At 39.2% G+C, this 139,132-nt stretch overlaps 19 protein-coding genes and 1 long non-coding RNA gene across 37 annotated transcripts; 19 read left to right on the top strand and 1 right to left on the bottom strand.

The window, feature by feature from the left end:
- Positions 1-32,160: 32,160 nt before the first annotated feature.
- On the top strand, positions 32,161-32,847 carry LOC108134803 (cAMP-dependent protein kinase catalytic subunit 2-like; the record flags this gene model as incomplete). The annotated part of the gene is made up of 3 exons (XM_017255255.2): positions 32,161-32,363; positions 32,427-32,763; positions 32,830-32,847. Coding segments are annotated over 2 exons (525 nt in total), but the record flags the coding sequence as incomplete, so codon positions are not given.
- A 22,704-nt stretch (positions 32,848-55,551) lies between these two features.
- Positions 55,552-56,154, top strand: LOC121467947. Of its 2 annotated transcripts, none has more exons than XM_041710718.1 (2): positions 55,552-55,966; positions 56,034-56,154. In XM_041710718.1, the coding sequence occupies exons 1-2, from the start codon at positions 55,675-55,677 to the stop codon at positions 56,066-56,068; spliced, it is 327 nt and encodes a 108-aa protein (XP_041566652.1). In that variant the 5' UTR covers positions 55,552-55,674; the 3' UTR covers positions 56,069-56,154. The 2 variants fall into 2 exon arrangements, with proteins under 2 accessions (XP_041566652.1, XP_041566651.1); XM_041710717.1 differs by having other exon boundaries at positions 56,031-56,152.
- A 538-nt stretch (positions 56,155-56,692) lies between these two features.
- Positions 56,693-57,200, top strand: LOC121467946. Its single transcript, XM_041710716.1, has 2 exons — positions 56,693-57,033; positions 57,098-57,200. Exons 1-2 carry the CDS (start codon positions 56,700-56,702, stop codon positions 57,160-57,162), a joined length of 399 nt encoding a protein of 132 aa, XP_041566650.1. The 5' UTR covers positions 56,693-56,699; the 3' UTR covers positions 57,163-57,200.
- Positions 57,201-58,115: 915 nt separating this feature from the next.
- On the top strand, positions 58,116-58,623 carry LOC121467943. The gene is made up of 2 exons (XM_041710701.1): positions 58,116-58,456; positions 58,521-58,623. The coding sequence occupies exons 1-2, from the start codon at positions 58,123-58,125 to the stop codon at positions 58,583-58,585; spliced, it is 399 nt and encodes a 132-aa protein (XP_041566635.1). The 5' UTR covers positions 58,116-58,122; the 3' UTR covers positions 58,586-58,623.
- A 915-nt stretch (positions 58,624-59,538) lies between these two features.
- Positions 59,539-60,028, top strand: LOC121467950. Its single transcript, XM_041710729.1, has 2 exons — positions 59,539-59,879; positions 59,944-60,028. Exons 1-2 carry the CDS (start codon positions 59,546-59,548, stop codon positions 60,006-60,008), a joined length of 399 nt encoding a protein of 132 aa, XP_041566663.1. The 5' UTR covers positions 59,539-59,545; the 3' UTR covers positions 60,009-60,028.
- Positions 60,029-60,961: 933 nt separating this feature from the next.
- On the top strand, positions 60,962-61,419 carry LOC121466759. Of its 2 annotated transcripts, none has more exons than XM_041707087.1 (2): positions 60,962-61,302; positions 61,370-61,419. In XM_041707087.1, the coding sequence occupies exons 1-2, from the start codon at positions 60,969-60,971 to the stop codon at positions 61,402-61,404; spliced, it is 369 nt and encodes a 122-aa protein (XP_041563021.1). In that variant the 5' UTR covers positions 60,962-60,968; the 3' UTR covers positions 61,405-61,419. The 2 variants fall into 2 exon arrangements, with proteins under 2 accessions (XP_041563021.1, XP_041563020.1); XM_041707086.1 differs by having other exon boundaries at positions 61,367-61,419.
- Positions 61,420-62,128: 709 nt separating this feature from the next.
- Positions 62,129-64,111, top strand: LOC121466758. 5 transcript variants are annotated; one of them, XM_041707083.1, is made up of 3 exons: positions 62,129-62,246; positions 62,409-62,749; positions 63,897-64,111. In XM_041707083.1, the coding sequence occupies exons 2-3, from the start codon at positions 62,416-62,418 to the stop codon at positions 63,932-63,934; spliced, it is 372 nt and encodes a 123-aa protein (XP_041563017.1). In that variant the 5' UTR covers positions 62,129-62,246; positions 62,409-62,415; the 3' UTR covers positions 63,935-64,111. The 5 variants fall into 5 exon arrangements, with proteins under 5 accessions (XP_041563017.1, XP_041563015.1, XP_041563018.1 ...); XM_041707081.1 differs by having other exon boundaries at positions 62,130-62,749; XM_041707084.1 differs by lacking the exon at positions 63,897-64,111 and adding an exon at positions 62,814-62,965 and having other exon boundaries at positions 62,130-62,749.
- Positions 64,112-66,717: 2,606 nt separating this feature from the next.
- LOC121466757 lies at positions 66,718-70,497 on the top strand. Of its 3 annotated transcripts, none has more exons than XM_041707079.1 (2): positions 66,718-67,075; positions 70,391-70,443. In XM_041707079.1, the coding sequence occupies exons 1-2, from the start codon at positions 66,742-66,744 to the stop codon at positions 70,426-70,428; spliced, it is 372 nt and encodes a 123-aa protein (XP_041563013.1). In that variant the 5' UTR covers positions 66,718-66,741; the 3' UTR covers positions 70,429-70,443. The 3 variants fall into 3 exon arrangements, with proteins under 3 accessions (XP_041563013.1, XP_041563011.1, XP_041563014.1); XM_041707077.1 differs by lacking the exon at positions 66,718-67,075 and adding an exon at positions 69,978-70,326 and having other exon boundaries at positions 70,391-70,497; XM_041707080.1 differs by lacking the exon at positions 66,718-67,075 and adding an exon at positions 69,978-70,326 and having other exon boundaries at positions 70,394-70,443.
- Positions 67,803-68,308, top strand: LOC121466756. Its single transcript, XM_041707076.1, has 2 exons — positions 67,803-68,161; positions 68,226-68,308. Exons 1-2 carry the CDS (start codon positions 67,828-67,830, stop codon positions 68,261-68,263), a joined length of 372 nt encoding a protein of 123 aa, XP_041563010.1. The 5' UTR covers positions 67,803-67,827; the 3' UTR covers positions 68,264-68,308.
- A 574-nt stretch (positions 70,498-71,071) lies between the features above and the next one.
- LOC121467963 lies at positions 71,072-71,586 on the top strand. 2 transcript variants are annotated; one of them, XM_041710749.1, is made up of 2 exons: positions 71,072-71,410; positions 71,475-71,586. In XM_041710749.1, the coding sequence occupies exons 1-2, from the start codon at positions 71,077-71,079 to the stop codon at positions 71,510-71,512; spliced, it is 372 nt and encodes a 123-aa protein (XP_041566683.1). In that variant the 5' UTR covers positions 71,072-71,076; the 3' UTR covers positions 71,513-71,586. The 2 variants fall into 2 exon arrangements, with proteins under 2 accessions (XP_041566683.1, XP_041566684.1); XM_041710750.1 differs by having other exon boundaries at positions 71,478-71,527.
- A 558-nt stretch (positions 71,587-72,144) lies between these two features.
- On the top strand, positions 72,145-72,671 carry LOC121467955. Of its 2 annotated transcripts, none has more exons than XM_041710736.1 (2): positions 72,145-72,493; positions 72,558-72,671. In XM_041710736.1, exons 1-2 carry the CDS (start codon positions 72,160-72,162, stop codon positions 72,593-72,595), a joined length of 372 nt encoding a protein of 123 aa, XP_041566670.1. In that variant the 5' UTR covers positions 72,145-72,159; the 3' UTR covers positions 72,596-72,671. The 2 variants fall into 2 exon arrangements, with proteins under 2 accessions (XP_041566670.1, XP_041566671.1); XM_041710737.1 differs by having other exon boundaries at positions 72,561-72,610.
- Positions 72,672-73,235: 564 nt separating this feature from the next.
- On the top strand, positions 73,236-73,751 carry LOC121467948. 2 transcript variants are annotated; one of them, XM_041710721.1, is made up of 2 exons: positions 73,236-73,576; positions 73,641-73,751. In XM_041710721.1, exons 1-2 carry the CDS (start codon positions 73,243-73,245, stop codon positions 73,676-73,678), a joined length of 372 nt encoding a protein of 123 aa, XP_041566655.1. In that variant the 5' UTR covers positions 73,236-73,242; the 3' UTR covers positions 73,679-73,751. The 2 variants fall into 2 exon arrangements, with proteins under 2 accessions (XP_041566655.1, XP_041566656.1); XM_041710722.1 differs by having other exon boundaries at positions 73,644-73,693.
- A 547-nt stretch (positions 73,752-74,298) lies between these two features.
- Positions 74,299-75,568, top strand: LOC108136176. Of its 2 annotated transcripts, none has more exons than XM_041710872.1 (3): positions 74,299-74,639; positions 74,707-75,219; positions 75,384-75,568. In XM_041710872.1, the coding sequence occupies exons 1-2, from the start codon at positions 74,306-74,308 to the stop codon at positions 74,739-74,741; spliced, it is 369 nt and encodes a 122-aa protein (XP_041566806.1). In that variant the 5' UTR covers positions 74,299-74,305; the 3' UTR covers positions 74,742-75,219; positions 75,384-75,568. The 2 variants fall into 2 exon arrangements, with proteins under 2 accessions (XP_041566806.1, XP_041566805.1); XM_041710871.1 differs by having other exon boundaries at positions 74,704-75,219.
- Positions 75,391-75,841, top strand: LOC121467994. 2 transcript variants are annotated; one of them, XM_041710874.1, is made up of 2 exons: positions 75,391-75,724; positions 75,792-75,841. In XM_041710874.1, exons 1-2 carry the CDS (start codon positions 75,391-75,393, stop codon positions 75,824-75,826), a joined length of 369 nt encoding a protein of 122 aa, XP_041566808.1. In that variant the 3' UTR covers positions 75,827-75,841. The 2 variants fall into 2 exon arrangements, with proteins under 2 accessions (XP_041566808.1, XP_041566807.1); XM_041710873.1 differs by having other exon boundaries at positions 75,789-75,841.
- A 612-nt stretch (positions 75,842-76,453) lies between these two features.
- LOC108139473 lies at positions 76,454-76,911 on the top strand. The gene is made up of 2 exons (XM_017262202.2): positions 76,454-76,794; positions 76,859-76,911. The coding sequence occupies exons 1-2, from the start codon at positions 76,461-76,463 to the stop codon at positions 76,894-76,896; spliced, it is 372 nt and encodes a 123-aa protein (XP_017117691.2). The 5' UTR covers positions 76,454-76,460; the 3' UTR covers positions 76,897-76,911.
- A 627-nt stretch (positions 76,912-77,538) lies between these two features.
- Positions 77,539-77,995, top strand: LOC108139427. Its single transcript, XM_017262153.2, has 2 exons — positions 77,539-77,879; positions 77,943-77,995. Exons 1-2 carry the CDS (start codon positions 77,546-77,548, stop codon positions 77,978-77,980), a joined length of 372 nt encoding a protein of 123 aa, XP_017117642.1. The 5' UTR covers positions 77,539-77,545; the 3' UTR covers positions 77,981-77,995.
- Positions 77,996-78,620: 625 nt separating this feature from the next.
- LOC108139437 lies at positions 78,621-79,078 on the top strand. Its single transcript, XM_017262163.2, has 2 exons — positions 78,621-78,961; positions 79,026-79,078. Exons 1-2 carry the CDS (start codon positions 78,628-78,630, stop codon positions 79,061-79,063), a joined length of 372 nt encoding a protein of 123 aa, XP_017117652.2. The 5' UTR covers positions 78,621-78,627; the 3' UTR covers positions 79,064-79,078.
- An 8,159-nt stretch (positions 79,079-87,237) lies between these two features.
- On the top strand, positions 87,238-89,134 carry LOC108139418 (leukocyte elastase inhibitor-like). Its single transcript, XM_041709407.1, has 4 exons — positions 87,238-87,253; positions 87,314-87,628; positions 87,795-88,367; positions 88,426-89,134. Exons 1-4 carry the CDS (start codon positions 87,238-87,240, stop codon positions 88,557-88,559), a joined length of 1,038 nt encoding a protein of 345 aa, XP_041565341.1. The 3' UTR covers positions 88,560-89,134.
- A 1,550-nt stretch (positions 89,135-90,684) lies between these two features.
- On the top strand, positions 90,685-94,820 carry LOC108139448. 5 transcript variants are annotated; one of them, XM_017262174.2, is made up of 7 exons: positions 90,685-90,727; positions 90,950-90,988; positions 92,656-92,822; positions 92,876-93,163; positions 93,230-93,948; positions 94,025-94,396; positions 94,470-94,820. In XM_017262174.2, the coding sequence occupies exons 3-7, from the start codon at positions 92,664-92,666 to the stop codon at positions 94,795-94,797; spliced, it is 1,866 nt and encodes a 621-aa protein (XP_017117663.1). In that variant the 5' UTR covers positions 90,685-90,727; positions 90,950-90,988; positions 92,656-92,663; the 3' UTR covers positions 94,798-94,820. The 5 variants fall into 5 exon arrangements, with proteins under 5 accessions (XP_017117663.1, XP_017117681.1, XP_017117677.1 ...); XM_041707073.1 differs by lacking the exons at positions 90,685-90,727; positions 90,950-90,988 and having other exon boundaries at positions 92,766-92,822; positions 92,881-92,994; positions 93,051-93,163; XM_041707072.1 differs by lacking the exons at positions 90,685-90,727; positions 90,950-90,988 and having other exon boundaries at positions 92,765-92,822; positions 92,881-93,163.
- Positions 94,821-123,627: 28,807 nt separating this feature from the next.
- LOC121466753 lies at positions 123,628-124,627 on the bottom strand. Its single transcript, XR_005976944.1, has 3 exons — positions 124,613-124,627; positions 124,250-124,271; positions 123,628-124,148 (listed from the first exon to the last, which is right to left on the bottom strand). It is a non-coding gene; the product is annotated as an uncharacterized LOC121466753 (long non-coding RNA).
- Between the last annotated feature and the right edge of the window lie 14,505 nt (positions 124,628-139,132).

Below are 139,132 nucleotides of genomic sequence, written 5' to 3'. Positions count from 1 at the left end.
ATAAGCTTTAGCATTATTTTTGTAATATCATTGAAAAAGTAATGCTAATTGAAATTATGAAAAAATTAATAATACAAAAAAATTGTATGATTTCGTGATGATTTCGTAATAATTTTGTGAAGATTTCGTGTACCGGAAAATCAATTTCACATCTGGAGAATTTTATAAAAGAGAATATGAAAAGAAAGAAAAAAACATTTTTATCTTAAATAAAGAAACTTATGCTTCATAGGTATATGTGGAAGGAAACAAACGGTTTTTGCCAATTAAATTAACTTAGCCCACTGTGCAGAGCACCGGCCATTTTGGTAATGCATAGTAACACCATCTCTCCACAAAGAAAATGAATTTAGTCATAGAGTCATAGAGTAAGAACTATCTAAAGGCACCATTAGCTCTGCCGCTCTTTCTAGTGACTTTTCCAGTGATACCACCTAAACTAAAAAAGGGGAAAATTTTAGTCTCTCACGGTTCGATTCGAACCTTTAATTCGGTCCCGCGGTGAGTTTCTGCATCTGAACTGCTCGCTCTCATTGCCAAGGGCGGGTGCGAGCAGTGCAGTTGCAAGTTCGCTTTGGGACCGAATTGCAAGTTCGATCCAAAAACTGAAAAGTGGAGTGGGAAATCAATGTTAGCTTCGAACATGGCTCTCAGCAGAGCTTGGGCAGAGGTCCGGACAGAGCAAATGGTGCCTCTATATATTTCTTACTCTATGTTTTTACTCTATGGCACGGGGGGCCTCCCGCGATCCGTTTTTTGTGTCCAAATGCGTTGTATGAAATGGCCTATATGTTGTATGGTTAGTGGCCTTATATACGACTTTGAATTGTTTACAGTATATACATGTATTGGAAAGGTAATAAATATACGAATAAATATACAAAACGCATACTCCATAAATACTTGAGTGGACCGCAATTCTTAATTGCAGAGGCATAATGGACCATGAAATAATATGAAATTATTTTATTACATTTTTAGCTGAAGAAATAACTTACCTCTGCCTTCCTTTTTTCGAAACCTCAGGCGGGGTCCCAGCGGAGGCACTGCTTCCCTTAAATTTTCTTTTGTTATGATATATTTTAAATCATTATATCTTATTTGAGCATCTAAAAATTTAAAATTAATTTTGAAATTGCTTATAATTATATAATTTAATAATTTTATTTATTAAAAACGCATTTGCTTACTCATATACACAGGTAAAAAACGAAATATTGAACTAAATATGTGAATATTAAATTGACACATTTAATATAAAAATATTTAAATTAAATATTAAATCATAATATCAAATACAAAGAATATTAAATTGCATGACTTAGCATGTTTATAGTTAAGTTAGTGTGAAAAATTTCAAATATAAAGGGGTTGATGTTTAAGTTTAATATGGCTTACAATTAAATAAAATTTTCACATATTCACGCAGAAAAATGGTTAGAAAGAGCATCCAATTTTTATTGGGTGAGAAAAAATTGGATGTTATATCTATTTAAAATGAAAGATCAAATAACGGTGATGGTTCTTTTAGCAATTTAAAAATGATACCTCCGATTGGTTTTTATATCCTTTGAATTTGATAAGACTGCCAACTTTGTTGGAAATGATAACTTATACTGGAATTCGAATTTCGATCAATGAGTCAACTTTTTTGAAAGGCAGAAAAGAACTTGATTAATCGTAGTTGAAAATCGTATTCGACTGACTTTATTCAATCCTCGAAAATTCTGTTGAATTTATAGGTTAAGAGTTACATTTTTTATGAAAATAAATTTTTTCAATTCGAGAAAATTCATCATCAATACTTAAATATACCAAAATAATATCACAAAAGTACATAAAAACGATTATTTAATGCGTATACGTGAAAAAAAACTAACGGTAATTAATCATTCAAATAAAGTGTTCAATTTTTGTCAATTTTTAAGCCTACAAAAATCGATAACATTCTCGATTGATTCTCGACTATCATTGGCTTTGCATTTTTCATCCCTACTCTATTCTGTTCTTTTCGGCTGCTCGCCACTGTAGGATTCGAAGAAATATTACACGCGTATGAAGTCACATCGACTGGGAAAGCCAAATAAAAAGGTGTATATTGCTTTTAGGTACGCTGTATGATGTAATTAATTTCTTCCTAAAACATTTTCTCTGTATATATTTTTACTTTCTAGATCAATATGATACCGATTATTATAAGATTAATATACTTCAAAGAATACTCCATTTTTAATATTTGTTAACAAGAAATAAAAATAAATTATGTTCAGAATTTATATTTGTGTACGAACTAATTACATCCCTCAAACCTTTTGTATATATGATCTCAAAAATTTATGAACTTATTGATTATCTTTTTCATAAACGTAAATCAAAAATATAAAAAAAATAAAAAACTTATTGAAAATAATGAAAAAAGTTGGATCAAGCAAACAAGCGCTTGTTTTGTCGCACTCTCTCAGTTGGTGAATATATCAATTCCTGTGGATCCAAGAAAACTAGATAAACCAACCAACAAATCGGATCGCTCCCCAGCACCTTTTTAAAATAGTTGTATTATCCAATACACAGGTCTATATTTCCAACTATTTTCCTGCGTGTTGAAATCAATATTTTCATATTTAAAATAACTAAAACCTAATTAGTTTAATATGTATTGTAGTTAATATTATGATTTAATATGAAATACGTCAATATCTGAGTAACATATTAAAATAAAAAATTTAAGTTTTTTATCTGTGTACATTTATACGTATGTATACATGTATATGTATGTGTGAAATACTATGTGTGCACATAATTAGTGCACGTGTACGAGCAATCAAGAATAATTTGCAGATCTTTTAAAAAAAATGTGTATATAAGTTAACACGGTTTCACAGCAACACGGAAGTTCATAAGCTGATCATGCATAACCGAATTAAATAATGCAAGACCAGCGACACCTGCGGATGTTGCACAACGACGTTGCCAAATTCCCAAGCTTTGGTCAGCGCAATCAGCGGGCAATGCACTCCGATGCAACGGTGGCTACCTAACACCATGAATGGGCAGCCGGGTCAGCACATCTAGGGCATAGGGCTAGCTTTCGTTATAAGAATTAATGTACTTAGAAGTTGGTTGAATTTTGGAAATAAATCGTGACGGTCAAACCTCGCAATTACGAAGTCTTCTCATTCGTACAGTATAGTGCGTCTTAAAATAAATCCTTAAACAGGACTTATAATTAAGTTATACAAACAAACATAAATACGTACAGAACACATAGGAATGCATGTTAAAATAGTAAGAAAACCAACTTAAAAGTGATCGTACACATTAAACGTAATAAAATGAGCGGTACGTAGCTTGTTCAAGGAAAAAAATGGGTTGAAACTTTTTATACAAGCTACGTACCGCTCTTTTTTTTACGTTTTGTATGTATGATCACTTTTAAGTTGGTTTTCTTACTATTGTCTAAGCGTTTTTTTTAAAGCAACCGATTTCAACGCATTATTTATTTTTTTAGGATTGCAGGTGCATTAGGTTAGGTTCTTTAAGCCGGTCGCGCACACACGTTCTTTTAAGTATATAAATAAGCAGTACATAATAGCCTAATTCCATTGCCGCATTAGTGCGGCATGTGCCTGATTCCATTGGCGCATTAGCATTTAGCTAATGCTACTCCGACATGTGAGTGGCACGAACAGCTGATCTGGGTTTGTTTACTTTTGAATTTTGGCAAATCGATATTTATATGTTGTAAACATTATTTAATTTTTATTACTTGTACACCAAGTAGAAAACCGCCGTTTCCACTGGATGGCGCCACCTTTGGAAATCGGTGAGGGAATTCCGATCAGAAGCATCACATGGGAATCTTAGGTATCGGTCAACAACTCCACATCATCTCGCTCGTCTGTTCTCATTGTCCATTTTTTTTTTGGTGCGTTCGCGCAAATTTGAACCGAATAAGCGTCATTTGCGGGAGATTTTGCTTTTCGCGTTTCATTCGAAAAAATCTGCTGCTGAAGCGCGTCGAATGATTGTAGCAACATATAGTGAGTCGTGTATCAGTGAAAGAACGTGCCGAGAATGGTTCGTGAAATTCAAAAATGGCGATTATGACGTGGAAGACAAGGATCGGCCGGGTCCCGTGAAAAAGTTTGAAGATGCAGCTTTGGAGACTCTGTTGGATGAAGATTCTTGTCAGACACAACAAGAATCCATCACAGGAGCTCTCTATTTTGAATAATCAGTATGTAGCTATTTTTACGCAATAAGGCCTCAAACTATGAAAAAAACGGCGGTTTTCTACTTGTACACCTAATAATATATGAAAGGGTATATATGCTTCGGCTGTACTTCCGAAAAGACCCAACGTCCGATCAATTTTAAATTTGTGGAATCTAGGTATTTTGGGGTACTGATTACAAATATATATCGGTCGAAATGTGCGACTAGACCGACCGACGGTAAACCCCGTTTTTATACTTTTGCAGAGGGTAATATAATTTTAGTCAGAAGTATGCAACGCAGCAAAGGAGACATTTCTGGCCCTATAAAGAATTTATATTCTTGATCAGCATCCGAAGGAGATTCGATCTAGCCATGTCCGTCTGTCCATCTTTCAGCTTTTATGCAAACTAGTCACTTAGTTTTAAAGCTATCTCCATAAAACTTTGCCAAAAGATGTCGTTCTATTGCAGGTAGTACATAAATTGGAATAAGCGGAATCGGACGACTATAGCATATAGCTCCCATAAGAACAATCGGCACAAAAATTATAACTTTGCTGTTTTTATACCCTTTTAGCTTTCTTCACATTTCTTGTTCGTTTTGGAACTTCCACCGCGTTCGATGTGCTTTATTGCTCATCTTTTTATACCCTTGCAGAGGGTATTATAATTTTAGTCAGAAGTTTGAAACGTAGTGAAGGAGACATTTCCGACCGTATAAAATATATATATTATTGATCAGCATGACTAGGAGAGTCGATCTTGCTATCTGCACAAAACTTTCACAAAAGTTGTCTTTCTTTTGCAGGTGGTATATAAGTCGGAACGAGCAGGATCGGACGACTATAGCATATAGCTCCCATAGAAACAATAGGAAAAATAAATTAAAAAAATTATAACTTTGCAGTTTTTAATTTTATTAGTTTAAATATTTCAGAATAACGGTTTTAATTTCAATATCGGAAGACTATAACATAAAGCTCCCATGGAAACAATAATAATTAAAAAAAAATTTTTTAAAACATGTAACTTTTCTATTTTTTAGTTGTTTTTTAAATTCTTTTTGACTTATTAATAATTTGACAGTTCAGAATTACGCTTTTAACTTTATTATAATCGGAAAACGATATAATATAGCTGTCATAGGAACTATCGCATAATTGAGCTTCAAATTATCATAGATTCAATTTTTTTAAACACATACGCAAGTAAATGATAATTTTAATGTTTTCTAGAATATTTAATTTTTGTAATAGCTGCAAGGGTATATAAACTTCGGCTTGCCGAAGCAACCTCTGGTCTTCCTCAAGGCAGTTCTCTTGGTCCTTTGCTTTTCATAATTTTCATTAATGATATTTGTTTCTGCATTCAATCTGCCAAGTATCTTCTTTATGCGGATGACCTTAAAATATACATGCCAGTGAATTCCTTAAATGACAGTTATTTGCTTCAATCGGACTTGTACAAAATCAGTTTATGGTGTATTCAAAACAATTTACCTCTTAACCTAAATAAATGTTATGTTGTTCGCTATAGTAAATGTATCTTAAATATTCTTTCTACATATGTTATTAATAACCATTCACTCTCTGCACTTTCTGAGATTATGGATCTTGGGGTCCTCTTCGACAGTAAATTTTTGTTTTTTAACCATCTGCCGAAGGCATATGCAATGACGTCTGATAGTGTTCTCAGCATTTTTGCGTTCAAGAGTGGAATATGCTTCCTTTATTTGGAACCCCTCAGGTGTTGTTCATATCAATAGAATTGAGAGGCTGCAGAAAAAATACCTAAAATTTGCACTTCAGCCGTTAAACTTTTCGGAACCTTTGCCAGCTTACTCTAGCCATTGTTGCCTACTGCATACCTGCAGTCTAGTAGATCGGCGTTCGATAGCGAGCTTGCTCTTTATCAATGATGTTATAGTTGGTAATATAGTTAGTCCATTCATATTAAGCTCAATTAAATACAATATCCCTGCCAGGAGTCTCCGTACCGTCATCCCATTTTTTGAAAGTGCTGCGAGGACTAACTATGCGCGGAATGAGCCAATCTTAAGAACTTTAAGACTTTTTAACTCTTTGCCGCTAAGTATTCGATTGGTTTTGGGATCCAAGAAAGATGTGCTTAGGCAAGTAATTGAATATTTTTTAATTAATACTTAGTTTTAAATTTAAGTTAGCTGATAGCCAGATAAGGATTTATCCATTGGCGAATAAATAAATAAATAAATGTCTCCTTCACTGCGTTACAAACTTTTGACTGAAATTATAATACCCTCTGCAAGGGTATAAAAACTATAAAAATAGTAATGGTTCAATAATTCAAAACTACGCTTTTAATTTTATTAGCATCAGAAAACGATATCATATAGCTGTATAGGAATGATCGAATAATTGAGCTGAAAATCATCTTAATATCAATAATTTTAAGCATATACACTTATAAACCGTTTTTTAGATGTTGCACGTGCACATGCACGTTTTTTTATGTATATACATATGTTTATATATTTGAGATAAGCTACAGTGAATTAAAATTAATATATGTTAGCAGAACATCTAACTAAATTTTTCTTTATTTTATTTATTTTTTTGTTTATTCGTAAATAATTCGTGAAAGAAAAAAATTTGCCGCTCCTGTTTTACGGATTTTTTTTTTTAAAACATAGTTTTTCTGCTAACTTGATATCAAGTAAGCAGAACATCTTACTAAACTTTAAATTTTCCAAAATGATTTTTAACGAGAATTTATTCGTGAAAAAAAATTTGCCGCTCCTGTTTTAAGGATTTTTTTAACTTAAAAAAAAAGTTGATTTTTAATAGCAGTTTTTGTCCTAACACCCCCACAGTAAGCAAAAACAAATTTTAGGCTTAACATTTTTAATTGTTATTTAAAACACACAGGCGGACCAACAAAATCGATGATGCCTATTAAAGTAAAGTTAACTTGCGTTTTGGGACTCTGAAAGATATCAGGAATGGTGGAGAGTAGCATTGGGTGGTCTATGTCAACACCAATCAGCACAATGTCACCTAGAAATTATATAAATATATTTTTAATCATTTAGTTAAAGTTAAACAATTAAAGTTGTTACCTATCTCATGAATTGTGTTTCTATTTATTTTGGTGCAGATATCTTGGCGACATCTATTTCCGTCTAGGGCTACATGCTGCTGTATAGCACTCTCTAGACTTCTGCGTAACTCCTGTGCAGTTACGGTTATTGATGGCAACTCAGTGATGCAGGCTTTGCATACAGAAGGACAAACGGAAATTTCCTTAAACGAGGGAGTGCCTTTAAATATAAAATTGGCCAGGCTCACAACATTGTAGGTGCAATCAACACTTTGGATACAATTAATTGGTTGCTTTTTAAAAAAACTGAACATAATTTGTGCACGTTTTTTAGATGACTGAGCATCGATCTTATTTTCTATAACACTCAAAACTGTGTCAAACATAGCGTTCTCTTTTTTTTTCGACATACGAGGTGTATTTAAAAGGTAAGGTGGCTTTTCGAATTTCGCAACATATTTTCGATTATAGATTTTTTTGTTTTGTTATGTTGGTACACTCTTCCCTAACATCTGTACCAAGTTTCAAGTGAATTCCTATTTTTGTTTGGTTGTGAGAGGCGTGAAGGTTACAAGTTGTTTTGCGTGCTCGGCGTGTTGTTTGACGTTTGCGACTTTTGATACGGTTGAAGCCTATGCAGATGCTTGCATGTCTAATAATATGCCGAGGTCTTACCTCCGCATTGATGTCGCACACTATATAAAAAATTGGGCCGATTTTTTTAAACCGAAAGAAGGCTTGTAAAGCGCTTTTATTTGTTCGGAATTGGTCAGCTTATTTTGTCGACAAGTCCAAAAGACTCCCGAAGAATTATTAAGGCGTTGTTAATAATTTCTTTGTGTAAAAGAGGTAGAGAAGGAGCAACGATTTTAAAAGAATCGGTAAAAAAAATCGAGAGCCAAGCGAAGCAAGAATGTGAGATAAATGCTCTTGTTGACGCGACTGAACTAACAACAAATGTCGATACCTTAAGTAAAATATATCATACATTTAGTTTTTAAGGTAATTATTTGTAAGCAGGTAAGTTGGTTTTACACTATTTGTATGTCGTTAACGTATAACATTTAAAAACCGAATTAATACAGCAAATTATATATGAATATTTATATATTATCCGAGTCGAGTCTGTTTATTTGTTCTATAGATCGGACTGAAACCACCTTCGAGGATGAGTATCCGGGTAGCACGACAGGATACCTTGCTCATTAGGCTTTATCCATAAAACAAGAAGTCGACGAAATTGTGGAGACCGAGAAAGGACGACCTCAACCCGCGTGAGTGTGCGCAATTTGGTAAACGCCTACTGAAGCTCCTCAGGACTATTCCGTTGTGGTCTAGTATTGTCCGAAACACTTTTGGATTTGGAAGCATTCCAGTCAGTAGCGCTCCAGTAGAGATTGAATTCAAGTCAATCAATAAATTCAGTTCTAAAATCCCGTGTGGACGTAGCAATTGGCAAACTCGTCACATAAATATTTTAACGGAAGCACCAAATTAAAAGACTGCTCCACAAAAGTAAAAAATTACGTTAACCTTGAAGATGTAGAGGGTTGTCACAAAGCTGTTAATAGTGAAATAGCTCAAACTGTTCCAAGTTTCCAAGACATCAGCAATATAAGCAATGTGTCCTTAATGAGTGCAACAGAAACTTCAGAAACTTGCTATATGCAAGAAATTGGTCAGGGGCGGACGAATTCCGGATGATGATGGCAGTAGTATCTAAATTTGCGAAGACTGTTTCGAGTCGTCCCACAACTCACAATTCAGTGGCGTTGAATGGGGTAGAGAACTGGAGAGGCTTGGGAGATAAAGTTTCCTCCTCTGCTCTCCTATTATTAGGTTTAAGTAGAGTTAGTTAGTTACAATTACGAAGGCTAAAAGTAAAGTTCATTATTGTGATCGTAATATGAAATATAAGTTGAAAGTAAATTAAACCAGCGAGTCGCCATTTACTACCAGCAAATTCTACGGTCACAAAACCGCGACTCCACTGTTTTTTCCATTTCCATTTTTTTGTACATAACTACAGACATACGTACATTTCCAAAGCCATATTCACATACATACATTTCCAAAGCCAAACATAGCGTCAAACATTGCATTCCAAATCCACACACACAATATTTACATCCCAGCCGTTTATGTGTGTTGACAAATAAACGCATAGTAATCATATTTCATCTACCATATGTTAGCAGCTGCCGGTACCTTGGCATCACAGTCAGCGAGCGCATGAGTTTTCTCAAGCACATCGTAATGCTAAAGAAGCGAATGACTGGAGTCGTTGGAGCATTGACGCGTGTGCTTCGAGCTGACTGGGGATTCAGTCATCGAGCCAGGCGGACTATATATGCCGGACTCATGGCGCCATGCGCGCTTTTGGTGCCTCGGTATGGTACGCCACGGCAAGGCAAGTAGTCGCAAAAATGCGGCTAAATGCCTGCCAAAGGCTGATCCTAGTTGGAAGCCTTCCGGTATGCCGAACAGTGTCAACCCTGGCACTGCAGGTGCTTGCTGGAGCTCCCCCGTTTGACTTGGCTGCTATGAAAATAGCAGTCAAATACAAACTTGCACGTGGATACCCGCTGGAGGAGTACGACTGGACCTACGGCGAAGACCTCACAGGTCTAAGCTGGAAGGAAAGAATGGTGCGGATAGACGATTGCCTACTGCTGGACTGGCAGGACAGATGGGACGATGTTGATCCACCAGGACGGGTGACCAACAGATTCGTACCGGATGTCAGGCTCATCTATCGGAACCCAAATTTTGGGTTCTCGATGCATACGGGATTCTTTCTTACAGGGCACGGATCGTTTAATGCATTTCTGCATAGGAGAGCCCTCAGTGATACTGCCGCATGCTCATGTGGCGATCCAAATGAGGACTGGGAGCACATTTTATGTGATTGTTCATTAAATGCAGACTTGCGCGAGGTGCGGGTGCTGTGACCCATAGAGCAGTAGAGATTTTAGATGATCTCGCACCTCAGCAGGGGGGAGTGTTTGCCCGACAATAAACACTCGAATTGACATTGGGGTGGTTGCTATGTACATAGCTATAGCTTCTAGTCCGGGGCGTTGGTCTGGCGCTTAATCTAGACACATGCACTATTTACTCACTTGCGGGTGTGTTATGTACTCACTTGTGGGTGCATGATGTATCAACTTATGGGTATATTAGAGTGCCGTGGTTGTAATCTCTTCAATGTGGAACACCCCACGTAAAATAAGTATCGGAGAGATCTGATTTATACACACATGTCCCTATCTACTCGTCGGACTTGGAAAGTTTTGGTGAGCGGACGTGTTTTTCGTGCGCTCCTGCGTGTTTTTTTGTTTTAGGCAATATCGATTGACTAAAGTACGCGGAATTTAATTCTGAAAAGTGTTCAGTCACAAAGTGCTCATTAAAGTCAGTATTTGGTGCGTTTTTCGCGTTTGTGCGTTAAGTATTTGCGCGGAAAATCGCATTTTTCTGCTGCAAATTTTTCATTGCGCCACATGCGTTTTGGAAAAAGTGAGCGCGTCACTCTCTGAGAGAGAGCAGTGCTGCGCAGAGTCAGCTGTTGAGCAGCTGTTCAGCGGGTGTGTCTGGAGTTGCCACCTCGTCGACGGGAGCGTGTATCGGTTTTGGTGAGTAGTTGATTCAAAAACCTTAATCGGAAACTAGCTCCGCCAGATGGCGTCGGCTATCTCGAAAGGGGGCGCCACAGTGAGCCAGTCGGAGAGCGAGATGTCGGCCAGCAGTCGGTCGAGCAGCACGACGAGGGATGCTGGCAGAGGTCGCCGTAAAGGCAAGCGCGGCAAGGGTACGCCGCGTGATGCCTCGCAGGCTTAAGTTGCTGCTGTGCATGGAGCAACTGGCTGCCCGGAGCCGATGCTTGAGGAGACGCTCTCCTCATTGGAGGGGCAGGGGATGTCGCTTGCGGTCATGAAAACTGCTGAGATCGCTGCCGCGAAGCCTGCCGCGTCAACCGCCGCGAAGACTGCTGAGGATGCTGCAGCTGGGAGTGCCGCAAGGAGCGCCATGATTGCCGCGAGGAGCGCCGCCATTATGGCCGAGGCCAGCTTGGCGTCTGCTGCCTTGTCGCAAGCAAGGGAAGCCCGCGTCGTTTCGGTAACGACGGCCGCCAATGCGACCGAAGTGCCGAAATCGAGCGCCACGAGTGTAGTCGCCGCCGGACACGCTGTCGTCCTACATGAGCTTTCCACAGCTCAGAAAATGGCAAGGCGTGGCATGCTCTCGATGAGCAGCGAGCAAGCAAGCTGGATGACGGAGGCGATAAGTAGTAAAAGGGAAGCACCTTGCGTTAAAAATCGTCCCATTTACACACCAAATTGTGGACTTTGTTTGGGTAAAGCTGTTTAAAATCTATATTTACCTGTATGGTATAAATAAAAGAATGAGGACTGGGAGCACATTTTATGTGATTGTCCATTATATGCAGACTTGCGCGACCTCGATGGACTTGGTGTGCGGCGCGTTGGCGAAAACTGGACATTCGAAGGAATTGTGGAGAACGAGGATAGGATGCAGCGATTGACGGAGTTTGCCAAGAGGATGTTCGACCGCAGGCGGGGCCCTTAGCCCAACCTCCTTGCTGTGTGGTTAGCGGCGAAGAATACTGCCAGAGCTTGTCATTGCTTGTCGTAGGAGGCGACTAATATGGCACAGGGGCACCCTATCCGGGCTAGTCGGAGCCAAAGGGGGAGGGCCTACCGAGCCCTTAATTTCGGTACCACGGGTTGGGCAGCTCCAAGGCTGCCCATTGAGGTCGGCCCCCTTGTGGGAGTATCGTGGTGGCTGTGGTTGACACCCATATCGCGGGTAGAACTGTCAGGTTCGACGTGGAGTTGCGTTATACAACTCGGGTGCTGTAACCCATAGAGCAGTAGAGATTTTAGATGATCTCGCCCCTCAGAAAGGGGGAGTGTTTGCCCGACAAGGAAACACTCGAATTGACACCGGGGTGGTTGCTATGTACATAGCTATAGCTTCTAGTCCGGGGCGTTGGTCTGGCGCTTTATCTAGACACATGCACTATATACTCACTTGTGGGTGTGTTATGTACTCACTTGTGGGTGCATGATGTATCAACTTGTGGGTATATTAGAGTGCCGTGGTTGTAATCCCTTCAGTGTGGAACACGCCACGTAAAATAAGTGTCGGAGAGATCTGATTTACACACCTGTCCCTATCTACTAAAGTCGGTCTTGGAAAGTTTCGGTGAGCGGACGTGTTTTTCGTGCGCTCCTGCGTGTTTTTCGATATCGGCCTAAGTACGTGGAATTTAATTCCAAAAACTGTTCAGTTCGCAAGTGCTCTCAAAAGTAAGAATACGGTGCGTTTTTACGTTTTGTATTTGCGCGGAAAATCGCAGTTTTCTGCTGGAAATTTTCCATTGCGCCACGTGCGTTTTGGAAAAAGTGAGCGCGTCGCGCTCTGAGAGAGAGCAGTGCTGTTCCAAATCAGCTGTTAAACAGCTGTTTGGCGGGTGTGTGTCCCGGCTAACTGCGGAGTTGCCACCTCGTTGACGGGAGTGTGTAACGACTTTGGTGAGTAGTGCATACAAAAACCGAAATCGTTAAATAGCTCCGCCAGATGGCGTCGGCTATCCCAAAAGGGGTCGCCAGCATGAGCGCTTCAGAAAGCGAGATGTCGGCGTCTAGCCGATCAAGCAGCGCATCGAGGGATGCAGGCAGAGGTCGCCGTAAAGGTAAGCGCGGCAAGGGTACGCCGCGTGATGCCTCGCAGGCAAAAGTTGCTGCTGTGCATGGAGCAACTGGCTGCCCGGAGCCGATGCTTGAGGAGACGCTCTCCTCATTGGAGGGGCAAGGGATGCCGCTTGCAGCCATGGAGGCTGCTGAGATTGCTGCCGCGAAGCGTGCCACGAAGCCTGCCGCGTCAACCGCCGCGAAGACTGCTGAGGATGTTGCAGCTGGGATTGCCGCGAGGAGCGCCGCCATTTTGGCTGAGGCCAGCTTGGCGTCTGCTGCCTTGTCGCAAGCTAGGGAAGCCCGCGTCGTTTCGGTAACGACTGCCGCCCATGCGACCGAAGTGCCGAAATCGAGCGCCACGAGTGTAGTCGCCGCCGGACACGCTGCCGTGCTACATGAGCTTTCCACAGCTCAGAAGATGGCTAGGCGTGGCATGCTCTTGATGAGCCAGGAGCAAGCTAGCTGGATGTCTGAGGCCTTAAGTCGCTACGACGAACTAGTCGTGGCACTTATGTTGCGCTGCGGAGCACTGGAGTCCCGCCTGGCTATGCCGCCACCGGCTGCCCCCACGGTTGCCACATATGCAGCCACCGCTGCTTTGGGCACGCACCTTGTTACCCCGCGTGCGGTCCCAGTCGCCCCCGTTGCTGCCCCACAACTAGCGAAAATTCGCGAAACGTGGTCGGCAGTAGTGGCCTGCGACGACCCGGCGCTGTCAGGTAGACAGATTGCGGATAAAGTCCGTAAGGAAGTTGCTCCAGCCCTTGGAGTAAGGGTGCACGAGGTGCGCGAGCTCAAGCGAGGAGGTGCGATAATTCGCACGCCATCGCAGGTGGAGCTAACCATCGCCATCGCAGGTGGAGCTAACCAAAGTGGTTGCCTCCACTAAGTTCGCCGAGGTGGGCCTTAAAGTGGCGAAGAACCCCGCGGAGAAAGCGAGGGTAACGGTGTTTGACGTAAACACGTCAGTGGGTCCTGAGGAGTTTATGTTGGAGCTTAAGGAGAAGAATTTTGAGGACCTACCTCTAAAGGATTTTCAAAAGGCAGTGCACCTGGCGATGAAGCCCTGGTCTGCAGCCGACGGTGCCACAGTCAATGTGGCACTGGAAGTGAACGACGAGGCGCTGGCAGTGCTTGATGTAGGCAGAGTCTACATCAAGTGGTTTTCGTACCGATGCCGATCGCTGGTCCGCACCTATGCTTGCCATAGGTGTGTTGGATTCGACCACAAGGTGCAGAACTGCCGGTTCAAGGAGAACGTCTGCCGTCAGTGCGGAGAGAGCGGCCACACCGCAGCGAAGTGCACCAAATCGGTGGACTGCCGGAACTGCCGCCATAAAGGGCTGCCCTCGGGGCATTATATGCTCTCGGGTGCATGCCCGATATACGGCGCGGTGCTAGCGAGGGTACAGGCTAGACACTAATATGTTTAGCCTCATCCAAGCGAATTGTGGTCGAAGCCGTGAGGCGGTCCCCGATCTGTCAGTTCGGATGAGAGAATCGGGGCATCTCTTTGCGCTGATCCAGGAGCCCTACGTGGACTACAGAGGAGAAATCGTCGGATTTCCTGCTGACATGCGTGTCTTTAAGGACACCAACAGCAAGGCTGCCATCGCTGTTGACGACCCAGATGCCATCTGCATGCCGATTGCACAACTGACAACGACGCTCGGAGTATGCGTGAGAGTCACGGGAAGATATGGCACAATCTTCTTGTGCTCCGTATACTGCCGTTTTGGAGCGGACATCAATCCCTACATCGGATACCTGGATGCGGTTCTGCTGCTGGCCAGCAGAAACCCAACTATCCTCGGCCTAGATGCGAACGCAGTATCCCCTATGTGGTTCAGCAAAATCCCAGATAACACTGGGACTAGCGAGAATCGCAGAAGGGGTCAGCTGCTAGCAGAGTGGGTACTTGGAAATCGAGCCGGAGTGCTCAACGTTGCCAGCCAGGAGTACACGTTTGATAACTACACTGAGTCCAGGCGCCAGAGTGATATCGACGTGACCTTCGTCAATGATGCAGCCTGTACATGGGCTACGTACGACTGGAGAGTGATCCCGTGGGAATCGAGTGATCACAACATTATCAATGTTGAGATTACACCCGACCCAAGCAGTGCAATTGAGAACTTAGTTCTTGTACCGCATTGGAAACTCTCCAGGGCGAATTAGCGAAGATTCGGAATAGGAATCAGGAGTGCAATCGAGGGAATACAGGACTTGGAATCGCCGTTGGACGACCGGATTTCTGCCCTACGCACTATTGTACAGGAAGTGTGCGATAGAGTGTTAGGACGCAGAAGACCGCGAGCTAGGGGAAAGGTAATATGGTGGACACCTGAACTGAATACCAAGCGCCAAGAGGTCAGGAGACTGAGGCGAAGGCTACAGGGGGGGGCACCGGTGACGCTGGGCAACTTGCTGCTGAACTGAGGCTTGCCTCAGGACAGTACAAGAAGCTCATCCTGGCGGTCAAGGAGAAATACTGGCGAGACTTCGTGGGACAGAACAGAGATGACCCATGGGGCACGTCTACCGTATCTGCCGAGGTCGCAAGAAGACAACCGAAATTGGGTGCCTTCGCTCGGGTGGTGAGCTTGTCATAACATGGCACGACAGCGCAAGTGTGCTTCTTCGTAACTTTTTCCCAGTTGCGGAGATGATAGCACCTATCGCCATCCCGGACGTTGCCCCACCGGCCCTCGAAGAATTCGAGGTTGATGCATGCGTCGCCAGGCTGAAGAGCAGACGCTCTCCCGGCATGGACGGCATCACGGTCGGGATTGTCAAAGAGGAATGGCGTGCTATCCCTCAGTACCTAACGGAGCTGTACTCTCGCTGCCTTTCGGAAGGACACTTTCCTACCGAGTGGAAGCATCCGAGAGTGATACCATTGGTGAAGGCGCCTGATAAAGACAGGAGTGATCCTGCCTCTTATCGAGGCATTTGCCTTTTACCAGTGTTTGGAAAGGTGCTCGAGGGAATCATGGTGAATCGGGTAAAGGACTTAGTACCGGATAGATGCAGATGGCAATTTGGGTTTACCCCTGGACGCTGCGTGGAGGACGCTTGGAGACACGTAACGAGTACAGTGGCTGCCAGTACGGCGAAACATGTTCTCGGAATCTTCGTGGACTTTAAAGGTGCCTTTGACCATGTGGAATGGAGCGCAGTGCTCGATCGACTCGCTGGCGTTGGCTGTCGAGAAATTCGCTTGTGGAACAGCTTTTTCTCCGGTCGACGCGCAAGCATCGTTAGCAGATATGAAGTAGCCACAGTCCCTGTCACACGGGGCTGCCGACAAGAGTCTATTAGTGGTCCATCCATATGGAACCTACTGATGGATGTGCTGCTTCAGCGCTTGGAGACACATTGTGGCTTAAGTGCATATGCGGACGACTTACTCCTCCTTGTTGAAGGGAGGAGTCGTGATGACATCGAGCGGAAGGGGACGGAGATGATGGAAATCGTCGAAGCTGAAGTTGGAGTGAGTGTGTCGACCAGCAAAACGGCAATTATGTTGCTCAAAGGCAAATAAGACCTGAGGAGACCCCCTACGGTACGGCTAGCTGGAGCCAGCCTGCCGTACGTACAGGAATACCGGTACCTTGGTATCACAATTGGCGAACGATTGAGTTTCCTACCTCACATAGAGGTTTTGCGAGACCGACTGGCGGGTGTCACGGCAGCACTGGCACGTGTACTGCGGGTGGACTGGGGACTCAGCCCCCGCGCGAAGCGTGTTATCTACGCCGGTCTAATGACACCTTGCGTGCTATTTGGTGCCTCGGTTTGGTACAACAAGGTAAGTCGCGGCAAAGGCCGAGACCGTCTTTTATCGTGCCAAAGGTTAATCCTTTTAGGATGCCTACCGGTTTGCCGCACGGTGTCCACAGTGGCACTGCAGGTGCTTGCTGGTGCTCCTCCAATGGATTTGGATGTGTCTCTAAGTGACAGCGACTGGCTTTCCGGACAGGACCTTTCTGAATTGGACTGGAACAGCAAAAAGGCGTTGTTAGACGAACGTCTGCTAAATGAGTGGCAGCTCAGATGGGATGGTGCGATACACGGTCGTGTGACGCACAAATTCTTCCCAGAGGCAGCGTTTGTTTACAATAGGAAAGACTTTGGTTTTACCCTAAGAGCCGGATTTTTGCTGACAGGACATGGGTCGCTGAACGCATTTCTGATGGGGAGAAGTCTCAGCAACACACCAGCATGCTCATGCGGTGGGGAGCTGGAAGACTGGCTGCACATCTTATGTGTTTGCCCCCTTTACGCGGACTTGCGTCACTTGGAGGCTCTAGGCGTAGTGCAGGAACATGGCAGCTGGAACGTGACGGGAATAGTTGAGACCCCTGAAAGGATGCGTCTCCTAGGAACGTTCGCACAGGCAGTCTTCGAGAGACGAAGGATCGATCCACCGAGGGAATAACCCCGGGAACACTGGACAGGACCATTTTTGCGGATGACGCGTTGCGGAGGAGGGGCTTTTAGCCTGTGGTGCCGTGTGGTTAGCGGCGAAGAATACTGCCACAGCTTGTCATTGCTTGTCGTAGGAGGCGACTAATATGGCACTGGGGCACCCTATCCGGGTTTGTCGGAGCCAAAGGGGAGGGTCTACCGAGCCCTTAATTTCGGTACCACGGGTTGGGCAGTTCCAAGGCTGCCCATTGAGGTCGGCCCCCTTGTGGGAGTATCGTGGTGGCTGTGGTTGACACCCATATCACGGGTAGAACTCTCGGGTTCGACGTGGAGTTGCGTTATACAACTCGGGTGCTGTGACCATAGAGCAGTAGAGATTTTAGATGATCTCGCCCCTCAGCAAGGGGGAGTGTTTGCCCGACAAGTTTGCCCCCGAATTGACACCGGGGTGGTTGCTATGTACATAGCTATAGCTCCTAGTCCGGGGCGTTGGTCTGGCGCTTAATCTAGACACATGCACTATATACTCACTTGTGGGTGTGTTATGTACTCACTTGTTGGTGCATGATATATCAACTTGTGGGTATATTAGAGTGCCGTGGTTGTAATCCCTTCAGTGTGGAACACGCCACGTAAAATAAGTGTCGGAGAGATCTGATTTACACACATGTCCCTATCTACTACAGTCGGTCTTGGAAAGTTTCGGTGAGCGGACGTGTTTTTCGTGCGCTCCTGCGTGTTTTTCGATATCGGCCTAAGTACGTGGAATTTAATTCCAAAAACTGTTCAGTTCGCAAGTGCTCTCAAAAGTAAGAATACGGTGCGTTTTTCGCGTTTGTGCGTTTTGTATTTGCGCGGAAAATCGCAGTTTTCTGCTGGAAATTTTCCATTGCGCCACGTGCGTTTTGGAAAAAGTGAGCGCGTCGCTCTCTGAGAGAGAGCAGTGCTGTGTGTCCCGGCTAACTGCGGAGTTGCCACCTCGTTGACGGGAGTGTGTAACGACTTTGGTGAGTAGTGCATACAAAAACCGAAATCGTTAAATAGCTCCGCCAGATGGCGTCGGCTATCCCGAAAGGGGTTGCCAGCATGAGCGCTTCAGAAAGCGAGATGTTGGCGTCTAGCCGATCAAAGAGCGCAATGAGGGATGCAGGCAGAGGTCGCCGTAAAGGCAAGCGCGGCAAGGGTACGCCGCGTGATGCCTCGCAGGCAAAAGTTGCTGCTGTGCATGGAGCAACTGGCTGCCCGGAGCCGATGCTTGAGGAGACGCTCTCCTCATTGGAGGGGCAAGGGATGCCGCTTGCAGCCATGGAGGCTGCTGAGATTGCTGCCGCGAAGCCTGCCACGAAGCCTGCCGCGTCAACCGCCGCGAAGACTGCTGAGGATGTTGCAGCTGGGATTGCCGCGAGGAGCGCCGCCATTTTGGCTGAGGCCAGCTTGGCGTCTGCTGCCTTGTCGCAAGCTAGGGAAGCCCGCGTCGTTTCGGTAACGACGGCCGCCCATGCGACCGAAGTGCCGAAATCGAGCGCCACGAGTGTAGTCGCCGCCGGACACGCTGCCGTGCTACATGAGCTTTCCACAGCTCAGAAGATGGCTAGGCGTGGCATGCTCTTGATGAGCCAGGAGCAAACTAGCTGGATGTCTGAGGCCTTAAGTCGCTACGACGAACTAGTCGTGGCACTTATGTTGCGCTGCGGAGCACTGGAGTCCCGCCTGGCTATGCCGCCACCGGCTGCCCCCACGGTTGCCACATATGCAGCCACCGCTGCTTTGGGCACGCACCTTGTTACCCCGCGTGCGGTCCCAGTCGCCCCCGTTGCTGCCCCTAGACTAGCGAAAATTCGCGAAACGTGGTCGGCAGTAGTGGCCTGCGACGACCCGGCGCTGTCAGGTAGACAGATTGCGGATAAAGTCCGTAAGGAAGTTGCTCCAGCCCTTGGAGTAAGGGTGCACGAGGTGCACGAGCTGAAGCGAGGAGGTGCGATAATTCGCACACCGAGGTGGGCCTTAAAGTGGCGAAGAACCCCGCGGAGAAAGCGAGGGTAACGGTGTTTGACGAAGACACGTCAGTGGGTCCTGAGGAGTTTATGTTGGAGCTTAAGGAGAAGAATTTTGAGGACCTACCTCTAAAGGATTTTCAAAAGGCAGTGCACCTGGCGACGAATCCCTGGTCTGCAGCCGACGGTGCCACAGTCAATGTGAGAGAACGTCTGCCGTCAGTGCGGAGAGAGCGGCCACACCGCAGCGAATAGCACCAAACCGGTGGACTGCCGGAACTGCCGCCATAAAGGGCTGCCCTCGGGGCATTATATGCTCTCGGGTGCATGCCCGATATACGGCGCGGTGCTAGCGAGGGTGCAGGCTAGACACTAATATGTTTAGCCTCATCCAATCGAATTGTGGTCGAAGCCGTGAGGCGGTCCCCGATCTGTCAGTTCGGATGAGAGAATCGGGGCATCTCTTTGTGCTGATCCAGGAGCCCTACGTGGACTACAGAGGAGAAATCGTCGGATTTCCTGCTGACATGCGTGTCTTTAAGGACAACAACAGCAAGGCTGCCATCGCTGTTGACGACCCAGATGCCATCTGCATGCCGATTGCACAACTGACAACGACGCTCGGAGTATGCGTGAGAGTCACGGGAAGATATGGCACAATCTTCTTGTGCTCCGTATACTGCCGTTTTGGAGCGGACATCAATCCCTACATCGGATACCTGGATGCGGTTCTGCTGCTGGCCAGCAGAAACCCAACTATCCTCGGCCTAGATGCGAACGCAGTTTCCCTATGTGGTTCAGCAAAATCCCAGATAACACTGGGACTAGCGAGAATCGCAGAAGGGGTCAGCTGCTAGCAGAGTGGGTACTTGGAAATCGAGCCGGAGTGCTCAACGTTGCCAGCCAGGAGTACACGTTTGATAACTACACTGAGTCCAGGCGCCAGAGTGATATCGACGTGACCTTCGTCAATGATGCAGCCTGTACATGGGCTACGTACGACTGGAGAGTGATCCCGTGGGAATCGAGTGATCACAACATTATCAATGTTGAGATTACACCCGACCCAAGCAGTGCAATTGAGAACTTAGTTCTTGTACCGCATTGGAAACTCTCCAGGGCGAATTAGCGAAGATTCGGAATAGGAATCAGGAGTGCAATCGAGGGAATACAGGACTTGGAATCGCCGTTGGACGACCGGATTTCTGCCCTACGCACTATTGTACAGGAAGTGTGCGATAGAGTGTTAGGACGCAGAAGACCGCGAGCTAGGGGAAAGGTAATATGGTGGACACCTGAACTGAATACCAAGCGCCAAGAGGTCAGGAGACTGAGGCGAAGGCTACAGGGGGGGCACCGGTGACGCTGGGCAACTTGCTGCTGAACTGAGGCTTGCCTCAGGACAGTACAAGAAGCTCATCCTGGCGGTCAAGGAGAAATACTGGCGAGACTTCGTGGGACAGAACAGAGATGACCCATGGGGCACGTCTACCGTATCTGCCGAGGTCGCAAGAAGACAACCGAAATTGGGTGCCTTCGCTCGGGTGGTGAGCTTGTCATAACATGGCACGACAGCGCAAGTGTGCTTCTTCGTAACTTTTTCCCAGTTGCGGAGATGATAGCACCTATCGCCATCCCGGACGTTGCCCCACCGGCCCTCGAAGAATTCGAGGTTGATGCATGCGTCGCCAGGCTGAAGAGCAGACGCTCTCCCGGCATGGACGGCATCACGGGCGGGATTGTCAAAGAGGAATGGCGTGCTATCCCTCAGTACCTAACGGAGCTGTACTCTCGCTGCCTTTCGGAAGGACACTTTCCTACCGAGTGGAAGCATCCGAGAGTGATACCATTGGTGAAGGCGCCTGATAAAGACAGGAGTGATCCTGCCTCTTATCGAGGCATTTGCCTTTTACCAGTGTTTGGAAAGGTGCTCGAGGGAATCATGGTGAATCGGGTAAAGGACTTAGTACCGGATAGATGCAGATGGCAATTTGGGTTTACCCCTGGACGCTGCGTGGAGGAATCTTCGTGGACTTTAAAGGTGCCTTTGACCATGTGGAATGGAGCGCAGTGCTCGATCGACTCGCTGGCGTTGGCTGTCGAGAAATTCGCTTGTGGAACAGCTTTTTCTCCGGTCGACGCGCAAGCATCGTTAGCAGATATGAAGTAGCCACAGTCCCTGTCACACGGGGCTGCCGACAAGGGTCTATTAGTGGTCCATCCATATGGAACCTACTGATGGATGTGCTGCTTCAGCGCTTGGAGACACATTGTGGCTTAAGTGCATATGCGGACGACTTACTCCTCCTTGTTGAAGGGAGGAGTCGTGATGACATCGAGCGGAAGGGGACGGAGATGATGGAAATCGTCGAAGCTGAAGTTGGAGTGAGTGTGTCGACCAGCAAAACGGCAATTATGTTGCTCAAAGGCAAATAAGACCTGAGGAGACCCCCTACGGTACGGCTAGCTGGAGCCAGCCTGCCGTACGTACAGGAATACCGGTACCTTGGTATCACAATTGGCGAACGATTGAGTTTCCTACCTCACATAGAGGTTTTGCGAGACCGACTGGCGGGTGTCACGGCAGCACTGGCACGTGTACTGCGGGTGGACTGGGGACTCAGCCCCCGCGCGAAGCGTGTTATCTACGCCGGTCTAATGACACCTTGCGTGCTATTTGGTGCCTCGGTTTGGTACAACAAGGTAAGTCGCGGCAAAGGCCGAGACCGTCTTTTATCGTGCCTAAGGTTAATCCTTTTAGGATGCCTACCGGTTTGCCGCACGGTGTCCACAGTGGCACTGCAGGTGCTTGCTGGTGCTCCTCCAATGGATTTGGATGTGTCTCTAAGTGACAGCGACTGGCTTTCCGGACAGGACCTTTCTGAATTGGACTGGAACAGCAAAAAGGCGTTGTTAGACGAACGTCTGCTAAATGAGTGGCAGCTCAGATGGGATGGTGCGATACACGGTCGTGTGACGCACAAATTCTTCCCAGAGGCAGCGTTTGTTTACAATAGGAAAGACTTTGGTTTTACCCTAAGAGCCGGATTTTTGCTGACAGGACATGGGTCGCTGAACGCATTTCTGATGGGGAGAAGTCTCAGCAACACACCAGCATGCTCATGCGGTGGGGAGCTGGAAGACTGGCTGCACATCTTATGTGACTTGCGTCACTTGGAGGCTCTAGGCGTAGTGCAGGAACATGGCAGCTGGAACGTGACGGGAATAGTTGAGACCCCTGAAAGGATGCGTCTCCTAGGAACGTTCGCACAGGCAGTCTTCGAGAGACGAAGGATCGATCCACCGAGGGAATAACCCCGGGAACACTGGACAGGACCATTTTTGCGGATGACGCGTTGCGGAGGAGGGGCTTTTAGCCTGTGGTGCCGTGTGGTTAGCGGCGAAGAATACTGCCACAGCTTGTCATTGCTTGTCGTAGGAGGCGACTAATATGGCACTGGGGCACCCTATCCGGGTTTGTCGGAGCCAAAGGGGAGGGTCTACCGAGCCCTTAATTTCGGTACCACGGGTTGGGCAGTTCCAAGGCTGCCCATTGAGGTCGGCCCCCTTGTGGGAGTATCGTGGTGGCTGTGGTTGACACCCATATCACGGGTAGAACTCTCGGGTTCGACGTGGAGTTGCGTTATACAACTCGGGTGCTGTGACCATAGAGCAGTAGAGATTTTAGATGATCTCGCCCCTCAGCAAGGGGGAGTGTTTGCCCGACAAGTTTGCCCCCGAATTGACACCGGGGTGGTTGCTATGTACATAGCTATAGCTCCTAGTCCGGGGCGTTGGTCTGGCGCTTAATCTAGACACATGCACTATATACTCACTTGTGGGTGTGTTATGTACTCACTTGTTGGTGCATGATATATCAACTTGTGGGTATATTAGAGTGCCGTGGTTGTAATCCCTTCAGTGTGGAACACGCCACGTAAAATAAGTGTCGGAGAGATCTGATTTACACACATGTCCCTATCTACTACAGTCGGTCTTGGAAAGTTTCGGTGAGCGGACGTGTTTTTCGTGCGCTCCTGCGTGTTTTTCGATATCGGCCTAAGTACGTGGAATTTAATTCCAAAAACTGTTCAGTTCGCAAGTGCTCTCAAAAGTAAGAATACGGTGCGTTTTTCGCGTTTGTGCGTTTTGTATTTGCGCGGAAAATCGCAGTTTTCTGCTGGAAATTTTCCATTGCGCCACGTGCGTTTTGGAAAAAGTGAGCGCGTCGCTCTCTGAGAGAGAGCAGTGCTGTGTGTCCCGGCTAACTGCGGAGTTGCCACCTCGTTGACGGGAGTGTGTAACGACTTTGGTGAGTAGTGCATACAAAAACCGAAATCGTTAAATAGCTCCGCCAGATGGCGTCGGCTATCCCGAAAGGGGTTGCCAGCATGAGCGCTTCAGAAAGCGAGATGTTGGCGTCTAGCCGATCAAGCAGCGCAATGAGGGATGCAGGCAGAGGTCGCCGTAAAGGCAAGCGCGGCAAGGGTACGCCGCGTGATGCCTCGCAGGCAAAAGTTGCTGCTGTGCATGGAGCAACTGGCTGCCCGGAGCCGATGCTTGAGGAGACGCTCTCCTCATTGGAGGGGCAAGGGATGCCGCTTGCAGCCATGGAGGCTGCTGAGATTGCTGCCGCGAAGCCTGCCACGAAGCCTGCCGCGTCAACCGCCGCGAAGACTGCTGAGGATGTTGCAGCTGGGATTGCCGCGAGGAGCGCCGCCATTTTGGCTGAGGCCAGCTTGGCGTCTGCTGCCTTGTCGCAAGCTAGGGAAGCCGAAGTGCCGAAATCGAGCGCCACGAGTGTAATCGCCGCCGGACACGCTGCCGTGCTACATGAGCTTTCCACAGCTCAGAAGATGGCTAGGCGTGGCAAGCTCTTGATGAGCCAAAAGCAAGCTAGCTGGATGTCTGAGGGCTTAAGTCGCTACGACGAACTAGTCGTGGCACTTATGTTGCGCTGCGGAGCACTGGAGTCCCGCCTGGCTATGCCGCCACCGGCTGCCCCCACGGTTGCCACATATGCAGCCACCGCTGCTTTGGGCACGCACCTTGTTACCCCGCGTGCGGTCCCAGTCGCCCCCGTTGCTGCCCCTAGACTAGCGAAAATTCGCGAAACGTGGTCGGCAGTAGTGGCCTGCGACGACCCGGCGCTGTCAGGTAGACAGATTGCGGATAAAGTCCGTAAGGAAGTTGCTCCAGCCCTTGGAGTAAGGGTGCACGAGGTGCACGAGCTGAAGCGAGGAGGTGCGATAATTCGCACACCGAGGTGGGCCTTAAAGTGGCGAAGAACCCCGCGGAGAAAGCGAGGGTAACGGTGTTTGACGAAGACACGTCAGTGGGTCCTGAGGAGTTTATGTTGGAGCTTAAGGAGAAGAATTTTGAGGACCTACCTCTAAAGGATTTTCAAAAGGCAGTGCACCTGGCGACGAATCCCTGGTCTGCAGCCGACGGTGCCACAGTCAATGTGAGAGAACGTCTGCCGTCAGTGCGGAGAGAGCGGCCACACCGCAGCGAATAGCACCAAACCGGTGGACTGCCGGAACTGCCGCCATAAAGGGCTGCCCTCGGGGCATTATATGCTCTCGGGTGCATGCCCGATATACGGCGCGGTGCTAGCGAGGGTGCAGGCTAGACACTAATATGTTTAGCCTCATCCAAGCGAATTGTGGTCGAAGCCGTGAGGCGGTCCCCGATCTGTCAGTTCGGATGAGAGAATCGGGGCATCTCTTTGTGCTGATCCAGGAGCCCTACGTGGACTACAGAGGAGAAATCGTCGGATTTCCTGCTGACATGCGTGTCTTTAAGGACAACAACAGCAAGGCTGCCATCGCTGTTGACGACCCAGATGCCATCTGCATGCCGATTGCACAACTGACAACGACGCTCGGAGTATGCGTGAGAATCACGGGAAGATATGGCACAATCTTCTTGTGCTCCGTATACTGCCGTTTTGGAGCGGACATCAATCCCTACATCGGATACCTGGATGCGGTTCTGCTGCTGGCCAGCAGAAACCCAACTATCCTCGGCCTAGATGCGAACGCAGTTTCCCCTATGTGGTTCAGCAAAATCCCAGATAACACTGGGACTAGCGAGAATCGCAGAAGGGGTCAGCTGCTAGCAGAGTGGGTACTTGGAAATCGAACCGGAGTGCACAACGTTGCCAGCCAGGAGTACACGTTTGATAACTACACTGAGCCCAGGCGCCAGAGTGATATCGACGTGACCTTCGTCAATGATGCAGCCTGTACATGGGCTACGTACGACTGGAGAGTGATCCCGTGGGAATCGAGTGATCACAACATTATCAATGTTGAGATTACACCCGACCCAAGCAGTGCAATTGAGAACTTAGTTCTTGCACCGCATTGGAAACTCTCCAGGGCGAATTGGCGAAGATTCGGAATAGGAATCAGGAGTGCAATCGAGGGAATACAGGACTTGGAATCGCCGTTGGACGACCGGATTTCTGCCCTACGCACTATTGTACAGGAAGTGTGCGATAGAGTGTTAGGTCGCAGAAGACCGCGAGCTAGGGGAAAGGTAATATGGTGGACACCTGAACTGATTACTAAGCGCCAAGAGGTCAGGAGACTGAGGCGAAGGCTACAGGGGGGGGCACCGGTGACGCTGGGCAACTTGCTGCTGAACTGAGGCTTGCCTCAGGACAGTACAAGAAGCTCATCCTGGCGGTCAAGGAGAAATACTGGCGAGACTTCGTGGGACAGAACAGAGATGACCCATGGGGCACGTCTACCGTATCTGCCGAGGTCGCAAGAAGACAACCGAAATTGGGTGCCTTCGCTCGGGTGGTGAGCTTGTCATAACATGGCACGACAGCGCAAGTGTGCTTCTTCGTAACTTTTTCCCAGTTGCGGAGATGATAGCACCTATCGCCATCCCGGACGTTGCCCCACCGGCCCTCGAAGAATTCGAGGTTGATGCATGCGTCGCCAGGCTGAAGAGCAGACGCTCTCCCGGCATGGACGGCATCACGGGCGGGATTGTCAAAGAGGAATGGCGTGCTATCCCTCAGTACCTAACGGAGCTGTACTCTCGCTGCCTTTCGGAAGGACACTTTCCTACCGAGTGGAAGCATCCTCACTCTCGGATCACCATTGGTGAAGGCGCCTGATAAAGACAGGAGTGATCCTGCCTCTTATCGAGGCATTTGCCTTTTACCAGTGTTTGGAAAGGTGCTCGAGGGAATCATGGTGAATCGGGTAACGGACTTAGTACCGGATAGATGCAGATGGCAATTTGGGTTTACCCCTGGACGCTGCGTGGAGGACGCTTGGAGACACGTAACGAATACAGTGGCTGCCAGTACGGCGAAACATGTTCTCGGAATCTTCGTGGACTTTAAAGGTGCCTTTGACCATGTGGAATGGAGCGCAGTGCTCGATCGACTCGCTGGCGTTGGCTGTCGAGAAATTCGCTTGTGGAACAGCTTTTTCTCCGGTCGACGCGCAAGCATCGTTAGCAGATATGAAGTAGCCACAGTCCCTGTCACACGGGGCTGCCCACAAGGGTCTATTAGTGGTCCATCCATATGGAACCTACTGATGGATGTGCTGCTTCAGCGCTTGGAGACACATTGTGGCTTAAGTGCATATGCGGACGACTTACTTCTCCTTGTTGAAGGGAGGAGTCTTGATGACATCGAGCGGAAGGGGACGGAGATGATGGAAATCGTCGAAGCCTGGGGAGCTGAAGTTGGAGTGAGTGTGTCGACCAGCAAAACGGCAATCATGTTGCTCAAAGGCAAATTAGACCCGAGGAGACCCCCTATGGCACGGCTAGCTGGAGCCAGCCTGCCGTACGTACAGGAATACCGGTACCTTGGTATCACAATTGGCGAACGGTTGAGTTTCCTACCTCACATAGAGGTTTTGCGAGACCGACTGGCGGGTGTCACGGCAGCACTGGCACGTGTACTGCGGGTGGACTGGGGACTCAGCCCCCGCGCGAAGCGTGTTATCTACGCCGGTCTAATGACACCTTGCGTGCTATTTGGTGCCTCGGTTTGGTACAACAAGGTAAGTCGCGGCAAAGGCCGAGACCGTCTTTTATCGTGCCAAAGGTTAATCCTTTTAGGATGCCTACCGGTTTGCCGCACGGTGTCCACAGTGGCACTGCAGGTGCTTGCTGGTGCTCCTCCAATGGATTTGGATGCACACCGAAGTGCAATTAAATTCAAGCTCAGGAAAGGAGTGTCTCTAAGTGACAGCGACTGGCTTTCCGGACAGGACCTTTCTGAATTGGACTGGAACAGCAAAAAGGCGTTGTTAGACGAACGTCTGCTAAATGAGTGGCAGCTCAGATGGGATGGTGCGATACACGGTCGTGTGACGCACAAATTCTTCCCAGAGGCAGCGTTTGTTTACAATAGGAAAGACTTTGGTTTTACCCTAAGAGCCGGATTTTTGCTGACAGGACATGGGTCGCTGAACGCATTTCTGATGGGGAGAAGTCTCAGCAACACACCAGCATGCTCATGCGGTGGGGAGCTGGAAGACTGGCTGCACATCTTATGTGTTTGCCCCCTTTACGCGGACTTGCGTCACTTGGAGGCTCTAGGCGTAGTGCAGGAACATGGCAGCTGGAACGTGACGGGAATAGTTGAGACCCCTGAAAGGATGCGTCTCCTAGGAACGTTTGCACAGGCAGTCTTCGAGAGACGAAGGATCGATCCACCGAGGGAATAACCCCGGGAACACTGGACAGGACCATTTTTGCGGATGACGCGTTGCGGAGGAGGGGCTTTTAGCCTGTGGTGCCGTGTGGTTAGCGGCGAAGAATACTGCCACAGCTTGTCATTGCTTGTCGTAGGAGGCGACTAATATGGCACTGGGGCACCCTATCCGGGCTTGTCGGAGCCAAAGGGGAGGGTCTACCGAGCCCTTAATTTCGGTACCACGGGTTGGGCAGTTCCAAGGCTGCCCATTGAGGTCGGCCCCCTTGTGGGAGTATCGTGGTGGCTGTGGTTGACACCCATATCGCGGGTAGAACTCTCGGGTTCGACGTGGAGTTGCGTTATACAACTCGGGTGCTGTGACCCATAGAGCAGTAGAGATTTTAGATGATCTCGCCCCTCAGCAAGGGGGAGTGTTTGCCCGACAAGTAAACACTCGAATTGACACCGGGGTGGTTGCTATGTACATAGCTATAGCTTCTAGTCCGGGGCGTTGGTCTGGCGCTTAATCTAGACACATGCACTATATAATCACTTGTGGGTGTGTTATGTACTCACTTGTGGGTGCATGATATATCAACTTGTGGGTATATTAGAGTGCCGTGGTTGTAATCCCTTCAGTGTGGAACACGCCACGTAAAATAAGTGTCGGAGAGATCTGATTTACACCTGTCCCTATCTACTCACAGTCGGTCTTGGAAAGTTTCGGTGAGCGGACGTGTTTTTCGTGCGCTCCTGCGTGTTTTTCGATATCGGCCTAAGTACGCGGAATTTAATTCCAAAAACTGTTCAGTTCGCAAGTGCTCTCAAAAGTAAGAACAAGGTTCGTTTTTCGCGTTTGTGCGTTTTGTATTTGCGCGGAAAATTGCAGTTTTCTGCTGGAAATTTTCCATTGCACCACGTGCGTTTTGGAAAAAGTGAGCGCGTCGCGCTCTGAGAGAGAGCAGTGCTGTGCTAAACAGCTGTGTTAAACAGCTGTTTAGCGGGTGTGTGTCCCGGCTAACTGCGGAGTTGCCACCTCGTTGACGGGAGTGTGTTACGACATTGGTGAGTAGTGCATACAAAAACCGAAATCGTTAAATAGCTCCGCCAGATGGCGTCGGCTATCCCGAAAGGGGTCGCCAGCATGAGCGCTTCAGAAAGCGAGATGTCGGCGTCTAGCCGATCAAGCAGCGCAACGAGGGATGCAGGCAGAGGTCGCCGTAAAGGCAAGCGCGGCAAGGGTACGCCGCGTGATGCCTCGCAGGCAAAAGTTGCTGCTGTGCATGGAGCAACTGGCTGCCCGGAGCCGATGCTTGAGGAGACGCTCTCCTCATTGGAGGGGCAAGGGATGCCACTTGCAGAAATGGAGGCTGCTGAGATTGCTGCCGCGAAGCCTGCCAGCTGAGGCCAGCTTGGCGTCTGCTGCCTTGTCGCAAGCTAGGGAAGCCCGCGTCGTTTCGGTAACGACGGCCGCCCATGCGACCGAAGTGCCGAAATCGAGCGCCACGAGTGTAGTCGCCGCCGGACACGCTGCCGTGCTACATGAGCTTTCCACAGCTCAGAAGATGGCTAGGCGTGGCATGCTCTTGATGAGCCAGGAGCAAGCTAGCTGGATGTCTGAGGCCTTAAGTCGCTACGACGAACTAGTCGTGGCACTTATGTTGCGCTGCGGAGCACTGGAGTCCCGCCTGGCTATGCCGCCACCGGCTGCCCCCACGGTTGCCACATATGCAGCCTCCGCTGCTTTGGGCACGCACCTTGTTACCCCGCGTGCGGTCCCAGTCGCCCCCGTTGCTGCCCCACGACTAGCGAAAATTCGCGAACGTGGTCGGCAGTAGTGGCCTGCGACAACCCGGCGCTGTCAGGTAGACAGATTGCGGATAAAGTCCGTAAGGAAGTTAATCCAGCCCTTGGAGTAAGGGTGCACGAGGTGAACGGCTGAAGCGAGGAGGTGCGATAATTCGCACGCCATCGCAGGTGGAGCTAACCAAAGTGGTTGCCTCCACTAAATTCGCCGAGGTGGGCCTTAAAGTGGCCAAGAACCCCGCGGAGAAGGCGAGGGTGACGGTGTTCGATGTGAAAACGTCCGTAGGACCCGAGGAGTTCATGATGGAGCTTAAGGAGAAGAACTTTGAGGACCTGCCTCTTAAGGATTTTCAAAAGGCAGTGCACCTAGCGACAAAGCCCTGGTCTGCAGCCGACGGTGCCACAGTCAATGTGGCGCTGGAAGTGAACGACGAGGCGCTGGCAGTGCTTGATGTAGGCAGAGTCTACATCAAGTGGTTTTCGTACCGATACCGATCGCTGGTCCGCACCTATGCTTGCCATAGGTGTGTTGGATTTGACTACAAAGTGCAGAACTGCCGGTTCAAGGAGAACGTCTGTCGTCAGTGCGGAGACAGCGGTCACACCGCAGCGAAGTGCACCAAACCGGTGGACTGCCGGAACTGCCGCCATAAAGGGCTGCCCTCGGGGCATTACATGCTCTCCGGTGCATGCCCGATATACGGCGCGGTGCTAGCGAGGGTGCAGGCTAGACACTAATATGTTTAATCTCATGCAGGCGAATTGTGGTCGTCGCCGTGAAGCGATCCCCGATCTGTCTGTACTGATGAGAGAATCGAGGCATGTCTTCGCTCTATTTCAGGAGCCCTACGTGCACAAGAGAGGAGAAATTGTCGGATTTCCTGCCGACATGCGTGTCTTTAAGGACACCAACAGCAAGGCTGCCATCGCTGTTGACGACCCAGATGCCATCTGCATGCCCATTGCACAACTCACGACGACGCTCGGAGTATGCGTGAGAGTCACGGGAAGATATGGCACAATCTTCTTGTGCTCCGTATACTGCCGTTTTGGAGCGGATATCAATCCCTTAATCGGATACCTGAATGAGGTTCTGCTGCCATAGAGTAATAATGTATAGAGTCGCCATTTGCTCTGCCGCTCTCTCCAGTGACTTTTTCAGTGATGCCACCTAGACTACAAAGGGGAAAATTTCAGTCTCTCACGGTTCGATTCGAACTTGTAATTTAGCCCCTTGGTGAATTTCTGCAGCTGACCTGCTCGCTCTTATTGTTCTGTTTTTAGCTTATGGAAAATGCGGCAGAGAGAGTGAAATGACCAAATGATTTTGGTTTTGTTGACAAAAACGTTGTTCTTGTTTTCCCATAGAAAGCGAGTGGGACCGAATTCAACATCCACATGGGACTGAATTCAATGTCCACATAGGCATTGAGTAAGAAAGCAAAGTCTTTTACTTTTTGACTCAATGTGCACATGGGACTGAATTCAATGTCCACATAGGACCGAATCATGTCTGAGTTAAATTCAAATTGTACTGAATTTAATTAATTTGTAATATAAGGATAAGTTAATTTTAAATATTTTGTTAGCAAAACGTATTGTGTTTTGATAATAAGAATTATGTTAATTATAACTATTAATAGACTAGATGAATATATAATATAATTATTCATTTGTATTTGCATTTTCAATGTTTCTAATAAAAGCAAATCAAAAAAAAATCCGTTTTATAATTTATTATGGTGGAATTAAGTTTGTTGCAAAGATATATTGTTATTTTTGTATTTTATTATATTTGTTTTTTTATTTTACATTTTTTAAATATTTGACATTTTCAAGTAGAAGCTAGTATTTTTTGGCTTAATACTGAATTTTTTCGCTACCTTAAACTTTTTATTTTATCGCTCACGTGCGGCCATTCGTAAGGCGAAAGAAGCCAAGGAGAGGACCACGTTGAAGACTGCGATAGTGGACGCAGTGAAAGAGGCGTTGAAGGGCGAGCATTTAATCAGCGAGCCAATGGAGAAATTAACTATATAAATGTGTTAATAAAACCACATTTAAAATCCAGAAATTGTTCCCGTTTTGAATGGGGGAAAATGTTAGGAAGGTAAGTTGTCTGGGCGGCGAACTTTGGAGGATTCTGCGGGATAAAGTCCTCAAAGTTGACAGCACCACCACAGAACCACAGGTAAGATTTCTTTTAAAATAATATAAAAATCAATCTTATTTGTTGAACAACACCACCAGCAGCAGCAGCATCATCTCGAGCGTCGGACCAGCCACTGCATCCATGGAGACACGTGGCCCACGTCCACAACCAGAAGCACGTGCTGAATGCCGCCCGCTTCCCATTCCTCATTCACCTGGCGGACTCCACCAACCTCTACTTGATCCTGCCCCTAATCAATGGCGGCGAGCTGTTCAGCTACCAATGCAGGTGAGTATTTCTGATTCCATTTGTTCGCAGACTGAGGTTTAATGGATCTTCCCAAAAAAAAAGGGTTCGCAAGTTCAACAAGAAGCAGGCCCGCTTCTATGCCTCTCAGGTGGAATTAGCCCTCATGTACTGGGACCTGAAGCCAGAGAACATCCTGCTCGACCAGCGAGGCTATATCAAACTCACGGACATTGGTTTTACAAAGAACTTCCCTATGAATACACTAATTTTAAAACCTCAGAGAGTGGACGGCCGAACTTCGACCATGTGTGAAATGCCGGAATATTTGGCCCCAGAGATTGTGGAACTCCGGCCGTATAACAAATCGGTGGACTGGTGTGCCTTCGGAATTTTTGTGTACGAGTTTGTGGCGGGTTGTGGTTGAAATCATAATACAAGGGTATAAAAAACTAAAAATATTTATTTTCTTAAGCTACAACCTAATCTAGTTTTATTACTTTTCTAGCCTGCAGACAGCCCAAGGGATCTGGTTTGTTGTGAGACAACAGAAAGATCGGAAAATTTAGGATTTATTGGCCTTTGAGGAGTGTTGCAGAACCTGCATGAAACGACTGCGCTACTGGAAATCCTCTTTATCTATGCTAAGCTATAATATTATTATTGTTAAAACAAAATGTGAAGTAATTTATTAGGCTCGTGAGACTCATAAGATCTATTTGGCTTTTTGCAAAGTTTCTTTTTAGCCGATATACTTGAGTATTTGCTGCAAAAATAATAGAGATAATAGAATTAATCCTAATAGCTCTGATAAACTGATAAAGAATAGTATAATTAAATATGTTACCATAAACATTAAATAATTATATTAAATATAATTAATTAAAATATTAATAAATAAATAATATTAATAAGAACAAATATTATATTTCTGGTTTAAATGCATTATACAAATGCGCTTTGATAAAAAATGCCTGTGTTAGCAAAAAAAATTAAATATTTTGCGAAAGCAGACCAAGGAAGCACATTTCTAAAAGTATATTTACCAAATCGACTGTTTAGTCATTTTTCGTCATAAAATTTGAATCGGATCTATGTACCTGCTAAATAAGAATTTTTAATTATTTCAAAAACTGTTTCGGAAGACACCACTCCCCCTCATCAGCGATCTTTTCTTTTCATTGTTTTGTAAATAAATTTGAAAAGGCGGTAGATCGGACAGCTTTTGAAAACTGCCCAAAAATACATAACAATAGTTAATAAGAACATTAATAACTGATATAATTAAATTTAAATAATATAATATTACGTGGAAGAGGATACATAACAATAGTTAATAAGAACATTAATAACTAATGTAATTAAATTTAACTATTATAATATTACATAGAAGAGGATACCTATATGTGTTTTAAATTGTTGAGTTTTTTTTTTTTTTGACAGTGCTTATTGTTTTGAATTTAATCAAATTCGACTGTGTCGGAGAATCTCTTCTTATTTTCTTTTATTTCTCTTCTTATTCTTCCTGCTTTCTGAGTTGCGTCCCATTTCTCGTGGTACCACTTGCTGTGCTTGTATAATAGAACCTTTAAAAAATGTTTTAAAATAGTTTGTCTGTGCTGAGCGCACGGATCAGTAGAAGCAAACCAATAAGGATACTGTTTATTTGTTTCTTCTATGCATTTTTTAACAAAGTACTCACAAAAATTTCGCCGTTGCGGACGTTTCTTAAATTCGTGGTCGAATATGTATAAATGCTGCAATGTTATTTCAAACATGGCATCAGAAAGAATTTTTAAATATAGTTCATAAGAACTGTAATTTTTTGCCTTGATGAACTGTTCAATTTTTGATTTCGTTTCATCAAGGCAAGTCAGGGATTTTGTGCAATTAGAGCAATTGTCAGTATTTAATTTTTTTTTTTAATAACGTAGTCCAAGAAATATCCGCATTACGTTCTCCTAACTTTTCGTCATGGCAAGCACTTTCTTTACGTTCAAAAACTATTTGAGATGGAAATTCTGATTTTTCCGCACAACTTTCCAATTGTATTCTGCTTTTGTCAATATCCTCCATCATTCCTGGCTCATAAGACCAGTCTAAGGAAATGTCGCTATCAGGAATACAATATGTGTTTTTCGTTGTTTTCTCGTTTATTATTTTTGTCGCCCACAAATTTTTTAGTGCGTACAGTATTGCTGTGCTGTTAGGTTTGTGAAATTACCAAATTTGGATCTTAACAACCCAAACAAGTTTTCTAATGGATCTTGGCAGAACCTATTTAAACGTATAAATTCGACGTTTTCGGTTTGCAAGAGTTATTCACATACGTTAATAATTCTTTGGCAGATGTCTTTTAGCTTTGCTACGCAAGTTGCACTTTACGGTTTTCCCGTATTGCGGAACTCTAGAAACTTTATTTTATCTAAAAACTGCATGAAATTTTCCAACTTATATTTCATGATGTTATCTGAGCGATAAGTGCCTTCATTTAAAAGGTCAAACCCATCATTCATTTGTTAAAGGAATTCTGAAGTTGCCAATGCATTGACAGAACTTTGTAAATTTCCAGCATTTCTCAATACATTGATTTCGTGGCTTACAGTGTTCGAAAATACCTGAGTCGCCAATTTTACATTCTTTTTTTGATAATTATTTGGATCAATGTGCTTATCTGATAGTCAATGCTATAGAACTCTTGAATAACCCAAGACGCGACACTTTTATTTGAAATTTCATCAAATTTAAGTGGGTCCAAAGGCTATTTAACATCTCTGTTCAGGGAATTATTTCGAATAAATGCATTCTTTCCTCGTAAAAATTTGATGTTTTGCTCTTTATAGATTTTAATATTTCTCTTTAAGACGCTTATAATAGGTCTCAAATGTCTTTTCAAGAAAGTGCTGGGATATGTGCCAGAAGAGCTCAATCTGTTTGGAGAGCTCGATACCTGGGCTTTTACTAGGAGAGCTCAATCCATGTGGAAAACTCAATCCTTCTTCTACAATTTTAAGATCATTTGGAGAGCTTAATCCTTTTGAATCAAAACGTCCAGCAGAGCTCAATCCTTGCGTTATACATTTTATATCCTTATTTCTATTAGGAGAGCTCGATACCTGGGCTTGATAGGGAAAGCTCAATCCACTTAAAATAATTGTATCATTGCGTTGCGTTGAATATTTGCCTTTATCAATTTTATTTTTCAATTCAATCTGGTGCAGTATGCACTAAAAACAGTCACCTATAACTATATTGACTTCCTTAAACAATTTAATAAGGGTCTCAATAGGCATCATTGTTTTTTTCAAACCTTCAACGCAACGACAATTTTTTATGCAACACAGTGCAATATTTTTTTTTTGCCAAGAGCTGAACTGTGGTTCATGTACTGGCACAAAACTTAAATAATAAAAAAATAAAAAAAAAAGTAAAATTAATTAAATTATATAAGTATTAATACATATTTTGAAAGTGCAAGTAATTTTTAAGAATTTTTAAAGGCATCATATGACTTTAAAAACCCTAAATAATTACTTGAACCTTCAACAAATAAAGTTACTTCTGTGGGCAAACAAATTTATTTTATTTTTTGTCCACAGTAGTACAAAAACTAAGAACTATTGCTTACCCAACATTTCGCTCGGAACACTTCCTTTCCTTAATGCCGACCCCGAGAAGCACTCCGGCCTAAAGTGTGTTTGGCACACCTGGTCTCGCTTGTGCGCTGATTGAATTTTGGGGTTTTCAAACCATTTCATCTTATTTTTCTTTTTGGGAAAATAATAAGCCACAATGTGGCCCGCACAATTGGGCACGACGCATTTTTTTATTCTGAAATTTGTATTTAAATTTAAATTAAATTTTAAGTGGCTTAAGATTTATCAACTTTTAAATGTGTCATATTTTAGGGCTCTAGCTGCCAATATTAGTAAAATAAAAATAATAAACTGGGGCCTGCTGGCCCAGTGTGCAGTGCTTTACTTACTGTTTTGCGTCTGACATTTTATTTCGCTTTTGAATACGTATCTGTAAAATAAGAATGCAAATATTAGAGCTTAAAGATTATAAATGTTAATTGTCACATTTGTTTGTCTAACTAATATGATATTGCCATCTTAATTTAATTAAAACAATGCTTACCTATATTTTATTTCACTTTGTTTTCTTTTTCATTCTTTTTTTGAATTGGCAACGCCTACCGAGAGAGGAAAGAGAGATAGGTGGTCACACCAAAGCATGCATAAAATACCGAATCTCTACCTGAGTAAAATACTTATAAATGTAAAATTCATACTTTTAAATACGGAACAATTATTTATTTTTATTCGCAAAGTTTTAGTAGGTATTATTTTAGACAAAAGCTACTAAATACATATATATCAATAAAACGTATAATAAAAAAAATAACGGCAATTCAATAATTTTTTATTAAGGCCACATTTATTTATTAATATAAAATGTACATAATTTATTTAAAATGTATTGTGACTTATATATCTTAACAGTGGAACTTACTTAAAATCTTCATAAAACATAACGTAATAAATGATCATTTGGGTAAAAACATTAAAACGAAGCAATAGTGATTAATATTTATTTTTTTAATATTAAATGTTTTTTTTACTTAATATTTTTAATACAAATTGTATTATACAAAATAAATATTTTTTAAATACTTTTAAGCAATTTAGTTTTGCCTATCTTAAAAACCGAAATTCTGGTTTCATTTTCAAATCGAACTCAAAAAAGCAAATCAAACCAATAAAATATCTCAAACCAGCATAACAGCTCAAAACCGAAACATGAGTTTTACTGAGCCTGTTGTATGAATAACAGAGAATATTTTATTGATACTGAGTAGAAAATATATTTGAGCTCACACAGTTGAGAATAGGTGTGAGAAATGATTGTATTGATGGACGTCGAGCATTGAGAAGATGCTTCAGGTTCGACATGACGTCACGTCAAACAGCAAAACCAATTGGACTTTGCTGGGAATCTGCTTGGATGTTCGAAGTTTGGTGAAATGATACAAAGTAAATAAAATGGTATTTTGCAGCGAAATCACTAAAAGAATGAAGAAATCGAATTACCATCGGCTTAAAGACAATTACCCTGAACTTTTTGTTTAAAAACCTGAAATTTATGTGTTTTAAGTCATAAAGAATCGCTTTTTTGGACTTTTATTGACATGTCAACGGTGTTAAGTCGTATGTAGTTCCTGTAAAGGCAAAAAAAGTAAAAGAGAAGTCATTTCTTTTTACAAAATAGCGCAAAAACTCGTTCAATGTTTTGAATTTAGCGCTAACTAGCTGAACTCTTCTTTCGCATGCAGCTCTTACGGCAGTTGCATCCTGTTGCTGGTCGCTCGCACTTGTTCGACCAGCTAATATCTTCACCACACTGTTCAAACACCGGAGTCACGCAAGCGTCAATAAATTTGCGGGCAGAGCAAATGGTGCCTCTATATAGTTTCCTACTCTATGCTGCTGCTGGCCAGCAGAAACCCAACTATCCTCGGCCTAGATGCGAACGCAGTATCTCCTATGTGCTGCTTCAGAGGTCGCCGTCGAGGCAAGCGTGGCAAGGCTACGCAGCGTGATGCCTCGCAGGCCAAGGTTGCTGCAGGGCATGGCGCATCTGGTTGCCCGGAGCCTATGTTGGAGGAGACGCTCTCCTCATTGGAGACACTAGGAGCCATAGGAGATGCGGAGATTGCTGCCCCGAAGCCTGCCGCGTCAACCGCCGAGAAGACTCCTGTGGATGTTGCAGTTGGGATTGCCGCGAGGAGCGCCGCCATTATGGCCGAGGCCAGCTTGGCGCCTGCTGCCTTGTCGCAAGCTAGGGAAGCCCGCGGCGTTTTGGTAACGACGGCCGCCATGCGACCGAAGTGCCGAAATCGAGCGCCACGAGTGTAGTTGCCGCCGGACACGCTGCCGTCCTACATGAGCTTTCCACAGCTCAGAAAATGGCAAGGCGTGGCGCATGCTCTCGATGAGCAGTGAGCAAGCAAGCTGGTTGACGGAGGCGATAAGTCGTAAAAGGGAAGCAACTTGCGTTAAAAATCGTCCCATTTACACACCAAATTGTGGACTTTGTCTGGGTAAAGCTGTTTAAAATCTATATTTACCTGTATGGTATAAATAAAAGAAAACTACAATTACCAAAAATGGTTAAATAAAGTTCAACTATTCGGCTTTCCAAATATATTTTAAAAAGATTTTAACATTTTTTAACAGAAAGTAAGTGGCTACCATTAACTTCCAAATTTGTATAGAACCATAATTCCGCTTAAAAAAAGTTCTACAACTTTAAGACAAAATTAAAAGAAAGCCATACAGTTGAGCATGATTATTATTGCTCAAAGTCAAGCAAACCGAAAATGTTTTAAAAATATATTTCATTGTTTCAAAAAGATATTTAGTCTTTTTGGGTATTCCTTAAACGAATGAATCTCTGAATCTCATAATGAATAACTTATTTTAAATGTTTTATTACACATAAAGAATAACTTACTAATTCGGGTGCTTGAGCATGACCAAGTCTTGACCAAGCCTTAACAAAATCAGCAGCACTTAATTGGTTCAGGTCCTTTTGACGAGTATGAAAAGTTTGTTACCACTTCTCGCAAACGACTTTCCAATCTCAACAGTCTCTCTTTAAAATTGCTTTTAAAGATTTGGCAACTCCTTCTTCAACTTCTGTACCATTCACTTTCGTTGTCAGTTCTGCTATCGCCTACTCTTGCGTTCCTTTTCCTCCTTGTCTCGGAGGAATTCTCTTTGTTAAGTTGATGTCGCTTTTTATTGTACTTCGAGTACAGCTTTCCTCTCGGTTTTGTAACGGGTAGCTTCATTATAAATTATCACAGGCGAGATGTTGAAGGTGAAACACAAGCGCACGCGGAATAGTTGTCCGGCTGGCGGCTCGTCGGCTAAGGCTGTGGTGGTCTTGCTTGTGTTCACTCTTGCCTATCAATATTGATACCTTAATATCGCGTGCAACGACAACAAACCGGAACGATAGAGACACACATGTAACTATTACTGCTGGAAAAGAAAAATAACCCTAATGCTGCTGAATTCCCCTTTTTGCCCCCTCAGATGTTGTGGAGGTCCAGTCTAGCCCACCCTTCCTTTGGTCGCTCCATCCACCTGCTCAATAGCCTGAGCGACCCCTTCTCTTAAGCGCTACCCTACATCTGCATTTCGCTAGCTGCGGCCAATCTCAAATTTTCTTAGAACATTATAAAAAATTTATTACCAGCTAAAAACATTATTAACACTAAACATAATCATAGATTTACTTATGGACATGTATAAATACGACATATAATTTAGTAATATCCCAATTAGAGTGTGTAAACATTAAATGTGAGAAATGAGTAAATTGACTTGTAATATTTCTTTCTTTTTCTTAATAAAAATCAACATTTAGGCCAATGGGAAGGGGAAATTCAATCCGCGTAAAATAGAAATTAAATTAGAGACGAATAAAAAATTGCAGCTGCCGAACAATCATCCCGTGCGATTGAGTCGGAACCAAAATTGAGTTTTTTTTTTCTCTACTTTAGAGTGATTTGGATTTCACTCATTTTTCCTTTGCTCCTTCTCTACCGTCGTTTGAGGTTATAACATTATACTTTTACTTTTTATTTTTTCCTTTCGAACCCGATCATATATTTTTTTTTGTACGAAATGAGATTCAAATTGGGTTTTCTCACTCACCGATAATTAATCCAATCCATCGACGAAAGCGCTTTCCTCGGGATGTGATGAGCTATGGGGTTAAGATTTCAAATACAAAACAAAAAGGAACAGAAAAAAAACCAAATTTAGCTGCCGCACCTCATCACACCGTACTGCACTTTTTTTCTTTACACAATTTTGGGGTTTTCTAGATCGACATTCGCCTTGCCACTGCCATAATTAACAATTAACGAAAAGAACTTAATTAACTAATAAATTAACCTACAAAAAAAAATCATCACTTAATTTCTGGATGACACTTATCCGGGCTAGGTCAACACTTTTCCCTCTTGGGTCGTTTTCGCGGCCAAACTTTCCAGGTGATATTACAGCATCACTTGGCCCAAACGCGGTGCCAATTTTAGGTTTATCTGCCTCTTCTTAGAGCAGATCGCGCGCCGCCGTCATACGCGAATTAGAGGAGAAACGTAACTAAATCTGCGCTCGATCGAACATCTCCCTTTAACAGTCGAACTTAAGACATCGGTAGTTTTGACCTGATTTGCTTTGTGCGTTTTCGGTGTGGGTGTTTGATTGCTTTTACATACGAGCGCCGCTCGGCCCGCCCGCAAGAGATGAAGTTAGGACCGTATGCCCGCTTAACACAACTTTTACACAACTAAATGCCCGTAATTTCCAATTTTAAATCGGCTGCGCTGGCTCGACGGTTGCTCTAGGTTCGATGTGCGCTTGAGATGCTGGTTGCGCCTGCGCCGACTGCCGGTTTTGTTCGCCTTGCCTTCGCTTCTTGGGCCTTGGCATTCTCGCCCCAACGCTCGCCTGATTTAACAAAAAAACCACTGAGGAACTGCTAGGATTTCCCCTTAATTCTTTAAAAAACTCACCCCAGACCGCTGCACAAACGTCCGGGAATCCAAAATTTTCCCTTGGCGTTGGAACTTCTACACTCGCAATTACTTTCTTTAGACGAGTTGCACCTTTTAAACTTAACACTTCGGCCGCCAAAATAGGAAAGACCGAATCCCACGCCGGAAAGTTGGCGGTAACCTATGGAACGATCTGTGGTGAATTATAGGGAAAGTTGACACATGCCACTGTTGCTCTCCTTTCGACTTTTCACCCCTGCCAAGCCCTCCTACGGCCGAGCTCTAGATGGCGCTAATAGTACCTAAAATTCCATTCCTAGATAGAGCCATACACGTATCTTTTCCTTTCTTGTTTTTTTTTTCCCAGAGCAAGCGCTACAGAAATTACCCCCCCATCAAAAGCAGACTTGGGGTTTGACACTCCAAGGATGATAAATCCCGCGCTTGCGAAACTACTGCTTAATATCCTTAGCATGGAACCTACCCACACATCGTCCTTGTAGATCCTCCAGATCGTAACAAACTTGACCCACCTTCTTCCTTACCCTCGCTTTTACAAAGACTGGGCCCAACTTCGCATTGTATCCAGCTGCGAAATTGCTTTGCTTAAAGTTTCTTCGGTAGACTTCTTGACCTTCGCTAAAAGATACTTCTCTTGACCTCAAATTATACCTCTTTTCATTCTTCTCGAACTGGTTTTGCATTACCGCTAACGCTTTGCTGCGCACAAGTTCTAGAGAATCCTCTTTGGAAAATGCCAATGTTCTATCATCCAGCAAGCTTAGAGCTCTTAATAACTTGTATGTAGCACCGGACGAGATGAAGTGCTGCCCAAAAACCATATAGTATGGGGTCGTACCTAAACTAGAGTGAACAGCTGACCTAAGTGCACAACAAATACTGCTCAATTGTTCGTCCCAATCCTTTTGGTCACTTCGCACATACGACCGTATGGCAGAAATCACCGAACGATTAACCCGCTCTGACGCATTAGCTTGCGCCGAATGAAAAGCGGTAAAAGTATGAGATACTCCTTCAGAAACCTCTGGAAAGCTTCTGACTTGAATTGAGACCCATTATCGGATACTATGCTTTCTGGAACGCCGAATGTGTGAAAGAGCTCCTGCTGCATGTACTTAATTATCACATCCGCTGTGAGTTTCTTAACAGCCTTCAGAAATACGAATTTGCTATAGTGATCTAGTATGATAAATATCCCAATGTTTCCACTCCTCGATCGGGGATACGGGCCTAAAAAATCTATATAAAGTTTTTGAAAAGGTCTTGCCGATTCTGGAGCCACCCCCATGGGCGGTCTCAATGCACAATTCGGCGGCTTAGTCATCTTGCAGATATCACACGCTTGAATGTACTCCTTCACATCCTTCACTAGTCTTGGCCAATAATAATACCTTCTTAACCTCTCCAAAGTTTTGTGAACTCCTCCATGCGAAGCTAAAGGATCGTCGTGAGCATTTTTGAGAACTTCGCCCACCAAGCCCTTAGGGATCCATAACTTCCAGCAGAAATTGTCATGCATCGCTTCCCCAGATGTATGCTCCATTTTACGATATACAAAACCATCGGCTTCTTTTAGATCTGGAAGTCTGCCAGAGTTGGCTTTAACATTTTCGATCAATTCAAGGTATTCGGGATCCTTAAACTATACAAACTCTAAGTCAACGAGCAAACCATGGCTGGCGTCTATAGCTGCCATTTCCTCCTCATTAACCCGAGATAAAGCATCCGGGACTACATTTAGCTTACCGCTGCGATGCTCGATCCTAAAACTAAAACTTTGCAGTTTCAATGCCCACCTAGCAAGCCTAGAATGCAGATCCGTCTGCGACATTAACCATTTAAGCGACGCGTGGTCAGTGATAATGGTAAATTTGTGACCCTCGACATAGGCTCTAAATCTCTTTACACATATAATGGCAGCCAGACACTCTTTTTCGCTTACCGTATATGACTTTTGGGCTTTATTTAGCTTCTTTGAAACGAAAGCTATTGGACACTCCTCGCCACTAGAAGATTTTTGTACTAACACGCCGCCTACACCGGTATTGCTAGCATCACAGTGAATATAAAAAGGCTGACTAAAATCTAGGCTGCGTAGCACTGGCGCAGAGCAAAGCATCTCTTTTAATTTTTCAAATGCTCGCTCGCCTTCTGGTGTCATTACAAATTTTTGTCTGGGCTTTAAGAGATCCGTTAGAGGTGCTGCTACAGATGCGAAATTGCTGATAAATTTCCGGTACCAGCCGACCATACCGAGAAACCTCCTCATGGCTTTTAATGATCTGGGCAATGGAAAATTTGTCATTGCTGATATTTTATCCGGATCAGTTCGCACTACTCCTTCTCCAACTATGTGGCCCAAATATTTGACAATTTTCATACAAAATTTGCTCTTCTCTACATTCAGTGTTAAACCCGCAGAACGAATGCGACTCGCCACAGAACTTAAAACTTTTAAATGACTATCAAAACTATCGGATACAATGAGTAAATCGTCGAGGTATACAAAAACTTCGTTCCTCAGCTCAGCTGGTATGACTCTATCCATCAACCTAGTCATTGTCTGCGAGGCATTCGATAGCCCGAAAGGCATTACTTTATATTGGTATAATGGCTTTCCAGGAATTGTAAACGCCGTTTTGTCGCGCGACTGAGGATCTAAAGGAATTTGCCAATAGGCATCTTTAAGATCCAGGCTGGAAATGAAATTAGCTTTGGGAAGACGACTAAGAATCCCATCAATCTGGGGCAAAGGATATGCATCTTTCTTCGTCACGGCATTTACCTTTCGGCTATCCAGGCACAGACGCACTTTTCCTGGCTTCTGAACTAAAACAACTGGCGAAGACCAGGGACTTTCTGACTCTTCAATAACCCCAAGCTTGAGCATACGGTCGACTTCTGCGTAAAGCAACTTTTCTACCGCTGGCGAAACCGGAAAATGTCTTTGTTTTACGGGTTTTGCTTCTCCCACATCAATCGTATGAGAAAGCAGACTAGTTTTTCCCAAACCCGAGACAGCAAAGGACGGAAAATGATTTATAACTACTTGCAACTTGGCTTGCTGAGCCTCAGATAACAAGTGAGCATCACTAGTCAACTCCGCTATGCTCAAAGTGGAGGGCAAAAGATCAAATGCAGACCAAAAGTCAATTCCTAAATACAAATCCTGGCTCAGTGAGGGGATGATATACATTTCTATTTCTCTTATTTTTTCTTCATGCTGAACTGTTGTTTTGAAACGCCCTACCACTTCCTGTTTTTGCCCATCAGCTGTTTTTGCTGTAGTTGCCACTCTCTTAAACGGAATTCTTTGCCTTATGACCATATCGGCCAACTTTCCACCTATCGCACTCATGGATGCACCTGTGTCTAAAAGACCGAGTACTACCCTATCTAAAAGGCGAACTTCCGCGTACGGACGCCTATCTGGGTTCTTGTATCTTATCGCGTTTATGTTTTTCGCCGCCCGCCAAAAATCTCTCATTCTTTTTGCGTTGCGAGAGTCTGATCTTGCCAATTTAGTTTTTAAAGCTGGCAGCGTATTTGGTGAATTTTTATGACAATTGATTATATCGGACTTTTTATATGTATTTGGTGGGCTTTAAGGAATTATTGGCTGACATCTTGGTTGGCTGGCTTCCGAGGAACACACGGCTGATGTCGGGGTCGTGTGTTCTGCTTGCCGTTTTTTTGGCATTTAATACACGGTGTGCCACAGCCATAGCAAAATATCTTCCTTTTCTCCTCACAATCGTGATAACGATGCCCCTCTCTCCTACAATTCCAGCAAACCAAGGCAATTGCATCTATTTCTGCCCCCAAATCTGCATCCGAAAACTCCGAAGCATCATCCGAAAGATACTCTGGTACCAATTCCGATACCTGTTTGCGATATGGAACTGCCTTCTGGTACCCATAGCTACGCCTCACGTCTTCCAAGAAACTTTCCCTACGTCGACAGATATCTCGTAGCTTTTGAACAGAATCTATGCTAACGTTTAGGAGTTCGTGTCTGATTTCCGGTCGTAAGTTCCTACGAAGCGTTTCTATTAAATCTTTTTCTGGCATGGGTACTTCCAAGCAGTCAGTAATCTGCACGATCGCATCATAAAAGGCATCGAAATTTTCCCTCTCTTTTTGCTTTCTATCCCTAATAGATTCTCTTAGGTCGACGTCTGTTCGGGTATCCCGAAACTGTTTGCGCAAAGCCTCGGTGAGCAAATCCCATCTGGTACTATCGGATGTCTTATGGAAACGCCAATAAAATTCGCGGGCCTTCCCATCGAACAAAACACTAGCATTGCTGCAAACCAGATCGAACCTCGACTTGAGCGTTTGGTGTGTTAATGCCTCAACTCGATATAGGAATTTATCCACACTCAATCCATCTTGTCCCCCATTAAACCTCAATTTCCAGCTGCTGATTATTTGACCAACTTTATCGGGACGGGTGGCCAAATCGGAATTAGAAAAGGCTGAAATTGGCCTGGCCTCTATCTCGATTTCTCCGACTTCTGAAGGAACTCTGGAGTTAGGAAGAGATCCTACCGGTCTAGGCAACGCTTGAAACTCCGCTGCTATATTAGCTTGAATTTAGCGGGCCATCTGATCGGACAGCTGCGACAGTAAATCATGTTGCAAGCTTTTTAATTGCTGGGACACAATGTTGCCGATCGCCTCAGCATCGGCGGTGCTAGTGGCCGGTTTTCCCGCCGCGCTTCCAGGGACTTTGGGCTTTGCGCCTTCTCCCTTGGGCCTACAAAGTGGGCAGTTTCCCTTGGCTTTAGCATGGCTTTCCAAGCACTCCTTGTGGAACTCGTGTCCACATTTTGCACGTCCTACTTGGTCTGACGACAAGGTTTTGTCGCAGAGCACGCATTTGTATGACCCAGAAGCCTCGGTGTCCATGACCTCTTAATACACCCTTATGTTCCTATGAAAAAATTAATTTCCCAAAACCAATACCAGCAGCCAATACAAATACAAATATAGCTTGTTGTGAGCCGCACCAAACACTAAATAAACGTAACCAAAAACTAAAAAAAATAAAATACAACCTAAATTACCTAAAATTAAAATTTAAAAATACAAATTTATGTTTCTATAGATACTTTTTATCCAAGTTCCAATCCTAAAGTTTGCTGTTTGAATTATTGTATGCTATCAACAAGTTCGATCGAGCCGGCTGTTCAAACTTCGAACTTGAGAATTAAAATGTTGGCTTATTTATAAACTTTATTAAATGTAAATAAGGGATTGTAAATATATAAGAGGATTGTATTATAAAAATTGTTTAAAATGTAAAAATATAACAAGAACAATAAACGCAAACCAAATCAAAAATCAATATCAAAATACTGGCCAGCAAGCATAGCTAAATGCCTGCAGAATAAATCGCTTAATTGCAAGCAAAAGGTTTCAAACAGCGCAAAAGAGAATTGAAAAAAAAAAGTTGAGTGCGCTGCTTATCGCTTATTAGCGATAACAACAACGACACGTGTTTGCCGTGGTCAGCTGCTATGCAAAAACCTTCGCCGTCTGTTCTCCAGCCGACAAACACTTGCACTCTCTACTTGAATGTTGGGCATATGCCTTTACCTGTTAATCGTGGCCTGAGAGTATCTTCTAAAATATTTTGCCTCAGTAAATCCTATGCGAAATGATAAAAGCCTATGTCCAACTAGGGAATTGTTGTGCACCTCTGCCATGCCAATCATCCGTGGTCGAATGCCTCGCTTCTGAAAGCGATTGTACTCGCTAGTCCTATGCGACTGATCTGCACTAGCTCGGGCTGCACTGTGTAGAGTATACACAAGTCGACTTGCTTTAACTCAGCCGCTGTCTGTAGTGGCCGGCTTGACAGTTTTAAACGATTGTCTTTGCTATCCGTCTTCCTGTACTTCCGAGCAAACCTGAGTTAAATCAAACCTATTATTTTTTCCTTTTTTCTTTTTTTTTAAAACCGGAGCAACAGTAGCTATGTGACTTAAATGTACCCACAAATTTGTCATAGCCCACTCCTTGATTATTAAAATTTATACAGCTAATTTACATGTGTGTGTGAGTCACATATAAATGCATATGTGGCCCCACGTTGGGCGCCAATCAATTTATCATTATTATTAGGATTTAATAATTTATAAATGTAACGGGTAGCTTCATTATAAATTATCACAGGCGAGATGTTGAAGGTGAAACACAAGCGCACGCGGAATAGTTGTCCGGCTGGCGGCTCGTCGGCTAAGGCTGTGGTGGTCTTGCTTGTGTTCACTCTTGCCTATCAATATTGATACCTTAATATCGCGTGCAACGACAACAAACCGGAACGATAGAGACACACATGTAACTATTACTGCTGGAAAAGAAAAATAACCCTAATGCTGCTGAATTCCCCTTTTTGCCCCCTCAGATGTTGTGGAGGTCCAGTCTAGCCCACCCTTCCTTTGGTCGCTCCATCCAATAGCCTGAGCGACCCCTTCTCTTAAGCGCTACCCTACATCTGCATTTCGCTAGCTGCGGCCAATCTCAAATTTTCTTAGAACATTATAAAAAATTTATTACCAGCTAAAAACATTATTAACACTAAACATAATCATAGATTTACTTATGGACATGTATAAATACGACATATAATTTAGTAATATCCCAATTAGAGTGTGTAAACATTAAATGTGAGAAATGCGTAAATTGACTTGTAATATTTCTTTCTTTTTCTTAATAAAAATCAACATTTAGGCCAATGGGAAGGGGAAATTCAATCCGCGTAAAATAGAAATTAAATTAGAGACGAATAAAAAATTGCAGCTGCCGAACAATCATCCCGTGCGATTGAGTCGGAACCAAAATTGAGTTTTTTTTATTTCTCTACTTTAGAGTGATTTCGCTTTCACTCATTTTTTCCTTTGCTCCTTCTCTACCGTCGTTTGAGGTTATAACATTATACTTTTACTTTTTATTTTTTCCTTTCGAACCCGATCATATATTTTTTTTGTACGAAATGAGATTCAAATTGGGTTTTCTCACTCACCGATAATTAATCCAATCCATCGACGAAAGCGCTTTCCTCGGGATGTGATGAGCTATGGGGTTAAGATTTCAAATACAAAACAAAAAGGAACAGAAAAAAAACCAAATTTAGCTGCCGCACCTCATCACACCGCACAGCACTTTTTTTCTTTACACAATTTTGGGGTTTTCTAGATCGACATTCGCCTTGCCACTGCCATAATTAACAATTAACGAAAAGAACTTAATTAACTAATAAATTAACCTACAAAAAAAATCATCACTTAATTTCTGGATGACACTTATCCGGGCTAGGTCAACACTTTTCCCTCTTGGGTCGTTTTCGCGGCCAAACTTTCCAGGTGATATTACAGCATCACTTGGCCCAAACGCGGTGCCAATTTTAGGTTTATCTGCCTCTTCTTAGAGCAGATCGCGCGCCGCCGTCATACGCGAATTAGAGGAGAAACGTAACTAAATCTGCGCTCGATCGAACATCTCCCTTTAAAAGTCGAACTTAAGACATCGGTAGTTTTGACCTGATTTGCTTTGTGCGTTTTCGGTGTGGGTGTTTGATTGCTTTTACATACGAGCGCCGCTCGGCCCGCCCGCAAGAGATGAAGTTAGGGCCGTATGCCCGCTTAACACAACTTTTACACAACTAAATGCCCGTAATTTCCAATTTTAAATCGGCTGCGCTGGCTCGACGGTTGCTCTAGGTTCGATGTGCGCTTGAGATGCTGGTTGCGCCTGCGCCGACTGCCGGTTTTGTTCGCCTTGCCTTCGCTTCTTGGGCCTTGGTATTCTCGCCCCTGCGCTCGCCTGATTTAACAAAAAAACCACTGAGGAACTGCTAGGATTTCCCCTTAATTCTTTAAAAAACTCACCCCAGACCGCTGCACAAACGTCCGGGAATCCAAAATTTTCCCTTGGCGTTGGAACTTCTACACTCGCGATTACTTTCTTTAGACGAGTTGCACCTTTTAAACTTAACACTTCGGCCGCCAAAATAGGAAAGACCGAATCCCACGCCGGAAAGTTGGCGGTAACCTATGGAACGATCTATGGTGAATTATAGGGAAAGTTGACACATGCCACTGTTGCTCTCCTTTCGACTTTTCACCCCTGCCAAGCCCTCCTACGGCCGAGCTCTAGATGGCGCTAATAGTACCTAAAATTCCATTCCTAGATGGAGCCATACACGTATCTTTTCCTTTCTTTTTTTTTCCCAGAGCAAGCGCTACAGTTTCTTGTACTTTTCACGTTCGATAAAATAAAAGTCCTTTAAATAAACAACAATTACTTAATTATTAACATGTCTTAGTACTACAAACAGACTTTTAAAAATAATACTTAAAAATACTGAGATCGGTCGACTAAAGCATAAGCTTTCATGGAAACAATAAGAATTATTTTGGAAGTAAAGGAAGTAAACTTCGGCAAGCCGAATTTTATATACCCTTGCAGCTTTTGCAAAAATCAGTTTTTATTCGTTCAAGCTTTCGTTGGAAAAATTTAAACATTTCACCAACAAGTTTGGGAAAGTCGTCGACTTTTATGGCAATGTAGTTGTTGATGGCTTCCTCAACTATTGCGTTGATCAGCCAGATTCTATCCACCTCAACAAGATTCCCTTTATTAATTAACGTTTTTCCATGCTCCTTCGCCTCTATAATCGAACGAATGCTATGCAACAAAAAAAATTGTTCATTTTATATGTATATACAAAATTAAAAAAAAATTATAATTTATAAAAAATAATTACCTTGTGGAGCACAAAATTGGTCTCGTTTTCGTTTTGGCGTTCGCTGACCTTGGTAATTTTCTAAATAAAAAAACTTTTCTAAAAACTGTTAAAAAGTACTCTAAAAAATGCCTATAATTAAACTTACATTTTTTTCTCTCCAAATTGTAAGCTTCCGCTTGAACAGTTTACGCAGTCCCAATTGGGGAACTGCTTCCTTTAGCTCCTCCTCTGTCACACATTCTAATAGTGACAAAGTCACTCCAGCTTCTGTATGAAATAAATATAAAAATAATTAAAATGATTTTTCTAAGAAGCAAGTACCAATTCGCGAACTAAAAAAAACAGTAACAAACAGCATGTGTGCACGCGAATTTACAGTTCTTTTTGACTCGTCTTTTTTACTAAAAAAAAAGAAACGGTACAGCACTGAGTTCCGAAAAATAGGAACAGAAAACAAAATGGAACGGTAAAGAGCTCGTTCACATATATGTATATATGTGCCCTTGTAAAAATTTCCGTCAGCCTTTTTATTTATTTTTTATAAACTCTGAACCAAATCAAATTTTTACTAGTTTTTATTGAAAAAACAAGCGATGGAACAAGAATGTTTTGCATTGTTATGTGTGCGTGCGAACGTTTTACCGTTGCTTTTTTCTTTCCATTTCACTTTGTCTTTTTCGGAATCAGGAAAGGCGGCACATAAACACATGAATGAAAACGTAATTCGCGCAAATTTGAATTTTATTTACGACTACTCCATTTTATTGTAAATTTTAATATTTGTTTGTTATTACTTTAATTCGTAAGGTAACGAATTAATTTTAATTTTATTGACGACATCGCTTCTCCTTTATGTTACCACATTTGCTTATAGTTTGTTGTTTCACATTAATGCTCTATTACTTACCCTGCAGGTACGGCAGCACACCCTGCATTCCCATTTCTTCCAAAGCGTCCTCCAGCCTTTTGGGCGATTCTCTTTCCATTGTTTTTACGCTGCGACGCGGATCTCTTACTTGCACTTCACGTTTTCAAAGAAAGGCAGCTATGCAATCGACTAGCCGAAAAGAAGATATCGACCGATAACACTGATGTGTATCGATATACAAAAATGTGCTCGGTTGTACAAAAATAACGTGTAATCGTATGACTGTGAAACAACGCTTAATTTATGGATTTAAATGTTTTTTTTTTATAATTCTGTTGTTTTTATAGACATTAAAATCAGAATTAAAGCTATAAAATATATTTTCTCTGTGTATTAAAAAAAAACTTTTAAGTATTATTATCAAGTAGGAGCCGTACTTATTCTGCACACATTCGTCCTAAAAATATTAAGGATTATTCGGCCGATTTTCAAGTACGTCCGTACTAAAATTATTCGTGTTACTTTTTTCTGGGTGCAATCGTGTTATGTTGGATAAATGCGAAAGCATCGAATTTTCATACATTCGTTGCAAATATGTTGTCGAAAATACAAGAAACAACCTGTGCGAAACAATGGAGACATGTGTCATCAAATCTCAACGCCGCAGATGTACTATCTAGAGGGATTCCCGCATCCCAATCAAGCCCTATTTAAAGCTCCAAAGGATAACACTAATTCTTTGGAACGGAAAATTAAAATTGCCACATTGGCAACATGTTCACTAGGAGAAAAAATATATCGAATTAAACATGGAAACTCGTTTAATCGCTTGCACCGTATAATTGCATAAATGTTACGATTTTGTTATCTTAAAAATAGAAAACAAAACCGAGTTTGATGAATTGGAACAAGCTAGGCGGATAATTATACGTTGTATACAACAGGATGACTTCACAAATGAATTTAATCCCCTAAGACGTCATCCCTAACGACCATTACTTAATACCAAAAAGGTCGCTTCTCTTCATCTTCATTTGGACTAAATCTCTATCATAAGAGTAGGAACAATGGTGGAAAATGCCCGAATTTCTCGGGATGCAATGAATCCCTACTTAATACCATATAATGACGAGATCGTCAAACAGCGGCTACATAAACTTCATTGTACGACAACCGTATCACATTATCAAAATCACTTCCATAGTTAGAAACGTTATCATGAAATGCGTGCCATGTACCAGGTTTCGTCCGAAATTGCTTTTTCTAAGGAGAAAATAAACCGTTTTTAAATACCGGAGTCGATTATTGCGGACCCTTCTGGATACACCACAAGGTCCGAAGTTCGAACTTCTTTTTTGTTGTTTATATCGAAGTAATTCGGAGCAGCGCACACTGGTCCCAAAGTCCAAAATTTGTGCAGTAATTAGAAAAATGGAGATATACGCTTGAAACTTGGTACAGTTAATGGTTGTTGGATATAAAAAGCCTGCGCAAAAATGGTTTGCGATCGGGCCACGCCTTCCTTACCTCCCCTTATAAACAACAAAATTACTCATACGTCCGTTTGTCAATTGATATTGCTTTCAGTTTTACATGGCTTAGATTTTAGTTTCTTATCAGAAAATAAATATTTTAAATGAAAAAATAACTAAAATAGAAAATGAGGAAAGTTTTCGGCTAATTTTATTTATTTTTTTTATCACATATATTTATTAAATTAATCATTTTCTACATCTAAATCAAAAGAATAGTCATTAGTAAATTCAGTTGTGTCCAAGTCATCTCCATCATCATGTGCATCATCTGTATTAATATTATTATTTAAGAAATTGACATTTGGCCTGCACTTATCTTTTGCAGCGATAATTTTTTTGTAGCTCGGATAAATGTCGCAATTCCTGCATTTACTTTGCAGCCTTATGCTCATATACTGTTTTTTTGTAAAGCCGTTTTCAATTAAAAAGTCTAAGGCTTCTTCTGGAGTGAAAGGTACAGGCTCTGCTTTGGAAGATACTTCCTCAACGGTCAATCGCGCCTTTTTTGCAGCCAAGTTTGCTGCATGAGCAAGAAGATTAACGTCGTTATTATTTTTAGATGAAAGATCGGCAGCTAATCTTTGCTTTAATCGGCAACTTCCTGCATCATAGTTTAGTCGTGGGCGTCCTGCATTTTTGGGGACCTCTTCCATAAAATCAGATGGTAATAATTTGATTTTGAAACGTAATGCGAGCCAATTTTCATGCTTCTTCTTAAGTCTTGAAACATCCCGGTAACAATTGTTTAACCGTGTTTTTAATGCAGCAACAAAGTTTGCTATTTTCTTGTCTATTGAGTTCTTTATATGTTCCTTTAATGTTTTAATAATATGCTGCAGCACAAAATCATAAATACTTTTATTTTCACGACCATTTGCCAGCCAAACCTCTACCATTTCAGCATAGCTCAAATCGATGTTGTCTGTCAAAAAACAATATTTCATGGAATCGGGCAAAAACGGGCAAAAAAAATTAGTGTAATCAAAAAATATATATGTTAAAGATAACATCTGTATCAATAGTTTCTTAAATACGATTAAATACTATATACCTTTATTCCACGGAAGACGACAAAAGCTAGGTTAGAATTGCTAAAACACATAACATCACAAAAACACATATTAATAAAGAAATTACACATATAACAAATATTGCAATATTACATAATATTTCACATACCTGCACAATTATCATCCATTTTTAATTATTGCAATCGAGATATTAGATTTTACACAATTTGTTTTCAAACTTTGCATTAATTTCACGAGAAAGCAATGCCAAAGTTTGCGGTAAACGATCAGCTGATTTCCAGGACTGCCAGCGATCGCAGGGAGTCCTGAATATTACTCTATCGCAATAAAATATTGTTTTTGCCCAACTCTTAAAAAAAAATTGGATTCTTGCATAAATTTTGGACTTTGGGACCAGTGTGCAGCGGCTGAAAACGGGAAAGGGGTGGGCGGAGAGGAAACGGAGAAAAAAAATCAAAAAATTCAAAATGTCAAGAACAAAAAGTACTGTGTAGACTTTTGAATACCTTTTTTTAGAAGCGCTAGTATATTTATTAATTTTTTAGTTGATATATAAATGATTTTTATTGATTTAATGTAATAACATTTTGGAAGTCATTATAAAGTTGCAATAGGCAACGCCAAAATGTTTATGTTTGATTATCTGCCTAATGTGATTTTAACTATAAGGCATTGTTATGGCACGCGTCAGGCAGAAATTTCGGTTTCCCCTTCCCTTTGCACTTGAATTTGACTGCAATAGAGTAAGGAAGTGTCTTTAAAAGGGAAAACTTTAAGCGATATTTAATTAATAAATAAATAATAGATAAACAAATATATTTCCTCATTTGAACTATGGTGTCTAAGCGTGGCAAAAGCGTAAATCGCGGTAAAATAAAGTTGTTAAATAACTGGCTGCCACGGAATCCATTTGTGCAAATGAATTTATTTTTGGTGATAAAAGTTTATGTAAAAGTGCTGTTATTGTGAAATTTATACGCGTCTCAAAAGTTTGGTTAGGTCAGATTGAAAAGTTTCAAAAACCAATTATCAAGAGTAAAATTTCACGGTGTTTAAAAAAAACTAAAAACATTAGATAAAATAATAATAATAAACAAAAGCAAACACAAATAAAAATAATAAATAACAAATAAAATCTGTGTTTTTTCTACAGATTAAAACCATCACCGCAATCCTGAAGCGGAACAACTTGCCGAAGGCTTAAAAGGAGTTTTAGCAGAGCCTATTCTTTGCGGGCTTAACATACACGGCGTCAACGTAAAAAAATTAATAGCAGCAGATAAAATAATAATAATAAATAAAATTAATAAAATAAAATAATTAAAATAAATAAAATAATTATATTAAATAAAATAAATATATTAATAATAATAAATAAAATAAATATAATAAATAAATATAAGATTATTTATATATTTATTTTTTTTTACATTTTTTTTGTATATTTTATTTTTCCTAAGCACTGTAAAGTTTTTATTCGTGATAAAAATTTCACACAAACTGTTTTTTTATCATAATATTTTTTGCAAATATTTTTTATTTATACACTTTTTTCCCCGTATTTTTACATGTTCCCTTATAAATAATTACAAACAAATAAATAATAACACAATAAAATACGTTAATAAGAAGTCATTCAATTGTCCAAATTAAAATAAGCAAAGGGAGAAAATGGTTGGCTCAAGGCATATTAATAAATTAGCTGCAAAAGAAAGGAAGGCTTTATTGAGGCGATGTGCTCTACGAAGTCAAAATGAAATAAAAAGCGAGAGCGTAGATGTAGGTGCAGGGCCTAGCACATCAGTGAATAGGGGATCTTTGGATCCACTTTTGGGGGAAGATGAAATAGGAGTTAGTGCTATTGACGAAGTTAGCTTAGTTTCACATGCACGAGATGACTGTGATTTGAATACACAATTAAAAAATTGGTATTTAAAACATAAGCCAACACGGGAATGTGCCATGGAACTAATTGAGATTTTAAATGCTCATAAGTTGAAAATAAAGCCCTTTTATAAATTTAATTGTTTCGAAAAACCCGATATAAGTAAAGTAGAGGGCGGCTCCTATTTACATATTGGATTATCGAAACAATTAAATAAATTATCAGTGTTTCCCAAATTGCCGGTTGTACTGAGCATCGATTTAAACATTGACGGACTTCCAATTTTTAAAATTTCCAGGCCACAGTTATGGCCCGTTCTAGTAAGAATAAATAATATCAATGCTCGCCCAGTTTTGCCCATTAGAGTTTTTATTGGCCATGATAAGCCATTTAATTGCGACGAGTTTTTGACGAAATTTACGTCCGAGATGTCCGAAATAATTAAAAACGGTTTAACCATTAATAAAAAAAAAATTGGTTTGGAAATAAGAGCCATCGTTTGCGATGCACCTCGATCATTTATTACTGGCACGCCTGGACATACGTCTCTCCGCAACTCGTGGGACCCCATGAAAAAGAACAAAAGTATAAAAATCCCGCAGGATATCCCCTTCTGGTTCCGGCCTCCGGTTCCTCGCTGATTAAGTAACTTTTCGACAGGACACAACTCTGCGGTCTCTGACATGAGTGACAGATCGGTGGTAAAGAATGGATTTTTTAATTATTTGCGCAACTTCTGTCAACGCAATAGTGCCCTGAGCTGGCCGGAAATCGCAAGGGAGGGGCCCCGGTCCTGGAAACACCTGAGCGAGGAGAAAAAGAGTCGCTACCAAATCATGTCCAGCACTGACACGAACATCGTTGCCTTGCAAATGAACAATAAAATGTGCAACCATCCAATGGGCAGAATGGGCGGCGGCATGATAAATAAAATTCGGCCCAATAAAATTCAAAAGCTCATTTTCTCCTTGGATGGTAAGTAAACAAAATAAAATCCAACTAATTCAATTTTTATATTAATACAATTTGTATTTCTTAGAAGACGACTTTGTGATGGAAACGACACGGCCAATCTGACAATTACACGTCCTCGTGTACTGTAATCTTAATATTTCAAATGACTTATAAATCCCAGATTATAGCTTGTGTTTTCTTTAACTCATCAATTTCAAATACCATTTATTTATTCGATAAAATTTTTCTCTTATTTCATAATCTTTCATTATTTTACATTCTACACAACATTATACACAAATTTCAATTCTTATTCTCATTGCATAATCGAATTCATTTTAACATTTAATTCATTGCATTTGCTTCTCAGCTATTGAATAACCCTATTCTATTATCAAAAAAAACATAACACAACACTGAATTTAGTATTTTGATCAGACCTATAGTCTGGTCACATTTGAATTTGCCTCTTTCCTTTTTTTGAAAAAGAACAAAAGTATAAAAATCCCGCAGGATATCCCCTTCTGGTTCCGGCCTCCGGTTCCTCGCTGATTAAGTAACTTTTCGACAGGACACAACTCTGCGGTCTCTGGGGCAGGCACTCACTACATCAGTTTCCCTTCATGCAGGACAAACTAATTTTATTGCACTTAATAGTGGGCATAGTGGACAAAAATGGGCAGTTGAGAGGGGAGCGCCAATAACAATCTACTTTTATATATATATCTCTTTATTTTTCATACTCAGCTTGAATATGTCCTTTAGCAAGTCAGAAGAAGTGGACGGAAGCCATAACATGAGTGACAGATCGTTGGTAAAGAATGGATTTTTTAATTATTTGCGCGACTTCTGTCAACGCAATAGTGCCCTGAGCTGGCCGGAAATCGCAAGGGAGGGGGCCCGGTCCTGGAAACACCTGAGCGAGGAGGAAAAGAGTCGCTACCAAATCATGTCCAGCACTGACACGAACATTGTTGCCTTGCAAATGAACAATAAAATGTGCAACCATCCAATGGGCAGAATGGGCGGCGGCATGATAAATAAAATTCGGCCCAATAAAATTCAAAAGCTCATTTTCTCCTTGGATGGTAAGTAAACAAAATAAAATCTAACTAATTAAATTTTTATATTAATACAATTTGTATTTCTTAGAAGACGACTTTGTGATGGAAACGACACGGCCAATCTGTTATCTTAATATTTCAAATGACTTATAAATCCCAGATTATAGCTTGTGTTTTCTTTAACTCAACAATTTCAAATACCATTTATTTATTCGATATATTAGCTTACGCTTAAAATTTTTCTCTTATTTCATAATCTTTCATTATTTTACATTCTACACAACATTATACACAAATCTCAATTCTTATTCTCATTGCAAAATCGAATTCATTTTAACATTTAATTCATTCCATTTGCTTCTCAGCTATTGAATAACCCTTTTCTATTATCAAAAAAAACATAACACAACACTGAATTTAGTATTTTTATCAGACCTATAGTCTGGTCACATTTGAATTTGCCTCTTTCCTTTTTTTGAAAAAGAACAAAAGTATAAAAATCCCGCAGGATATCCCCTTCTGGTTCCGGCCTCCGGTTCCTCGCTGATTAAGTGACTTTTCGACAGGACACAACTCTGCGGTCTCTGGGGCAGGCACTCACTACATCAGTTTCCCTTCATGCAGGACAAACTAATTTTATTGCACTTAATAGTGGGCATAGTGGACAAAAATGGGCATTGCATAATCGAATTCATTTTAACATTTAATTCATTCCATTTGCTTCTCAGCTATTGAATAACCCTATTCTATTATCAAAATAAAACATAACACAACACTGAATTTAGTATTTTGATCAGACCTATAGTCTGGTCACATTTGAATTTGCCTCTTTCCTTTTTTTGAAAAAGAACAAAAGTATAAAAATCCCGCAGGATATCCCCTTCTGGTTCCGGCCTCCGGTTCCTCGCTGATTAAGTGACTTTTCGACAGGACACAACTCTGCGGTTTCTGGGGCAGGCAGTCACTACATCAGTTTCCCTTCATGCAGGACAAACTAATTTTATTGCACTTAATAGTGGGCATAGTGGACAAAAATGGGCAGTTGAGAGGGGAGCGCCAATAACAATCTACTTATATATATATATCTCTTTATTTTTCATACTCAGATTGAATATGTCCTTTAGCAAGTCAGAAGAAGTGGACGGAAGCCATAACATGAGTGACAGATCGTTGGTAAAGAATGGATTTTTTAATTATTTGCGCGACTTCTGTCAACGCAATAGTGCCCTGAGCTGGCCGGAAATCGCAAGGGAGGGGGCCCGGTCCTGGAAACACCTGAGCGAGGAGGAAAAGAGTCGCTACCAAATCATGTCCAGCACTGACACGGACATCGTTGCCTTGCAAATGAACAATAAAATGTGCAACCATCCAATGGGCAGAATGGGCGGCGGCATGATAAATAAAATTCGGCCCAATAAAATTCAAAAGCTCATTTTCTCCTTGGATGGTAAGTAAACAAAATAAAATCGAACTAATTCAATTTTTATATTAATACAATTTGTATTTCTTAGAAGACGACTTTGTGATGGAAACGACACGGCCAATCTGTTATCTTAATATTTCAAATGACTTATAAATCCCAGATTATAGCTTGTGTTTTCTTTAACTCAACAATTTCAAATACCATTTATTTATTCGATATATTAGCTTACGCTTAAAATTTTTCTCTTATTTCATAATCTTTCATTATTTTACATTCTACACAACATTATACACAAATCTCAATTCTTATTCTCATTGCAAAATCGAATTCATTTTAACATTTAATTCATTCCATTTGCTTCTCAGCTATTGAATAACCCTTTTCTATTATCAAAAAAAACATAACACAACACTGAATTTAGTATTTTTATCAGACCTATAGTCTGGTCACATTTGAATTTGCCTCTTTCCTTTTTTTGAAAAAGAACAAAAGTATAAAAATCCCGCAGGATATCCCCTTCTGGTTCCGGCCTCCGGTTCCTCGCTGATTAAGTGACTTTTCGACAGGACACAACTCTGCGGTCTCTGGGGCAGGCACTCACTACATCAGTTTCCCTTCATGCAGGACAAACTAATTTTATTGCACTTAATAGTGGGCATAGTGGACAAAAATGGGCATTGCATAATCGAATTCATTTTAACATTTAATTCATTCCATTTGCTTCTCAGCTATTGAATAACCCTATTCTATTATCAAAATAAAACATAACACAACACTGAATTTAGTATTTTGATCAGACCTATAGTCTGGTCACATTTGAATTTGCCTCTTTCCTTTTTTTGAAAAAGAACAAAAGTATAAAAATCCCGCAGGATATCCCCTTCTGGTTCCGGCCTCCGGTTCCTCGCTGATTAAGTGACTTTTCGACAGGACACAACTCTGCGGTTTCTGGGGCAGGCAGTCACTACATCAGTTTCCCTTCATGCAGGACAAACTAATTTTATTGCACTTAATAGTGGGCATAGTGGACAAAAATGGGCAGTTGAGAGGGGAGCGCCAATAACAATCTACTTATATATATATATCTCTTTATTTTTCATACTCAGATTGAATATGTCCTTTAGCAAGTCAGAAGAAGTGGACGGAAGCCATAACATGAGTGACAGATCGTTGGTAAAGAATGGATTTTTTAATTATTTGCGCGACTTCTGTCAACGCAATAGTGCCCTGAGCTGGCCGGAAATCGCAAGGGAGGGGGCCCGGTCCTGGAAACACCTGAGCGAGGAGGAAAAGAGTCGCTACCAAATCATGTCCAGCACTGACACGAACATTGTTGCCTTGCAAATGAACAATAAAATGTGCAACCATCCAATGGGCAGAATGGGCGGCGGCATGATAAATAAAATTCGGCCCAATAAAATTCAAAAGCTCATTTTCTCCTTGGATGGTAAGTAAACAAAATAAAATCTAACTAATTAAATTTTTATATTAATACAATTTGTATTTCTTAGAAGACGACTTTGTGATGGAAACGACACGGCCAATCTGTTATCTTAATATTTCAAATGACTTATAAATCCCAGATTATAGCTTGTGTTTTCTTTAACTCATCAATTTCAAATACCATTTATTTATTCGATATATTAGCTTACGCTTAAAATTTTTCTCTTATTTCATAATCTTTCATTATTTTGCATTCTACACAACATTATACACAAATCTCAATTCTTATTCTCATTGCAAAATCGAATTCATTTTAACATTTAATTCATTCCATTTGCTTCTCAGCTATTGAATAACCCTATTCTATTATCAAAAAAAACATAACACAACACTGAATTTAGTATTTTTATCAGACCTATAGTCTGGTCACATTTGAATTTGCCTCTTTCCTTTTTTTGAAAAAGAACAAAAGTATAAAAATCCCGCAGGATATCCCCTTCTGGTTCCGGCCTCCGGTTCCTCGCTGATTAAGTGACTTTTCGACAGGACACAACTCTGCGGTCTCTGGGGCAGGCACTCACTACATCAGTTTCCCTTCATGCAGGACAAACTAATTTTATTGCACTTAATAGTGGGCATAGTGGACAAAAATGGGCATTGCATAATCGAATTCATTTTAACATTTAATTCATTCCATTTGCTTCTCAGCTATTGAATAACCCTATTCTATTATCAAAATAAAACATAACACAACACTGAATTTAGTATTTTGATCAGACCTATAGTCTGGTCACATTTGAATTTGCCTCTTTCCTTTTTTTGAAAAAGAACAAAAGTATAAAAATCCCGCAGGATATCCCCTTCTGGTTCCGGCCTCCGGTTCCTCGCTGATTAAGTGACTTTTCGACAGGACACAACTCTGCGGTTTCTGGGGCAGGCAGTCACTACATCAGTTTCCCTTCATGCAGGACAAACTAATTTTATTGCACTTAATAGTGGGCATAGTGGACAAAAATGGGCAGTTGAGAGGGGAGCGCCAATAACAATCTACTTATATATATATATCTCTTTATTTTTCATACTCAGATTGAATATGTCCTTTAGCAAGTCAGAAGAAGTGGACGGAAGCCATAACATGAGTGACAGATCGTTGGTAAAGAATGGATTTTTTAATTATTTGCGCGACTTCTGTCAACGCAATAGTGCCCTGAGCTGGCCGGAAATCGCAAGGGAGGGGGCCCGGTCCTGGAAACACCTGAGCGAGGAGGAAAAGAGTCGCTACCAAATCATGTCCAGCACTGACACGGACATCGTTGCCTTGCAAATGAACAATAAAATGTGCAACCATCCAATGGGCAGAATGGGCGGCGGCATGATAAATAAAATTCGGCCCAATAAAATTCAAAAGCTCATTTTCTCCTTGGATGGTAAGTAAACAAAATAAAATCGAACTAATTCAATTTTTATATTAATACAATTTGTATTTCTTAGAAGACGACTTTGTGATGGAAACGACACGGCCAATCTGACAATTACACGTCCTCGTGTACTGTAATCTTAATATTTCAAATGACTTATAAATCCCAGATTATAGCTTGTGTTTTCTTTAACTCATCAATTTCAAATACCATTTATTTATTCGATATATTATCTTACGCTTAAAATTTTTCTCTTATTTCATAATCTTTCATTATTTTACATTCTACACAACATTATACACAAATTTCAATTCTTATTCTCATTGCAAAATCGAATTCATTTTAACATTTAATTCATTCCATTTGCTTCTCAGCTATTGAATAACCCTATTCTATTATCAAAAAAAACATAACACAACACTGAATTTAGTATTTTTATCAGACCTATAGTCTGGTCACATTTAAATTTGCCTCTTTCCTTTTTTTGAAAAAGAACAAAAGTATAAAAATCCCGCAGGATATCCCCTTCTGGTTCCGGCCTCCGGTTCCTCGCTGATTAAGTGACTTTTCAACAGGACACAACTCTGCGGTCTCTGGGGCAGGCACTCACTACATCAGTTTCCCTTCATGCAGGACAAACTAATTTTATTGCACTTAATAGTGTTCATAGTGGACAAAAATGGGCATTGCATAATCGAATTCATTTTAACATTTAATTCATTCCATTTGCTTCTCAGCTATTGAATAACCCTATTCTATTATCAAAATAAAACATAACACAACACTGAATTTAGTATTTTGATCAGACCTATAGTCTGGTCACATTTGAATTTGCCTCTTTCCTTTTTTTGAAAAAGAACAAAAGTATAAAAATCCCGCAGGATATCCCCTTCTGGTTCCGGCCTCCGGTTCCTCGCTGATTAAGTGACTTTTCGACAGGACACAACTCTGCGGTCTCTGGGGCAGGCAGTCACTACATCAGTTTCCCTTCATGCAGGACAAACTAATTTTATTGCACTTAATAGTGGGCATAGTGGACAAAAATGGGCAGTTGAGAGGGGAGCGCCAATAACAATCTACTTATATATATATATCTCTTTATTTTTCATACTCAGATTGAATATGTCCTTTAGCAAGTCAGAAGAAGTGGACGGAAGCCATAACATGAGTGACAGATCGTCGGTAAAGAATGGATTTTTTAATTATTTGCGCGACTTCTGTCAACGCAATAGTGCCCTGAGCTGGCCGGAAATCGCAAGGGAGGGGGCCCGGTCGTGGAAACACCTGAGCGAGGAGGAAAAGAGTCGCTACCAAATCATGTCCAGCACTGACACGGACATCGTTGCCTTGCAAATGAACAATAAAATGTGCAACCATCCAACGGGCAGAATGGGCGACGGCATGATAAATAAAATTCGGCCCAATAAAACTCAAAAGCTCATTTTCTCCTTGGATGGTAAGTAAACAAAATAAAATCGAACTAATTCAATTTTTATATTAATACAATTTGTATTTCTTAGAAGACGACTTTGTGATGGAAACGACACGGCCAATCTGACAATTACACGTCCTCGTGTACTGTAATCTTAATATTTCAAATGACTTATAAATCCCAGATTATAGCTTGTGTTTTCTTTAACTCATCAATTTCAAATACCATTTATTTATTCGATATATTATCTTACGCTTAAAATTTTTCTCTTATTTCATAATCTTTCATTATTTTACATTCTACACAACATTATACACAAATTTCAATTCTTATTCTCATTGCAAAATCGAATTCATTTTAACATTTAATTCATTCCATTTGCTTCTCAGCTATTGAATAACCCTATTCTATTATCAAAAAAAACATAACACAACACTGAATTTAGTATTTTTATCAGACCTATAGTCTGGTCACATTTAAATTTGCCTCTCTCCTTTTTTTGAAAAAGAACAAAAGTATAAAAATCCCGCAGGATATCCCCTTCTGGTTCCGGCCTCCGGTTCCTCGCTGATTAAGTGACTTTTCGACAGGACACAACTCTGCGGTCTCTGGGGCAGGCACTCACTACATCAGTTTCCCTTCATGCAGGACAAACTAATTTTATTGCACTTAATAGTGGGCATAGTGGACAAAAATGGGCAGTTGAGAGGGGAGCGCCAATAACAATCTACTTTTATATATATATCTCTTTATTTTTCATACTCAGATTGAATATGTCCTTTAGCAAGTCAGAAGAAGTGGACGGAAGCCATAACATGAGTGACAGATCGTTGGTAAAGAATGGATTTTTTAATTATTTGCGCGACTTCTGTCAACGCAATAGTGCCCTGAGCTGGCCGGAAATCGCAAGGGAGGGGGCCCGGTCCTGGAAACACCTGAGCGAGGAGGAAAAGAGTCGCTACCAAATCATGTCCAGCACTGACACGGACATCGTTGCCTTGCAAATGAACAATAAAATGTGCAACCATCCAATGGGCAGAATGGGCGGCGGCATGATAAATAAAATTCGGCCCAATAAAATTCAAAAGCTCATTTTCTCCTTGGATGGTAAGTAAACAAAATAAAATCGAACTAATTCAATTTTTATATTAATACAATTTGTATTTCTTAGAAGACGACTTTGTGATGGAAACGACACAGCCAATCTGACAATTTCACGTCCTCGTGTACTGTAATCTTAATATTTCAAATGACTTATAAATCCCAGATTATAGCTTGTGTTTTCTTTAACTCATCAATTTCAAATACCATTTATTTATTCGATATATTATCTTACGCTTAAAATGTTTCTCTTATTTCATAATCTTTCATTATTTTACATTCTAAACAACATTATACACAAATTTCAATTCTTATTCTCATTGCATAATCGAATTCATTTTAACATTTAATTCATTCCATTTGCTTCTCACCTATTGAATAACCCTATTCTATTATCAAACAAGAAAGAAAGCAAACTTCGGCAAGCCGAAGTTCATATACCCTTGCAGCTATTGCAAGAATTAAACATTTTTGAAAACATTAAAATTATGATTTACTTTCGTATATGTTTAAAAACATTGAAGCTATGATGATTTGCAGCTCAATTATTTGATAGTTATTTTATATATTTTTATTATTTCTTAGGGAGCTATATGATATAGAGTCCGATTTTGATAAAATTTAAACCATAATTCTGAAATATTTAACCATTGCTATATGTCGAAGAACTAAACAAAAAATTAAAAAACAGAAAAGTTAAAATTTTTTTCATTTATTTTTCCGATTGTTCCTATGAGAGCTATATGATATAGTCGTCCGACTTTGATGAAATTTAAACCGTAAATCGGAAATATTTAACCATTACTAAATGTCGAAGAACAAAACAAAAAAATAAAAAACAGAAAAGTTATAATTTTTTTTCATTTATTTTTCCGATTGTTCCTATGGGAGCTATATGCTATAGTCGTCCGATTTTGATGAAATTTAAACCGTAAATCGGAAATATTTAACCATTACTAAATGTCGAAGAACTAAACAAAAAATTGAAAAACAGCAAAGTTATAATTTTTTCATTTCTTTTTCCGATTGTTCCTATGGGAGCTATATGCTATAGTCGTCCGATTTTGATGAAATTTAAACCGTAAATCGGAAAAATTTAACCATTACTAAATGTCGAAGAACTAAACAAAAAATTAAAAAACAGCAAAGTTATAATTTTTTTCATTTATTTTTCCGTTTGTTCCTATGGGAGCTATATGCTATAGTCGTCCGATCCGGCTCGTTCCGACTTATATACTACCTGCAATAGAAAGACAACTTTTGGGAAAGTTTCATGCAGATAGCTTTAAAACTGAGAGACTAGTTTGCATATAAACGGACGGACAGACGGACAGGCGGACGGACAGACGGACATGGCTAGATCGACTCGCCTAGTGATGCTGATCAAGAATATATATACTTTATAGGGTCGGAGATGTCTCCTTCACTGCGTTGCAAACTTCTGACTGAAATTATAATACCCTCTGCAAGGGTATAAAAAAACATAACACAACACTGAATTTAGTATTTTGATCAGACCTATAGTCTGGTCACATTTGAATTTGCCTCTTTCCTTTTTTTGAAAAAGAACAAAAGTATAAAAATACCGCAGGATATCCCCTTCTGGTTCCGGCCTCCGGTTCCTCGCTTATTAAGTGACTTTTCGACAGGACACAACTCTGCGGTCTCTGGGGCAGGCAGTCACTACATCAGTTTCCCTTCATGCAGGACAAACTAATTTTATTGCACTTAATAGTGGGCATAGTGGACAAAAATGGGCAGTTGAGAGGGGAGCGCCAATAACAATCTACTTATATATATATATCTCTTTATTTTTCATACTCAGATTGAATATGTCCTTTAGCAAGTCAGAAGAAGTGGACGGAAGCCATAACATGAGTGACAGATCGTTGGTAAAGAATGGATTTTTTAATTATTTGCGCGACTTCTGTCAACGCGATAGTGCCCTGAGCTGGCCGGAAATCGCAAGGGAGGGGGCCCGGTCCTGGAAACACCTGAGCGAGGAGGAAAAGAGTCGCTACCAAATCATGTCCAGCACTGACACGGACATCGTTGCCTTGCAAATGAACAATAAAATGTGCAACCATCCAATGGGCAGAATGGGCGGCGGCATGATAAATAAAATTCGGCCCAATAAAATTCAAAAGCTCATTTTCTTCTTGGATGGTAAGTAAACAAAATAAAATCGAACTAATTCAATTTTTATATTAATACAATTTGTATTTCTTAGAATACGACTTTGTGATGGAAACGACACAGCCAATCTGACAATTTCACGTCCTCGTGTACTGTAATCTTAATATTTCAAATGACTTATAAATCCCAGATTATAGCTTGTGTTTTCTTTAACTCATCAATTTCAAATACCATTTATTTATTCGATATATTATCTTACGCTTAAAATTTTTCTCTTATTTCATAATCTTTCATTATTTTACATTCTAAACAACATTATACACAAATTTCAATTCTTATTCTCATTGCATAATCGAATTCATTTTAACATTTAATTCATTCCATTTGCTTCTCAGCTATTGAATAATCCTATTCTATTATCAAAAAAAACATAACACAACACTGAATTTAGTATTTTGATCAGACCTATAGTCTGGTCACATTTGAATTTGCCTCTTTCCTTTTTTTGAAAAAGAACAAAAGTATAAAAATCCCGCAGGATATCCCCTTCTGGTTCCGGCCTCCGGTTCCTCGCTGATTAAGTGACTTTTCGACAGGACACAACTCTGCGGTCTCTGGGGCAGGCACTCACTACATCAGTTTCCCTTCATGCAGGACAAACTAATTTTATTGCACTTAATAGTGGGCATAGTGGACAAAAATGGGCAGTTGAGAGGGGAGCGCCAATAACAATCTACTTATATATATATATCTCTTTATTTTTCATACTCAGATTGAATATGTCCTTTAGCAAGTCAGAAGAAGTGGACGGAAGCCATAACATGAGTGACAGATCGTTGGTAAAGAATGGATTTTTTAATTATTTGCGCGACTTCTGTCAACGCGATAGTGCCCTGAGCTGGCCGGAAATCGCAAGGGAGGGGGCCCGGTCCTGGAAACACCTGAGCGAGGAGGAAAAGAGTCGCTACCAAATCATGTCCAGCACTGACACGGACATCGTTGCCTTGCAAATGAACAATAAAATGTGCAACCATCCAATGGGCAGAATGGGCGGCGGCATGATAAATAAAATTCGGCCCAATAAAATTCAAAAGCTCATTTTCTCCTTGGATGGTAAGTAAACAAAATAAAATCAAACTAATTCAATGTTTATATTAATACAATTTGTATTTCTTAGAAGACGACTTTGTGATGGAAACGACACGGCCAATCTGACAATTACACGTCCTCGTGTATTGTAATCTTAATATTTCAAATGACTTATAAATCCCAGATTATAGCTTGTGTTTTCTTTAACTCATCAATTTCAAATACCATTTATTTATTCAATATATTATCTTACGCTTAACATTTTTCTCTTATTTCATAATCTTTCATTATTTTACATTCTAAACAACATTATACACAAATTTCAATTCTTATTCTCATTGCATAATCGAATTCATTTTAACATTTAATTCATTCCATTTGCTTCTCAGCTATTGAATAATCCTATTCTATTATCAAAAAAAAACATAACACAACACTGAATTTAGTATTTTGATCAGACCTATAGTCTGGTCACATTTGAATTTGCCTCTTTCCTTTTTTTGAAAAAGAACAAAAGTATAAAAATCCCGCAGGATATCCCCTTCTGGTTCCGGCCTCCGGTTCCTCGCTGATTAAGTGACTTTTCGACAGGACACAACTCTGCGGTCTCTGGGGCAGGCACTCACTACATCAGTTTCCCTTCATGCAGGACAAACTAATTTTATTGCACTTAATAGTGGGCATAGTGGACAAAAATGGGCAGTTGAGAGGGGAGCGCCAATAACAATCTACTTTTATATATATATATCTCTTTATTTTTCATACTCAGATTGAATATGTCCTTTAGCAAGTCAGAAGAAGTGGACGGAAGCCATAACATGAGTGACAGATCGTTGGTAAAGAATGGATTTTTTAATTATTTGCGCGACTTCTGTCAACGCGATAGTGCCCTGAGCTGGCCGGAAATCGCAAGGGAGGGGGCCCGGTCCTGGAAACACCTGAGCGAGGAGGAAAAGAGTCGCTACCAAATCATGTCCAGCACTGACACGGACATCGTTGCCTTGCAAATGAACAATAAAATGTGCAACCATCCAATGGGCAGAATGGGCGGCGGCATGATAAATAAAATTCGGCCCAATAAAATTCAAAAGCTCATTTTCTCCTTGGATGGTAAGTAAACAAAATAAAATCAAACTAATTCAATGTTTATATTAATACAATTTGTATTTCTTAGAAGACGACTTTGTGATGGAAACGACACGGCCAATCTGACAATTACACGTCCTCCTGTATTGTAATCTTAATATTTCAAATGACTTATAAATCCCAGATTATAGCTTGTGTTTTCTTTAACTCATCAATTTCAAATACCATTTATTTATTCAATATATTATCTTACGCTTAACATTTTTCTCTTATTTCATAATCTTTCATTATTTTACATTCTACACAACATTATACACAAATTTCAATTCTTATTCTCATTGCAAAATCGAATTCATTTTAACATTTAATTCATTCCATTTGCTTCCCAGCTATTGAATAACCCTATTCTATTATCAAAAAAAACATAACACAACACTGAATTTAGTATTTTTATCAGACCTATAGTCTGGTCACATTTAAATTTGCCTCTTTCCTTTTTTTGAAAAAGAACAAAAGTATAAAAATCCCGCAGGATATCCCCTTCTGGTTCCGGCCTCCGGTTCCTCGCTGATTAAGTGACTTTTCGACAGGACACAACTCTGCGGTCTCTGGGGCAGGCACTCACTACATCAGTTTCCTTTCATGCAGGACAAACTAATTTTATTGCACTTAATAGTGGGCATAGTGGACAAAAATGGGCAGTTGAGAGGGGAGCGCCAATAACAATCTACTTTTATATATATATCTCTTTATTTTTCATACTCAGATTGAATATGTCCTTTAGCAAGTCAGAAGAAGTGGACGGAAGCCATAACATGAGTGACAGATCGTTGGTAAAGAATGGATTTTTTAATTATTTGCGCGTCTTCTGTCAACGCGATAGTGCCCTGAGCTGGCCGGAAATCGCAAGGGAGGGGCCCGGTCCTGGAAACACCTGAGCGAGGAGGAAAAGAGTCGCTACCAAATCATGTCCAGCACTGACACGGACATCGTTGCCTTGCAAATGAACAATAAAATGTGCAACCATCCAATGGGCAGAATGGGCGGCGGCATGATAAATAAAATTCGGCCCAATAAAATTCAAAAGCTCATTTTCTCCTTGGATGGTAAGTAAACAAAATAAAATCGAACTAATTCAATTTTTATATTAATACAATTTGTATTTCTTAGAAGACGACTTTGTGATGGAAACGACACGGCCAATCTGACAATTACACGTCCTCGTGTACTGTAATCTTAATATTTCAAATGACTTATAAATCCCAGATTATAGCTTGTGTTTTCTTTAACTCATCAATTTCAAATACCATTTATTTATTCGATATATTATCTTACGCTTAAAATTTTTCTCTTATTTCATAATCTTTCATTATTTTACATTCTACACAACATTATACACAAATTTCAATTCTTATTCTCATTGCAAAATCGAATTCATTTTAACATTTAATTCATTCCATTTGCTTCTCAGCTATTGAATAACCCTATTCTATTATCAAAAAAAACATAACACAACACTGAATTTAGTATTTTTATCAGACCTATAGTCTGGTCACATTTAAATTTGCCTCTTTCCTTTTTTTGAAAAAGAACAAAAGTATAAAAATCCCGCAGGATATCCCCTTCTGGTTCCGGCCTCCGGTTCCTCGCTGATTAAGTGACTTTTCGACAGGACACAACTCTGCGGTCTCTGGGGCAGGCACTCAGTACATCAGTTTCCCTTCATGCAGGACAAACTAATTTTATTGCACTTAATAGTGGGCATAGTGGACAAAAATGGGCAGTTGAGAGGGGAGCGCCAATAACAATCTACTTTTATATATATATCTCTTTATTTTTCATACTCAGATTAAATATGTCCTTTAGCAAGTCAGAAGAAGTGGACGGAAGCCATAACATGAGTGACAGATCGTTGGTAAAGAATGGATTTTTTAATTATTTGCGCGACTTCTGTCAACGCGATAGTGCCCTGAGCTGGCCGGAAATCGCAAGGGAGGGGGCCCGGTCCTGGAAACACCTGAGCGAGGAGGAAAAGAGTCGCTACCAAATCATGTCCAGCACTGACACGGACATCGTTGCCTTGCAAATGAACAATAAAATGTGCAACCATCCAATGGGCAGAATGGGCGGCGGCATGATAAATAAAATTCGGCCCAATAAAATTCAAAAGCTCATTTTCTCCTTGGATGGTAAGTAAACAAAATAAAATCGAACTAATTCAATTTTTATATTAATACAATTTGTTTTTCTTAGAAGACGACTTTGTGATGGAAACGACACAGCCAATCTGACAATTTCACGTCCTCGTGTACTGTAATCTTAATATTTCAAATGACTTATAAATCCCAGATTATAGCTTGTGTTTTCTTTAACTCATCAATTTCAAATACCATTTATTTATTCGATATATTATCTTACGCTTAACATTTTTCTCTTATTTCATAATCTTTCATTATTTTACATTCTACACAACATTATACACAAATTTCAATTCTTATTCTCATTGCATAATCGAATTCATTTTAACATTTAATTCATTCCATTTGCTTCTCAGCTATTGAATAACCCTATTCTATTATCAAAAAAACATAACACAACACTGAATTTAGTATTTTTATCAGACCTATAGTCTGGTCACATTTAAATTTGCCTCTTTCCTTTTTTTGAAAAAGAACAAAAGTATAAAAATCCCGCAGGATATCCCCTTCTGGTTCCGGCCTCCGGTTCCTCGCTGATTAAGTGACTTTTCGACAGGACACAACTCTGCGGTCTCTGGGGCAGGCACTCAGTACATCAGTTTCCTTTCATGCAGGACAAACTAATTTTATTGCACTTAATAGTGGGCATAGTGGACAAAAATGGGCAGTTGAGAGGGGAGCGCCAATAACAATCTACTTTTATATATATATATCTCTTTATTTTTCATACTCAGATTAAATATGTCCTTTAGCAAGTCAGAAGAAGTGGACGGAAGCCATAACATGAGTGACAGATCGTTGGTAAAGAATGGATTTTTTAATTATTTGCGCGACTTCTGTCAACGCGATAGTGCCCTGAGCTGGCCGGAAATCGCAAGGGAGGGGGCCCGGTCCTGGAAACACCTGAGCGAGGAGGAAAAGAGTCGCTACCAAATCATGTCCAGCACTGACACGGACATCGTTGCCTTGCAAATGAACAATAAAATGTGCAACCATCCAATGGGCAGAATGGGCGGCGGCATGATAAATAAAATTCGGCCCAATAAAATTCAAAAGCTCATTTTCTCCTTGGATGGTAAGTAAACAAAATAAAATCGAACTAATTCAATTTTTATATTAATACAATTTGTATTTCTTAGAAGACGACTTTGTGATGGAAACGACACAGCCAATCTGACAATTTCACGTCCTCGTGTACTGTAATCTTAATATTTCAAATGACTTATAAATCCCAGATTATAGCTTGTGTTTTCTTTAACTCATCAATTTCAAATACCATTTATTTATTCGATATATTATCTTACGCTTAACATTTTTCTCTTATTTCATAATCTTTCATTATTTTACATTCTAAACAACATTATACACAAATTTCAATTCTTATTCTCATTGCAAAATCGAATTCATTTTAACATTTAATTCATTCCATTTGCTTCTCAGCTATTGAATAACCCTATTCTATTATCAAAAAAAACATAACACAACACTGAATTTAGTATTTTGATCAGACCTATAGTCTGGTCACATTTGAATTTGCCTCTTTCCTTTTTTTGAAAAAGAACAAAAGTATAAAAATCCCGCAGGATATCCCCTTCTGGTTCCGGCCTCCGGTTCCTCGCTGATTAAGTGACTTTTCGACAGGACACAACTCTGCGGTCTCTGGGGCAGGCACTCACTACATCAGTTTCCTTTCATGCAGGACATACTAATTTTATTGCACTTAATAGTGGGCATAGTGGACAAAAATGGGCAGTTGAGAGGGGAGCGCCAATAACAATCTACTTTTATATATATATCTCTTTATTTTTCATACTCAGATTGAATATGTCCTTTAACAAGTCAGAAGAAGTGGACGGAAGCCATAACATGAGTGACAGATCGTTGGTAAAGAATGGATTTTTTAATTATTTGCGCGACTTCTGTCAACGCGATAGTGCCCTGAGCTGGCCGGAAATCGCAAGGGAGGGGGCCCGGTCCTGGAAACACCTGAGCGAGGAGGAAAAGAGTCGCTACCAAATCATGTCCAGCACTGACACGGACATCGTTGCCTTGCAAATGAACAATAAAATGTGCAACCATCCAATGGGCAGAATGGGCGGCGGCATGATAAATAAAATTCGGCCCAATAAAATTCAAAAGCTCATTTTCTCCTTGGATGGTAAGTAAACAAAATAAAATCGAACTAATTCAATTTTTATATTAATACAATTTGTATTTCTTAGAAGACGACTTTGTGATGGAAACGACACAGCCAATCTGACAATTTCACGTCCTCGTGTACTGTAATCTTAATATTTCAAATGACTTATAAATCCCAGATTATAGCTTGTGTTTTCTTTAACTCATCAATTTCAAATACCATTTATTTATTCGATATATTATCTTACGCTTAACATTTTTCTCTTATTTCATAATCTTTCATTATTTTACATTCTAAACAACATTATACACAAATTTCAATTCTTATTCTCATTGCATAATCGAATTCATTTTAACATTTAATTCATTCCATTTGCTTCTCAGCTATTGAATAACCCTATTCTATTATCAAAAAAAACATAACACAACACTGAATTTAGTATTTTGATCAGACCTATAGTCTGGTCACATTTGAATTTGCCTCTTTCCTTTTTTTGAAAAAGAACAAAAGTATAAAAATCCCGCAGGATATCCCCTTCTGGTTCCGGCCTCCGGTTCCTCGCTGATTAAGTGACTTTTCGACAGGACACAACTCTGCGGTCTCTGGGGCAGGCACTCACTACATCAGTTTCCCTTCATGCAGGACATACTAATTTTATTGCACTTAATAGTGGGCATAGTGGACAAAAATGGGCAGTTGAGAGGGGAGCGCCAATAACAATCTACTTTTATATATATATCTCTTTATTTTTCATACTCAGATTGAATATGTCCTTTAGCAAGTCAGAAGAAGTGGACGGAAGCCATAACATGAGTGACAGATCGTTGGTAAAGAATGGATTTTTTAATTATTTGCGCGACTTCTGTCAACGCGATAGTGCCCTGAGCTGGCCGGAAATCGCAAGGGAGGGGGCCCGGTCCTGGAAACACCTGAGCGAGGAGGAAAAGAGTCGCTACCAAATCATGTCCAGCACTGACACGGACATCGTTGCCTTGCAAATGAACAATAAAATGTGCAACCATCCAATGGGCAGAATGGGCGGCGGCATGATAAATAAAATTCGGCCCAATAAAATTCAAAAGCTCATTTTCTCCTTGGATGGTAAGTAAACAAAATAAAATCGAACTAATTCAATTTTTATATTAATACAATTTGTATTTCTTAGAAGACGACTTTGTGATGGAAACGACACAGCCAATCTGACAATTTCACGTCCTCGTGTACTGTAATCTTAATATTTCAAATGACTTATAAATCCCAGATTATAGCTTGTGTTTTCTTTAACTCATCAATTTCAAATACCATTTATTTATTCGATATATTATCTTACGCTTAACATTTTTCTCTTATTTCATAATCTTTCATTATTTTACATTCTACACAACATTATACACAAATTTCAATTCTTATTCTCATTGCATAATCGAATTCATTTTAACATTTAATTCATTCCATTTGCTTCTCAGCTATTGAATAACCCTATTCTATTATCAAATTTAGTATTTTGATCAGACCTATAGTCTGGTCACATTTGAATTTGCCTCTTTCCTTTTTTTGAAAAAGAACAAAAGTATAAAAATCCCGCAGGATATCCCCTTCTGGTTCCGGCCTCCGGTTCCTCGCTGATTAAGTGACTTTTCGACAGGACACAACTCTGCGGTCTCTGGGGCAGGCACTCACTACATCAGTTTCCTTTCATGCAGGACAAACTAATTTTATTGCACTTAATAGTGGGCATAGTGGACAAAAATGGGCAGTTGAGAGGGGAGCGCCAATAACAATCTACTTTTATATATATATATCTCTTTATTTTTCATACTCAGATTGAATATGTCCTTTAGCAAGTCAGAAGAAGTGGACGGAAGCCATAACATGAGTGACAGATCGTTGGTAAAGAATGGATTTTTTAATTATTTGCGCGACTTCTGTCAACGCAATAGTGCCCTGAGCTGGCCGGAAATCGCAAGGGAGGGGGCCCGGTCCTGGAAACACCTGAGCGAGGAGGAAAAGAGTCGCTACCAAATCATGTCCAGCACTGACACGGACATCGTTGCCTTGCAAATGAACAATAAAATGTGCAACCATCCAATGGGCAGAATGGGCGGCGGCATGATAAATAAAATTCGGCCCAATAAAATTCAAAAGCTCATTTTCTCCTTGGATGGTAAGTAAACAAAATAAAATCGAACTAATTCAATTTTTATATTAATACAATTTGTATTTCTTAGAAGACGACTTTGTGATGGAAACGACACAGCCAATCTGACAATTTCACGTCCTCGTGTACTGTAATCTTAATATTTCAAATGACTTATAAATCCCAGATTATAGCTTGTGTTTTCTTTAACTCATCAATTTCAAATACCATTTATTTATTCGATATATTATCTTACGCTTAACATTTTTCTCTTATTTCATAATCTTTCATTATTTTACATTCTACACAACATTATACACAAATTTCAATTCTAATTCTCATTGCATAATCGAATTCATTTTAACATTTAATTCATTCCATTTGCTTCTCAGCTATTGAATAACCCTATTCTATTATCAAAAAAAACATAACACAACACTGAATTTAGTATTTTTATCAGACCTATAGTCTGGTCACATTTGAATTTGCCTCTTTCCTTTTTTTGAAAAAGAACAAAAGTATAAAAATCCCGCAGGATATCCCCTTCTGGTTCCGGCCTCCGGTTCCTCGCTGATTAAGTGACTTTTCGACAGGACACAACTCTGCGGTCTCTGGGGCAGGCACTCACTACATCAGTTTCCTTTCATGCAGGACAAACTAATTTTATTGCACTTAATAGTGGGCATAGTGGACAAAAATGGGCAGTTGAGAGGGGAGCGCCAATAACAATCTACTTTTATATATATATATCTCTTTATTTTCCATACTCAGATTGAATATGTCCTTTAGCAAGTCAGAAGAAGTGGACGGAAGCCATAACATGAGTGACAGATCGTTGGTAAAGAATGGATTTTTTAATTATTTGCGCGACTTCTGTCAACGCAATAGTGCCCTGAGCTGGCCGGAAATCGCAAGGGAGGGGGCCCGGTCCTGGAAACACCTGAGCGAGGAGGAAAAGAGTCGCTACCAAATCATGTCCAGCACTGACACGGACATCGTTGCCTTGCAAATGAACAATAAAATGTGCAACCATCCAATGGGCAGAATGGGCGGCGGCATGATAAATAAAATTCGGCCCAATAAAATTCAAAAGCTCATTTTCTCCTTGGATGGTAAGTAAACAAAATAAAATCGAACTAATTCAATTTTTATATTTATACAATTTGTATTTCTTAGAAGACGACTTTGTGATGGAAACGACACGGCCAATCTGACAATTACACGTCCTCGTGTACTGTAATCTTAATATTTCAAATGACTTATAAATCCCAGATTATAGCTTGTGTTTTCTTTAACTCATCAATTTCAAATACCATTTATTTATTCGATATATTATCTTACGCTTAACATTTTTCTCTTATTTCATAATCTTTCATTATTTTACATTCTACACAAGATTATACACAAATTTCAATTCTTATTCTCATTGCAAAATCGAATTCATTTTAACATTTAATTCATTCCATTTGCTTCTCAGCTATTGAATTATCAAAAAAAACATAACACAACACTGAATTTAGTATTTTTATCAGACCTATAGTCTGGTCACATTTGAATTTGCCTCTTTCCTTTTTTTGAAAAAGAACAAAAGTATAAAAATCCCGCAGGATATCCCCTTCTGGTTCCGGCCTCCGGTTCCTCGCTGATTAAGTGACTTTTCGACAGGACACAACTCTGCGGTCTCTGGGGCAGGCACTCACTACATCAGTTTCACTTCATGCAGGACAAACTAATTTTATGGCACTTAATAGTGGGCATAGTGGACAAAAATGGGCAGTTGAGAGGGGAGCGCCAATAACAATCTACTTTTATATATATATATCTTTATTTTTCATACTCAGATTGAATATGTCCTTTAGCAAGTCAGAAGAAGTGGACGGAAGCCATAACATGAGTGACAGATCGTTGGTAAAGAATGGATTTTTTAATTATTTGCGCGACTTCTGTCAACGCAATAGTGCCCTGAGCTGGCCGGAAATCGCAAGGGAGGGGGCCCGGTCCTGGAAACACCTGAGCGAGGAGGAAAAGAGTCGCTACCAAATCATGTCCAGCACTGACACGGACATCGTTGCCTTGCAAATGAACAATAAAATGTGCAACCATCCAATGGGCAGAATGGGCGGCGGCATGATAAATAAAATTCGTCCCAATAAAATTCAAAAGCTCATTTTCTCCTTGGATGGTAAGTAAACAAAATAAAATCGAACTAATTCAATTTTTATATTAATACAATTTGTATTTCTTAGAAGACGACTTTGTGATGGAAACGACACAGCCAATCTGACAATTTCACGTCCTCGTGTACTGTAATCTTAATATTTCAAATGACTTATAAATCCCAGATTATAGCTTGTGTTTTCTTTAACTCATCAATTTCAAATACCATTTATTTATTCGATATATTATCTTACGCTTAACATTTTTCTCTTATTTCATAATCTTTCATTATTTTGCATTCTACACAACATTATACACAAATTTCAATTCTAATTCTCATTGCATAATCGAATTCATTTTAACATTTAATTCATTCCATTTTCTTCTCAGCTATTGAATAACCCTATTCTATTATCAAAAAAAACATAACACAACACTGAATTTAGTATTTTTATCAGACCTATAGTCTGGTCACATTTGAATTTGCCTCTTTCCTTTTTTTGAAAAAGAACAAAAGTATAAAAATCCCGCAGGATATCCCCTTCTGGTTCCGGCCTCCGGTTCCTCGCTGATTAAGTGACTTTTCGACAGGACACAACTCTGCGGTCTCTGGGGCAGGCACTCACTACATCAGTTTCCCTTCATGCAGGACAAACTAATTTTATGGCACTTAATAGTGGGCATAGTGGACAAAAATGGGCAGTTGAGAGGGGAGCGCCAATAACAATCTACTTTTATATATATATATCTCTTTATTTTTCATACTCAGATTGAATATGTCCTTTAGCAAGTCAGAAGAAGTGGACGGAAGCCATAACATGAGTGACAGATCGTTGGTAAAGAATGGATTTTTTAATTATTTGCGCGACTTCTGTCAACGCAATAGTGCCCTGAGCTGGCCGGAAATCGCAAGGGAGGGGGCCCGGTCCTGGAAACACCTGAGCGAGGAGGAAAAGAGTCGCTACCAAATCATGTCCAGCACTGACACGGACATCGTTGCCTTGCAAATGAACAATAAAATGTGCAACCATCCAATGGGCAGAATGGGCGGCGGCATGATAAATAAAATTCGTCCCAATAAAATTCAAAAGCTCATTTTCTCCTTGGATGGTAAGTAAACAAAATAAAATCGAACTAATTCAATTTTTATATTAATACATTTGTATTTCTTAGAAGACGACTTTGTGATGGAAACGACACAGCCAATCTGACAATTTCACGTCCTCGTGTACTGTAATCTTAATATTTCAAATGACTTATAAATCCCAGATTATAGCTTGTGTTTTCTTTAACTCATCAATTTCAAATACCATTTATTTATTCGATATATTATCTTACGCTTAACATTTTTCTCTTATTTCATAATCTTTCATTATTTTGCATTCTACACAACATTATACACAAATTTCAATTCTAATTCTCATTGCATAATCGAATTCATTTTAACATTTAATTCATTCCATTTTCTTCTCAGCTATTGAATAACCCTATTCTATTATCAAAAAAAACATAACACAACACTGAATTTAGTATTTTTATCAGACCTATAGTCTGGTCACATTTGAATTTGCCTCTTTCCTTTTTTTGAAAAAGAACAAAAGTATAAAAATCCCGCAGGATATCCCCTTCTGGTTCCGGCCTCCGGTTCCTCGCTGATTAAGTGACTTTTCGACAGGACACAACTCTGCGGTCTCTGGGGCAGGCACTCACTACATCAGTTTCCCTTCATGCAGGACAAACTAATTTTATGGCACTTAATAGTGGGCATAGTGGACAAAAATGGGCAGTTGAGAGGGGAGCGCCAATAACAATCTACTTTTATATATATATATCTTTATTTTTCATACTCAGATTGAATATGTCCTTTAGCAAGTCAGAAGAAGTGGACGGAAGCCATAACATGAGTGACAGATCGTTGGTAAAGAATGGATTTTTTAATTATTTGCGCGACTTCTGTCAACGCAATAGTGCCCTGAGCTGGCCGGAAATCGCAAGGGAGGGGGCCCGGTCCTGGAAACACCTGAGCGAGGAGGAAAAGAGTCGCTACCAAATCATGTCCAGCACTGACACGGACATCGTTGCCTTGCAAATGAACAATAAAATGTGCAACCATCCAATGGGCAGAATGGGCGGCGGCATGATAAATAAAATTCGTCCCAATAAAATTCAAAAGCTCATTTTCTCCTTGGATGGTAAGTAAACAAAATAAAATCGAACTAATTCAATTTTTATATTAATACAATTTGTATTTCTTAGAAGACGACTTTGTGATGGAAACGACACAGCCAATCTGACAATTTCACGTCCTCGTGTACTGTAATCTTAATATTTCAAATGACTTATAAATCCCAGATTATAGCTTGTGTTTTCTTTAACTCATCAATTTCAAATACCATTTATTTATTCGATATATTATCTTACGCTTAACATTTTTCTCTTATTTCATAATCTTTCATTATTTTGCATTCTACACAACATTATACACAAATTTCAATTCTAATTCTCATTGCATAATCGAATTCATTTTAACATTTAATTCATTCCATTTTCTTCTCAGCTATTGAATAACCCTATTCTATTATCAAAAAAAACATAACACAACACTGAATTTAGTATTTTTATCAGACCTATAGTCTGGTCACATTTGAATTTGCCTCTTTCCTTTTTTTGAAAAAGAACAAAAGTATAAAAATCCCGCAGGATATCCCCTTCTGGTTCCGGCCTCCGGTTCCTCGCTGATTAAGTGACTTTTCGACAGGACACAACTCTGCGGTCTCTGGGGCAGGCACTCACTACATCAGTTTCCTTTCATGCAGGACAAACTAATTTTATTGCACTTAATAGTGGGCATAGTGGACAAAAATGGGCAGTTGAGAGGGGAGCGCCAATAACAATCTACTTTTATATATATATATCTCTTTATTTTTCATACTCAGATTGAATATGTCCTTTAGCAAGTCAGAAGAAGTGGACGGAAGCCATAACATGAGTGACAGATCGTTGGTAAAGAATGGATTTTTTAATTATTTGCGCGACTTCTGTCAACGCAATAGTGCCCTGAGCTGGCCGGAAATCGCAAGGGAGGGGGCCCGGTCCTGGAAACACCTGAGCGAGGAGGAAAAGAGTCGCTACCAAATCATGTCCAGCACTGACACGGACATCGTTGCCTTGCAAATGAACAATAAAATGTGCAACCATCCAATGGGCAGAATGGGCGGCGGCATGAAGGGGAAATCTTATCAACCCCCAATAAAATTCAAAGGCTCATTTTCTCCTTGGATGATAAGCAAACAAAATAAAATCTAACTAATTCAATTTTTATATTAATACAATTTGTATTTCTTAGAAGACGACTTTGTGATGGAAACCCCGCAAAACAGCGGGGAACCATAGCAGGAAACCCGCCAAAGGACCAAATCGAAGAGCTCAAGGTTTGGGTTCGAGATTGGGAGGGAAAAGTGGATGCCAATACAAAGACCCTAGAAGCTAATACAAACCAGTTAGCTGATTGCACCCAGCAGATTGCAAAGCTGACGGCACTGCTGCAGGTTTTCCTTAAGGGAAAGGCTAAGGATGCCGAGGTACCCGATTCCTTTCCGGTTGAAAGTGAGGAGAAGCTGGTGGCGTTAGAAGTTAAAATATGCTCGTCTACTAAAACCGCCTATGTAAGTAAAATATTTATGAAGAAGATGAGTGTGCAATAAATTATTTGTTTTTTTCTACAGATTAAGATCATCACAGCAACTATTAGGCGAAATAATTAGCCTAAGTCTATTAAAAGAGTTTTGGCAGAGCACCTTCGTTGCGACTTTAATATAGACGGCGAGAATGGAAAAAAGGCCCTTAAGGGCTTTCCAGGGTTTTTTTACGTTATAGTCAGTATGTATATTTCAGCAAAATATATCCGATTTTGTATTCTAATACATGTCGGGTTATCGTGAGGATTTTCCATATTTAATAGCGCAGATTGCATACGGCGAATACACTTGATCACACCACTGCCAATTTGAGACTGCCTGCCAGCTTGTTAGCATACCGAAAATGCTTTCCAGAAAATTTTGCAACGAACATACTTGTATCTCTGTCTCTCGCAGTAGCTCAAGCATACGAGCACAACAATCGTAGTGCGCATCTCTCTCTTAAACCTCTAACCTCACGCAACATCTCTCTCTCATGTTTGCATCGAATTATCCTGACCATCTGGCGAATAGACGGAACAAAGCCTACTAACAAACAATCGTTAGAGTGCAGAGACGAGAATTGTCACTTGGTACACGCATTTGATTTAATCCTTTTACACTGACTACCATAATTTAAGATCCGACACGGCCATTCTGACAATTTCACGTCCTCGTGTACTGTAATCTTAATATTTCAAATGAATTATAAATCCCAGATTATAGCTTGTGTTTTCTTTAACTCATCAATTTTAAATACCATTTATTTATTCGATATATTATCTTACGCTTAACATTTTTCTCTTATTTCATAATCTTTCATTATTTTACATTCTACACAACATTATACACAAATTGCAATTCTTATTCTCATTGCATAATCGAATTCATTTTAACATTTAATTCATTCCATTTGCTTCTCAGCTATTGAATAACCCTATTCTATTATCAAAAAAAAACATAACACAACACTGAATTTAGTATTTTGATCAGACCTATAGTCTGGTCACATTTGAATTTGCCTCTTTCCTTTTTTCACGATTCTTGTGCATGTCACGTGTGTTATTAAAAGCTCATAAAATATAACTATATAATGCTCATAAGTTAAAAATAAAGCCCTTTTATTAATTTAATTGTTTCGAAAAACCCGATACAAGTAAAGTAGAGCGCGGCTCCTATTTACATATCGGATTATCGAAACAATTAAATAAATTATCAGTGTTTCCCAAATTGCCGGATGTACTGAGCATCGATTTAAACATTGACGGACTTCCAATTTTTAAAAGTTCCAGGGCACAGTTATGGCCCGTTCTACTAAGAATAAATAATATCAATGCTCGCCCAGTTTTGCCCATTGGAGTTTTTATTGGCCATGATAAGCCATTTATTTGCGCCGAGTTTTTGTCGAAATTTACGTCCGAGATGTCCGAAATAATTAAAAACGGTTTAACCATTAATAAAACAAAAATTGGTTTGGAAATAAGAGCCATCGTTTGCGATGCACCTGCTCGATCATTTATTACTGGCACGCCTGGACATACGTCTAGCCATGACTGTAGCACTCAAGTGGGACAAAAAGAATCTCGCATTTGCCGCTCACATTGCCAGGATCATATGACGGGGTAATTACAGCAATAGAGACACTTTCAGAGGAAAATATAACGCTCGCGTTAACTATAAAAACAATTATAAAAACAATAATAGCTCTAAATTTAAACAAAAAAATTGTAATACAAATTATAATACACGCAAACCGTATAATATGAAACAAAATGTAAATTACATAAAATGCCATCATTGTGGAAAGTTAGGATCTCTGCCCGGGCGGACCATATACTTCTCCGCAACTAGTTGGACCCCATGAAAAAGAACAAAAGTATAAAAATCCCGCAGGATATGCCCTTCTGGTTCCGGCCTCCGGTTCCTCGCTGATTAAGTGATTTTTCGACAGGACACAACTCTGCGGTCTCTGGGGCAGGCACTCACTACATCAGTTTCCCTTCATGCAGGACAAACTAATTTTATTGCACTTAATAGTGGGCATAGTGGACAAAAATGGGCAGTTGAGAGGGGAGCGCCAATAACAATCTACTTTTATATATATATATCTTTATTTTTCATACTCAGATTGAATATGTCCTTTAGCAAGTCAGAAGAAGTGGAGGGAAGCCATAACATAAGTGACAGATCGTTGGTAAAGAATGGATTTTTTAATTATTTGCGCGACTTCTGTGTAACGGGTAGCCACACTGCAAATTATTTCAGGCGAGATGTTGAAAGTGAAACACAAGCGCACGCGGAATAGTTGTCCGGCTTGCGGCTCGTCGACTAAGGCTGTGGTGGTCTTGCTTGCGCACACGTTTGCCTATCAATAATGGTACGTTAATAATCGCGTGCAACGACAATGAAATGGGAAAGATAGAGACACACATATAACTATTGCTGCAAAAAAAGAAAATTACCCTAACGCTGCTGAACTCCCCTTTTCGCCTCCTTAGATGTTGTGGAGGTCCAGTCGGGCTCACCCTTCCTTCGGTCGCTCCATCCAACTGCTCAATAGCCTGAGCGACCCCTTTTCTTAAGCGCTACCCTACATCTGCATGTCGCCAGCTGCGGCCAAATTCGTTTTTTTCTTAAAACATTATAAACGTTTATTAATAGCTAAAAACATTCTTAACGCTACCCATGATAAAAGATTTACTTAGGGACATGTATAAATACGACATATAACTTAGTGATACATATAAATATTAAATGTGAGAGATGCGAAAATTAACTTATAATAATTCTATCCTTTTTCTTGATGAAATCAAAATTTAGGCCAATGGGAAGGGGAATTTAATCCGCGTAAAATAGAAATTAATTTAAAAGCGAATAAAAAGGTACGGCTGCATAACAATATTCTCGTGCGTGGAATCAAAATTGAGTCTTTTTTCTTCTCCTACATTTGAGCGCTTTGGATTTCACGTATTTTTCTTTCTGCTCCTTCTCTATCGATGTTTGAGGTAAAATATTATAATTTCCATTTTTTCCTTTTACTTTACTTTTTGGACACGATTATATATATATTTTTCTGCATGATACAGAATTCAAATTGGATTTTTCCACTCACCAATATTTAATACAATCCATCGACGAAAGCGCTTTCCTCGGGATGTGATGAGCTAATGGGGTTAAGAAATAAGGCACACAATAAAAGAACAAAAAAAATCAATCTAGTTGCCACACCACATCACACCACACTGCACATTTTCCCACAATTTGGGGTTCTCTCGGTCGACATTTGCCCCGCCATTGCCACATTTAACAACTAACAAAAAAACTTAATTAACTACTAAATTAACCTAAACAAGAATCATCACTTAATTTCTGGATTTCCACTTTTCCGGGCTAGGTCATAGCTTCTCCCTCTTGGGACGTTTCCGCGGCCAAACTTTCCGAGTATTATTTTAGCTTTATTAGGCCCAAATTTGCCAATACAACGTTTATCTGCCTCTGCTTAGAGCATGTCGCGCGCCGACGTCATACGCGAATGGGAGGGGAAGCGATACTAAAGCTGCGCTCGATCGAACTTATTTCATTGGTAAATTTAATCTAATCTGCTTTGTGCAATTTCGGTGTGGGTGTGCGAGCGGCCGCAAGAGATAAAGTTAGGGCCGTATGCCCGCTTAGCACAACTTTTAAACCACTCAATGTCCGTAATTTCCACTTTTAACTCGGTTGCGCTGGGTTCGATGTGCGCTTCGGTTTGATGTGCGCTCCGATTTGATGTGCGCTCGATATGCTGGTTGCGCCTGCGCCGACTGCCGGTTTTCTTAGCCTTCCCTCGCTTCTTGGCCTTGGTATTGTCGCCCTTCGCTCGCCTGATTTAATAAAATACACTGAGGAACTGCTTGGATTTTCCCCTTTACTCTTTAAAAAACTCACCCCAGACCACTGCACATACGTCCGGGAATAAGACGATCTTCTGGGAATTATCACGCAGCTGCGAACAACACTTATTGTGCAGCAGAATGCGTTACAGCGAGCAGAGACGCGTGGCGCCATACAACAACAGCAACAGCAGGCAGAAACACGCATCGATATACAACAACAATGGGCAAAGACGCACGTTGCGCGCGAACAGCCAATTGGAAATTCATCGGGTGGCAACGCCAGCAATCCAACTCCAATCGCTACAGGAAACGGGAGTTCCATCGTCCAGGGCTGGATCAGCAGCTTCACTCTCGTTTGCCAAAGAAGCTGCCATCGACTTCGACGGAAACATTTGTGCACGCAACTGGGTAGATCACCTTAAAAACATAGGCCAAATCTAAAACTAAGATATTGACTGCCTACGAATGCTACTCGTTACCAAACTAAAAGGTAATTATCAGCGTTGGCTGCACGCCAACCCATCCCGAATGCTAGATTCTTTCGAACGACTGTGCGAACAACTAATCATAGCATTTGGGGAATCGGCGTATAAATCAGAGCGTCGCCGAAAACAACGAGCAACGGATATGGTAAAAGAACGAGGGCTTAACAATGTATTTCGAGGATAAAAAAATGATGTCCCAAGCCATCAACATGGGCACTGAGAAACTGCTCAAACAGCTCATCGAGGGAATCTCATTACCTAGTTTGCGTGATCAAGCTCGTATCCAAAGGTTCGCCAATCCGGAGCAGATGCTGCTAGCATTTGCCAACATACGTCTTCCACAACAACCCGGAGCATACGCACCGAAGAAGTCGGTGTTGGAAGCGACGCAGATCAATAACTTGCCAAGGACCGCCGCAAGCCAGCAAGGGCACCTGGGTCTTGCTTCGCATGCGGAGAAATGGGACATTTTGTGGAAGAATACAGCCAGAGGAGGAGCAACAACAACAACAATAGCAACAGCAAGAACAATAGCAGGAACAACAACTATGTAAGAAAAGTAGTAATTTTTTTCGATCACCATCTCAATTCACCTATTATTGCAGAATGTCTCATCGACTCAGGGAGCGCGATATCATTCATTAAGCAGTCCAGAATTCCAGCTGCATTATCATTGAGTAACGTTATTTAACCATTACTATATCTCGAAGAACTAAAAAAAAAATTAAAAAACACCAAAGTTATAATTTTTTTTATTTACTTTTCGATTGTTCCTATGGGAGCTATATGCTTTAGTCGTCCGATCGTTCCGACTTATATACTACCTGCAATAGAACGACAACTTTTGGGAAAGTTTCATGCAGATAGCTTAAAAACTGAGAGACTAGTTTGCGTAAAAAAACGGACGGACAGACGGACATGGCTAGATCGACTCGCCTTGTGATGCTGATCAAGAATATATTTACTTTATAGGGTCGGTAATGTCTCCTTCACTGCGTTGCAAACTTCTGACTGAAATTATAAAACCCTCTGCAAGGGTATAAAAAATATATATGACGCGGTTAATTACGTAACGGCCCCATAAATTTCCTTAATGCAATGTAAAAATTCACACGAACCTAATTAACTTTCATAAGTGATTTTGATATATAAATCGAAATTATTATTTAAAAAACCGTCAATTTAAAAAAAATTTCATTTCATTTCATCATTTCGTTTGCGGCTAGACGCAGTTTTTTTTACATAGGTTTTGTATAGGCAAATAGAGATGCGGAAAATGTGCGTCAAGGTGCATTAGTCTACAAAATCTGGATTTTTACCGATGTTTACTTGATATTTACTCGATATTTGGCATATCGATATACAATCGTGGGGAACTATCACCACTAACGACCGAAAACAACAAGAATAGCTGGTAAAAAAAAAGGCGGAAGGATTTTCCTGGACAATTCAAAACAAAGAAGTGTAACAGCCTATTCTACTTCTTTGCGTCTATTCCGATATCGTGCGTGAGTTCAACTAAGCTATTAGATAGGCGAAAGCCGTAGAGATGAGCAAATAAGCGATAGTTTTGTAAAATATCGACAAAAATTTGTGTTGCCAGGGCGGTCCAATTAATTCCGTGCTTTTTTTATACCCTTGCAGAGGGTATTATATTCTTGATCAGCATCACTAGGAAAGTCGATCTAACCATGTCCGTTTCTACGCAAACTAGTTTCTCAGTTTTAAAGCTATCTGCATGAAACTTTCCCAAATGTTGTCTTTCTATTTCTTAAGTGTTTTTAAATTTTTTTTTGGTTTTTCGACTTATAGTAATGGTTGAATATTACAGAATTACGGTCTAAATTTTAAGAAAATCTGTCGACTATATCATATAGCTCCCATAGGAACAATCGGAAAAATAAATAAAAAATCGGAAGACTATAACTTAAAGCTCCCATAAAATCAATAATTTTTTAATTTAACTTTTTTATTTTGTAATCTTTTTTAGACATTTTTTATGAATAATTAATAATTTGACGGTTCAGAATCACGCTTTAAATTTAAATAAAATCGGAAAACGATATCATATAGCTGCCATAGGAACTATCGAATAATTAAGCTGCAAATCATCATAGTTTCAATGTTTTTAAAGATATACGCAAGTAAATCATTATTTTAATGTTTTCAAGAGTATTTAGTTTTTGAAATAGCTGCAAGGGTATATGAACTTCGGCTTGCCGAAGTTTGCTTCCTTTCTTGTTTTTATATTACTTTTCATTCCGCGTAGCCGTGTAGCTGTGTGGCGTGGCTCTATTCTGCTTCTGATGATAAGTTTTGCGACGTTTAGTTTCGAAGCGCAACTGATAGCGTGCTGGTCGGCCATCGGAAGAATAAAATATTATTAGTTCTATTAATTCACTCTTGAGTAAGAAGCCAGAGATAAGAACAAATGACGAGCAAAGTCGGTGGGTAGATGGGAAACCACCGCCGCTATTAATAGTTGTTACTAACACGGTTTCTTCCAGGGATCCTTCTTTTGGCACTGGGACATCTTGAGGTTACCCAAAGCCTTGCGAAGCCAGAGACCAGAGAATGTCTGGCGCCCACCTACATGACACGCTTCAGCGCCAAGCTCTTTCCGAAAATCATAAAGTCGGAAAATAAGCTCGACAATATTTTCTTCTCACCCTACGCCGTGCACGCCATGCTGGCACTGATCTATAGGGCATCGGAGGGTGAAACACTCAACGAAGTGCAGCGGGTCGGCGAGTTCAACCAGCACCCTGTTTTCGTGGCCCTGGACTTCGAGCGACTGATCAAGTTCAAGGAGCGTCTCCAGAGTACCAGGCTATATTCTAACTCCAGAGTATTCTACAACCAGACGCTGGATGCAGTCAATTCCCGCTACGACGAGTTCTCCGAATTCTATTTTGACATCGGCATGGAGCCTGTGGACATGGATGGCGGCAAGGTCATGACCAACAGTATCAACGAATGGTTAACGAGTTCCGGTTACTTCTGGCAATTCCGCCTACCCTACGACATTATCTCTCAGGTCCACACTACTGATAAGCACCGTGCGTTTCTTGGGATTCTGGGAGCACACGTTCTACTATGGAAATACTCGACCAACCGAATTCCACCTCGCCAACGGTCGTATTTCTAATGTGGACATGATGTACAACCACAAAGTCTATGGTCTGGCCGATCTGCCCGACCTGGACGCCACCGCCTTGGAACTGCCCTTCAAGGACAGCGCCACCAACATGCTGATCCCGCTGCCCAATCAGCCGAATGAATTGGTCAACCTCGAGCAGCAGTTGGCCCAGCCGGAGTTCGATCTCAACCGGATCGCCAACTGCCTGCACCGCCAGTCGGTCACGGTGGGCCTGCCCAGGTTCAGGGTCGTTATGGTTTTTGACATGAATGCTCCTCTGAAGCAGCTGGGTCTCAATCAGATGTTCACGGACAGCTCGAAGGTGACCGAATTGCTCGATCTGCCGGTGCGCGTGGACAAGGTCCTGCAAAGGGCCCATTTTACAGTGTTTGAGGACGGAACTTCATTACAGTACCCTTCGGGTAAGATTTCAGCTACTTTTCGGGCCTAAAAAGTACTACAAAGCTATTAATTCTATAGGTCCAGAAGATGCCAAGTCACTGCCTGCCAATTCCAAGGAGTTCGTCGCTAATCGGCCAATCGTCTTTGCCATCCGCACCCCCAACTCAGTGTTGTTGATGGGTCATGTCAAGAGTGCTAGGATATATAAATAAGGATTCCTCCGATGCCCTATAGATCAGTGCCAGCATGGCGTGCACGACGAAGGGTGAGAAGATAATATTGTCGAGCTTATTTTCCGACTTTATGATTTCCTGGAAGAGCTTGGCGCTGAAGCGTGTCATGTAGGTGGGCGCCAGACATTCTCCGGGCTCTGGCTTCGCAAGGCTTTGGGCAACCTCAAGATGTCCCAGTGCCAAAAGAAGGATCGCTGGAAGAAATCGTGTTAGTAACAAATATTAATAGCGGCGGTTTTTTCCCATCTACCCACCGACTTTGCTCGCCATTTGTTCTTATCTCTGGCTTCTTACTCAAGAGTGAATTAATAGAACTAATAATATTTTATTCTTCCGATGGCCGACCAGCACGCTATCAGTTGCGCTTCGAAACTACATAAACGTCGCAAAACTTATCATCAGAAGCGGAATAGAGCCACGCCACACAGCTACACGGAATAAAAAAAAACAAAAAACAAACTATTTAATTGTTAAGGCTACATATAAGTTTGCATAATGGTTAATTCCCCTGATCACAGAAATGTTTCCATAAAATAGTTTTGTACACAGAAAAATGCGTATTCTGATAAATTTGTTTATTTTTGAAAAAAAAAACCAGGGACCGTAATTATTGTAAGATTACTAACAAACATTATTTGGGAGTTTTTACATTTCAATTTTCCAACCGTCAATTGCAAATATATATTATATTTATTTGTTTTTTTGCTTAATATTAATATATATATATTTATAGAAATACTCTTACTACCTCAATCAAAAAAACAAATAAAAAAACAAAACCAGGTCACCGGAATATTAAATATTATTATTATAGTGAAACGAAACAGTATGTTGTTAGCAATTGAAATTCACTTAAAACTTGGCTCTTTTTATACCCTTGCAGAGGGTATTATAATTTTAGTCAGAAGTTTGCAACGCAGTGAAGGAGTCATCTCCGACCCTTTAAAATATATATATTCTTGATCAGCATCACTAGGAGAGTCGATTTAGCCATGCCCGTCTGTCCGTCCGTTTCTACGCAAACTAGTCTCTCAGTTTTAAAGCTATCTGCATACAACTTTCCCAAAAATTGTCTTTCTATTGCAGGTAGTATATAAAACGGAACGAGCCGGATCGGACGACGTTAGCATATAGCTCCCATAGGAAGAATCGGAAAAATAAATTTTAAAAAATTATAACTGCTGTTTTTTAATTTTTATTTTTAGTTCTTCGACATATAAAGTAATAGTTAAATATATCAGAATAACGGTTTAATTTTCATCAAAATCGGACGTTTATATCATATAGCACCCATGGAAACAATAAAAATATATACAAATTTTTTTTTAAATGTAACTTTTTTATTTTGTAATTTTTTAAAATTAATTTTCATTTATTAATAATTTGACAGTTCAGAATTACGATTTTAATTTTATTAAACAGGGCTGACAGGGGTGAAAAGTCGATCTGAGAGCAACAGTGGCATGTGTCAACTTTCCCTAAAATTCACCTTAGACAGCTCTATAGGTCACGCCAACTTTCCGGCGTGGGTAGCAGTCTTTCCCATTTTGGCAGCAGAAGAGTAATCTAATCTAAGGTGCAACTTGTTTGTAATTAAAAGTAACCGCGAGTACACAACTTCAACCGCCAAAGAGAAATTTATGATTTCCGGTCTTTTGGGCACTAGTTTGGGGTGAGTTTTAAAAAAACAAAAAGAGGGGAAAATCCCATCTGTTGCATAGTTGGGTTTTTTCATTAATTAGGCGAACGATTTGGCAAGAATCCCAATGCACAAGGTGTGGATGGAAGGCAAAAGACACCAGCAGTCGGCGCAAGCGCAACCAGTTCATCCAGCGCACATCGAACCTGCACGCAACCGTCAAACTCAGCGCAACCAACTTAAATCTGCGATTAGCATCGTTGTGTTTAGCAAAATTGCGAATATTCGCCCTAACCTAACCCCTTTCGCCCGAGTTGCGCAACGCTCGTCATTACACCCATTCATAATGCAGCTTCAGTTTTGTTTTCCCTCCAATTCGCTAATGGCGTCGGCGCGCGAACTGCTCTGAGCAGTGTCAATAAACCCGTAATTTGCATTACGTTTGGCCCAAATTAAGTTCTGAAGACACTCGGAAGGATTGACCGCGAAAGTGATGTCCTAAAAAAAGGTAGTGAAAATAAAGAAAATACAAGTGATTTAGGTTAAATTATAAGTCGATTACTGTTTTTTGTTAATTATTTCCGAATGGCAATGGCCGGGCGAAAATTTGTTTAGAAAAACCCCAAAGTCATAAAGAAAAGCAAGTGCAGTGTGGTGTTGCGATGCGCAACAGCAGTGTTGACCTTTTTCTTGTCTTTTATCTTGCTTATAACTTTTAACCCCACACTAGCACATCGCATCACGAAGAAAACGCTTTCGTCGATTATTGGTGAGTGAGAAGAAAATCATGTTTAAATTCAAAGAGAAAAGTAAAAAAAATTATAAAGGTTTAATCTCAATCGACAAAAAAACAGAAGATGGACAACAGAAATGTGTGAAATCAAAACGCACTCGTTTTAGGAAAAAGACGCAATTCTGTTTTGACTCAATCGCACAATGTAATTATTGTGCACCCGCACTGTTTATTCTATTCATTAATTACTTTTAAATGCTTAATAAATTCCCCTCCCCATTTGCCTCATTTTTGATTTCGTCGAAAAAAAAGAGAAGTTATGAACAATTATTTACGCACTTTATTTTGTAAGCTGAACGTGCGATTGATAATACGGGTATGACGGGTTCGTCTCTTTCATTGACAGATTCATTGAAGCTCAGAGACAGAGACAGCTATATGGATACTGCTTGAGATTTTTTTGGTAATAAGTTCACGGTCACACTACCTTTTTAACGATAAACTTAAACTTTATTGTTTTGTTTATTATACTGTGTTTATCCCGTTAATTTTAACGTTTAAAGGGTCTCAGTTGTTACCTTTAAATGGTTAAAATTGTTTCGTATACATTTAAGCCTCGCTTCATTCATTCATTCCGTTTTGCCGTGAACTCCAATAAATGAGCAAAACGTACTTTTTAAATACAATTTTGCTCATTAATGTATCGGCCCCGGTGGTATTTCATCGAATGTTTTTTTTAAACTAAAATCCGGTGCATGTTTTTTACTATCGGGTACCGGTTCCGACAATTTTGTTCATTCACTGCTCATTGGAATCGTCATAGGTTGTCTTGCTCGCACTTACGTAAAATCGTATAGTTAAAACAAAAAATCAGCAATGAATGAGGCCAACAATGTAGTGTCATAACCCCATTACAATAGATAAATAACAATTAATACATTGTGCGGAAAAAAAAAGATTGAAAAATTTAAGAACAATTTGTTTTGACACTTACTTTTTTCCTGTGTACCTAAACATTTTATACGTAAAGTATTATTTTCATGGCAATAACCTATTTTCAGTTTGGTTTAATTAAATAAAATGGTTTATTATACAAATGTTTTTTTCTGTGTTCTTTGAGGAGTAATTAACCGATGATAATGAATAATAAATCTTAATCTTAAATTTTGGTACTTCAAATGCTAAGACTACACAGATGAGAAAAATGAAATAGTAAAAATAATTATCTGACCATAGAATTTCAATTTGAATATTTAAATTGTTTGAATATATTTAAATTAAATTTGAAATCATAATATTTATTTTCATATTAATATTCATATTAATATTAAATTTTCAGATATTTTAGTTATATCCGAAAATAAGCGAACGAAATATTAAACAATTTTTTACAATTTTTAAAAACCGCAATGGATAAAAACCAAAAGGAAAATATTTAAATTGAATACAAAATATTTGGTTAAGTTTCCAATGTTCTTTCACGGCACATTTGTTTAATTTGTTAACAATTGCGACACTGGAAGGTCAGAAGTCGAATTTAGCAGATAGCAGCTTCAATTGAAAATAAAGCGGACACACAATAAGATGTTGTTCATTGAATTCAAAGCAGCGCAAAAGAAGAGAAGCAAAACTCTTATCAACAATACTAAATTTAAATTTGTATTTGTTTTTGGTAAAAGTTTCAATTTCGGATTGTTTCCCAGAATTAGTCATGAATTGTGGACTTTTTTTGTTTCTGGCTACGCTAATCGCCTTTCAAAATGTCATGGCCACAAATGCCAAAAAATATTATTTGCTGGAACAGGAAGAAAAGACCAACCCGTATTTGAAGGAAATCTATAAGCAAATTGATAAGTTGGAGAAATTTAAGGTAAATAAATAATTGTAAGTATTTTAGCATTATAAAGATTCAATCTACATTAGATCAGACATTCAGCTGCCTTTACCATTGGCCCAAACTACTATTCGGATGACCGTATTCCTATCGTAGCTGAAATGTATGATATTTATTCAACAATAAGTCGGATAGAAGATCACTACAAGTATTTAAAAGCCTACGAGACGTTTAAGTTTGAAAATGACACCCTACTAAATTTAGCGAAGGCCCAGGTTATTACAAGCGAGCGTGAAAATCTCCAAGCCGTGGAACACCTCCACCTTAAGCTATTCGGAACTGAGGATGTGATTGGACAACTGGCCAGCGGCAACCAGGTAATAAGTATAATTTTCCGGTATCCCCTAAAAAATAATTCGAATTTAATAATTTAATTTTTAAAGATGTTTCAAGACTATACCTGCCGAACACCACAATCGCCCCAGCTATATCTTTACATGTTGTATGAGCAGTATGTCCTCGTCGAACTGAAGGCCCACGCCTTGATAGAGTGGTCCTGGATGATGCTCAGGAAGTTCGGACAGGGTGGATCCATCGAGGATGAAAACAGATCCCGAGATGCCTACAAGCGAAGGACGCCAACCACTCTGCCCAAGATCAAACAATTGATGAGCCGAGCAGATCGCTCTGTTTGGCGCTGCGATCCAAGGGAGCACGAGGTCAGAGTGACCTACGAGGAGGTCACCCGCCTGCTGCAAGGTTACATTGAAAACGAGGTGGACCTGAACAGTGATGGATCCTGTAGTCGGGGTTGCGCCTACTACAAGTCCACAAAATCTGAGGGCTGCTTTGACAATAAGTTCTGCTCCGAGCAGCCAAAATGTTCCGGTGGAGTGTACGACTGTCGCTATGTGGAATCCAATATGAAAATTTGTCAGGCGGCAAGCAACCAGAATAGACGGTACGATTTCATCCAGTATGAAAGTGGACGGGTCTACGGAAAAGGTGGCAGTTGCCATACATGGTTAAATAAAGCAAACAGCTGGAATCGGTGGATCTTCCAAGAATGCAGCTACTGCCTTTGCTTGTGCGATGATCAGGGAGTTGAGTCGGATCGCTATTTTAACTTGAGACCAGTGATCGCCGATGTGGAGAGAAACAGGTAAGATTTACAGTCAAATGTTAAACCATATTTATCTGGATTCCTACCAGATAACAGTTGAAACCTCATCTAACAGAGTCGTGACAGGCGTTCGTTTTGTGAAGCGCAATCGCGTTTTCCACCTGCAGATTCAAGAGGGCGAAATGCTGCCACTTGGAGTCATCAATGAATCCACCCTAGAGTGGAAGCCCGCAGATTTGTACAACATAACCGACAAGGATGTACAAGAGGGCATCGACTTCCACATGCTGAGCTACGAGAAGCGATCCGTAGATCTGGTTGAACTGAAAGCGGAGAACAACTCCGTGGTTACCGGATTGCGGTTCAAAGTGAGAGGAACCCATCTTCACCTGGAGGCTCAATGCAGTAGAGTGGAATTCCAGCGCGGAATTTTAATTGAGCCGAAAACAACGAGCTACTGGATGTCTGGAGGTAACGATGAACCAAGGTAAATCTTAACTATTATTCGGCAATTTATTTAAATATTATTGTTTATAATTTTTTTACAATTCAAACTTCAGGGATAAACTGCCCCTCAAGGACCCCCAATTGCCCACGCAATCTTCCACTGCATCGATACCTTATCCAAGTGATAACCACTTTATCGAATTTGCTAATACGGGATTTGACCAGGATGCCGGCCAATCAACTGTGCCCTTCATCGACATCCAGGACGTGATTTCAGATCCGGCGGTTCCTCTATCCGGCATTGGCTTATATTTTAAAGGAAGAGATGGTTTTGGTGGCTTCCTGGCCCCTAAGATCATCACCTATGACTTCACGCCCTATGTCCAGCTGCCCACTTGGGAGTCTATGCAAACTGTAGTTAGAGAAGGCGAAAATCCTTAATAAATGTTGTTCTTTCAATTAAAGGTTTTGATTTTTTTTTTTAAATAGAAAGTATGGTCAGAATAAGTATTTTTAAAATAAAGTATACATAACATATTTCATTTCAGCCTCATCGCGTATGTATTTAAAAACAAGAAATTTGTCATATTTACAATTTTTTTCCGATTAATTATTCCGATTTATGTTTAAAAGTGAGTGACTACTTTGTATATAATCAAAGATGGGCGCTGATCTTATATAATATATATATTTTATGGAGTCACAAATGTCTCCCTATCAGAGTTTCAAACTGAATTTATGACTTTTTGCATGCCCAGAAATCTATGCCAAGCCATTTTGATGTTTAAAAATTCTTTTTAGAGCCTTTTTAAGTTAAGGGAAAAAGTAAGCAAGGGTTTATTGTCAAAAAAAACTTTTTTATGATCAGGGGTCAGAACTGTGTTCTTCTGTTTTTTCAATATCCACGTAATTTGAGAAAGCCTCCTGAACATGGTATTGGTCTATTTTAATATAAAATTGATTTGAGGTCTCCCGTATAAATTAAAACCAACATATTAAATATATTAAAGTTTTCTTTTTTAATTAATAAAAAAAACCAAAAACGTTAAATGGTTTTTGTTTAAAATGCTTCTAGTTTACGGTCTTTCAATTTAAAGCGCTTTGACCTGAAATTAGTAATATATATTTTATCAATGAAACTGAACTCGTCAACTGTTCACTTAAAAACTTTCTATCCTCCTCTGTAAAACTTAAAGCTATAGTTGTATTAATTCGTGAAACTATTTAATTTAATTTAATTTAAAAATGTAAATTTAATTTAATTTAAATATGTAAATTTAATTTAATTTAAAAATTAAAGGCCGAATGCATTAGTTGTAGCTACTTAAAGCTGTAGTTGTATTAATTCGTGAAACTATTTAATTTATTCAATACTTAATAGTATACGTTCCCCATAGCCAGATATTCTAAAGGATATTTTGGTTGAAGCCACCCAAGTAAAAATTAAACATCTACATACACCCAACGCTATCACAATTACTTGAGAACCATACTGGTGGTATGAAATGGGGTTGGTTATTTGAAATATGTCAACAAAAAAATAAATTTATTTTTATAATTTTATTATTAGTATGTTTATTAAAATAATTATATGTATAAAATATTTTGGATTGTCCGATAACATAAATGATTCATACAGATAAGTTTTTAAAAATCCACGGTTATTTTTATTTATAAATAATAGTTCATTTGAAAATATAACTTACTAAGAAGGACGCCAAAAAAATGTGCGTAAGAATTGAGGGCTTTTTTGCCAGAAAGCCCTTTCACATTAAAGCCAGCTGCGAATTCATCAGTTATGATACGTTGTAGATTCTTTATGACGCCTCTTTCAGTCTTCAGTCAGCTCTCATTGCGATCGGACGTGCTTTCTTCTTCGCTATGTCAATCTGTTCCGAATGCAATTCCGAAGTAACTGCTGCGCAGCTTCGCTGTTTCGATGCGATTCGGTGTTCTTCTCTTTGCCGCCGCGCTTTTCACATTTCTTGTGTCGAATTGCAGCTGGATGCAATTAAATTGCTAACGAACCTGCCAAACCTTTTTTGGCAGTAGGTTATAATTTATAATTTTAGTTATAATTTTTTTTTATTTATTTTTTCGATTGTTCCTATGGGAGCTATATGCTATAGTCGTCCGATCCGGCTGGTTCCAACTTATATACTACCTGCAATAGAAAAACAACTTTTGGGAACGTTTCATGCAGATAGCTTTAAAACTGAGAGACGAGTTTGCGTAGAAACGGACGGACAGACGGACGGACAGACGGACGGGCAGACGAACAGATGGACAGACGGACATATCTTTAGATATGTGGTACTTTGGTAATTACATTTCTTCGTGATTGTAAGCGCATAAAATAATTTTTATATTTTTTTATTATTATATACATTACACTTTTTTAATCGTACAAAAAAGGAGCTTTTCAAAAAGTTCTTATTCAGAAGGAACAGCAAAAGACTCCAAGTTTGCGGTTAACTTTGACTTGTATCAATTTACAATACAAAAAAAAACTTCAGAGTTTCGTTTGCCTGATTCCGCGCTAGCTTGAGATATTATTTACTGCAATGTCAAAGCATAAAAACAATTGCAAACGATCAACTAAAGAGTTTCGACTGATTATAAATAATTATTAAAAACCGTGGTGTGTGTCTCAGCTGCCGGCGATATTGCCAGACTTATTTTGTTAGGCTTACTAAGACAGATGCCGATAGATGGCGCTGGCTTAAGTCATGCAATATTGCCTTACTAAGACGAATGCCGATAGCTCGAGTGATGCAATATTGGCTTACTAAGACAAATTCCGACAGATGACGCTGGCTTAAGTCATACATTATTACCTTACTAAGACAAATCCCGATAGAGAGCGATGGCTCAAGTGATGCAAATTGGCTTACTAAGACAAATTCCAACAGATGGCGCTGGCTAAGTCATGCATATTGCCATTCTAAGACAAATGCCGATAGAGAGCGCTGGCTCGAGTGATGCCTTATGGACTTACTAATACAAATATCGATAGAGGGCGTTGGATCCAAATGAAGTTCTAAGTTTCCATATCAGGTGAAATTTAAACTGTGCCCGTCAAAAAATAAATTCAGCAGTATGAGTGTCCGCAGTACTCTAGGGAAAAGTTGCAGATAGCATTCAAAAAAAATTTCTCAGATTTGCTCTTTCTTCACTTAATTTTGCTGACCGTTTTCCATCATACTCTCGCAGATGTCGTCTTGTCCATCTTTCTAGACTTAAAGACCGTAGGAAAATACAAGCCTTATTTATCTTGGATGAGCTTCTTGCTGGCAGCATAGATTGCCCTGAGTTGCTTTCCAAGATAGAATTTTGTGTGCCAAGCAGGTCTTTTCGTTCTCACGAAACTTTTTTTATTAAGCATTGTAGGACTAATTACGCCCTTTATGAGCCTATTTTTCGGGCTTTTCGATTATATACTGCTTTACCACCTAGCATGCGGCTCGACTTCAGTTCAGTTATTCTTTAGTTGAATATTTTTTAGCTTGTTATGTTAAGTTTTAAGATATATATAGATTAATAATATAATTTATAATATTAATATCAATTTAAAAGAAATTGAATTTTTCTTACAATTTTGGCAATTTCTTGGTCTATGGGTGCAAGTATGTCTTCTTCAGAAAATTTCCTGTTAATCTGCTATAGTCTAGTATGGTTTGGCATAAGTTGAGATTAGCAACTCGCTACTGTGGACAACAAAGGAACTTATAATGGTAATAAATATCATTATTTTTGTTTTTTTCGGCCGTTAGGCAAAATTTTTGAACAACATCTTAGAGGGCTTATGACCTTTATGTTGTCGGTTACAATTTTATTCCGTTCCATCTGCAGTCTCTCTAGTTTCCTTATTTGTCTCATCTTGTTAGTTTTTTGGCAATGTTCCTCTCGCTCTCCATAAATGATGTGAAGTCGTTCGGTTCTAGCTGTTTTTGTAACGTCGTTCTCTTCTCCTCTCTCTTTTTGATTAGTCATTTTTGTATATGATGTTAATGTTTGATCAGCAAGCTTTAAGAGGATCCCGCCTCAAGGGGAACTGGGGTAAAAGAAAATTTGGGGTAATGTGGATCTATTTTACTTGAAACGAAAAAATCGACTTCCTTTACCTGGTCAAAGAAAGTTAGGGGGAGTTGGGGAAACATTTTGGTTCTGCAGGTCCCATCTTCTTCAAATTAGCCAACAATTGGCAGTGGGCATCAAGCATCGCCGTCATTAGGCTTTTCACCTCTATGACTTCCCCTTCAGCATTTGAAATCTTACCTCGACCTGCGAAGAGGAAGAGTAAGAGGATCCCGTCTCAAGGGGATCTGGGGTAAAAGAAAATTTGGGGAAATGTGGATCCATTTTACTTGAAACGAAAAAAATTATGTTAGCAATTTTTTATAAAAACCACTTAATATTAACAACTTTGAAATACTTTAGAATGGATAGTCTTGATTGGTAAGAAACGCAAATGTTGGTTAAATTAGTTATATTTTTTGTCTGAGGTCTACATTTAAATATAGTCATTTTCATTAAGAAATCTCCTTCTTTGTCCCACTGTGTCTAGTATTGCACGATCAAATGCACTTTCTTGGTTTGATGTTTTGTGGTCTTTGATGAGCAAAGAGAATTTAGTTCGCGCCTTTTCTTGTTTCTCTTTGTCATTAATAGTTTTGAGGATTTCCTCTCCGTCCGCAAAATATTTTAAGAGAGGGAATTTCTTCTTCTCTATTGGTAGAGCGAACTTTCGCCAAAAGTGATTGTATTGCTGGTGGGAACTCGGTGTCCGTTTTTTCACAAACCAATCAGCTGTTTTTTTGTTGTCGACTTTTGTGTTTGGCAATGTTCCTCTCGCTCTCCATAACGTCGTTCTCTTCTCCTCTCTCTTTTTGATTAGTCTATTTGTATATGGTGTTTATGTTTGATCAGCAAGCTTAATATTTTCAATTGGTAGTAATGTGTGTGTCTGTCCAGTAATTTGTTTATGTCAAATGTATGTCTATATCGCCTGTAAATAGTTTGTTACTCCTAGGGCTGTCTTTTATGAATTTGTTTAATGTTTGTTTTTAACTTAGTTAATTTAGTTGATGTCAATTAAAAATTGTTAATCGTTGGTCTTGCATTATAGTAGCTACGTTTAAGTTCACCATATCCCATGTTGGAGTGTAATGCTATTGGCGTGCCTTCCGTTGTTTAGTGTAGTTAATGTTGGCGATCTTTCCAAATTATATTGATTGGAAAAAAAAATATATATTTATGTCAATTACATACGTCCCGGCATTATCCGAACATTTAGAGAAATACGATTGCTACGACAAAGAAAACATAAGCATCGCACATAAACCGGACCACACATTAAAATCTATATACAACAAAACAAAATTAAAGATAAATGCAATTGACAAAAAAGACGTGATATATAAAAAAAGAACAACAACGAAATATGAAAAAAAAGATATATATAGGAACAACAAAATCGAAACAGACTAGCACAGCATAAATCAGACTCAAAGCTAGACACCATACGAGCGCGCTAAAAACTGCACTCATGTCCCACTGTGCCAAGCATAATCACTCTCCGAACTTCGAAGAGGCGAGTATTTTATCACAAGAACAACACTATGCCAAACAATTCACCATAGAAATGCTACATATCATAAAAACACCTACAGACATACGGATGAACTACAAAACGGACACTGACAATTGCGCTCATTTACTAGGGAAAGAAAAAGAACAATTAGTTAACAACTCCACGTCACCGGACGCAGACGTGTTAATTAAATATATGTTGATTGTAAATTGTTCTTGTTTATTAAGAATATTAAAAGCGTCGTTATTCTTTTAAAGTTGTCCTGAAGTCGGTTTACCCAAAAACAAAATAACCCAAAATTAAAACGGAGTTATTTTTTCAACATCCTGACCTCGAGCTGGCTAACAATCAATATAATTTGGAAAGGTCGCCAAAACTAACTACAATAAAAATAATCAATTTTAATATTGAAATATTAATGTGGAGAAAGCTGATTTCCTGTTTACGAAAAGTTTTACTTTTCGGAGAGAAATGTTTAGGGTTTTTAAACTAATATCAAAATATGGACTATTTTTTTGGTCAATAGCCTTATTATAAGTAGTCAATTTTACCTAAAAATTCTAGCTGCTTTCAAATCATTTCTGTAAAACATTTTGATAAAATATTATTGGTGATAGATATCATAAAATTACTAAAAATGTTTTAATTAATATTTCCAAAACTATCCGTTTTTTACCCAGTACATTTTTCCTCTACAGTTTTGTACACAGACAGTTTTTTTTTCTATTTGTTCCAAAATTTTATTCGGTTTCTTGACGCTTCGTTTAACTTTTTGAAAGAAATTTTCAAATTTATACGCTGTAAATGAGTTTATGTGTCCGCACCCAGAGAAATAGTAGACTTATTTTTAGGCTATGTATTACCTAAAAAATTCAATATGGACTAAAATTTCAACTTTAGCTCGCATTACATAAAACTTTCAAAATATGGACTATTTTCCTACTTTTAAGGTTAAGGGTGGACTATTTTTGTTAGGTCAATAGCCTTACTAAAAGTTGTCCATTTTACCTAAAAATTTCTAGCTGCTTTCAAACCATTTCTGTAAAACATTTTGATAAAATATGTATGAATTAGTTGCTTATTGTTATACAGTTAATAATTTAAGGAATTATTTTAAGTTTCATTTCGCTTAAATGTTATACGAAATTTCGATAGATAGATTTATGGAAAATTATAAGCTATCGTTATCGCCTTAAAATCGGTGGCATGCCATCACTTACAGAAAGCACGCGCATTTCATAGTTTCTTCAAAGTGCAAGTGCAAGTGAAAAGTTTTGAAGCAATTAAATCTGCAAGTATGTAATGCGAAATAACTTTATTTATACGCATTTAATTGCCTGTTTTTTAAAACGGATTTAAACAAGATATTTTCTTGGTCGCCACTTATTCACATCCATACACACATACATATAGAAATGAATTGGTTTGTTTTGCAGTGTTCTTGTTGGCATTTATGATTATAATATGTATAGATAATTAGAGATAGCAATCGTTTTACTTAGGCACATTTGACTAAAGACTGTCAAAATAACGTCCTTAGAAGAGAGCAGCTCCTGCGTTGAGATCACCCTATATAGTTACTTGCCGGCAGAGCAGCAGCAGAACCATGGCAGAGGCCGACACGATCAGTATAAAACCGCACACACACCGACAAGACTCGCCGTACAAATTAGTCACAAATATAATCGTTCCCAAAAATGCTATTGGGAACAATTATATTTTTTATTTCAATTTTTGTTTACTTAATTTTTTTATATAAACATTTGCTTTTAAATTTATTGTATTAGTCCTGGCCGTTTACGTCCTCTCTCATCTTTTTGGCCATACTTTTAGCCTTATAAGTTTTATTTTTGGCCCTAGTGAAGTCCAGTCGAAGGTCTTTAATATGGTCGGTGAAGCGGTAACCGTCCCTCCTTTGTGACTCTGAAAATATAATAATAAGAAAATATAATATAAAATATAATAATCAGAAGGAAATATGTAATTTTATTAAAATATGATTGTAAGTTTGTAAAACACTTACCGAATAATGTTTCATTCAAATGAACGTAGGACGCAAAACATTCCCTGTCCCTAGTACCGTCATAATTTAGCTCCATTATTAAGCTTGGACTTAATATTCTACTACAATTTTTTGACAGGTTGTCCTCGAAAGTGTTTTGAATACTGCAATCTGAAAAATAAAAATAATCAATATAATTTCGAAATGTTAATGATTTCCAGTTTACGAAAAGTTTTACTTTTTCGGAGAGAAATGTTTAGGCTTTTTATAAAACACTTACAAATTTAAGTTCATTCCCAGTTATTTGGGAGTCGACTTCCTTGAGTTGTTCAAAGGAAGTCAAAGGGAATTGGGGAAGCAATTTAGTATCTGCCGGTCCCATCTTCTTTAATATCGCCAACATTTGGCAGTTGGCTTCTAGCATAGCCGTCATAAGGCTTTTCACCTCCACGACCTCCCCCTTGAGCTCTCGGATCTCCCTTTCGAGCATTCTAACTCTTACCTCGACCTCCGAAGAGGAAGAGGAAGTGGATGGCGCCTCGAGGGGAACTGGGGTGAAAGTAAATTTGGGCATATGCTGATCCATTTTACTTGAAACGAAAAAAACAACAACTTATTATTAACAACTTTGAAAACGCAAATATTGCTTATGGAATATTACATTTACTTAACTACTTTAATTTAATAATTCAAAATGACACTCACTTGATAAAATGTTAATAGTGATAGTAGATAGTAGGTATTTTGTAAAAAGCCGTACCTTAGCTTTGTGATAGTCTCCAACAGTTTTTTTAATTATAAATTTTTTTTTATGTTAATTAAGGTTTGTCGTGCGCGAATCCCAGGCATAAGAGCCCACCTTCCGACAACCGACCGAGGGGAGCATTCGTATAACGCACGACAGGAATACGCGAAAGATAAACGGATTCGACGAAATGCTTTTAATTTATAAATTAGTTAACAGTGTGTAACAAAGGAGTTAATACTACTTTGTCATTGAAGGGAATGTAAACATATTTATAACATATTTCATCAACAGAAAATGCTTCTGCTTCACTGTTCCAATTACAATCAGTGAGGAGAATACCCAAAGATAAACTTAAGACTGGTATGTCAAAAAAACTATATATATTTTTTAAAACGGATTTAAACAAGATATTTTTTTGGTCGCCACTTATTCACATCCATACACACATACATATAAAAATGAGCAGTTAGCTCAATATCCCATTAAAATAAATTGTCCTGGAATCGAACTAATGCGCATTTACCATACAAAATTATGCTGAAGTGGTTATTTATGTGTGGATGGGCTTGAATTGCAAACGTATCTAGATCTCAGTTTATAAAGTAAGTGTATTACATTCCAAACATTATTTAAAAATTTGGCTCAAGAAAGGGTTAAAGAGCATTACAGCCTGGAAATTTTAAACAAATTAAAAGATGATATAGGCGAAGGTAAGTTTTTCTATTCGTATACATTTACCATATTAATACGTCTATATTTGCAGATGCGTTAAATATTAATAGTAGAATAAGCCCGCCGGTTTCGTTGGCTTATAAAATTAATTTCAATTTTGCTGACAAGATTTTTAACTATAAAAAGAAAGACATTATTTACAGTAACACATCGTGTAGATTTGAAAATTCGACACATTACCAACAATTTCAAAAAGTTTATTCAATGCTTTACGTATATTGTAAAATTCCGATTACGCTATAAACAAATATATATATATATTAAATATCAAGTTTTTATATTATAAAACACAATATTTTATTTGAAGGAGAAACATATATTTTTGTTCAAAAGCTTGTCACAACATTTAGCCCAAATTATTATTATTATGAAGTGGGAGGATATGGGCCATTTAAATTAATTAACCATTAGAGAATACATAACCTTCCATTTCAAAAACTATATTAAACCGAAAAATTTTAATTAGCTGTAATTAGTTATAATTAATTAGGATAAGATTATTTTAAAACAAATAAAACAATAAAAATAAAACAAATTAAAATTTTAGTTTTAGGCATAACTGGTAAATAACTGGTAAATTTATACCTAATTTTATGGTCATCTTTGAATGATATTTTAGGTCTCTATTGTATAGGTCGCCAGTAGGCTAAAAATAAAGTAATTTTTTTTTACCAAAAATTTAGGGTCTTGAGTAGCCTAAATTTGTTTTACTGTCCGCCCCACTGTCGATGTTATTTGTTAACAGTCGAGAGCAGTTATGTCCAGATGAATTCTCATCTCGCTCGCAATAGGTTTAAGTGGAGTTAGTTAGTTACAATTACGAATGCTAAAAGTGAAGTTGATGATTGTGATAGTTGTACAAAATAAAAGTGGAATTAAAACTGAACCAGCGAGTCGCTATTTATTATTTAATATTAGGCTATCAATTACTTACAATATAGGCTTTTTTTATTTAGCTTAAGGTCATATCTGGCCTGAAATGTTTAGGTCATGGATTCCTAAACTTTGGTCCATAAATGGTCTTAGCGCCATTTTTAGGTTATGTTTCCTAAAATTTTAAGTAATTTTCTCACTTTTTAGGTCATTTTTTTCTCTGGGTGCAAGTTTACGGGCGCAATCAGTTAAATGTAACAAATTGTGGACATTATATGTTAATCATTCTTTTGGATATATATTTGTAAAATTTATATATGAAGGTGCAAATGGTAATTTGGACTAAGAAGTGATCTATTCGAGCACATAAGAAGCAGGAAGTGATAATAACACTCATCAGAAATTTTATCTTTTAATAAAACTTGACCTAAATATAAAATAAATATTCTGTTCTCAACCGCTTTCCATCGTGCCAGAACTTCTAGAGGTTTGGGCTTTCTCACAAACTCGGCCGTCCAAATTTTTTTTAAATTTGTTAGTAATTGAGAAATTTTTTGATGAATTTTTTTTTAATAATTTTTTGTCAACAATTAAATTAATCATTTTATTCGAGAGGAAAAGCTGTAATTATGTTAAATAGAATTTATTAGAATAAAAGTGATTTATTTTGGTAAAATGGCAAGTGGTGTGAAGGAAAAGATCTGTTTCGAAAATTGCTAATATGCAGACCTGGAACTTCACTATAAACAGTTACATGGCTAATACGTTTGTTAACTTGGTTGAATTTCATGCAGTCACTAAATGAGTTAGTACCTGGTATCTCACACATAATCGATCTTGCGGGGGCATAACAGATAAAAGACCTTAGTTTAATACGACACGTTTGTCACCAATTTTAAGGGGACAATCAAAATCGATCATTTATTCGTCTACATTAGCTGGCCTTCGATTACCAACGTAAGAGCCAATCAAAAACACATCACTGCTGGGAATATTTTGAAAGTATCCTAAAATTGGCCACAAACTGGTATTTTAACATTTAAAAAGTGGTAGACCGTCAACGTTGACATCTAAAACGATTTCGGAATTATCTTCGAGCTTATCTTTTATAAACTCCAAATAATTTTGAATGCCAATGTGAGTGTAGTGACCAGATCTAACAGTACGGATAACCGCTTTAGGTAAATTTAAGTTGAGATCCCCGTTAGCTGAGCGAGGAACATCTAGATTTCCCGAATTTAAAATTTGTAAGAGTGCATCAATTCACGGAGATTCGGTTTATTTTCGCAATTAACAAATGCATTATTAAGATCCGCGTCATCTATATCATATTCAAAAGAATAATTCAATTCCCTTTCCGATTCGGGTTCACATAAATTTGGGCATTCATTTCCAGAAATATTTTCTGTATCAAAAGTAAGAGCTCTAGCAGCCGATTGCTGAAACTCTTCCTTTTGTTTTTTCGTCAAACGGTGAATATTTTATCGCGACATTCCCTCATTTTAAATTATATTAGTTTTGTTTATTTTGTAAAATATATTTTTTCAATTAAATTATTAATTTTTTTTTATATTTATGATCTCTAATTAATTAAATTTATGTTTTTTTTTCTTAAATTTTTGTTCACTTAATTTGTGTTCTTAGGTCCACCCTAATAAAACACCACTAGTATGTAGATATAGGACAACCAAAGGTAGAAGTAAAAGAAAAGAAACACAAAATTTAAATATATGTAATATATATAAATTACATTTTGTTTTGAAATAGTTTTTCTGGAATTAAACGAAAATAATATTTAAAACGCATAAATTTAATTAACTATTTATAGATGTGTATATATTATAAAATAAAACTCAAATCTTTTTGCAGTGTACGCTCAAAAAAATTCTTATTTTTCTTTGTTTGATTAACAGCCACACACGGTTTTAGAAACAATTTGTTTAAGCCCGTACACTGTTTTTAAGACTGTTAATAAGTGTTTATAAATTGAAATTTTTTTGGCACAGGTAGACTTTACATGTTTTTAAATTAGTCCAGTTTTTGTTCACGTTTATTCGTTCACATTATTAGTATTTGTATATAAGATTGTTAATAAGTGTTTTTAAATTGAATAATTTTTTGAAACAGGTACACATCTCATATTGTTTTAATTAATCCAGTGTTAGGTTTATGTAATTTTTTTAACAATATTGGAAATCCTTTGTCTTTTTAGTTTGTTTATATCAATTACTTGAAAATTTCAACGGCAGCGATTTTAATTATTATTTAAAACACAGCACATTGTCTCCAAGAAAATCGACCTTGCTCATTACCAGACGTATTAAAATAGCATTAGTAATGCGTCTATTATCCCCAATATATAGCAAGGAGTCATACAAGGGTGTGACCGTGTCGATGAGGGTTTTCAAGGCTGTAGCTAAAGGCTGGAAAATTTTTGCAATTTAAAAATTTAAAAATTAGACAATCATTATCGTACACCCGCTTCAGGCTAGCAAGGGCTTTGGGGTAATTTTGAGCAGTGACTTGAAAGGCCTGACTGTTCCTAAAGCGTCTCCAGCTAAACACGAAATTAAATGATTGAATTTTTTAATATCGTGTAAATTGACGTTTTTATCAACGAAAGTTTCAAAAAGGCTTATACAAGTTTTTAATTCCGCTAAACGTCGGAAGAGCGACGCTCGACAGGCGGCATTGAGGCGGGCGATTTGCCGGCGGAGCGGATTTCTCGATATTATTTTGTTTGTGCAAGCAACGATTCACACAAACCACCGCCAATATTCCTATCTGATGTTGCTAATATAACTCAAATGCTGTCATACCTCGGTAAAAAAAATTGATAAGCAACACTTTTACTACAAAAGTCAACGCGATGGACATGTTCGAGTAATGGTTTAAACTGTGGAAGAGTATAGAAAACTAATTAAAACTCTAAGTGATGATCTAGTTAATTTCCATGCCTATCAACTTAAACAAGAGAGAGCCTTTAGGGTAGTTATTAAAAATCTTCACTTTTCAACAGATACTGGACTGATTAAAAACGAAGTCGAATCTAAGGGACACAAGGTCAGAAACATAAGTAACATCAAAAGCCGAGTCACAAAGGAGCCATTAAATCTATTCTTTCTTGACATTGCGCCCGACAAAAACAACGAGGACATATATGATCTGAAACATATTGAAAATGCTATAGTCAACATCGAGCCAGCTCGCAAAATTAATGATATAGTGCAATGTTATCGATGTCAACAATATGGACACACTAAAGCTTACTGCTCAAAAAACTACAAGTGCGTTAAATGCTCTCTTGAACATCCAAGCGTCTGCTGCCCGAAAGATAAAGATTCTCCAGCGAAATGTGCAAACTGCGATGAAAATCATGCTGCAAGTTACAAAGGGTGCCGTATTTACCAAGAAGTCATGTCCAAAAAGACAACAGGTCGCAAACAAAATATGAACGCAGACAATAAAACTGAAACAACCAACAATTATGCTCCACCGAAGGCAGCGCCGTTCAAAAAATCTAACGAATACCAAACATATGCTGAAGTGACATCAGATAATACTTACGCAAACAATTCATTAGGAAAAATAGAACACCTATTGGAGAAACAGTTTGAACTTACGAATAATTTGCTTAATATGATTATGTTACTTGTAAACAAATTATGCAAATAAATCTTAATATCGGAATATGGAATGCCAATGGGCTTTCCAACCATGTAAACGAAATATCTATGTTTTTAAAAACAAATTAAATACACGTCATGCTCATATCTGAAACTTATTTTACCACCAAATCTTACTGTCGGATAATCGGATATGATTTAATAAGAGCCGCCCATCCTGCGAACAGAGCTCATGGAGGCTCTGCCATTCTCGTTAAAAACGAAATAAAATTTTCAATTATGGACAGTGTCAGGGAAGACTCCATACAAGCAGCTGTTATAGAGATAAAATGTGTGCATGCAGATGTAGTAGTATCTGCTATCTATTTGCCTCCTCGATATTCACTCAATTTCAATAACTTTTTTCAGAGACTTAGGCCGAGATTCATTGTAGGAGGTGATTTTAACGCCAAACATCCTTGGTGGGGCTCCAGACTAACTAACCCTAAAGGAAGCGAGCTTTATAAATGCATACGAGCCAATAAATTTGTTAGCCTTTCAACTGGAAAATCAACATACTGGCCCACCGATAGCCGCAAAATTCCTGACTTGATGGATTTTATAGTTTTTTCTGGAATTCCACAATCACACATGAATGTTATCGAAAATTTTGACTTAAGCTCTGATCATTCTCCTATAATAGCCACATATTGCGCTGTAGCTTGTATGCATTAAAAACCATATTAAATAATCTCATGAACTACAAACATCAATACGTTCAAAAACCATCTTGAATCAAATGTAAGTTCCAACTTGTCTTTAAAAACAGGAGACGAAATAGATTCTGCAGTAGAGTATTTAACAGCCGCAATATATACAGCGAGTTATATATCCTCTGCTCCTGCAACTTACTGCCAACAAATTCGACCACCATTTATAGCAACTGAAATCCGGTCAATGATACAGAATAAACGGAATTTGCGAAAACGATGGCAGGAAAGCAGATATCCCGCTGACAAGAGACTGTATAACAAGGCAACATCAGATCTTAAAAAGATGTTATCAGACTTAAAGAACGAATCTCTTACCACTTTTCTTAAAAGTCTAGATCCTCAATCATCAAACTATGAACATATTCTGTGGAGAGCAACAAAATATCTCAAAAGACCGGCTAAGAGAAGCACAGTTGTTAAGAACAATAATGGAGAGTGGTGCAGATCGGATTGCTGATTGCTGAAGCTTTTGCGCACCACTTGCACTCTGTATTTCAGCCAAATAATATTGTAAACGAAACTGTCGAGAGAGATATAGAGAGATTTTTAGTTTCTCCGTGCCAAATGAGCTTTTAATGGAAATTAAGAACTTAAAAAACAAAAAAGCGCCCGGACAAAATTGATGGACTAACTATAAAAAACTTACCACCAAAATGCATTCGTTTATTAACTCTTATATTTAATGCGATCATGAGGCTAGACCATTTTCCTACTCAGTGGAAATATGCTGAGGTGGTGATGATTTTAAAGCCAAAGAAACCTGAAACTGAGTTATCGTCGTACCGTCCCATAAGCTTACTGTCAACATTTTCTAAGGTATTTGAAAAAATACTCTTGAAGAGAATGTTGCCTATTTTGGACGAACTCACCATCATTCCCGAATACCAGTTTGGTTTCAGGAGAGGACATGGAACCCCAGAGCAGTGCCATAGAGTTATACATTAAAATTTAACAGCATTTGAGTGTAAAGAATACTGCACTGCTGCATTTCTTGACGTTCAGCAAGCGTTTGATAGAGTATGGCATATAGGCTTACAAAATAATATAGGCTTATAAAATAAAAAAAATGGCTGCCTGCACCATACTATTTGCTGCTAAAATCGTATCTCGATAAACGCTGCTTCTACGTTCATCAAAAAGAGGAGTCTTCTTCAATAGTAAACATAAATGCTGGCGTCCCACAAGGTAGCGCCATAGGTTTTGTTTTATATACGCTATTTACTGCTGACATGCCGATTGCAAATAATGTAAGAGTTGCAACCTACGCAGACGACACAGCCATCATAGCAAATAGCTCTCTAAGGGAAGAAGCATCTGAATATCTACAACACGAGCTCGACCTTATTGAAGAGTGGTTTCAGCGGTGGAAAATAAAAGTAAATCCGCTTAAGTCTGTACAGGTAACATTTGCATTAAGAGCTGGAAACTGCCCAGAAGTGAGATTCAATAACTCACCTATTCCGCAAAGTGACTCAGTTAAATATCTTAGCATGCACTTTGATCGCAGGCTTACATGGAAGAACCACATAAAGGCAAAGTGACAACAACTAACTATAAAAGCGAACAAAATGACCTGGTTACTGGGTCGAAATTCTCAAGTCAGCATAGAAAACAAACTGCTATATAAAGCGATTCTCAAGCCTGTCTGGACGTATGGTATACAACTATGGGGAACAGCCAGTAACTCAAACATAGAGATCCTCCAGCGCTTCCAATCTAACATGTTAAGAAGAATTGTTAACGCTCCCTTTTATGTGACAAATGCAAATATCCATAATGACTTGAGAATTATGTGATATAATAGTAAGCTTTACTGAAAGCTTTCTATTACTGTAATTGTTATTGTTATAAAATTTGCACATTGTCTACGATAGACAGATTGTAAATAAAATCGTTAGAAAAAAAATTGTGTTTGGATTTATTTAAAATCGAAATCAGCCATGACTTTGTCAATACAGCCTTTTCTTTTAACTCCTCGTATACATCTTTTGCATCTTTCACTTCCATTTGGTTATAAAATAGTGACACTCAACACTCGACACTCAAGCTCAGACGGATTCACAGATAATTTAGGATCTTTTAAATAGCGATTCCTTCGGTTAATATTTTTCAAGCAAACATCACATTGGTGTTTAAGCTCTTCGATATCCTTGGTTGACATTCCATTTAGTTGTGTTTATTTTCGTTGGTATCGAAGAGGTGTTAAATATATATTTTTATTTTTATAAATATTATTTATTTGTTTAATAATCTAAAGAAAACTACGAGTAATATACCAAACGCACGCAGTTTTGGGGAGGTAATTGCCGAGAGAAGTGCATTTTGGATTTTATATTTTTTATATAAGCCCTGCGATAGTAATATTCCGCACGCTTACACTGTAGGGAATCTAACGCTTAAGCTCAAGCGTATCGAAAAAACGAACAAACGTTTAAGCAAACCGAAAATTGCACTGCTCCAGCGATCGAGAACGTAAACGACCAAAGATAACTCGAAATAGCGGCAGCGGTGTCGGTGTGTGTAAGTACGCGGCTAGAGGCTCTATTCACGGAAAATGAAAAGCGCTGGAAAATGTTTAGACAAACAGCGTCAAAGGTTTTTTTTGGCGCTAATTTTTTTCACAATTTGCACCTTTTTCAGCTTTTTTTTATACCCTAAATTGGTGCTCACTACGACGAAAATTGGGGAATTAAGGTTGCACTAGTTGTGTCGATTTTTGCGTATGAGCCAAAGCGATTCATTTATAATTCGAAATATATTTATGTATGGCAGAATTATAATTGTTAGGTCATGCAATTTTTAAATTTCTTGGTTAGAATGCTCACTATCTACCGATGGGTCAAAACACAATTAACATAACGCCACAGATTACCTTTCAACTTTTAGCACTCTATACCTGGTTGGCCGATTCGACAATTGCAACTTCCTTTTTTAAATTCATATTCCAGCGACAGAAGGCAAATTAAACAATTAAATTTGCAGAGGCGACAAAGAAATGGCTTGGGCAACAAGGCTGGATGTGATTTTTAGAAAAGGCTGGGGCTCGTCGGATATTGAGGTGGTGATATTGCCGCTTTCCTAATAATGCCTTTTACCATCAAAATATTCACTGACTTTGCGTGCTGCAACAAGAAATAAAATTGCGTAAGGGAATCTGGTTGTACACTCTAAAAAACAAAGGCTTTCTCCACGCACGTTCCGACTGCTATGCCCTCTGATGTCATGAGGACCCATGTTGCCCTCCTTACCTATGGTCATTCCATACCGCGTCGCTAAATTTTGGATAACCCTTTTAACATATACTCACTACTCACTGGGGCGGCATACTGGTGGAGGCAATTAAAAGGGGACGACTTAAAACATAAAGTTTATTCTTAAAAACTAGATATTTTGCTTATTTGCTCAGTCTCTGATCAGCTTTCGTTGCGAGCAGAGGCGGTTCGATGTTCATCGCTTTGTCATCGTACTTTACACACTTCGGTAAGAAATCGAAAGCAATTTTCGAAAGTAATTAATTGTTGTTCTGGCAGTTTTATAATATGGTCTTTCGATACCAGTGTCACTTTAAACAAAAACGGCTTTCGCTTGAGAAATCTTTAATATAAAGTATAAATGTTTGTGATAAAAAGTATTTATATCTGCAAATATGTTAAAAAAAAAAGAAACTTATCATTTTTTGTTCTAAATGTTCACCTATTAAGTCTTTAGCCTTTTGATTTTGACTAAATTGTAACTATTTCAGATCGGTAATAAGCTTAGAGGAGCGGCAGGAGATTGGCCAGCAGCTGTATGAATTCCGGGCCATACGCTCCACCGTCCTCAAGATGATGAGCAGCAAGCGCCACTGGAGTCTCCAGCTCACCGCTCGTCTGGTGGCCTTGCAACCGCTGCTCAAGGAGCCGGGATTGCAGTTGGATGAGCTGGTGCAGCGCTGCTCGTCGGCAGAGCACTCCAGTCACCAGGAGCCGGGCTTGGTGCTGGGCCTGAAACGACTGATCGGCAAACGGGGCAGACTGGAGCGCCAGCACTGGCTGCCACTGCTGAAATACGCCCTGCGGCTCGTGGAGCCCGTCCAGCCGGTCTATCTGCGTCACCAGGCTGCCCAATTGTGCCAGTTGCTCGTGCGCAGCGGCTTGAAGGACCAAATTGGCCTGGGCTCGGCCAACGTGGACGTGGAGCTGGTCGGACGCTTTGCCAGACTGGTGCTGCTCCTGCTGCTGGACGAAGCGGAGTGGGTGCGACATTGGGCTGCCCAACTGGTGTGCAGCACTGAATTTAGGAGCGAATTTGGTGGGCAACCGGAAGCCAAGCCAAGGGGAGACATCCTGCCCAGTGCTGTGACTTTGGAGTTCCTCAAAACGGTGGTGGGCAGTGTGGTGCAGCAAGCCGGCCAGCCGGTGTTTCTGCTGCGTCTCTTCCAACTCATCGCCGAGCCTTTCCTGGCCACCGAAGTCAGGGACGACTCCGAGCAACTGCAACTGCAGGAGGACGGCGACGTCGAGGTGTTCGACAAGCAGGAGATCAACCTATTATTAATATTAATAATCAACTTATTGATTAAGAACCATACGTCTTTTTAGCGAGAAACTCAAATGTTTAAGAAACCAATTGAAGATTGTAACAAGAAAGTTTTTAATTACAGTTGGGTTTAACTTAATTGTTAAGCAATATAGGTAAGTTTTCAATTGTTTTTTATGTATTTACATGCTTATTATATGTATAAGTAATAATAATAATCATATATTTTACCATGTGTCACAAAATATATTATGGCTAAAGATGTTTCTGTAAGAATTGTAGAAAAAATAAATTGTAAACTGAATTATTTATTTTGAAGCTTTTCCAAATCGGAAAACGAAATCCTTGAGTACTGAAATTAAGAACGGACTCAAAAACTGAAATAGAAAGAGACAGCAGCACAAAGGAAACGGAAATAAACGGAACCAAAACCTATATATTCCTATATACCTATTAAATACATACATGTTCAAAACAAATGGTTTCAGAAAAAGTGAAGCCATGAAAAATTCTGCATATGTTATAGGTGCGATAAATACAAATAAAAAAAAGAAATTGTGAATTTGTCCACTTTTTGTTTTAAATGTAAAGGGAATTTCGAAGAGTTTTGATAATATTTGAAAATCTGAGTTACTTTTATTATTTTTTTTTTTTTTGAACGTTTGAACGAGATTTTTAAAATATATATATACCAAGCTCTTAAAATGAAAGAATCTAAAACGAAATCGATTTTCAATTTGGTTTAAGAATAGAACAGGGACTGTAAATAATTATTATTACTATTGCTTTTTGTAAAAAAAAACCATGACTGTTGATCTTCTTTGGCCAATTTATCCAAGACTATGCCTTTATTTATTGAGAAACAATTTGCTTGGACCTTCCTGTCATTTAAATCTAAAACGATTTGTTTTACGTTTTAGGTTTAAAAAAAGTTCAGTTCATGCGACTATACTTCAAAATAAAAAACAAATAAAATAAAACAAAACAGAACTTTTTGACAGACATTAATTTATTTGCTTGATTCAGAATCGGAATTGGGCCCTTCCTGGCATGAGGCATCGACTGGTTCCCAGGAGGTTCTCACAATTCTGATTCTTGCAGTGCTGACATTCGTCAATGATGCCCTTCTGGTTTACATTCTTGCGATTTCTTGCGACACGGACCCACGGGCTTTGCCACAGGACCTCGCTTGCCGGGTGCCTACACCTTCTTCCCGGGCCTGGAGCATTTTGGCTTGCTCATGGCGTTCTTGGGCTTGGACTTGGACTTGGTCTTGGTCTTGGACTTGGGCTTCCTAACAGCCTTGCGTTTCGTGGTCCTCTTCTTGGCTGCCACCCTCGTCTTCCTGGGTGACATCCTAGCGCACTTAGGACCCCTCCTCTCGCCAGTGTTGGCCTCGAGAGTAACTGGTCTTAAATCCGTTTCTCCCTTACAAATTCGCAACGACATCCCAGATGGTTTTTTTGGTTTTTTTGGTAAAACGAAAATTTGTTTATAAAAATCGAAAAAAAAACGTTACTTATAATTTTATTCAAGTTAGTGAAAAGTGTGTGTGCTTCGTGCGAGACTACGATACGAACTGAATGTATGTTGCCCTGAGCACAGCAACGTGAAATTTGGGTTTGATTGAAGAGTCACAGATTGCTATGACCTGGTTTTTTATTGGTAACAACTAGTAAAATACCTGGCATAAGTTTTTTGTCTATACAAACAGAATACATAATGCATAATAGCGGATTCCTTGGCAAGCCCGGCCGACCAGAAGAACTCTGAAACGCCTTTTAAAATTTGGGTGATGCTTTGAAAATATTATAAAATATATGTACATTAACAAAATAAAATGAAAAATACTACATTTTGTAAAATTCTTACTGTATATAACCGCTTTATATAAAGTATAAATTTCTGCAATGTTTAAAAACAAGGAAGTTATCATTTTTTGTTCGCTTTCGATTTCGCTTGAGAAAATTTGTATATAACCCCTCAATGTAAAGTATAAATTTCTGCAACATAATGTATTAATATCTGCAAATATGTATTATAAAAAAGGAAGTTATTTTTTATTCTATATGTTCACCTATTAGATCTTTAACCATCTGATTTTGACTAAATTGTAACAATTTTCGAAAGTAATTATTGTTTCTCCTAAAGTTTTATAATATAGTCTTTCGATTCCAGTGCGACTTTGCACAAAAAAACGGCTTTCGCTTGAGAAAATCTGTATATAACCCTTTTATATAAAGTATAAATTTCTGCGATAAAAAGTATTAATATCTGCAAATATGTTTAACAACAAGGAAGTTATCATTTTTGTTCTATATGTTCACCTATTAAATCTTTAGCCTTTTGATTTTGACTAAATTGTAACTATTTCCGATCGGTAATAAATCGAACGCAAATTTCGAAAGTAAATTTCGAAAGTAAATAATTGTTTCTCTGACAGTTTTATAATATAGTCTTTCGATTCCAGTGCCACTTTAAACAAAAACGGCTTTCGCTTGAGAAAATCTTTAATATAAAGTATAAATTTGTGTGATAAAAAGTATTAATATCTGCAAATATGTTTAATAAACAAGAAAGAAAGCAAACTTCGGCAAACCGAAGTTCATATACCCTTGCAGCTATTGCAAGAATTAAACATTTTTGAAAACATTAAAATTATGATTTACTTGCGTAAATGCTTAAAAACATTGAAACTATGATGATTTGCAGCTCAATTATTAGATAGTTATTTTATATATTTTTATTATTTCTATGGGAGCTATATGATATAGACGTCCGATTTTGATAAAATTTAAACCATAATTCTGAAATAATTAAACATTGCTATATGTCGAAGAACTAAACAAAAAATTAAAAAACAGCAAAGTTATAATTTTTTTCATTTATTTTTCCGATTGTTCCTATGGGAGCTATATGCTATAGTCGTCCGATATTGATGAAATTTAAACCGTAAATCGAAAATATTTAACAATTACTAAATGTCGAAGAACTAAACAAAAAATTAAAAAACAGCAAAGTTATAATATTTTTTCATTTATTTTTCCGATTGTTCCTATGGGAGCTATATGCTATAGTCGTCCGATCCGGCTTATATACTACCTGCAATAGAAAGACAACTTTTGGGAAACTTTCATGCAGATAGCTTTAAAACTGAGAGACTAGTTTGCGTAGAAACGGACGGACAGACGGACAGACTGACAGCCGGACATGGCTAGATCGACTCTCCTAGTGATGCTGATCAAGAATATATATATATATATATATATATATATATATAGGGTCGGAGATGTCTCCTTCACTGCGTTGCAAACTTCTGACTGAAATTATAATACCCTCTGCAAGGGTATAAAAAGGAAGTTATCATTTTTTGTTCTATATGTTCACCTATTAAATCTTTAGCCTTTTGATTTTGACTAAATTGTAACTATTTCCGATCGGTAATAAATCGAACGCAATTTTCAAAAGTAAATAATTGTTTCTCTAACAGTTTTATAATATAGTCTGCCGATTCCAGTGCCACTTTGCACAACAAAAAACGGCTTTCGCTTGAGAAAATCAACACTTTTTATTGAAATATAAAACTAAATACGTGGCTCAGTCGATGGTTTAACAGACACCGGGAGGGCAGCATCGCCCTACTGGCGTTCGATCTGAGCCTACGAGATGAACGTGGAATTGTCGCCATTGGCAGTGACCGGGGCGAACTGGACGAGCGCCTTGATGCGGCGCAGCAGCGAGGCGTTGAAGCCCCTGCACTTGGTGGCGTAGTCCTCGCTGGTCGTGATTCGACAAGCAGGAGATCAACCTGTACTGTGAGCCGCTGCTGGTGCTCTGCGAACTGGCCGCCGCCTTTCGGGCGCAGTTTGGCGACAGCGAGGAGCTGATGGCCACCATCAATGCCCTGGCACTGCCCTCGGATCTAGTTTCAATCCAAGAGCATTTCATGTGTGGTTTTGGGTTTAACTTAATTGTTAAGCAATATAGGCAAGTTTTCAATTGTTATATTGTACATACATTGACTACATGATGTTTTTTATGTATTTACATGCTTTTTATATGTATAAGTAATAATAATCATATATTTTACCATGTGTCACAAAATATATTATGGCTAAAGATGTTTCTGTAAGAATTGTAGAAAAAATAAATTGTAAACTGAATTATTTATTTTGAAACTTTTCCAAATCGGAAAACGAAATCCTTGAGTACTGAAATTAAGAACGGACTCAAAAACTGAAAAAGAAAGAGACAGCAGCACAAAGGTAACGGAAATAAACGGAACCAAAACTTGCTTATACCTATTAAATACATACATGTTCAAAACAAATGGTTTCGGAAAAAGTGCCAATGAAGCCATGAAAAATTCTGCATATGTTATAGGTGCGATAAATACAAATAAAAAAAAGAATTTGTGATATTTGAAAAGCGCAATGGCTTGTCCACTTTTTGTTTTAAATGTAAAGGGAATTTCGAAAGGTTTTGATAATGTTTGAAAATCTGAGTTACTTTTATTATAATTTTTTTTGACCGTTTGAACGAGATTTATAAAATATAAAGACTTTATATGTTAATAGTAAAAAATTTAATGTATATTTTTACCAAGCTCTTAAAATGAAAGAATCTAAAACGAAATCGATTTTCATTTTGGTTTAAGAATATAACAGGGACTGTAAATAATTATTACTATTGCTTTTTGTAAAAAAAAATCCATGATTCAAAATCAAAGCGCCCTGTTGATCTTCTTTGGCCAATTTATCCAATTCTGCTAGACTTTTAAAAAATAAAAATTGTTTATCAGACCATGCCTTTATTTATTGAGAAACAATTTGCTTGGACCTTCCTGTCATTTTGCCAATCTATTAAATTTAAATAATCTAAAACGATTTGTTTTACGTTTTAGGTTTAAAAAAAGTTCAGTTCATGCGACTATACTTCAAAATAAAAAACAAATAAAATAAAACAAAACAGAACAGATCATTTTGACAGACATTAATTTATTTGCTTGATTCAGAATCGGAATTGGGCCCTTCCTGGCATGAGGCATCGATTGGTTCCCAGGAGGTTCTCACAATTCTGATTCTTGCAGTGCTGACATTCGTCAATGATGCCCTTCTGGTTTACATTCTTGCGATTTCTTGCGACACGGACCCACGGGCTTTGCCACAGGACCTCGCTTGCCGGGTGCCTACACCTTCTTCCCGGGCCTGGAGCATTTTGGCTTGCTCATGGCGTTCTTGGGCTGGTTTTTTATTGGTAACAACTAGTAAAATACCTGGCATAAGTTTTTTGTCTATACAAACAGAATACATAATGCATAATAGCGGATTCCTTGGCAAGCCCGGCCGACCAGAAGAACTCTGAAACGCCTTTAAAAATTTGGGTGATGCTTCGAAAATATTATAAAATATATGTACATTAACAAAATAAAATGAAAAATACTAAATTTTTTAAAATTCTTACTGTATATAACCGCTTTATATAAAGAATAAATTTCTGCAATGTTTAAAAACAAGGAAGTTATCATTTTTTGTTCGCTTTCGATTTCGCTTGAGAAAATTTGTATATAACCCCTCAATGTAAAGTATAAATTTCTGCAACATAATGTATTAATATCTGCAAATATGTATTATAAAAAAGTAAGTTATTTTTTATTCTATATGTTCACCTATTAGATCTTTAACCATCTGATTTTGACTAAATTGTAACAATTTTCGAAAGTAATTATTGTTTCTCCTAAAGTTTTATAATATAGTCTTTCGATTCCAGTGCGACTTTGCACAAAAAAACGGCTTTCGCTTGAGAAAATCTGTATATAACCCTTTTATATAAAGTATAAATTTCTGCGATTAAAAGTATTAATATCTGCAAATATGTTTAATAACAAGGAAGTTATCATTTTTTATACCCTTGCAGAGGGTATTATAATTTCAGTCAGAAGTTTGCAACGCAGTGAAGGAGCCATCTCCGACCCTATAAAGTATATGTCGGATCTTTAGTTTTGTTTTCGTGGTATTACGCTATTAAAATAAGAATTAATATGAAATGCTGACTTACTTGGAAATTCACTTTTACTTAGGATTTTTTATGAATGCCACTCGTTGCTTTTTATTCCTCCCTTTGCATTGCTTTCTTTATATGAGTTTCTGTGTGTAAGTGTTGCGTTTAGCCTAACGGATTTCTGTTATGTGCAGTCTCGGTGTGACATGGTACGAGTAAAAGAGACGGCCATATTTATTTATTTATTTATTTTTTTATACAATGCTAACTAATAGTTAAAACTAGGAGTTAACAAAAATTGTGGTTAGAGCTTTAGCTGCAAGAGGCCTTCAGCTCTGAGGGTGGTTTAGTATTTTATACTAGCATTATTTAATTATTTATTTTATATTATTATTCTACTTATGGTTTTATATATATATATACATTTTCTGATGAACTTATATACCTTAGGAATAGTTTATATTGTGTAGATTATATTTGATTTTTCTAAGAAAGTGAGGATCATTAGGGAATTAACTTTGGTGGGATTGGCTAAGGCCTGGGTTGGGTTTAGATTGGGGAATGATGAGGATCGTTGTGTCGAGAGAGAAGGGCAAAGGGAAAGGATAGGGTTAACGTCTAGAAGAGCGTTGTTGCACAGTGGGCATGTGTTCGGTATTGAACGGTCAATATAGTGTGCGTTTGTCATCTTTGGCCAAGTCGCAAGCGGGTGATTACGATTTGTTGTCTCCTATTAAGTTCGGGGAAGTTATGTGGGAAGTTAGGTGGTGATAATTTAGATATGTATTGGTACCATGTCGAGGTTTTGTTTAATAATTCTGTGTGTCTGTGTTTTAATGATTTTTTGAGGTTCTGAGTGATGTCTCTGGAGTTGTAATTGTCTGTGTATATGAGGGGTTGTCTGATTGCTTTTTTTGCTTCAGAGTCCGCTGTTTCATTTCCTTTGATGCCAACATGGCTTGGTATCCATATTAATGTTATTTTGGGAAAGTGTTTGGAAAGTAGGTTACGGATAGTGGTGGGGTAGTAGGAATTGTTGTTAGGGTTTGCGATGGAGGTGATGGAGGAAAGTGAGTCTGAACATATGGCGTGCTTGCCTCTTTTTTTAATACAGATTTGTGCAGCTTTGTAGATGGCTATTATTTCGCTGGAAAGGACTGTAGAATAGGCAGGTAGAAGGCCTGTTTTGATTACATTATTTTCATCGGTAACACTGTACGCGATGTTGTCTTCTGCCTTCGATCCATCGGTGTAAATAAAGTTGTGGTTCGGGTATGTGGATTTTAGGGATTGGAAGAGTTGTTGAAAGATTATTGGGGGGGTGGAGTTTTTGTTTTGTTTGGTTAGATCGGTGTTGATCGACTTTTGTATTGCAACTAGGTCAAAATTTTTGCAGGTGTTCTTTTTTATTGGGTGGAATGGGATGTTTTGGTTTTTGCAGATTTGGATTGTTCTATCTATTGTGCTAGGGTATCTGTGTTTCTTTTTATTTGTTTTTAAAAGTTTGATAAGTGGGGTATCTTTGGAGTGTAATAGATTTTTAAAGAGGTTGCCGGTAAGGAAGTCTCGTTTGTGCTCTATAGTATTAACGTTGGCTTCTATTAGTAAGTTATGTGTGGGTGTGGATCGGAATGCTCCAAGTGCTGCTCTTATTGCAGCGTTTAATGGAGTTTTTAGTTTATTTAGATGGGACTTAGGTGAGTACCCATAAATGGGTAAACAGTAGTCAATTTTTTAAACTATTAAAGATTTTAGAACTTGAATTAGTGTTGTGGTGTTGGTGTTGTATCTCATTGAGGAGAGGTGTTTGACTATTCCGAGAGGTTTAGCAAGGTCGGCTTTAAGTTTGATTATGTGGGATGACCAATCGTATCTTCTGTTTATGGTAAGGCCTAAGATTTTAAGAGTTTGAGTGGTTTTAATGGGTGTGTTTCCTGTGAGCAGTTTTGCTTTGCAGTTGTGTTTTCGGCAGATGTGGAGTGTCTGGCACTTGTCCTTTGACAGGACTGAGCCCGAGAGCGTGCACCATTCATTTATTTCTTTAAAGACTGATTCGAGATTGGTTGTGGGGTTTTTAAGTTTGTTATGTTCGATGAGGAAGTGGAAATCGTCTGCGTAAGCGCAGAATTTTACTTCTTTGTGAATGGAAATTATTGTAGTAAGGGAGTTGTAAGCAATAAGGAATATAATGACAGAAATTGGAGATCCTTGCGGGATTCCATTGTTGAGGGGGAAAGATTTAGAGAGGTTGTTGGATGACTTTACAGTTATTTTACGGTTTGTCATAAAGTTTTTGACGTAGTTAATGATATGATGACCCAGTTTCCATTCGAGGAGTTGGTTAATAACAGTGTGTATGCCAATTTTGTCGAAGGCCTTGGTAAAGTCTAAAGATATTATTGAGAGGTGCTTTTTGAGGGAAATAGATCTGGAAGCTAAGTGGTCTATGTAGAGTAGACTGTCTAGTACAGATTTACCTCTTTTGAAACCGAATTGGTTGCTGTGAATGAGGTCGTTGTTTAAAACGAACCACCACAGCCTTTTAGCAACTATTTTGTCTAGTACTTTGGCTAGACATGAGTTTAAGGATATCGGTCTATATGATTTTATGTCTGTTTGGGTTTTTGAGGGCTTAAGGATAGGTAAGACTAAGCTGAGTTTGAAAGATTGAGGAATATGGGATTTCAGGATGTTGTTGAAGTTGTTAATAATTCTGTGTTTAAAGGTGTCAGGAAGGTTTTTAATCATAGAGTATGATATGCGGTCTAGGCCTGGAGTGTTGCCTTTTAGGGAGTTAAGGGCTGATGAAAATTCAATGAATGTGATGTCTTTCTCGATTTCGATTGCTGTTTTAGAGGGAAAGTAGTCTAAGTTTGTGTTTAGGCTGTACTTGCTTTGTCGGAAAGATGAGGAAAAGTTGTAATCTTCTGCTTCTTCTGACCAAGATTGTCCGATAAAGTTCGCTATTTCTGTTTGGTCCGTTATAGCTGACTGGGTTATTGGGTTATATAAGGAGTGAATGGTTTTTGTGGGGTATAAGCCGCACAGGCGTTTAATATTTGCCCATGTTTTAGATGGGTCTGAGTTGTGATTAATTTGTGAGGTGAAATTATAAATTGAGGTGCGTTTAGCTTCTCTAATTGCTCTTTTAAATTTAGCGTTTGATTTTTTGTATTCTATCATGTTGTGTGTGTTTATATTTGTTTTGAATTTGGCCCATTTTTTGGTTTTATCTTTTTTAAGGATAGTTAATTCCATGTTCCACCACGGAACTGAGCGGAGTAGGGGGAATGTGGTATTTTGGGGGATTGAGAGGTGGGCGCTTTCTATTATAATCCTTTTTATTGTAGCAGCTTCATGATTGACGTTACAGCTAGGTTGAGATTTTGACATTAGTTTGAGTATATTATTTCTGTAGAGAATCCAATCTGCTTCTTTGAGTTTGAATGTCGGTTTAGCGGTGAAGGTGGGGGAGGTAGGAAGAATGGAGGTTGAGATTAGTATGGGAAAATGGTCGCTACCATGGAGGTCGTCCATTACTTTCCAGTGGAAATCTGGGGCTATGTTGGCTGTTGCAAAGGAAAGGTCTATGTGTGTGTGTGTTTGGTGTGTCGAGAAGTGGGTTGGTGATTTCCCAGTCGGAAAAAACACGCTTCCAGGATGCGTTCTTTTACGCTTCCTTTGCATGCGAAAAACGCATTGCAGATCCCTGAAAGCTTCCTTTCCTTTTTGTTCGAGACGGGACAAAAAGCAAGCCTTCTTTTAGAACCGATCTAAGAACGAGTCTTAATGCGTTCCATTGGAAGGTAGTTTCAACTTCGGAAACGCTCGGGTTTCCCTTCCATTTGTACTTTACGAAGGAAGCATTCTACAGCGCACTGTTAGAATGAACATAGAAACGTTCCTCGGGAACTCTCCCGGATAGCTTCCAAAGTAAGCATTGCGTAACACATCTAAAGAATGAATATTGATCCCTTCCACAAGAACACATTTAGTATGATTCCAAAACTTGCCATCTAATTGTCTTACCCAAGAATGCAAATATTATCCTTCCCAAAAAAGCTATTGGGAACCGTTTCTTTTTTCAATTCCAATTTTTATTTATTTAATTTTTTTTAATATATACATGCTTTAAAACTTATTGTATTACTCCTGGCCGTTTTCGTCCTCTCTCATCTTTTTGGCCAAACTTTTAGCCTTGTAAGTTTTATTTTTGGCCCTAGAGAAGGCCAGTCGAAGGTCTTTAATATGGTCGGTGAAGCGGTAACCGTCCCTTCTTTGTGACTCTGAAAATATAATAATGAGAAAATATAATATAAAATATAATAATGAGAAGGAAATATGTAATTTTATTAAAATATGATTGTAAGTTTGTAAAACACTTACCGAATAATGTTCCATTTAAATGAATGTAGGTACTGTCCCTAGTACCGCCATAATTAAGCTCCATTATCAAACTTGGACTTAATATCCTATTGAAGATCTAGATTTTCCGAATTCAAAAGTTTTTAAAAGTGCATCAATATGAACTCTAGTAACGTTATTATTATGGTACCATTCTAATAATTTTTCACGGAGATTCATAGGTATCATACTCATAAGAATAGTTTGATGCACTTTTATCCGATTCGGGTTCACATAGGCATTCATTTCCAGAATTATTTTCTGTATCAAAAGTAAGAGCTCTAGCAGCCGATTGCTGAAGCTCTTCCTTTTGTTTTTTCGTTAAGCGATGAATATTTGACCGCGACATTCCCCTCATTTTAAATTATATTAGTTATGTTTGTTTTGTATAATATTTTTTTCAATTAAGTTATTAAATTTTTTTATTTATGTAATGTTTATTTATTTAAATTTATGTTTATTTTTCTTAAATTTTTGTTCACTTAATTTGTGTTCTTAGGTCCACCCTAATAAAACACAACTTTTATGTAGATGTAAGTCCACCCTAGGTAGAAGTAAAAGGAAGAGAGAAAAAGAGAGCACACAAATAAACGAAACGAGTTCAAAAAACACAAAATTTAAATTTATGAAATATATAAAAATTACCTTTTGTTTTGAACTAGTTCTTCTGGAACTAAACGAAAATAATATTTAAAACGCATTAATTAAATTAACAGAATTTATGGATATGTATTTATTATTAAATAAAACTGAAGTCTTATTGCAGTGTACGCTCAAATAAATAATTATTTTTAGTTATTTGATTAACAGCCACACACAGTTTTAGGAACAATTTGTTTTGACCGTACACTGTATATAAGATTGTTAATAAGTGTTTATAAATTTAATGTTTTTTTGGCACAGGTACACATCACATATTGTTTTAATTAATCTATTGTTTGGTTCATGTTATTTTATGAACAGTATTGGAACTCCTTTATAGTTTGTTTATATCAACACTATACTTACCTGAAAATTAAAACCGCAAAGAATATATAAATTTCACAATTCACAAATCAAATCAAACACCAGCTATTTCAATTGAAAATCAAAATGCAAGTGGCGAGAAATGCAAAAGAAACGAAAAAGGCCGCGCGCTTTCTTGCCTTTTCCCTTTTGTTCTTGTCGTTTGCTTTTTAGAGTACCGTTTTGTTCGGTTACTCCTTGTGTATACAGTGGCGGAGGAAACTATAGCGCCGGCAAATGTAAAATAATAATTCAAAACGCTTTAAAAAGGAATCATTGTAATCTTGTATATATTATTACCTAAAATTAAAATATATAAAAAACTGCGTCAAATTAATAATTTTCTAATACATTATAAAATATATTAAATATTATTATTAATAAAGTTAAATATTAATATTTTTACAGAATTAATTTTAGAAAAAGTTTAACAAGTCATATACCACCAACATAACAAAGCGTTCTGATATTGTTTATAAAGATAAAAAGTGTATATATTTACGTCGCTGCTGTTCATTAAGAAAAATAGATTACATTTGTTTCCCATTTTTTTGTCCATTCCAAAACAAGACTTCTTTTTGCGTTCATTGGTAAGCGAGATTTTCGGTGAAAAACACAATCTCAAAAATATCGGACGATCGGCATCGTTCGGGTTTCATTTTTTTTTTTTACATTGCAAAAGAAGGCTTTTTTATGCATTGTAGTAGAAGGGACGATTTCACAAAAACTCTTTAGAATGCATAAAAAATGCTTCTTTATAGCTTCTTACATTCTTTTTCGCTTGCAAAGCATGTATGAAAGAAGCTTTTTTTATTGGAATGCGTTCTCTAACTTCCGACTGGGTTGTCATTAAGTAGGATGTAGTTAGACTTGTCTATGTAAGTCGCTATTGTTGTGCCTCTTTTGTTCGCTTTAGGCGAGCCCCAATTGGGGTGCCAGCTGTTGAAGTCGCCTAGCACAAGTGTTTGGGCGTTTGGCGAATTTAATACGTTTTCCAAGTTTTTGGTGTTAAAGGGTTTACTGGGGGAGATATAGGCGGATATTATGTTAAATTTTGATTTGGAGTGAATAGTGGCTCCAACTGCGTCGAAATCTGTGGATAGGGATAGTTGTTTTTGGGAAATAGAGTTATGAATTAGTAGCGATGTGCCTCCAAAGCTATTTGAGTTGTTGATACTATGATATGAGGTATAATTAACCGGGGTAGGGATTTGAGTGGGAGTTGTGATGTGGGTTTCCTGAAGTGCTATGATGTGTGGGTTATAAGTTTTACTTAAAATTTGAAGTTCTGGGTAATTGTTTTTGTAGCCATGGATATTCCACTGAATTATTTTGAGCATTTAGTATAGTAAAATCTAAGAGTGTGAAATTAATGTATTTAATGTATTTAGGCTTTGCAGGGAACTTATAATATTTCGTCTTCTGAGTCAGTTTGGTTTGTAGCTATTTTATATGTTGCTTTGTTTGATGATGTAGGTTTTTCAGTTTTGTTTTTTGCTTTAAGTGTATTGTTAAGTAGGTTTGGTTTGTCTTTTGTTTGTGATCTGAGCTTACGGTCTGAGTCTGGGTTATTCTTTGTGATTTGTGTGTCCTTTAGTGGTTCAAGTGTATCCATGTCTTCCTTGTCGGTGGGGCGTTGGGTAGGTTTCGCGTTCTTTGGTTGTTCCTGGATGTCGTCGTATGTATTAATTTTCCTTTTGTTTTGGGGCTGAATCTTAACAGAGGGAGTTGGCGTGTTGTTGACTATCTGTGCTGATGTTGGTTTGCATGAGTGTTGTATTATATTGGAGTATGATGTTGACTGATGTGTGTGGCGTTGGTGGTACAAATTCTTTGCGGTTTTGTAGTCAACTTTTTCGATGGTTTTAATGGCAACGATTTCCTTTTGTTTTATGAATGTTGGGCAGGCTTTGTCGAGGGGGGTGTGGTTGTTTTTAATGTCTGGAATGTTTTTGCAGTTTAGGCAGTATTCAGGATTGGTGCAGTTGTTATCATCTGTAGGGTGGTGTTCTGAGCATTTGTTGCATAGTTTTGGGCTTTTGCAGAACTTTGTGGGATGTCCAAATCTGTGGCAGTTGCGGCATTTAAGGGGGCGAGGAATATGAGGACGAACGTTTACGCGTTCATATCCTATCATAATTGTTTGTGGTAAGGTTGTAGTTCCGAACGTAAGGATAATGAGTCCGGTTTCTTGTAGAGTTTTGTCTTTGAATTGGTATATTTTTTCGACTTCTGTTACTTTTTGAGATAGGAGTTCTTTTAATATTTCGTCTTTTCCAATGGATCGAAGATCATTGGAGTATATGACGCCTTTGGAAGAGTTCAGTGTTTGGTGTTCAGATGCAGTGACTGAGAAGTCGTGGAATTGAGTGAGTTTCAGAAGTCTAAGAGCTTGGACAAGACCTTTGGTTTTTACTAACAGGTTTCCATCTCTAGTTTTTTTAACTGAGTCCACTACGCCGTTGCATTGATAATCAATAACTTTTTTTATTATAAAAGGGTTGACGTCTTCAAAAGATTTTTTGTCGTTTCTTGTAATGAGGATGTATTTTGGTTCCAAAAATGTTGATTTGTCACATTGTGTTTGGTCATGTAAGTCCGGTGGTCGCGACATCGTATGATTTTTGGGCTGCCGCCCGCTGCACTTGCGTTTGTAACTGTTCGGTTTGGTTTTTGTTGTTGTATTTTCTAATTATGTTTTATGCTTTTATTTGTTTTTCAAAGAGTGTTGTTTTTGTGTTAGTTGGGTTCGGCGATGGTTTGGCAGTAATACGTCTTTCTTCGACGAAGTCAGAACTGATACTGATACGGCCATATGGTATTTGGCAAAGTATGTGAACAAGAGGACGTTGACCAATTTGAGCTGTATAAAAGGGAGTTCTGATGGATAGATCGGACAGTCTCGATCGAGGTGCGGTACCAAAAGGTTACGAAATGTCACAGCCGAGAAAGCGCACGGCTCGCAACGCCCCAGAATTCACTGAGGAACTCGATGTTCCGACATCAGAAGTGGGATCGCCTACACCCCAAATTGAGTCCAATGATCGCGTTTGTGCACTTCTTGAAATGCAACACCGAAGCATGATGGAAGTGATAAAAGCAGTGAAAAATGCAGAAATGCAAAAAGAAGTGAAAAGAATCCAGGACATATTGCATCGGTTTGCCCAGGACGTCTATCTTTACAAATCCAGGGCAAATCAGAAGAAAAGCGTATTAACTTGTGTAACGTATCAGGACCAATAAGCATTTTGACATCATCCGGTGAGTCGTATCCATTTTGCTTTGATTCTGAAGAAGAGTGCTCCCTCGTAAACGAATCGGTATCCCAACAGCTGTCCGGCGCACAAACCAATAATGTTGTTAGCTTAAGAGATATTGGAAATAATACGGTAACTAGTACTTTACAAATATTATCCAATGTCATGATTAGCGAGTACACGCTTGAAGTTATTCTGTATGTTATTCAAGATAGTTAAATTCGAAATTCTATGTCAGGGTTTTGGCGTATCAATAACGATCGATAAATTTAAACTGTTTAAAACTGTATCTATAAATACCTGTTCTGCTTTGATTAATAGTTGTAATTTTTCAAATATCAATACTGGTTTGGATGGTGTAAATAAGACAAGCTTGTTGTGCATTTTGAATGAATTCTCGGACGCATTTATAGATGGATTCCCTAAAGGTCGAGTGATAACCACAGAGTTTCATATTCGATTAATTAATCCAAATAAGACGATCCAAAGGCGGCCTTACAGACTCAGTATCGATGAAAAAGAGACAGTGAGAAAAAGAATAAATGAACTACTACAAGCTAATATCACCCATCCTAGCTCTTCTCCATTTGCTTCTGGTAAAAAAAAAGAAAGACGGATCTGACCGACTCTGTGTAGAGTTAAATTCGAACACGGTGGCAGAAAAGTATCCCATGCCTCTTATAAATGATCAGATTGCTAGATAAGGTGGGGTAAAGTATTTTACGTGGTTGGATATGGCAAGCGGTTATCACCAGATTCCGATTCATCCAAACTCAGTTGAACGTACAGCATTCGTTACACCAGAGGATCAATTTAAATTCTTAACAATGCCTTTCGGACTTAAGAATGCGGCACCTGTGTTTCAAAGGGCGGTAATTAAGGCGTTAGGTGATATGGATGATGTCTTAATAACCTCTAGTACACAAGAAGAAGCATTTGAAAGATTAAGAACAGTTTTAAGCCTATTATCTCAAGCTGGGTTTTCATTTAATTTCGCGAAATGTTCCTTTTTAAAAACAAACGTGGATTATTTAGGTTTCAAATCAAAGATGACGAAGTTAGATCCAATTCGCAAAAGGTACATGCTTTGGTTAATCTACCCCCTCCGCAGTCAGTTACACAAGTAAGGTTTGGCATCATACTTTCGACAGTTCGTCCCGAAATATTGAAGTCGTTTTACGCCCTTACTTGTAAAAATAAAGTATCCGACTGGAAAGGCAACCATGAGGAAGAGTGAAAAAAAAATTATCAAAATTTTAACTGAGAAGCCGGTGCTTTTAATTTTTTTGACCCCCAATATCCCCTCGAACTGCACACTGACGCTACGGTGCAATGCTACTCCATTAAATCGACAATAAACCTAGGATAATTGAATATTTCAGTAAACAAATATCCGCAACTGAATCACTTTACCACTCTTACGAGTTAGAAACACTAGCCGTGTCTGACACAATGAAACAGTTTCGACACTATTTACACGGCCGACATTTTGTTGTATTTACGGATTGTTATTCTCTGCAAGCTACGCGAAATAAAGTACAACGTTGGTTGGCCTATATGCAGATGTTTGATTTTGATATAAAATATGTACCTGGTTCAAAGCTGGCCCACGTAAATTTTTTTTAATCCGTTGCCACCGAAGATAACTACTTAATCGTATCCCAGTCCTGAAAACAAATGCGTTTCGGTGGCCGAAATATCGGACAATTGGTTGCTTGCTGAGCAGCAACGAGATGAAGAAACTTTATCCAATATTTCAGGAATTCGGGAAAATTTTGCCATAAACTGTACTGTAAATCAAATTACGAAAGCCAGCCCTCTAGAACTAATTGGAAAATTAGAATTAATTGGAAAAGAAGCGAGACTTTTTAATATGTTGCCCCTCTGTGAAGAATAAAGTAGATCTAAGCACTGTTAGAAAAAAAAATGTCCAAAGTAAATATGGAAAATAATGGTAAATATGAAAAAAAAAGATTTGATAAAAACAAATGTAAAGTTAAAAGTTTTAAAATTGGTGATTATGTTTTGCTTAAGAACGAAAAGAGGCATCAGACCAAATTAGATAATAAGATTAAAGGCCCATTCTTAGTGTCAGAGAGTTTCATGAAGGCGACCGCTATGTTCTAAAATCACTAAATAATAAACGAACGTATAAATACGCGCACGAAGCTTTAAGAAAAATGCCTATTGAAGAGATTCCCAGAGAGTTAGATGTGTGTTATGAGAGAATAGAAAATGATATAGCTTATTGGTGGATTCCAATGAAGCAAGCGACGTGGAAGGCGACGTCGAGAGTCAGTTGGAGGATTCTAACTAAGATGTGACTTTGATTGACTTCAATGCGAAATTCTATACAATCATACACTTAGATCAACTCTAGCCACTAGGTTGCCGTAGGTACGATACATGGTCATGTATTCACCTGGCTATGGTGAGGCGCCTAATTAGTGGTGGAAACCTGAGTGGTGTGTTTGTTGTAGATGGTATTAAAATCTTTGGGAATCGATTTCTAGTAAAGGCTCTTCGCAAACGAATAATCTAATTAACTAGTAACTATTGGAAAAAGTAACAACGAGCGACGTATTAATACGTTTTATTATTTTTATGATCATTTCCTATTAAGCGGTACCTTCTATTTACTCTTAGTATTTTCTTTAAAATTTGTAACACACGAGGACGTGTGAATATCAGGATGGCCGTGTCGGATCTTTAGTTTTGTTTTCGTGGTATTACGCTATTAAAATAAGAATTAATATGAAATGCTGACTTACTTGGAAATTCACTTTTACTTAGAATTTGTTATGAATGCCACTCGTAGCTTTTTATTCCTCCCTTTGCATTCCTTTCTTTATATGAGTTTCTGTGTGTAGGTGTTGCGTTGAGCCTAACGGATTTCTGTTATGTGCAGTCTCGGTGTGACATGGTACGAGTAAAAGAGACGGCCATATGGTATTTGGCAAAGTATGTAAACAAGAGGACGTTGATCATTTTGAGCTGTATAAAAGGGAGTTCTGATGGATAGATCGGACAGTCTCGATCGAGGTGCGGTACCAAAAGGTTACGAAATGTCACAGCCGAGAAAGCGCACGGCTCGCAACGCCCCAGAATTCATTGAGGAACTCGATGTTCCGACATATATATATTCTTGATCAGCATCACTAGTAGAGTCGATCTAGCCATGTCCGTCTGTCCGCCCGTTTATATGCAAACTAGTCTCTCAGTTTTAAAGCCATCTGCATGAAACTTTCCCAAATGTTGTCTTTCTATTGCAGGTAGTATATAAGTCGGAACGAGCCGGATCGGACGACTATAGCATATAGCTCCCATAGGAACAATCGGAAAAATAAATGAAAAAAAATTATAACTTTGCTGTTTTTTAATTTTTTGTTTAGTTCTTCGAGATATAGTAATGGTTAAATATTTCAGAATTACGTTTTAAATTTCATCAAAATCGGACGACAATAGCATATAGCTCCCATAGGAATAATCGGACAAATAAATGAAAAAAATTATAACTTTTCTGTTTTTTAATTTTTTGTTTAGTTCTTCGACATATAGCAATGTTTAATTATTTCAGAATTATGATTTAAATTTTGTCAAAATCGGACGTCTATATCATATAGCTCCCATAGAAATAATAAAAATATATAAAATAACTATCTAATAATTGAGCTGCAAATCATCATAGTTTCAATGTTTTTCAGCATATACTCAAGTAAATCATAATTTAAATGTTTTCAAAAGTATTTAATTCATGCAATAGCTGCAAGGGTATATGAACTTCGGCTTGCCGAAGTTTGCTTTCTTTCTTGTAGTTTATATTTTTGGTACTTAGTTTATATTTTATTTGGTAGATTGTAAGGAATAAGCGACAAGAAATCGATCATTAAAACAACATTTTTAAGTTTTGTAAGAAACCCCGATTGTATGTATAAGTTGAGTTCCGAACCGCCCGCTCGGGGTGGCAGCTCCGTAGTTAGACGCATAAAATACTGAAAATCCCAAAAAGTAGGAAAGGGGAAAAATGTAACATGTAACGCCACACAGCGATCGAGCTCGCTCTCTTCTCTCCAGGCTTTAGAACGATGTGGTCACGCGCGCGGGTGAACACGATGAGCTTCAAGCGAGGCAACACGGCGAAAAGGTTAGCGAAGGAAAAACCATAGAGATAGGCCCTGAACCATAGGACAAATTGAAATAAATGTGAACTATGAAAACCTTAGAGAATAAGTTATACAGATAATAAAATTAAATTAACTCGGTGTTAGTTATTTTATCTTGGCCCTTTCTCCCTTCCCCTTTCTTAAAGCGGGAACTGTAATCGGTAATCGGGATTATAACCTAGGAATTAACCCTAGTAAGAAAACCCGTAAACAATAATTAACCCAGCAGTTAGTACTTGCGCAACCTAGTAGTTAGTGGAAGGCTAGATTCATTGATGCTTGTGCGACCTGTACCAACCTCCGTATCAATAGAAGAAAGCCGAAAGTCACAAAATTGTATTTTGGAAATGAACTGCGTGAGATGATTGGGTTGAGCCCTGAGCGGGAAATAAATTTGTTTATAATGATAAAATTGAAAAATTTTTGAGTCGTAGAATATATTAATCTTGGATACGTGTATAAAACAATTTAAAATTTAGAAACCAAAAGGTATTTGTCAGGAAGCTGATCTATTTCCCTATTAGATCGTACTATCCGCACTCTTTTATCTGGATGGCAAGTGTTACTAAAGATATTTCCTTTGCCAGCCTCTGACATGTGTAACCTCAAAATGTTGTAAGCTGCTTCTCTCCGTAGCGTTTATGAATTTGCTCCCGAGATGCTGCAATTTTCTTTTAACAGAAATATTCACATTACATATTTCAGTCATTGCTTCTGCCACGGTTGGATTTGTTAATGTAGTTAATTATAAAGCTGCAACAGGCGTACACGTCTAGGATAAATTGAATATCCATGTTTGCCCTTTGTAGTCCCAAAATATTTTTTTTGTAAGCATTTAAAAGCCTGTCGGAAAAATTGCAACGAAGACATATCTAAGACTTTTTAAGGCTGGACCGAATGGCCAACTTATATTCTTTCATTTATTTCAAGGTGGGCCAGGAAAAGTTAAAAATTATTAAATGCTGCTGCTTCTTCATCGGATTTAGAATTTAAAAGCTCTTTAATTTTTTTGAACAATTGTTTATAATGTTCATTGGTTTCATTTTCTTCCAATGGATATAAAACCAGAGTTTCAGGCATAGGAGGGTAAGGCATATTGAATCGGCAGAACTGTGCATATGGCGCTGGTATTGAATGAATTCCTGCAATTCAGGATTATTGCCATTGGGAGTAATAAACCTATCAACGAAACGTACAACTTCATCGCAATTTTCTGCCCGTCCAGCTTTGGAGCTTCAGAAAGCCATTACATGCCATGAGAGTGCGGAGATCCTCTGTGCTGAATCTCGGTCCTGCAACAATAATGGACTAGGGTATACTCGCCAAATATCTCGGAACTTTTAAACAATTTTAGCAATTACCTAAAGTCAAAGTCACGGGAGCATGTTACTCGGTCAGAACGGATTAATCGAGATTTTTCAGTGCTCGAAACAGCTGCCGGTTCGTCCTGACAAATGATTTATCCCTAATATTTGCAAAAGTTACCGCCCCTGACTTTTTTCTAAGGGCAATGGAAATTGTATTTTGAAATCGCAGCATTTCATAAAACTTGTACATATAAAGGACTTTAGGTACCACAGTACAACGACGGTCGTAGAAACGAATCTATGATCTAGCTTTTTTAGCATAGGTCACATTTGCCTTAAAAATTTCATCGCAAGATATAGTTGGGAACGATATCTCTTCCGCATCTTGATCTAGGGTCAGACTTCTTGGTCGGCGGTCTTCTCCAGGGACCAAAGCAGTACGCTGAAGATCAGTATTTATGTTTTCTAAAAAAGTTTCATGACCGCCAGAATTTAAGTCCTCTTCTTGTTGGTGAACTTGTTGGGTATACAACTGTTGTCGTAAAAGCTCTTCAACTGCTTCTCGGTCAGATTCATCTGCGATAAAAGGTAATTCTTCCCTTCCGTCATAAAATTATGAGAGTATTCAAGTTTTAGTTTAAGGTGAACTTGGATTACATGAGTGGAGTTAAAGGAACGGGGAAGCGCACTTACAGTGTCTGGCACAGAAATAGGAACATTAACCACTGCTCCTCTAATTCCACAGTGCCTTTCATATCCTAGGTAGATAATACGCATGAAAGGAATTCGGGGAGAAATAAGGCGCTCTACAAGACATGCTAAGTTCCTTAACATTCCATTTTCTGAATTTGTTGCTTCCGAAATCTCCGCTGTTGTCGTGTATTGAAACGTTGCAATGTGTTGAGATGTGCCGCGATTTACTTCATTTGAACTCCAGGTAGCGTTATTAGCAGTATTTTGGCGTTCCTCGGAGTTTCTCTGGCAATCGCGTGCGCTATAGCGTCCTGTTGGCGCTCTGGGCCGCGAGTTTCCTCGTTGGATCTCCAGGTAGCGCGATTAGCAACTGCGGTTAGCAGTATTCTCCAACTGCTGTCGTCTGCGTTCCTCGGAGTTTGCTCTGGCAAACGCGTGCGCTATAGCGTCCTGTTCGCGCTCTGATCTGCGATTATCTTCATTTGACCTCCAGGTAGCGCGATTAGCAGTATTTTGCGACTGCTGTCGTCTGCGTTCCTCGGAGTTTGCTCTGGCAATCGCGTGCGCTCTAGCACCCTGTTGGCGCTCTGGTCCGCGATGCGCGTTCCCTAGCACGAATTCGTTGGCCGTACTGCGGCTTGGCGGCTTTGTTCCTGACTCAAAGAAGATACGCGGGGCGTTCTCTATATTTTGCTGTTTAAACATGGCGTAAATAATAATGTTTAACATCGTATTTAACTTAAGAAAAATGAATACATCCATCAATTTAGTATAGTATTATACAATTTTAAAGTTATCTGATAAATTGTTTTGCATTTGACCAAATCAAATAAAGTAAATTAAATTGTCAAAAAAGTTAATTTTTTTTTAATAAAATAAGAATTTATCATTTTATTTTAAATAAATTTGACAAAATTACCCTATTCTCCGATTTTTACCAAAAGCAAACTTACCAAATCAATAGTACAATATGTTACTTTAAATCACTTGCACGCTACGGGGCGATACTTTGCTTACTGTTTTTACACTTTCACTGTTAAATATAGCGTTGTTTATACTTTTTAACACACAATAAAAATAATACTGCTTTTTACTGTTATTGTTATACTTTCGGCAACTGTCATTCACCGACTAATCCGAGGATTAGGCATACATATATATAGAATATATAGGCTGGGGTTGTAACTGTTCTTAACCTAAAGGTCAACCCTTTCTGTTCACGGTTAATCCCGTAGTGCAGAAAGGTGCATATAATTGTTTTGATCATGCAATTTAAAGATTGTGCCCATGTGCATTAGTTGATCAAATACCTGTAATTGACCTTTGCGCAACCCTATTATTTGAGCGGTCAATTTACACCTGCATGTTGTAATTCAAGAGTTGTAAAAGTTTAGGTAGGCAGTCAGAAAATCAACCAATCACAGAAACCTTAATCAATTGTTACCTTGCGGAAGCGAGGTATTTATGCAGAGTAAGTTCAAGTTTTTGTATGCAGTATAATTTTTGCCATTATCCAGATATTAGGAAAGCAAGCAGTCGTAAATACCTTTGTACCTTTTCCATCGTATATAAGCACTATTGCGTTGTCTTATCTTCGTCACTATATTATTATTAAACCTTGCCATTTACGTCAGTAAAAGTGTTTATATAATTTAGATCGAAGGCATCTAAATACTGGATAAGTAGATCAAGGTCAATTCTCTTAAAATCTTTGTAGCCTGTAGACGTAGATTTTGAAAAATTGAACCGCAACTTTAGCGTGAACGTCTACGAACTGGACCCGTAGATCATCGTGTTCATCGTCCCGTTTAAGTTGGTTCAAAACATCTTGAGTGGTCCTCCCCAATGGAAAATCGCTCCACTCAAGGGAGCCATAGTCAGCTCCAATAGGCTCCGTTTGGGTTGACATTGTAGCAGGCGAAAACACACCTCGTAGAAACAGATCAACCAAATCCTGAGAGTCGGAAGCATCCTGATCTGTGTTTTCAATAATTATTACATCTGAGTCTTTGGTAGGGGGTACTTCCATCTCGTCCTCAGAGTCGATGAATTGTACAGTTAAATCCATTGGTATGCAGTACTGAGGCATTTAAAAAACTGATCATGAGCAATTTGAGTGGTGTCATTTTTATAGTCTAGAATGTCCACTTAACAGGTTGACATATACACGGAGTGCATACAAGTAGGTTTTACTCCTAAAACCAATTTTATTGGTTCTTGAACATAGAAACCCGCCCCAGACACCTGTCTAATGGTTATCAGAGGTCAAATCAATACAAGTGTGGATAACAAGTTATCGGGTGGTGAACGTGTTGTAGGAGGGTTCTGGTTTTAGGTAAATATTGATGGTGTATCAACTTTGTCCTTAGGTTAGGGCCAACATTTGCTTAAGATGTTGCCATGCAACCATGGGCATTTCACCAAGCCTTAAGCTGAGAGTAGCTGAAATATACGGGAGCGGGGGTTTTTAACGGTTTTATAATCGGTTGAATTTTTTCCAAATGCATTCACATGATATACGATAAAATCCACTCGTTTAATTTGATTTTTAAATATTCTCAAGGGTGCGAAATTATAATTTTGATAGTTTTGATCAAAAAGAGCAAATTATACCATTGGAAAGGTCATGAAAAATGCTTTCGAATAATAAAAATGATACCTCTGTTTTTGGGTAGTAGTGGGGACTTACTGAGCAGCGAATCCGGCTTATCTAAGACAAGCAGCACGGGTTCGGGATGTCTTAACTAACCGCCGCTCCTGACCATCGCTCCTGACCACCGCTACCGACCGCCGCTACCGACCGCCTCTCTCGTAAGTCCCCACTACCACTCAAAAACAGTTCCTATGTTCCATGCACCCACAAAAAAAAAAAATTGGTGTCATTTGAAAGCATTTTTTGAAAATTGTAAATTCGAACTCGATGTGTTTGTCATTTAGTTGCGGGTGTCAAATTCTTACCCCGAAAAGAAGATGTCTGGGAGACGAAATATTATATTTAAAACACTTCTTATGTTGAAAAAACACACAAAAAAACATTAATAATTAAAAAATCTCAGTATCAAAGAAAATAAATCCTTAAAATAAATATCTTAAATATCAAAGAAAATAAATCCTTAAAATAAATATCTTAAGTAAAATGTTACAATCATAAAATGATTGAAATTTTTTTGGTACTTAGTTTATATTTTGTTTGGTGAATTGTAGGGAATAAGCGACAAGAAACCGATCATTTAAACAACATTTTTAAGTTTTGTAAGAAACCCCGATTGTATAAGTTGAGTTCCGAACCGCCCGCCCGGGGTGGCAGCTCCGTAGTTAGACGCATAAAATACTGAAAATCCCAAAAAGTAGGAAAGGGGGAAAATGTAACATGTAACGCCACACAGCGATCGAGCTCGCTCTCTTCTCTCCAGGCTTTAGAACGATGTGGTCACGCGCGCGGGTGAACACGATGAGCTTCAAGCGAGGCAACACGGCGAAAAGGTTAGCGAAGGAAAAACCATAGAGATAGTGCCCTGAACCATAGGACAAATTGAAATAAATGTGAACTATGAAAACCTTAGAGAATAAGTTATACAGATAATAAAATTAAATTATCTCGGTGTTAATTATTTTATCTTAGCCTTTTCCCCCTCCCCCTTTCTTAAAGCGGGAACTGTAATCGGTAGTCGGGATTATAACCTGGGAATTAACCCTAGTAAGAAAACCCGTAAACAATAATTAACCCAGCAGTTAGTGGCAAGGCTGGATCCTTCCATACTTGCGCAACCTAGTAGTTAGTGGAAGGCTAGATCCATTGATGCTTGTTAATATTGGATACGTATGTAAAACAATTTAAAATTTACGAACCAAAAGGTATTTGTCAGGAAGCTGATCTATTTCCCTATTAGATCGTACTATCCGCACTCTTTTATCTGGATGGCAAGTGTTACTAAAGATATTTCCTTCGCCAGCCTCTGACATGTGTAACCTCAAAATGTTGTAAGCTGCTTCTCTCCGTAGCGTTTATGAATTTGCTCCCGAGATGCTGCAATTTTCTTTTAACAGAAATATTCACATTACATATTTCAGTCATTGCTTCTGCCACGGTTGGATTTGTTAATTTAGTTAATTATAAAGCTGCAACAGGAGTACGCGTCTAGGATAAATTGAATATCCATGTATATTTTATATTTTTATTGTAAGCATTTAAAAGCCTGTCGGAAAAATTGCAACGAAGACATATCTAAGACTTTTTAAGGCTGGACCGAATGGCCAACTTATATTCTTTCATTTATTTCAAGGTGGGCCAGGAAAAGTTAAAAATTATTAAATGCGGCTGCTTCTTCATCGGATTTAGAATTTAAAAGCTCTTTAATTTTTTTGAACAATTGTTTATAATTGTTGAGAATACCAAAAGTCACACTTATACATATACACATGGTGTGTGTGTGGGAAGGGGATGAACAATGAAGATCTCAGAGAGAGGCAAAGCCCTCACCTCTCTTTGTTCTCTCCCTCTCTTTCAAAGAACGTTTTTGTTTCCTTTTGTATGCACATGCGTACCCTTGCCACTGACTTGAAGACAACGAGAGCGTGCGGTTGTGAAATAAAAATTAACTAAAAAGACAATTAAAGTGTTTTACTATTTGGCAAATCGGGCTGGTGTGTTCCTGGAGTTTGTATATACATTAATTATATATATTCAATAATAATGTTCATTGGTTTCATTTTCTTCCAATGGATATAAAACCAGAGTTTCAGGCATAGGAGGGTAAGGCATATTGAATCGGCAGAACTGTGCATATGGCGCTGGTATTGAATGAATTCCTGCAATTCAGGATTATTGCCATTGGGAGTAATAAACCTATCAACGAAACGTACAACTTCATCGCAATTTTCTGCCCGTCCAGCTTTGGAGCTTCAGAAAGCCATTACATGCCATGAGAGTGCGGAGATCCTCTGTGCTGAATCTCGGTCTTGCAACAATAATGGACTAGGGTATACTCGCCAAATATCTCGGAACTTTTAAACAATTTTAGCAATTACCTATAGTCAAAGTCACGGGAGCATGTTACTCGGTCAGAACGGATTAATCGAGATTTTTCAGTGCTCGAAACAGCT

This window comes from Drosophila elegans, unplaced genomic scaffold (genome assembly GCF_018152505.1).
Source record: "Drosophila elegans isolate 14027-0461.03 unplaced genomic scaffold, ASM1815250v1 contig_149, whole genome shotgun sequence".
Lineage (NCBI taxonomy): Eukaryota > Metazoa > Arthropoda > Insecta > Diptera > Drosophilidae > Drosophila > Drosophila elegans.
The sequence above is the reverse complement of the archived record's forward strand: the minus strand, read 5'-3'. Positions and strand labels throughout refer to the sequence as shown.

Excerpts from the sequence above, each read along its gene's own strand:
- LOC121466757 (XM_041707077.1), top strand. The coding sequence starts at position 69,993 with ATGTCCTTTAGCAAGTCAGAAGAAGTGGACGGAAGCCATAACATGAGT. Across the intron at positions 70,327-70,390 it reads GCTCATTTTCTCCTTGGATG|AAGACGACTTTGTGATGGAA; the intron begins GTAAGTAAACAA and ends TGTTTTTCTTAG.
- LOC108139473 (XM_017262202.2), top strand. The coding sequence starts at position 76,461 with ATGTCCTTTAGCAAGTCAGAAGAAGTGGACGGAAGCCATAACATGAGT. Across the intron at positions 76,795-76,858 it reads GCTCATTTTCTCCTTGGATG|AAGACGACTTTGTGATGGAA; the intron begins GTAAGTAAACAA and ends TGTATTTCTTAG.
- LOC121467994 (XM_041710873.1), top strand. The coding sequence starts at position 75,391 with ATGTCCTTTAGCAAGTCAGAAGAAGTGGACGGAAGCCATAACATGAGT. Across the intron at positions 75,725-75,788 it reads GCTCATTTTCTCCTTGGATG|AAGACGACTTTGTGATGGAA; the intron begins GTAAGTAAACAA and ends TGTATTTCTTAG.
- LOC121466759 (XM_041707086.1), top strand. The coding sequence starts at position 60,969 with ATGTCCTTTAGCAAGTCAGAAGAAGTGGACGGAAGCCATAACATGAGT. Across the intron at positions 61,303-61,366 it reads GCTCATTTTCTCCTTGGATG|AAGACGACTTTGTGATGGAA; the intron begins GTAAGTAAACAA and ends TGTATTTCTTAG.
- LOC108139427 (XM_017262153.2), top strand. The coding sequence starts at position 77,546 with ATGTCCTTTAGCAAGTCAGAAGAAGTGGACGGAAGCCATAACATGAGT. Across the intron at positions 77,880-77,942 it reads GCTCATTTTCTCCTTGGATG|AAGACGACTTTGTGATGGAA; the intron begins GTAAGTAAACAA and ends TGTATTTCTTAG.
- LOC121467950 (XM_041710729.1), top strand. The coding sequence starts at position 59,546 with ATGTCCTTTAGCAAGTCAGAAGAAGTGGACGGAAGCCATAACATGAGT. Across the intron at positions 59,880-59,943 it reads GCTCATTTTCTCCTTGGATG|AAGACGACTTTGTGATGGAA; the intron begins GTAAGTAAACAA and ends TGTATTTCTTAG.
- LOC121467947 (XM_041710717.1), top strand. The coding sequence starts at position 55,675 with ATGAGTGACAGATCGGTGGTAAAGAATGGATTTTTTAATTATTTGCGC. Across the intron at positions 55,967-56,030 it reads GCTCATTTTCTCCTTGGATG|AAGACGACTTTGTGATGGAA; the intron begins GTAAGTAAACAA and ends TGTATTTCTTAG.
- LOC121466758 (XM_041707083.1), top strand. The coding sequence starts at position 62,416 with ATGTCCTTTAGCAAGTCAGAAGAAGTGGACGGAAGCCATAACATGAGT. Across the intron at positions 62,750-63,896 it reads GCTCATTTTCTCCTTGGATG|AAGACGACTTTGTGATGGAA; the intron begins GTAAGTAAACAA and ends TGTATTTCTTAG.
- LOC121467948 (XM_041710721.1), top strand. The coding sequence starts at position 73,243 with ATGTCCTTTAGCAAGTCAGAAGAAGTGGACGGAAGCCATAACATGAGT. Across the intron at positions 73,577-73,640 it reads GCTCATTTTCTCCTTGGATG|AAGACGACTTTGTGATGGAA; the intron begins GTAAGTAAACAA and ends TGTATTTCTTAG.
- LOC121467955 (XM_041710736.1), top strand. The coding sequence starts at position 72,160 with ATGTCCTTTAACAAGTCAGAAGAAGTGGACGGAAGCCATAACATGAGT. Across the intron at positions 72,494-72,557 it reads GCTCATTTTCTCCTTGGATG|AAGACGACTTTGTGATGGAA; the intron begins GTAAGTAAACAA and ends TGTATTTCTTAG.
- LOC108136176 (XM_041710871.1), top strand. The coding sequence starts at position 74,306 with ATGTCCTTTAGCAAGTCAGAAGAAGTGGACGGAAGCCATAACATGAGT. Across the intron at positions 74,640-74,703 it reads GCTCATTTTCTCCTTGGATG|AAGACGACTTTGTGATGGAA; the intron begins GTAAGTAAACAA and ends TGTATTTCTTAG.
- LOC121467963 (XM_041710749.1), top strand. The coding sequence starts at position 71,077 with ATGTCCTTTAGCAAGTCAGAAGAAGTGGACGGAAGCCATAACATGAGT. Across the intron at positions 71,411-71,474 it reads GCTCATTTTCTCCTTGGATG|AAGACGACTTTGTGATGGAA; the intron begins GTAAGTAAACAA and ends TGTATTTCTTAG.
- LOC121466756 (XM_041707076.1), top strand. The coding sequence starts at position 67,828 with ATGTCCTTTAGCAAGTCAGAAGAAGTGGACGGAAGCCATAACATGAGT. Across the intron at positions 68,162-68,225 it reads GCTCATTTTCTCCTTGGATG|AAGACGACTTTGTGATGGAA; the intron begins GTAAGTAAACAA and ends TGTATTTCTTAG.
- LOC108139437 (XM_017262163.2), top strand. The coding sequence starts at position 78,628 with ATGTCCTTTAGCAAGTCAGAAGAAGTGGACGGAAGCCATAACATGAGT. Across the intron at positions 78,962-79,025 it reads GCTCATTTTCTCCTTGGATG|AAGACGACTTTGTGATGGAA; the intron begins GTAAGTAAACAA and ends TGTATTTCTTAG.
- LOC121467946 (XM_041710716.1), top strand. The coding sequence starts at position 56,700 with ATGTCCTTTAGCAAGTCAGAAGAAGTGGACGGAAGCCATAACATGAGT. Across the intron at positions 57,034-57,097 it reads GCTCATTTTCTCCTTGGATG|AAGACGACTTTGTGATGGAA; the intron begins GTAAGTAAACAA and ends TGTATTTCTTAG.
- LOC108139448 (XM_017262174.2), top strand. The coding sequence starts at position 92,664 with ATGAATTGTGGACTTTTTTTGTTTCTGGCTACGCTAATCGCCTTTCAA. Across the intron at positions 93,164-93,229 it reads AACTGGCCAGCGGCAACCAG|ATGTTTCAAGACTATACCTG; the intron begins GTAATAAGTATA and ends TAATTTTTAAAG. Across the intron at positions 94,397-94,469 it reads GGAGGTAACGATGAACCAAG|GGATAAACTGCCCCTCAAGG; the intron begins GTAAATCTTAAC and ends TTCAAACTTCAG.
- LOC108139418 (XM_041709407.1), top strand. Across the intron at positions 87,629-87,794 it reads GTTCAAGGAGCGTCTCCAGA|TTCCGGTTACTTCTGGCAAT; the intron begins GTACCAGGCTAT and ends ATGGTTAACGAG. Across the intron at positions 88,368-88,425 it reads TTCATTACAGTACCCTTCGG|GTCCAGAAGATGCCAAGTCA; the intron begins GTAAGATTTCAG and ends TTAATTCTATAG.
- LOC121467943 (XM_041710701.1), top strand. The coding sequence starts at position 58,123 with ATGTCCTTTAGCAAGTCAGAAGAAGTGGACGGAAGCCATAACATGAGT. Across the intron at positions 58,457-58,520 it reads GCTCATTTTCTCCTTGGATG|AAGACGACTTTGTGATGGAA; the intron begins GTAAGTAAACAA and ends TGTATTTCTTAG.